The 144,179-nt window shown below is 37.6% G+C and overlaps 4 protein-coding genes across 4 annotated transcripts in view; 3 read left to right on the top strand and 1 right to left on the bottom strand.

The window, feature by feature from the left end:
• Positions 1–57,149: 57,149 nt before the first annotated feature.
• LOC140240597 (monocarboxylate transporter 12-like) lies at positions 57,150–75,228 on the top strand. Its single transcript, XM_072320356.1, has 5 exons — positions 57,150–57,333; positions 70,966–71,109; positions 71,531–72,484; positions 72,969–73,217; positions 75,062–75,228. Exons 1-5 carry the CDS (start codon positions 57,177–57,179, stop codon positions 75,226–75,228), a joined length of 1,671 nt encoding a protein of 556 aa, XP_072176457.1. The 5' UTR covers positions 57,150–57,176.
• Positions 75,229–78,932: 3,704 nt separating this feature from the next.
• LOC140240919 (ciliary microtubule inner protein 2B-like) lies at positions 78,933–88,177 on the top strand. The gene is made up of 7 exons (XM_072320692.1): positions 78,933–79,103; positions 79,495–79,640; positions 80,468–80,566; positions 83,104–83,273; positions 84,116–84,269; positions 86,363–86,662; positions 87,673–88,177. The coding sequence occupies exons 1-7, from the start codon at positions 79,042–79,044 to the stop codon at positions 87,771–87,773; spliced, it is 1,032 nt and encodes a 343-aa protein (XP_072176793.1). The 5' UTR covers positions 78,933–79,041; the 3' UTR covers positions 87,774–88,177.
• Positions 88,178–95,079: 6,902 nt separating this feature from the next.
• Positions 95,080–121,109, bottom strand: LOC140240595 (uncharacterized). The gene is made up of 15 exons (XM_072320355.1): positions 120,626–121,109; positions 119,555–119,606; positions 118,557–118,770; positions 117,324–117,522; positions 116,758–116,888; positions 116,063–116,130; positions 114,512–114,725; positions 110,420–113,219; positions 109,967–110,007; positions 104,316–104,360; positions 102,619–102,744; positions 101,758–101,840; positions 100,944–101,071; positions 98,646–98,769; positions 95,080–95,738 (listed from the first exon to the last, which is right to left on the bottom strand). The coding sequence occupies exons 1-15, from the start codon at positions 121,034–121,036 to the stop codon at positions 95,632–95,634; spliced, it is 4,743 nt and encodes a 1,580-aa protein (XP_072176456.1). The 5' UTR covers positions 121,037–121,109; the 3' UTR covers positions 95,080–95,631.
• A 19,929-nt stretch (positions 121,110–141,038) lies between these two features.
• LOC140241221 (NXPE family member 3-like) overlaps positions 141,039–144,179 on the top strand; it is a 7,820-nt gene continuing 4,679 nt past the window's right edge. Inside the window, exons 1-2 of the mRNA XM_072320973.1 lie at positions 141,039–141,143; positions 143,216–143,800. Of these exons, the coding sequence (XP_072177074.1) occupies positions 141,108–141,143; positions 143,216–143,800 (621 nt within the window). The 5' untranslated portion in view covers positions 141,039–141,107. The remainder of the gene's footprint in view (positions 141,144–143,215; positions 143,801–144,179) is intronic.

The raw sequence follows: 144,179 nt of genomic DNA, 5'->3' as shown, positions 1-144,179 counted from the left end.
GTATATTATATTCATTTATCTATCTATAGGTACATGTAGATAGATGAGTTTACACCCATGAGCCATACAGCCCAACATTAAGGCACTCAGTAAAACAGCCTCTTAATGTAATTACGAGCTCGTGGGCCTTGTTCGCTATCAGTGTTTAGGTCGTGGATGTATAACTCCTGAGCTCTATAAACTCGCGGTTGTCGGTCTAATGACATGCCCGCTGTATATCCATGTATAGATGTTCATGTGTGTTTATGTTTTAGATGTCATCCATTTTGAACATGAAAATATTAAAAACAGAAACATGTTATGACGGTATCAACAGAGTATTTTCGTCTAATTTCTTCATAAGTTTTAGAAATAAAATAGCTAAACGTCAGCACACTCATCAATCCAATCAATTTCTTACGACACTTCCGGTCTTTCAAACCTCTGACGCTTAATAGTAATCAGGCATATGAGAAGTGTAAATCAAAACCATGAAGGAATTACGTAAACATGGTCACTTCCTTCCAAAGTGCGTGAAACTGTAATTTAAAAAAAAAAAATAAAAATCTACTTGGGTGGCACTAGCTTTTCGAAATTTTTTTTTTTCTGCTTGTGTTGCACTAAACGAGTTATACGTTATAACTCGCTGTATTCTTGATTTCCACACATTTTGCAAAAATCGTGCATTTCTTGTTCATCGAAATAAACCCCTCCCAGAAAGTTATCAAACAAGTCAACTGAAAACACCTGTTTTAAAAACAAAAAAAAAAGAAAAATAGTCAAAGTAACAGAGTGCATTGTTTATTATTAAGTATATTGAGTAACGTACATTATTGTAGAGTTTGTAATCATGATTAATGATGTAAGATTATGTTTCGGTATGTGTATGGCACATGTAAGGCGCTTAGAAACTCTGTATTAAGCGCTGTAAATATTGCAATTATAATTGTTATTATGATAATAATAATTGTTATTATTATTGTTATTATTATTATTATTATTATTATTATCATTATTATTACTTTTTGTTAAATTCAGCTTTACCATAATGAATGAGGAAGCTCGAAAGCCAACATAGAAACTGTGAGAAAATCGTGTACCTAATATACCAATAACTTGGGTTGATTTTCAGGGATGGTAACAAAAGGCTTTAACGCAGATGTATTAGAGACGAAATTAAACAAAACGAAACAAGCAAGCAGAAGACAAAGAGTTGTTCAAAAGTATTTAGTTCTTTCAAAGAGAAGTCGAGACTTTCTTTCAACAGCGCTAATCGTGTCTTTCCAAAAAGATGAAATGAAATGATGTCTTTGATCTAGAGAGAGACTTGCCGGAAGTTAAAATTTCTGGATCACAACTCGTCAAGTACAACTCAGAGGATTAATGTGTGATACTATTTTCTATAAGTTCTGACCCCCTTTTTTTTCTGGTGTCCATTTTTTCTTTTCTGTCAAGAATGTTCTCTTTATCATTCAGTATGCCCCCGTGTCAGCGCTCAGTCTTTGAGAATATCTACATTCAAAAGAAATGTTGCTCCGTTGTCGAAAATAAGGTCATGTTCGTTAAAGGTACTGTTTACCATTAGGAACAGTGATTCAAAAGATGTTAGAGTTATCACTGTCAATGCATAATGTTTAGGTCAGTTGCATCACAAAAATCATGAAAATCCTACAAAATAGAAATATCGCAATAAAGCCTAAAATATAAGAATGTATCACTATTTTTTTCAATAAACCAGAACTGTAGACAGTTTATTCTAGAAACAATTTTACTAGAACTGTTGTTCATATTTTGAATTTTTATCAGTATTTAACATTGATTATACTGATTAAAATTTTTACATTGGTGAGAGTTGTTTTTATCCCTAGCTCACATTTAAGAACTATTTTGAAGCACTAAAGCTGGGTTTTTTGTCTCATCAGCAAATGGTAAATAATGCCTTTAAGCAGATTATGAAGTCATGTTTTGTTTTTTGTTTTTTCGACATCTTGCCTTCAGCTAACTACCGTTCGGTCCCAGTTCAGAAAAAAGAAATTAATCGAAACAAAAATAGAACAACATACCACTGACAAACTATGTTCGATGAGCGCCTCACCTTTCCTCACTATTTGCGTCATCACTCATTTTCCTGAATACCATCGGAAGCGCATATATTTACGTGGAGATGAAATTTCTGAACCCCAATATATATATATTTGTTTTTCAGGTCAATGTATCCGGATGTGGTCTTATTTTTTTCCCTCCCTCTCTCGCCACGCCTCTCTCTCCCCTTCCCTCTCTCCCTCTTTCTCTCTATCCCTCTCTTTCTGTCCGTATATACATGTATAAAGAATGCTACTACACCTCTGTTCACTGCTCTTTGCTTCTCTCTCCCCATCACTCTACTCCTCTCCCTCTCTCTCTCTCTCCCTCCCTCTTCCTCTCTCATTAACTCACTTCTGCTTCACTTTAGCTAAATCAGTCTTAACCTTGTTGCTGGGAAGTATCGTTTTGTCCCTGGTTTTTGGAGCATGCTCTGTCAGTTGGGATCACATTTACCCTGGTATTTGTCTGGAAAAAAAAAAAAAAAAAAAGAAGAAGAATGTTGCTCCACGGCTTGTTGCCGGATACAATAACAATATATCATTGGGTCTTTTTTTCCCACAGAGTTTAAAGCATTGCAACCGATTCGCACCATTGTTCGTCTACCAAACAATAAATTGTTCTGAACGGTACACCCGGAAATATACCATTATTTGGTATGCTTTGTGAAGTCATAATAAAGTGACATCAAACTTTGCGCTCAATGCTTCGCACGATTGTCGGAAGTGTTTGATACTGGACTTTGTACGTTTGTAAAGCTGTTTTTGTCCTGTTCTGTGCTTAAAATATCATTTCAGGGTGATTTGTTCTTTTTTTTTTCTCCTCGTCATTTCTGATTTAACATCAACAGTAGTAGAGAAGCCCCCCCCCCCCCCCCATAGTATAAGGCTTTCATGATTTTATAAAAGTTGCACACACTGACACAAACGCATTAACCTGCGTGCATACCGTTGTCGCCGTGGTAAGTTTGTAGTTTATTTAAAGTGGCAGAATTTTTTTAATTGTCATTTTACCTTTGACCTATTGTGCTTTTACCAAAAAAGTACTTTGTAATTTAAAACGAGTTTATCTCATCCATTTTTTGATACTTTTTAAGCTTTACGCCAATCACAGAGCTCTGAATTAAGCATGTCTTCGTCCCACTCAGTTGCCCTTTCTCCCTACCAGTGTGCACTGGCTGAATCGATTTCTGAGAATAAGTAATCAATTCTATATAATGTTACTGGGGCTCGTTTGTAAACTAGGAATAGCAATATCAATGTCATCAAGTGATCATGGTTTTCCGAAGTGTGTGCATTTTCATTCTTAGCAGTAAAGATTACAGTTTAAATTACTAATTATTGTGCTGTATTTCGTTATATTTCATTTTATCTCTTTCCTCAGTCGGTGTCTTTCCCGTGTACTAGTAATTTGTCGATGTCGAATCAATTCGTTAATTCCCTCTGGGAACCCATTAATCTTGGATCACCACTGATTCATAGAAAAGCTGCATACGATAATTAAAAGCTGAATGCCAAAGCTGAATGGGACAAAAACCAAACAAATTTGATTGCATGAAGCAAAGTGGCCCCCCCCCCCCCAAAAAAAAAAAATAAATAAATAAATAAAATAATAATAATAAAATAAAAATAAAAATCGAAAACATTATCTCTTTAGAAAGTTAACTGAGTTTGCCAAAAGAGTATCAGAAGGGAGGAGGTGTGGGATACGGCAGGATCCTCCCCCTCCCCCGCTCCTTCCCCGTTTCTCTTTCCGTTTCCTTGCTCAGTTGGACTTTTCTTCCTCACCGCTGTTTTATACCTCTTTTTTTTATACTTCCTTCTCTATGACATTGTCTCCCTGTCTCTCTTTCAGTCTCTCTGGTAAGGGCGTTTATTATAGTTTGTATTGATGGACTGACTGTTCTGCATTACTATTTCAAAGATTGTAGTGCCGAATAAGGGACGTCACATAAGGGTCAGGAGATTTGGCATCTTCAGCCCAGAGCTGGAGGTATACTTGGGCAGAGAAAGTAACGGAGATTGCATTAATGAGTTGGGCGAATAATACCTTGGATTGTCTTTTTTTTTTTTTTTTTGGTCAGGTTTTAGTGTGTGTTGTTGTCCTCTTGCGGGCTTTTTTGTCTTGTTTTGAGTGATATTTAGTCTTTGCACTAAAGGCTATTTTTTTTTCTTTCTTTCCCTCATTTTCTGTTGTATTCTGGAATGCATTGAAGTTAACGTATGTTAGAGAGCATAATCCAAAAACGATGATGATAATATAATAATAATAATAATAATAAGTATTATTATTATTATTATTATTATTATTATCATTATTACAATATCATTATTATTATCATCATCACCATCACAATCATTATTGTTGTTGTCATTATTATGATGGGCGACTGTAAAAGTTAGGTGCAGCTGTAGGGAACGATGTGTAATTCTACCGCACGTTTTTTAGGATTTTTTTTTTTATTTCACATATAAGTATATGAATGAAATGAAGTCTTTCAACACCAGTATCTTCTCGTCTTCAAGCCACCCTCCCCCCATTCTCTCACCCTTTATATATATTTGTCAGCGAGTTTTTCCCCATATTCACTAAATAATCGGGTGATATAACAATCAGTGAACAATTTCTATCCACACTCAGGACTCACACAAGACCAGTCCTGCCTGTGTGACTGGCGTAATTTTACATTTTTAGCTGCAATTTTAATCATTTTTGCAAATTTCTTTTTTCAAGATTATAATGCACAAACGAAGATATAACAATAACGATTTTGGTAAAATAACACTTACAAAGGAAAATTAACTGATGCAATTCAATTCAGGAAATCATGCAAATATGGAATAAAGCACATTGTTGCATTTTCACTTTCATTACATGGCGCATGTTGAATGGACGTACTGATGTAATGATGTTTGAGAGATAGCAGTCCTTTCCTGACAAAGCAAAACAAAAACACAATTATTCTGAAGAATATGCTCACAAAAAAGAAGAAAAAAGAATGGTTGGGTGCAAAGTAATGTGCAAGTGCATGGGGGAGGAGTCACTATTTGAATGGTTTTCGTATCAGTGTAAAAATTATGTAGGTACACTTAAAGGTAGGGGATACCTTTTACACACCTCCCAAAATGCAGCAAAACATTAAATATGAACCTCAGGGGACTTGTTTAGGCCACTGCTGAGAAATTTGGAAGTCAACAGTTATCTACAATTTGAATAATGCACAAAACTCAACTACTCAGTAGTTCTGTGTGTCAGCCACACTTAGCCTTTTTGTTGCAATCTTCTGTATTTTTTATCTATAAACACAAATCTAAAAGTATAAGAGCTGATGTAATAACATATAGAGTATGTGGCAAGTATATAGAAATGTTTGTAAGTTTTGATGAACTTTCTTCACAAAATATACATGATGGACACACATGCAGTGCATGGGTCTGCAAAGGTAGCCTAGTAATGTACTGGAATTTACGGTGAGCCCCGAAAAATATTCAGTTCAAAATCTAACGGTCAATAAAAATGTACTAACTGTTACCTTCCACTTTCAATACTTTATGGGAGTTTCTAAAATGATACTCTCTTCAACATACCACTGTATTTATACAACTCTTCATTTAAGGCATGCAAATGGGATTCCCTACCTTTAAAGTAAATGAAATGACTATATGAATCTGTTAACCCTATAAAGCCCAAGCTATTTTGACCCTTCCTGGGCCGGGGGGGGGGGGAGCACTGTGACCCCTCCTCTATAACTGCTTTAATATTTAATTTGTCACCGTCAAATTTGGCACATGGAAAGAGCAACTCAAACTCTACATGTCCTCACATTAACAACATATTTTAACAACAAATCTTAATAGTTATGAACCATTAATAAAACGATCTAGATCAAATTATAAGAAAATACCAAGACAACCATGGATCACGAGATCTCTCCTTAAGTCTATTAATAAGAAAAATAGATTATATTGTAGATACCGTAAATCCCCAAATGCTTTGAACAAATCTTTTTATATTCGTTATCGAAATACGCTTACATCTACTCTACGTACAGCTAAGCAACAGTATTTCTCCAATCAGTTTGACAAATGTAAGTTCGATATAAAGGGTACGTGGAAGGTGATTAACACAGCTTTAAACTCCACTGTAGATAAAAATTACCCAAATTCCATTTTTAAAGACCGTTGCTTAGTAGATGAACCAGGGGCTATGGCGGATGTATTAAAGACTTCTTTGTTAACCTCGGGCCAGATCTTGCCAGCAAAATACCGCATTCACGGACACCTTTTCATTCGTTCTTAGGGGATAGGAACGCACTGACTTTCTTTTTCGTTCCTATCGTGATGATGAAATTAAAGAAGTTGTTCGTAAAATGAATAATAAAAAGAGTACAGGTGATGATGGTATTTCAATTTTTTCTTTTAAAAAATGTGATAAATGAAATAGGTTCTCCTCTCGTGTATATTCTTAATCAATCTTTATCAAGCGGAAAATTTCCTGATAAGATGAAAGTCGCTAGAGTTGTTCCTATATACAAAAAGGGTTCTAAAGAACATGTTAATAATTATCGCCCGATATGTCTTTTAACTTCAATTTCAAAAATTTTGGAAAACCTTGTTCATAAAAGAACTCTTAGATTCCTTGTTAATTGTAATATTCTTTCGAATTTTCAGTTCGGTTTCAGAAAGCAACACAGCACTACCCACGCTTTATTGGCTTTTATGGATAAAGTGACACATGCTCGTGACGATGCTTCACACACCATCGGCGTTTTTATTGATTTCTCGAAGGCTTTTGACACGATAGACCATGATATTCTCCTTTATAAGTTAAGCCATTACGGCATTCGCTGGACGGTTTTAGAATATTGTTTAGAGATTATCTTACTGATGGAAAGCAGTATGTTTATTTTAATCGTCATGAGTCCTCAATGAAATCAATTACATGTGGTGTCCCCCAGGGTTCCCTACTCGGCCCGTTATTATTCATCTTGTACATAAATGACCTCCAAAATTCATCAGAGATTCTTTCTTTTATATGCTTTGCAGATGACACAAATTTATTTCTTTCACATCGTAATTCCAATACGCTTATTCATATGTTAAACAACGAACTGAAATTTGTTCAGTTCTGGATTCATGCCATCAAGTTATCACTAAACATTGATAAAACATATTATATGCCGTTCAGTAACTCTTTGCTATTTATTCCTGGTCATGTCCAAGTTAATGGCATTAATTTAACGAAGGTTGATAGTATTAAGTTTTTAGGACTGTATATTGATAGCGATTTATCTTTGAAGTCTCACATCAACTTTTTAACCAAAGTTTTATCTAGGAATGCAGGAATTCTAAACAAACTGAAAGATTACTTCCCCACAAATATATTGCAAATTATATACTCAACTATGATTTCCCCTTACCTCAACTACGGAATACTGGCATGGGGTAACACGTCCCAATCTTTGCTTGACTCGCTCTTTCTCTTACAAAAGCGCGCTATTAGAATAATTAATAAGACTGGGTATTTATCTCATACAGATGAATTTTTCCATAAGAACAAAATTTTGAAATTGTCAGATTTGTTTTATTACAATTTAGGGATAATTTGTTTTATTACAGTTTAGGGATATTCATGTGTAAATTATCCAAAAATGATCTTCCTGATATTCTTTTTGCATATGTTTAAAAGAAATTATTCCATTCATAATTATCCCACCCGCCAACGTGACGATTATCACCTACCACGTTCCCGAACCATTTTTGCGAAAAAACAATTATGTATACAGGGCCGAAATACTGGAACGATCTCCCCATAGAACTCGCAGGTTGTTTGTCTTTGTTGACTTTCAAATACAAATTAAGACAGAATTTATTGAATAATTACATTGCGTAAGTCCATTGAAATTTCCTTCTTTCTTTTTTATGTGCCTTTTCCTGCTCTGTTGGCTGTTGTCATTCAAATCAGTTAAGCCTCTCTGTTTGCGCTCTTAAATTCCTTCACACCAGTACCCCTTTTCGTACCTTAAGACTTCAGAACGCGTGAACAGCTGCTTGTTGTATTCCCCTCAGTGCTATACTGGCTGGTAATTCTAATTTAGGTTTCCCGTACCTCTTCCAAGGACTCGCATGTCGAGTTGTTCTCTTTTCATAGAATGCGTCTATGTAGATTCATCATTCACATCAGTTGACGCATTATCTTATTTGACAGTTCACACAGTCAATTCTTGATATGTTTTTTTTATTATTATTATTTTTACTTGTGAAATGCGGGACATGCAACAAATCAAGTGTACGTGACAGTAAGAAAGAAACTGACAAACACTGAGGTCAATGTAAGTTTGTCGTGACTCCAGAGCAGTTTTGAATTTGGATTATCAAAGTCGTCATTGCCAGCAGTTATGTTTGTCCCTTCATCCACGTACGAGGAAATGTCTGTCCTCTATTGTTGAAATTTGATGGTTTGATGGTTTGACGACATGTATCTTAAATTACATATTTTACAACCGTTAATAAAGATTCCCTAAATTCTCACTAATAGCACCACACGTAATCAAATCGGCCTACGTAAGAGCCAGTCGTATTTTCATCCCTCGTCAGAACAGGGAGATAACAAAGAACAGAATCGATATACAGTTCCTTGTATATATATATATAGTTCCTTGTATTATAACAGTACTGATCTTTCGAACTTCCGGTTTATTATTTACTATACCCTGCTCTCTGCAAGGTTATTCTCTATTGGTAAGGGTTCACTGATCGTATATCTATAGCTTGTAATTATACGAGGGACCAAAATACAACACGGTTGTTTTTAGCGCACTGTTAGAGTCAATTATTATCTGTGACGCCATAGACACGGATACACAAACATACACACACACACACGAACACATACACGCACACTTGTAAGACTGCGTCTGAAAGGAATGCCTGGAAGGTATTGATTTTAAACGGCAGGTGGTAATGTACGCTGACCGTACGAGTCTATTACATGCGATTTTTCCCCTTTTTTCTTTGATTATGCTTCGAGTCGCTCACGGATGAGATATACTACGGGTATTGATAAGGCAATTAAGAAGGACAATGCCTCATTATCTCTAATTATTAACGTAAAGCTACACCAAAATCATGCGTTTCTTGTGCATGTCTATATAACCGTTTATGTATTATGCATCCTCACAAATACAAGAACGCACACATTAAATATGTGTGTATGTGTGTGTGTGTGTGTGTTGTTATATGTGTGTGTGGGGGTGTGTGTGTGTTTGTGTGTGTGCGTGTATCAACACACATGGAAGGAGGTATATCTTTAGCAGGTATGATTATATATATTCAGTTATTATACTTAAAAAAAAAAAACAAGAATGATATAGTGTCTATAAAACCACTGTGAAGGACTAATTGTTATAATGTTAGCCTTGGCAGTTATTCATTGTGTCATTCTACTACCATGTCTACTAGTAGTTATATGACTGGTCGCTGTCAATTCTCTCTCTCTATCTATCTCTCTCCCTCTGTCTCTTATATATATTCAATAACTGTTCTGCAAAACTTTCCTTTTCCGAGTTTGGTCAGATTTTCACTGTTGTGGTTATGAAATCTTGTTCTCTTTTCCTTTGGACATGTTAGACTTACCACTTAATCCTTTCCTGTCCATACTAAAGTATTTGTGAAATTTACGCAAATTTGGCTTACTCATTATACAGGGAAATGGTTAACTGATTTAGAATTTCCCTGCATCCAAGTCACCAGTGAGATCGCTTGTCGATATCCTCCCGTCAGTTTGATTAATTTCAATCAAGGAAAAAAGAAACACAAACAAAACAAAAAGTGAATCACATAACATGATAAGACTGAAGACTAACTAATAACACTTGGGCAATAAAGTAGGTATGAAAAAAAAGTAGTCCACTAAAAAGCTAAACGTGTAATAGTTACATAAATCACTTGAAACATGATAAATAAGTATTCATCACCGTTATTCAAACCGTAATTATTTCAAAGTGCATGGAGTGAATACAATTTCGGGCAAATATAGCGATGTTCAAGTTGCATGCACTATTCGATGTTTCCAACAGAAGAATCGCGAAGTACAAAACAAAAGAAAAGAAACTGACAATAGTAGATATGTATACATACACACATGCGCATTGCCTACACTCACGAATAGGAGAACAAAAATAAAAGAACAACAGATGATTACATTGACAAATGTCATGACATCGTACAAGGAAGACAACACAGTATAACATTATAAACAACAAAGAGGAGAGAAGAGAGGAAATGAGCACAGAAGAATGTAGAACGGTCCACATTTGAACACGCCACCCCATCGCCGGGGCAGGAGAAAGCACGAATATTATTACATAAAACGGATGTATTGTGTTGAAAGCAAATATTTTCTTAATTCATACTAGAATGTAGTAAGTTGACAAGATTCTTGTATATTCTTGTCAATGTTGTTCAAAAGTTTTGGTTCAGTATAATACGATCGTATTTTGGGTATGCACTATTCTGGATTATGGAAGGTGGAATTCATTCGATTGTCGCATTAGGCATCTACGGACATGACTATTTCTGTGATATAAATCTTGAAATATTGACAAAATAAATACCAATGTCTTATTTTGTTTAAACGCTATTTCGTTCCAGTGTCATATTCTTCAATTCAATTCAATTCAATCATAATTTATTTCCAATCAACGAAAATCAAAACAAAGTACAAAGTATATATGTCATGAAATAATATTGTTCAAACATTTGCAAAAGATTTATTTAGTATACGAGATAAATATTGTATAAGACTTATTATATATATACGTAATATATACAATAATTAGAAGGAACAATGCATATATACTTCGTGGGCGTGCGGATAATAAATTCGATTATGGAAAATAGTGATCCACTAAAAAGCAAAGCTTGTGGGACGTGGATCGCTAGATAAATAATGAGTGAAAAATATATTATTCGAGGGTTTTTTTAAAGCTATTGTACTTAATATAGATTTTTTAAGTCATTTGTAAAGATATACATGTAGTTATTTTGAGATACGCAAGTGGGGGAAAAATTTTTAAAAAAATGCTAATGCTAATTCTTATCATACTTATTACTGTAGTATTACGTGTTTTACTGAAATTATTCAGCCAGGAGTAGCATTGTAATGCTATTCCTGACTAAAAGCAATTTCGAAGAATGCGATTTTCGTCAATTTTTGTAATGATGGTAATGATAATAGAAACAGTCCAGCGGCATGGTTAAACAATTGTTCACATTCTGTCTAAAAGCACAATATTCGGCACACAAATAGTCTGACATATTATTCTATAAAGCAGATTTAGATGTTGAATCCCTTTAAAATCCTGGCGTCTTCTCTCGTTGCCACATTTTTATTTTTTTTTTTTATTGAAACACAAATAAACAAAATTGTATTCTCAGTAATAGGTTCAAGAGCAATTACCTCCTGGGCAATTACTCCGTGGCTCTAATCCTAATCCTGAACCTAATCGTAACCCTAACCTATAAACTCCTAACCCTACACCTAACCCTAAGCCTAATTTTTACTCTAATCTTACCATTAACCAGTATTTAGCAGGGAGTAATTGCTCGATATGGTTCTATACTGAAATTCAAGAAAGATGTAATTCATATAGAATTGGAATAATTTACTAATGAAAGGGATGGTATGGTATTAGTGAAGATAAGAATTGAGCTTTTAACTTTCTGCGAGATACCAAGAAGCCACTCATGAAATATTACAGAGCATATGTTTCTGAAAGGAATTCAACGTTTATTTGATGGAAATCGATTTCGGAATGGCTGCAACATCCAAAAACAAAGTAAAAACAAAGCGATCGTAATAGAATTCGGATCCCAACTTTTATTAGTATTGCTCTTTTTTGGCTATCTCAACCATTTCAAAACCAACGGCGTAAATCCGTACTGAGGAGTGGGGGGGATGGTCACCATCACCACGATCACAAGCCCATAACCGGACCGGCGCAGCCTTTGGGGGGAAGCTTTGTGCCCCCTCCACCCCCCCCCCCCCCCCCACACACACACACTTTACAGGGATCGGATGTCCCACTCTTTTGCAGAAATATAAAGTGGGAGGAGAATGGCAGCAAAAATATGAAGACTTTTTTTTCTTGTTGTTGCTTTTTTTTTTTTGCTTGTCAGATGACTTGCGGCGGAAAATCAGTTTGTTTTTGAAATATCTGTGAGAGGGAGCGGAGCGACCGAACGGGGGGAGGGTGTGTATGGGGGGGGGGGTGTATCCCTCTCCCACACAAGGAAGATTTTGCATTTTTAAGACCTGAAATTCAGCGATCTGGTGCACACGTTTGGTGAAGTTTTTGTGTTTTTTTTTTCTTAAAAAAACTCAATAGAAAATGAAATATTCACAATATATTATTGAATGACTAAATCGTGGTATTTCAGCTCTTGCTCCGCCTGTGCGACATCACTGCGAAGGCCTACAAAATAGTGGGGTCTATCACCGGCGTAGACAGGATTTGATCTTAGGGGGAGCGGTTATGAGATCGTTAGGGAGCGAAGCAAGCAAGGGGGGGAGGGTATGGTAGGGGGGTTTCTCCCTCCCACGGTGAAATCTTTTTACATTGAAAATGTTGACATTTTGCTGTCCAAAAACTGCCGTTTGTAGCTATATTCTTCGCTTTGGAAACTAAGGGGGGGGGGGGCACACCGGCGCAACTGCTGTCAATCACTGGCAGCAACATCAGGAGAATGGCATAGCGATTAAATGCGAGCGAGCGGAGCGAGGGAGCTTGAAAATTTTGACATAATACTTTTACAGTCTAAAAACTGCCGTTTGTAGATATACTTCTTCGCTTTGGGAATTAAGGGGTGCCGCACCGGGCGCCGCACCGGGCGCAACTGCTGTCAATCACTGGCAGCAACATCAGGAGAATGGTGTAGCGATTAAATGCGAGCGAGCTTGAAATTTTTGGCATTTTACAGTCCAAAAACTGCCGTTTGTGGCTGTATTTTTTTGCTTTGGAAATTAAGGGGGGCGCACCGGGTGCAACTGCTATCAATTACTGGCAGCAACATCAAGAGAATGGCATAACAATTGAATGCGAGCGAGTGAAGCAAGCGAGCTTGAAAATCTTGACATTTTACAGTCCAAAAACTGCCGTTTTTGGCTGTATTTTTTCGCTTTGGAAATTAAGGGGGGCGCACCGGGCGCAACTGCTGGTAGTTACTGGCAGCAACATCAGGGGGATGGCATAACGATTAAATGCGAGCGAGTGAAGCGAGTGAGCTTGAAAATGTTGACTTTTTACAGTCCCAAAACAAAACTGTCGTTTGTATCTATATTCTTCGCTTTGGAAATTAAGGGGGGGGGGGGCGCACCGGGCACCTGCTGGCAATTACTGGCAGCATGCAACATCAGGAGAATGGCATAACGATTGAATGCGAGCAAGCGAAGCGAGCGAGTTTGAAAATTTTGACATTTTACAGTCCCCCAAGTGCCGTTTGTGGCTGTATTTTTTCGCTTTGGAAATTATTGGCAGCAACATCAGGAGAATGGCATAACGATTAAATGCGAGCGAGCGAAGCGAGTGAGCTTGAAAATTTTGATATTTTACAGTCCCAAAAACTGTCCTTTGTGGCTGTATTATTTCGCTTTGGAAATCAAGGGGGGCGCACCAGGTGAAAACTGCTGGCAGTTACTGGCAGCAACATCAGGAGAATGGCATAATGATTAAATGCGAGTGAGCTTGAAAATTTTGACATTTTACAGTCCCCAAAACTGTCGTTTGTGGCTGTATTTTTTCGCTGTGGAAATTAAGGAGGCGCACCGGGCGAAAACTACTGGCAATTACTAGCAGCAACATCAGGAGAATGGCATGATTAAATGCGAGCGAGCGAAGCGAGCGAGCTTCAAAATTTTGACATTTTACAGTCCAAAAAACTGCCGTTTGTGGCTATATTTTTCGCTTGGGAAATTAAGGGGGGCGCATCGGGCGAAAACTGCTGGCAATTACTGGCTGCAACATCAGGAGAATGATATAATGATTAAATGCGAGCGAGCAAAGCGAGCGAGCTTCAAAATGTTGACATTTTACAGTCCAAAAACTGTCGATTGTAGCTTCGCTTTGGAAATTAAGGGGGGCGCACCGGGCGCAACTGCTGTCAGTCACTGGCAGCAACATCAGGAGAATGGCATAGCGATTAAATGCGAGCGAGCGGAGCGAGCGAGCTTTAAAATTTTGACATTTTACACTCCAAAAACTGCCGTTTGTGGCTATATTGTTCGCTTTTGTTTGTCCCACTTTTATGGGGGAACCATTCCCCCCCCCCATCGACGCCTCTGCATATGAGGGTGCTTTTGTTAAGTGAAAGATCTGCTGCACACTCTTTGATGAATTAGGGAAATATACGTCAATCTAAGTGTACAAAGTCTATCGAAAGGGATCCTGTATAGCGGAGCTTTTGCATGTTTAAGATTGCAATACAACTATCTGGTGCATAGTTCTGGCGATATTTGGACAATTTTCCATTAAGAAGGTTCGAGATTTGTCCTCATCTCGGGAATTGCTTGGGGGATAAATGATTTGTCTGCCTAAACACTTCCGTAGGGGCGGGCAGATGCCCCTTTGCCCCCCCCCCCCCCCCCGAGATAGATTCGACGCCCCTGATCTTCCCTGGGTATGCCCATAGATGTAGCCTGACTGAGTCACCAGTCACTGTCGTTTCTCAGGAATGATTCAGGAAATGGAGGGGATTTAATTATGGCGATATATTTTTTGTTATTGTTTGTTTGTTTGTTTTCGTACATATTTTGCAGATGGTCCCAAGTTACTCGCGTCATAGCATGTTTACATGTAGGCCTATACTATGTGACGTTGTCAACGTCTGAGCCATACCTTACATTTTACAGTATCGTCGGCCTCATGCCAAAAGGGCACTAATAGTGTACAAAGTCTATGGTGTTAAGGCCCTTTTGGCATAAGGCCGACGGTTATGTCGATGTTACTTTCTTCGCGAGCGAGCGAAGCGAGCGAGCGCTTGAGAAAATTATGTATACATTTTCCTACAAGATAGAATATTGTTCAGCTCTGTTACCTGTCTGAAGGCCGGCGTACAAACGTCACGCAATTTGCCAAAATTGATACAATCACATTTCTGCTTCCTCCATTTTTTTTTTCAAAATTCAGGGGGGGATGATTGTACAGGCCATCCCCCCCTCCTCCATTTCAGGGGGGGGGGGGGGATATATCCCCCCATCCCCCCGGGATTTACGCCCATGTTCAAAACCAATGCTCATGAAATGAACGTTGAATTACTCTTAAAATTACATGTTCTTTCATATTTTACAAGAGGCTTCTCATTATCTCACCAAGAAGTGATAGAAATGTGAAGTTAGGTCTCAACCAAAACTGATACGATCCCTTTAATGCCGTAATTACTCTCTGATCTCTTCTCCCATTGCCAGGGTTACGGATTTTTTTTTTTTAATCTACATATTTCTAAGTGAATAGTAAAATGTAAACAAAGTGACTAAAGTTATCGACTTAATTTAGATTTCTCATTCGATTGCAACTAAAGTCGCAATCATTCTCTTACGACTTTTTAATAGAAAAATCACACACATTTCTCATTAAACAGTATTATATATGGCCAAATGCCATCGAAATCTTGGTCGTTCAAGGTCATGCTAACAATAAAAATAAATGTCCTTTGCCATTGAAACAGGTAAATTTCCAGAGACGGCCATAATGATGAAGTAATATAAAAACCTGGCAGAAGATTCTGGAAGTGTCTATTCTCAGTTAAAGCTTCTCTTTCCGTTACCATCTTGGTAATCCAAAGTCACATTACAAAACGCAATGGTTCCCATGGTAGTGACATTGCTGGTGGAGAATTGTGAACATTCCCATAACAAGACATAGCACAAATCACTAAATATAAAACGTTCCATCTATGACTATTCACAATATAGACGTATGTTTCAAGTTAAAGCTCATGCCCGATAGGACAGTTGCCATGGCAGCACAATGATGAAAGTGTTCTAGTAGATATGCAGGGCTAACGAATTAATGAAAATTTCATGCGATAATGAATTTGTCAACGTGAACCCCTCTCTGACTCCTCATTTTGAACATATCCTTTTATCCAGTCGACTTTGCTACCCTTGCCTGTACACATGTATTTTTGACAACAAATTGATGTTAGGTGAAGTCACATGGATGTTGTCGAGGTAACAAATTAACGAAATAAGTAAACTACTCTCTTTCTTGAACATGCAGTGTTTGCGTCAAAATGTTATTTCTTTCAAGTAACACGTTTCGTTGCAATCAAAAACCTCAGTTGTCCAAGATCGCACTTACACTCCACAATGGACATTGCCATGGTAATACCTGAACTTTTAAATTGCCCTGACAACAACATTGGTATTGAGAGTATGAGGAAAACAAGAATATGACGTAAAAGTTTCATGATTTTAGTTACAATGAGAATAACTATACATTTGATTACTATTGAAAATTAGTATTATTTAGTTCACACTTTTTTTTCCTCTCTATTCCCGACTTTCCCACTTTCCCACTCTTTGTAGTTGTAAGCTTTTCACCCCCTTATTTCCCCCTTTCCCTCAGAGGTACCCACATGATACAAGCCTAGTCTATTGAGTGGGTACCTCCACTTTTTTTTTTTCGCAGAGTGTATAATTATTATAGAGTGTATGTATCTTTTTTGTGCTGATCATGTAGACATGAACATGTTGTTAATCCTGTCTGGTTATGCATATTTTGTTACTCCCATGTCAAACTCATAATATTGCTTCTTGTACATTCTGATGGAAAAAAAAAGTGAAAATAAAGTTTGAATTGAAAATTGAATTGAAGCACAACAGCATGTAATTTTCACAAATAATCCGTTACCAAGGCAACTGGAGAAGAAATCAATGAATAACTAGGACCTCGAGCGCAATTAAAGTATTTCCAAAAATCAATAAGTTTTGCCACTTTTTTACATTTAATTTGGCACTATGGGTTTTTTCTTTAAAAAAAAAAACAACAACAACAAACAATCCGTTACTGTTGCTGCGGTAGAAGACATCAAAATTTGTTCAGTACTTAATATCGAAATTCTGCTCCGTATATACTAGTCTATATGTGTGGCGAATTTGGTGCGTAAGATAAATTTGAACATTGATCTGATATATTGGGTTATACCATTGGAATACAATAGTAATGACCATTAATTGTTGTGGCGAAATCATTACATGAAATATCGCCATTATATTTTACGAACTATTTCAGTACCTTAAGAAATATTCTGACTTATGTATTATTCTTTGTGCAGTTGAGAGCCAATATAACTGAGACTTCTGGACATGTTTCAGTTTGCATCGTGCTGCACAATATTCATTCTAGTAGCTGGATATGGACTAGGAATAAAGATGACAGAGATTTTAACACTCATCGAGGCCTGAGGGAATTAAAGTGTGACTTAATTTCACGGTTGTCAGTTAAGACATGAATTGTTGTTTTTTTCTTGTCAAATCTCCTGACAGCTAAAATTGCTAAAGTCTTCACATTTGTTGAGCAATCCTTTCTTGCTAGGTACTTATCCATTATAATGACGTGAAATCTGGCACATAGCGCGGATAGCACCTTGTTTTAAAGGCTACAAACTCCAGTACAGCTGGATCATGTAGTGTCATGAATTTTGATAAGGCTTTGATAAACATCGTGCATATTGCCTTTATTTCGGAATAGTTTATTTTTGTTGTGCAGATTTTAGCGTCAACCTCTGTCACATAATCATGCATGGACTCAATTGACTGCTATTAACTGATAAATAATCGAACGTTGTCGTCCTTGCACGCACGGTGATAATGTCATTCACTGTCGAGGTGTTCTTGATAAAGTGAATATTTTATTATGCCAATAAAATGACTAATATAATGTACTCCACTGACTATGTCATCCTTAACAATAATATTCTTCTTTAAACAGGAAATCCAGTCCAGTTATTAGTTCGTCTGACAAGAAAGAGTAAGAATTTACGAGTACAACAGTCAAATGTATCACATTATTTTATACAACTTTCAAAAGTATGATGAATCAAAAATCGAGTGCAAAGATTTCATAATAGGGCCTGGAATATGAAGACACTTGGTCTGGACGTTGATAGCATGCAATGCGTCATGAGACAATAATGTTGGATAATGGCTTCTCATTTCTTGTTCGAAAAATACTATTATTAGAGCAAGTAGGTATTGGTATTGTGGGTTTGATTTCATGATTAAACGATCATCTCATTGGCGCGAAGCTGAAGACGGGGTAATGAAATCGGCCCATAAAAACGTTAGCTGGCGTTTTCAAGTCGATAAAACACGTCACTCCTTCAAACACGTTGAAACGCCTCCTTCTCATGAAGGATCTGATTTCATGAAAGATGGTGGCTATATCCTTTTTCAAATGGTTGACACCTGTCAATCAGGGATGGAGAATAAACCTTTGAACAGTGAAATTATTTGTAGAGTAGACACAACTAGAAATTCAGCTTTATCTCATGTTTGGCTTTAACATGTTCTACTGCACCTGTTTAAGAATATTTTAAATGCCAGCTGAGAGGGGATAAAAATTTGTATAAACTCTCTGTCCAAACGCACAAACCCGCCCAAACCGGTTGAAAAATCGCCAAATGCCGCTGTACAATAAAAGCATTTCTCGCGCTTCCGTTCCTCTCCCATACAGTATAGCTTTGGTGATTGATTAACACGTCGCTTTACTATGTACTGGGTTTGCGTGTAAATTCTAAGTTTCTGCCACTGTTTCGTGTGCAAAAGTCATGCCTTTAAAGTAATTTAGCTACTAGTCGTTTGAAAGAAAAACAATCATAGTTTTAATACGATTTTACTCATTATGCGTCCAGTTTAACAAAATTGTTTTAATGTAACATAGATTTGAAAAAAAAAAAACAAAACAAACAGAATGCCTTCTCAAAGCATGACAACGTTGGTGTTTCAGAATAATGTGGCACACAGGGGCTTTCCACTGTGGTCGTACATGAAGACTTAAACACACATTATATATATATATATATATATATATATATAGAGAGAGAGAGAGAGAGAGAGAGAGAAAGTGAGACAGTGAGAGAGAGAGAGAGAGAGTGAGAGAGAGACATTTTATCATACATTTTTTTTTTCTTAGTGTAATTACCTTATCTACTTGGCGTACTTAAAATTAAGGCGAGTCCTGTTGGCCTAGTTACATTGTATATTTGAAAATATCATAATAGTATGTGAAATTTGAAGTTAAAACTCTTTATTCTTTCGTATAATTATCTCCCTCCTATGTGTTACTGTTATAGTGTTATGTTTGATTTCATTCTTATTAAGAACAGAAAAATTTGATATAAAATTTCTTATTTGCATAGTTCTCTGTAACAAAATCATCTAATTTAAAACTGGATTTAGTATTTTCCTCTTTTTTTTCGAGGGGATTTTTTTTTAATTCAAACCATCAAAGTTATCTTTTATTTTCCAGTTGGAAAGTTTACCTATTGGGACAGTAAAGAGCATATTCAGTTAGCCAATTTCTGAGGGAGTAACTCTTTATCCGACTTTATCTCAAGAGCTGAATCGTGTAAAAGTTGCGTTTTTGAAAATTATGTTTAAAATGCACAAACTCTGTTTAGTGTCAGCAGACAATGACTCGAAATGTCCTGTTTCTCAAAAGTAAGTTTCTATGCGGTTTTATTTTCTGTCTCTCATATACCAGTTCGCCGGGAACATCCAATTTGATGGAATACATGTCATTCCAACATTCGGAATTTCCATTTTGAATAATTGAAGTAAAGGTATAAAAATGTCAAGTCATGATACTTTCCTTTGACGCCAGGTAAATAAAAACTTTGTGTAAACTTACATCACACACACACACACACACACACACACACACACACACACACACACACATATATATATATATATATATATATATATATATATATATATATATAGATATATATATATATATATATATATATATATAGATATAGATATATATGTATATATACATATAAACTTTGTAGGTGTAGAACAAAGTACAATGCATTAGAATGAATATTCCTAACCTAAATAGCTACAAGAGCGAGAAATTCCATACTCTAGTTATGCCAAGTTTGAGAAAAGGAGCTGTGCAGTTTTGAATAATATATTGAAGCACAGGCAATCACCTGCAAATGTATATTGTGCCATTGCACACAAACATAAACCCGTAAGTCCAACTCTATCGCTTCTGCTATCAATCGTGTTATATCCTGACACCCGCCGCGTACCTTATGTTCACGAACAGAACTCCAAACCATCTATGCTACTTATGACTGATTTGAGAAGAAATTGAAAGGTTACAAAAGACTTTCACATAATATCACGATTCGAAAACCACTGGATAGCAACAATGGCAGATGGAACAAAAAGTTTAAAAGCTTAATAGAACAATTTAACTTACTCTAACTCCTTACCGTCGGATTCAAATAGAATATGGATTTCTCCTCTAACAAGAAGGAAAAAACACGACAACAACGAATTATGAAACTGGATATTGTTGATAAAAAGCAGATATTTTCAATCTATAGAGAGAAAAAAAAATCAGTCTACGTGATTTTCTGAGGGTTTTGTGAAGCACGGGAGCGCTAATTGCTAAATGAACCAATGATTGAATGCGGTACCCGCGCGTTGGCAGAACCTTTCATAATAATTATTATTACATAATATATATTTCATATTAAACGCATCAGTTGATGCGATACGGAAGCGAGGAACACCTACGAGTAAAATAAAACCAAATAAAACCGAAAAAAAAAAACAATGAAATTGCGATGAAACAAGGACAAAATTGCACGCTTTCATTAGGAGCACTAGTCGCTATAAAATCCAGCAATTAAAACAAAGCAGTGGCAATACAGTTGGGAGCATCAGCAACCTGAACAACAGACAAGGAAGATCCAATACTTAGCCGTTCATTGAGATTTACATTGACATTTGATCTGCAAGATTATACCAACCTGAGGCAGACGCTGTGTTAATACGAGGTGATTCCTGCATTTTCTTTACACCTTAAACGAAAATGGCTCAGTGGTTTTCGATTGGTGAGTGCACGAAGCTCTTCTTCACTGCTTTTGTACCTACGTGTACATTAATGTTTGTTTGTTTGTTTGTTTGTTTTATTTTATTTAATCACGGGATAAAATGCCCTCGATCAGCCAGATGAGGCTGTTTTTCAGAGAGGCCGTGAGTACAGAGTTACAGCAACAACAAAAACAACACAACAGTTAACAAATCACTCAAAGTAAATTAACAATTACACAAAAACACATAAAAAACAACAAGCATAACATAATGAAATACATTACAATATAGCAGAAACTAGATACCAAGAACAAAAAAAAAAAGAAGAAGAGGAATATAAAGGTAACCACTTAACACAAACGCTATGTCTACAAAAGAGGGTGACACAAACAAGTTCACGTAAATTCAGACAAATTAGCTCAAACATAGTTATGAAATCCACACTATAACACATACTCTAACATTCTTTCAAAAGCCTTCAAATTACCCAGTATTCTTACATTTTCGGGAAGACTATTGAATATTTTAACACTGGAATAAATGCATCCAAATTTCATGAAATTGGTTCTGGGTTTTGGAAGTATGATAATATTACGTGAATTACGTAAATTATATTTATCTATTTTGATAACTACTTTTTTACAGATAAATAATGGCAATAACTGGTGTAATAGTTTAAAGATAAATATTGCCGCGCGTTTTTCCCAGCGATTCATAATTGCTTCTACGCCAGATAATTCATATAAGGCTCGACTACTGAAACGATTATCTACTAATAGAATGGTGCGGAGAGCCCTCTTCTGCAAAACACTTATTTGATTTACTAGACTTTTACTGGCGTTCCTCCACACAATTGAACAATAATCCAAATGGGGCTGAATTAACCCTTTGTATAAAATAAGGGCGGTGTCTTGCGGAATATATGGCCTTATTCTCTTGAAGCAGTACAACGCAGAAGAGAGTTTGGCCTTTACATTGGCAATGTGATTGTTCCACGTCAGGGTGTCGTTTAAGGTCACACCTAAATACTTACAGGAGCTTTTTTGTTGCACGCAAAAATCATTAACCGTAACCTTAACGTTATCAAAGAGGTGTTTTTTCCGCATAGGTGTGACAATCATGACTGTATTCACACTTTTTCTCGTTTAGCAGCAGTCCATTGTACCTCAGCCAGTTCGTTATCGCCCTTAAATCATGATTTACACACGTTTCTAAGTCATTGGGATTGTTTGATGCGTAGTAAAGGCAAGTGTCATCAGCGTACAAAGAGACAGTAATCTCAGGGGTACATTGATTTTGGAAACACGATTTTCTTTTCGAGTTTTTCATTTTTCGGTACTTAATCTAGATGGTTCAGCTGGCTCTCTTACACTTGTTTTTTATCAACCCAGCAATGTCTTTTCCCCGCGAAATTACCAGCCGTGTAAAATGAAAACCGAAATGTACATGCATCCTCCATGGTAGATTTGAAAGAATATAAAAAAAAAAAATCAAGCTTTTTATGAGCGTTTAGACTCAGCTAGGACCATTTCTGTTTAATGGTTCTTGAGCTATTTGGAATCAAAAAAAAAAATCATCCCTGGCTATCGAGAGGAAGCCCTGAAGTCTAGTGAATATGAAGCCTGTCTAGCAATCGAAAGGTCATCGGTTCAAGTCTCACCCGAGCATGTTATGCCCACGAGTTTTATCATGGCTGTTACCATAAACATTAAAAAACGCTGTTTATTTACATTGATTAAGGGCAATTTGTCAATCAGTTAGAATAGAACCATTTTTTCTGACATGACCATCACCATTAACTTATGAATGAATAAATTTGTATATTTTTTTATGAATTGTGTTATTATCAATAAAAACAAGATAGTGATGAATCCTATTCTCTTTGCTCATTTTCCACTAATAAGTTAAATTCATTTCTGGTCCGTTTTCTTCCATTTGCGCTTGTAACATAATCATAATAGTGACAATAATAATAATGATAATAAACCAAATAATGATAATACTAATAATAAATAACACATAAAACGTGTAATACTGGCGTTTCTACGCGCATCAATAGGAAAAACAATCTTACAAAATACATGTTTGTCTAAAAGAGCCACCCTATTACTGATCGTATTTAAAAGCCTGCTATTGCAGAATGTAAACAATACAACTTAATAGATCAACACTAAAAAAAAAAAAAAAAAAAAAGTCATTGTTAATCGTCTTTCTCAGGAAAATATGGATGATATACGGCAGCCCGTGACATCAATGTTTATCAGATCATACCCCGTTTGTAAGCAAAAGAGTTTTCAAGTTTACAAAGCAATTTCACTTGTTTCAAACATTTGTGACAGTGTTGTAGATAGTGTTGATGTCTCCAACCGGATGCCACCACTTCAATTACTTCTAAAGACATTGTATGATATAGATTTGAGAAAGTGATATCTAGAAAACATTCAATTATTCCATAATTATTCCAATGGGAGGTGTTGGCTTTCGATGAGCTAAAGAAATGGCAGCAAAACTTTCCTATCAGGTGCTTTCTTACAATAATAAATTGATATCTTGTTTCTATTAGATATCAGCCATTAGTGTAAACGCGCAAAAGGCCAAATGCGAGGCCAAAATTGGCCGCGCATTTGGCCACGCTCTGGAGGTGGTCTCGGCCGCGGCCGAGCCCGGCCTCGCTTCTTGGTGTAAAGGCAAACTGGGCCAAATGTGCGGCCAATTTTAGTCTGGCTTCCAGACCCTCTGCCCGTACTATTTCGCTGTTCGCGATATTGACCCCCTCAACGTCGAAAACTAGTATAGTTTAAGGTGGTTTTGTCCTGTAATGGATTTTTCCTTCGGCAAAGGCCTTTGCCCGAACGGCGACTTCGTCGCCGCGGAATCCAGTTGGCAAAGGGTCTGAAAACCAGGCTATACCAAATTGTGTTGAGGTGGTCTCGGCCGCGGCCGAGCCCGGCCTTTTCTCAGTGTAAACGCAAACTGGGCCAAATGCGCGGCCAATTTTAGTCTGGCTTCCAAACCCTCTGCCCGTACTATTTCGCTATTCAGGATATTCAAAACTTGCTTGAGTATCTTTTTTAGGTTTGAGCGCTTTATAAGAGTCTCGCTATTATTATTTATTATTACTATATTAATCCCCTCAACGTCGAAAGCTAGTATAGTTAAAGGTGGTTTTGTCCTGCAAAGAATTTTTCCTTCGGCAAAGGCCTTTGCCGGAACGGCGACCTCGTCGCCACGGAATCCAATTGGCAAAGGGTCTGAAAACCAGACTATACCAAATTCCGTTTGTTTACAAGCAGAGCGCCACTACGACAAAATATTGAAAGGTTTGAATTAAAAGCGCGGCCGAGCCCGGCAGTGTAAACGGACAAAATTGCGGGGCTCGGCCCCGCAATTGAGGCTGCGATCGGTCACGGCTCGGCCGCGGCTCGGCCCAGCCCCGCACTGTAAACGGGGTCGAGGTGGTCTCGCCCGGCCTCTTCTTGGTGTAAACGCAAACTGGGCCAACTGTGCGGCCATTTTTTTTTTTTTCTGGCTTCCAGACCCTCTGCCCGCACTATTTTGCTATTCAAAATATTAACCCCCTCAACGTCGAAAAGCGAGCCGCGGCCGAGCCGCGGCCGAGCCCAACCTCAATTGCGAGGCCGAGCCCCGCAATTTTGTCCGTTTACACCATGGTTTACACTGCCGGGCTCGGCCGCGCTTTTGATTTAAACCTTTCAATATTTTGTCGTAGTGGTGCTGTGCTTGTTAACAAACGCAATTTGGTATTGTTTGGTTTTCAGACCCTTTGCCAACTGTATTCCGTGGCGACGAAGTCGCCGTTCAGCCAAAGGCCTTTGCCGAAGGAAAAAAAAAAAATCCTTTGCAGGACAAAACCATCTTAAATTATACTAGTTTTCGACGTTGAGGGGGTTAATATCCTGAATAGCGAAATAGTAAAAGCAGAGGGTTTGGAAGCCAGACTAAAACTGGCCGCGCATTTGGCCCAGTTTGCGTTTACACTGAGAAAAGGCCGGGCTCGGCCGCGGCTCGGCCACGGCCGAGACCACCTCCAGAGCGAGGCCAAATGCGCGGCCAATTTTGGCCTCGCATTTGGGCTTTTGCGCGTTTACACTGAAATGAAGGTGGGCTCGGCCGCGGCCGAGCCGTGGCCGAGCCTCGCACTGTTCAAAGTTCAAAGTTCAAAGTTCAAAGTTCAAAGTTCAAAGTTTATTTCATTTTTCAACAAAAACATATGTTTCACTTCGTTTAGTAACAGAAAATAAGGTAAATAGAACATAGTGAAATAAAAAGACTACAACAATTGAGGACCTATAGTAATCATACATTGTATTGCAATGTAAACGGGGTCATAGACTAGTATCGGGGTAAACGGGGTCATAGACTAGTATCGGGATATTTATAAGAAATGATCATTGGTTATTCAAGTTGTTGTTCTTGCTTATCTCTACGGATGTTAAACATTTTAAAGACGTATTATTAGTCCTTGCTGTTATTACTTCTCAGCACTGTACTTCCTTCCTAGACACATCATTTGACTTGGATTAAAGGGATCATATAGTTTTGGTTGAGAACTAATTACAGGTTTCTAACATTTTTTGGTGAGATAACGAGAAACCCCTTATGAAATATGAAAGAGCATGTAATTCTATGAGGAATTCAATGTTTATTTGATGAAAATTGGTTTTGAAATGGCTGAGATATCCAAAAAAGAGCGATTCTAACAAAGTGTGGGACCCTCACTTTATTACGATCGCTTTGTTTTACTTTAGTTTTGGATGTTTCAGTCATTCCAAATCCAATTTTCCTCAAATAACCATTGAATTCCTCTTACAATGGTATGCTCTGCACTATATCTTAAGTGTTTTCTTGGTATCTCGCAAAAAGTTAAAAGCCCAATTCTCATCTCCATCAATACTGTACCATCCCTTTAAACTGACAAAACGTATTTTTTATTTCAGCTACATATACATACATGTATTATCTCTTCACAACACAAAATCTTTAATACTGTAGAACAAAATTATATTCCATATCTGGATTCCTGAGGTAGACAGTTGCTCCATTCTTTCCTTTTTTCATTTATTGATTTGCATTTATACTTCATGTATGCTGAAGACGCACTCATTCAGATACAATTCAGTATGTATAGTAGAATAAATGGATGGCATAGTATTTGTTGAGATGAGGATTCAGCTTACAACTTTTACCAAGATACTTAGAAACCACTTCATTAAACGGTAAATAGCATTACAATTCTAAGAAGAATTCAAAATGTATTTGTTGAAAAGCGGTTTTGAAGTGGCTGAGACATTAAAAAAAAGTAAAGCAGAGCGATCCTCAAAAATGTGGGTCCCACCGTCTATTAGGAAAGTTTTGTTTTGGATATCTCAATCATTTCAAAAGCAATTTCCATCAAAAAAATATACTCTAAATGCCTCCATATTATGCTGTTGCGTATTTCATGAGAGGTTTCTCATGAAAATGAAAGAAAGATATAACTCAGATGGGTGAAGATTTAGGTGTGATTTTCTTCAATTTGTCTCCCTCTACAAATTAAATTTGTTTCCCTCTACAAATTAAATTTGTTAAGATCGCAACTGCTGATCTTTTGTTTAATAAACAAACATGTCGGGGGGGGGGGGATCAGTTGGACTAGAACCTGGCTTTCCGGGCAGCGACACTATACCACGAAGCTCTCCCTGGTTGCCGACAGTGACACGATGAACATGGAACAAATACCCAAGCTCCGAAATTCCGACATTGTTATGTTAAGTAGTCCATCAAAGCGGACAAAGCAACTTGTTCCAACCAAGGAGGTTTTATACATGGAGTTCCAACTGGCTGTAATTATTCAAACAGTTGTCAGATTTCTATTGATGTACAAAAGAATTCCACAGGTTCACTTGTGCCTCTGATGATCATGTTCCAAGCCGCCGTCTTGCTGAGCAATCTGAAGATTCATTTTGAACGTTATCATAATGTTGGCCATATATTTTGCTTATTTATTTATTTATCAAATTAAAATAAATTTCACTTAATAATAATTAAAGCATATAAAACAAAACTCAATTCCGTTCAGAAATTTGCGCAAAAGTGTAAATCAGAGCTGTATTATGTGAAAATGTTTAAAACCTTACCATCCTGGAAAGCTGGTTTTATCACTTTTCGACTTAATTTCCCCAAATGAAACTAACATGACTTTGTAATAATCTTCAAGTATAATTCTTTATTAATAGATAATGGTATATCAGATTAGTGCCCTCGTATGCCCAGTCGAGTAATTTTCATCTTCATTTCAGCATTTTTTTTCCTCAATTTCTGTTCGCGCATCCTCGTGTCTGTACTACGTACCTTCCTTTTATAAGAAGGGATAGCGAAAAGTAATTACCATCACAAAGATATATCTTCCTTTGAAAGTGGCTGGTGATTACGCAATGAGACACGAGTCAATTGTCTTCGTATCTGCGCGGCAGATCCTGTTTGGCACATGCTTCAAATGAATTGTCTTTGAGCTGCGGCTTCGAACCAGAGATCAAAGGGAATAACTCTGTTGTTACTCCATCTCTTCAACCTCCTTGTTCCAACCAGGGGCAGCTCTGTGGTAGTATCGCTGCCTGGAAAGCATTAAATGACAGGTTCGAGTCCCACTGGTTCCTTTTTTTTTTCCCGACATGTTTGTTAATTTACAGATCAGCAGTTGCGAGCTTAACAAATTTGATTTGTAGAGGGAGACAAAATAATGATTGAAGAAAATCACACCTGAGGTTTCTCATTATCTCAAAAAAATTAGTTATCATGAAAAAAGTTCAAAACCTGAAGCTCGATCTCCACCAAAATTACACCATTATACAAATGTCAAATTAGAAAACTAATGAATTTTCTTATTTATATCCTATAATATACACTCATTCCAAACTCCGCACAAAAACTTTTAATGAAAAGAACTTCATGACATGTTTGACTATCCGTCATGAAATCAGGATTGAGTCAATATGGCTCCCAGCTTTGCTAGAGAATGCTCTAAAAAGGCAACTCTCAGAGAGTTCGAGAAGTCCTGATATGTATGGGCCTGATATCAGGGCAATTACCCCCCCCCCCCCCCAATACTGGTTAGCGGTAAGCTAAGAGTAAAAATTGGGGTTAGGGTTAGGTTTAGGGTTAGAGTTTGGGTTAGGGTTAGGATTAAGTTCAGGATCAGGGTTACGATTAGGGGCCAGGGGAAGGGTCCTGGGTAATTGCCCAAAACCCGTACAGGCCTATTAACGTTGTCACACATTTTTGTTTCAAGCACCTCGCATCCATGACACGAACATGTGATTTCATAAATCAAATCTTTACAGAACCAAGAACTGACCCATTTTTAATGGGTATATTAATTCATATGATGGACATTTTCATTCTTATCCAACCTTGTCATGCACAATCGCTCACCCAAATAATTCTACAGATTTATAATTTGGCACGAAATTCGTTTATGTAGCAGATACAACTTCCAGCCAAAAGGCGTTTCTGAATGCTTTTGAAAGGAAATCCTTCAGATGAATACACCATAAAGGAATAAAGATGTCTGAAATCCTAATAAACCACGTAGCATGCAGGCTGCAATTCCTTAAAGTAAAGGCATTTAAGGAATGCATGATAGTTTAACATGTGCAATACATTGTGAACTCGGCACTGAATCACGAAACCTACAAAAACGTCGGTGTACTTTTTTCTTATAACGAACATTACTTGAATGAAGGTAAATGACAAGTAGTTAATTGAGACTTGCCTATTAAACCCACCAAATGCTGCTTCTGAGGATATGGGAACTAAAAGTTACGCTTACGCTCTCAGGCAGAGTACTTCAGAGGAATCTTTTCGGTTACTATTTTGCATTTTCTTTGTTACCTAACTGGAATCGTGTTATTACCGCATTCTTTCACACGTTTCTTATGCATAATGTGTACATTTTACAATAGTAGGCGATTGAGAACTTGTATTCCCTTTCAAAATGCTCATTAACAGCATTTTGCAACAAGTTTGTTTCAATGTTTCATTTTGCATTTCTTTGTTTGATGTATCATAGCATTTTGACAACTATCAGTCCTGTGGGGATCTACAAGAGGGGGGGGGGGGGGGTTAGGTGGTTGTACTACTCCTCTTTTAGCTATTTATTGTTTTGTTTTTCTCTTTGTTCTTCGTTTTTATTTTGCTGTACGGGGTTTAATCTCCCCCCCCCCCCCTTTTCCCTTTTTTTTTTTTTTGATTGTTAAGAAAGAATATTGACAGCCACAAATAAAGAGATTCTTATTCATTTTTTTATCATTATTTTTATCATTATTATTATTATTATTTTTATCTTTTTTTTTGCTTGCCAACCGATTTTGGGAGAGAAGCGGCACCTCTGTCGTGGAGAAAACTTTTGTACTACATGAGTCTGGTCCAATAATGGAAATGGATTTGGCACAAAGATTTTTCGACTGGATTGTGTTTACTTTTGCGGTTGCTTTTATAAGAGGCAGTGCTGATGTATTGTTGGTTGTGGGATAAAATAATGTTCAGTAATAGTGATACCAAGAAATAAGATAATTTTAACGTTCCAAATTTGGAATTTAGAGAGAAGACAGTTATCAAATTCAATTCTAGATTAAAACAAAACAAAACAAAAACAAACAAACTGCCGACAATAATAAAACCGGCTAACGAGTACATTTCTATTCTTTGTTTGCTCCAGGACTTGCGTTTGAATTACTGATAATCGTTGCGGCATCTCCACGTTATCGTGATTTTTCTCCACGTTATCGTGATTATTCTCGCACGTATTGGCTGCCTCCATACATGCAACGCGCTCAACGCCAGCACACCAGCACGGGCACTACTACTAGTAGTAACTCGCTATCTCAGGAAGAGTGTAGTAATTCAAATCTGAGAGGGTATGTAGCGACTATGATGAGACATACATCCAACGTACAAGTTAACTTGGTAAGTATGCAGTATTTCGTTAAAGTACGTCGTTTAGAAACGTGCGAAAAAGGAAAAAGTTTTGAATACCACCAAGAATCTTTTCTAATCCAGATAAATCATGAAAAGTCGACCTTGGAAAATGTACTAATTGTCTCCCACTCTTCCTGCTTGTGTTTGTTTGTTTGTTTGTTTCTGCTTAAAAGTCACACACACCATCACACACTTGATAATTTATATAACATAAACATAATCATCTATAGACACGTACATGGTTATATACGTACATACGTAAACATAATGATCAAATCTGAATAATATGGTCTGTCATCTACAGCTTTACATACAAACTACCTGACTACATACTGCATTTATTGCCTGCATATTTAGTGCTTTGGCACTGCAATCACAAAAGCAGATAATGATAGATCAAACAAAGAAAAAATACACAATGCTATGCACACTGAAACCAATTTGTTGCGAATCAAGATTGCACCATAGTTATCCCACACTATGAACACACAAAGGGCACCTGTTGTTGAAGTTTCGTCCGACGTAATTATGTGTACATCATCCTGTCGTTTTTCTGTTTTTTTTTTGTTTTTGTTTTTTTTGTTTTTTTTACATAATACTTGCAGGCAATCATAGCAGTGCACCCTGTATACCAGGGACTATGAAGGGTGTACTATCACAAACATTCCAGAGATCAGTGCTCTCAAACTGAAGACATTGTCTTACTGTCTTACTGAACAGCCAGTCAACCATTTTAATTCACAGTGAGGGCATGAAAGAAGTGTTCAATTCATAGTAGCAGATCGAGTAAGTTTGACATCATACTATCATTCGAGCAACGTTTGTCTGTTTGTTTGTCTGTTTGTCTGTCTGTATGTCTGTCTGTTTGTTCCTCTACTCCTCCCAGGTCCTTGGTCCGATCTCCATCAAACTTAGTGGATGGATGCAGGTTGACCGCGAAATTGTCATTTTTTAAAAGGTCAAGGTCGCTGGGGTCAAAGGTCAAATAACTTCTAATCTTCGTCAGCTGCAATAATCAGACACCTGATAGAGGGCGCTATGTAGGCATACTTATAGGGCTCACACCCATAAATATTTCCCCATAGGGATGTGTGTTAAAAATCAAATTTCAAAAAATTCTGTAAAATAGCTGGGAGAAATGAGATATTTCAGCTTCACTAACCTGGATAACTGAGATATAACCTTTCATCCATCAAATTTTCAGGGTGGATTCTTCCGTCCAAATTCTGTCCAGGGGTCCGCAAAGCCAGACTACGAGTTCTTGTCACTCAAAAAATCAACAATTTTCCGTACACGCACCCAATGAAATATAGTCCCCTCAAATTCCATCAGAAAAGCTTTCATCTTCCAACCAAAATGCAGTTTGAAGAGGAATTCATACTCAATATCTACAGCTATTCAGTTTTTTGCCAAACTACATCATTGATTTTTAATCAATTTTTTCCTTCATTTATTTTGGTATCTTTGGTACGAATTTGTGAAGGGGTCTGGGACATCCCATTGTATTTACGAGTGTGAGCCTTGTAGTGGAGGTCATATTTCTCAATTGACTTTTTAACATCATAAATGTGTTTTTGATGATATTTGTCCCTATATCATATGGGAAATTAAACATTCAAGGGTTGTAAAGCTTCTCAAAGGGACACTTTTGAAAATCATGCCCTTTGGGGTTTAAAAAAAATAAATCTTGCAGTGTTGATCTGTTCTTCATAAGATGAATACATAGATACAATAGATCAACATAAACCAGCAGAGCTTGTATGGGATGAATACTTCCCATAGACTTGTGTGCATTGCATGCATCCTCTATAGGGCTCACACCCATAAATATTTCCCCATAGGGATGTGTGTTAAAAATCAAATTTCAAAAAATTCTGTAAAATAGCTGGGAGAAATGAGATATTTCAGCTTCACTAACCTGGATAAGTGAGACATACCCTTTCATCCTTCAAATTTTCAGGGTGGATTCTTCAGTCCAAATTCTGTCCAGGGGTCCGCAAAGCCAGACTACGAGTTCTTGTCACTCAAAAAATCACCTATTTTCCGTACACGTACCCAATGAAATATAGTCCCCTCAAATTCCATCAGAAAAGCTTTCATCTTCCAACCAAAATGCAGTTTGTAGAGGAATTCATACTCAATATCTACAGCTATTCAGTTTTTTGCCAAACTACATCATTGATTTTTAATCAATTTTTTCCTTCATTTATTTTGGTATCTTTGGTACGAATTTGTGAAGGGGTCTGGGACATCCCATTGTATTTACGAGTGTGAGCCTTGTAGTGGAGGTCATATTTCTCAATTGACTTTTTAACATCATAAATGTGTTTTTGATGATATTTGTCCCTATATCATATGGGAAATTAAACATTCAAGGGTTGTAAAGCTTCTCAAAGGGACACTTTTGAAAATCATGCCCTTTGGGGTTTAAAAAAAAATAAATCTTGCAGTGTTGATCTGTTCTTCATAAGATGAATACATAGATACAATAGATCAACATAAACCAGCAGAGCTTGTATGGGATGAATACTTCCCATAGACTTGTGTGCATTGCATGCATCCTCTATAGGGCTCACACCCATAAATATTTCCCCATAGGGATGTGTGTTAAAAATCAAATTTCAAAAAATTCTGTAAAATAGCTGGGAGAAATGAGATATTTCAGCTTCACTAACCTGGATAAGTGAGACATACCCTTTCATCCTTCAAATTTTCAGGGTGGATTCTTCAGTCCAAATTCTGTCCAGGGGTCCGCAAAGCCAGACTACGAGTTCTTGTCACTCAAAAAATCACCTATTTTCCGTACACGTACCCAATGAAATATAGTCCCCTCAAATTCCATCAGAAAAGCTTTCATCTTCCAACCAAAATGCAGTTTGTAGAGGAATTCATACTCAATATCTACAGCTACAGCTGTATTCAGTTATTTGCCAAACTACATCATTGATTTTTAATCAATTTTTTCCTTCATTTATTTTGGTATCTTTGGTACGAATTTGTGAAGGGGTCTGGGACATTCCATTGTATTTACGGATGTGAGCCCTATATGGGGATTCCCCCCCCCCCCCCCGAAATTTAATAAGACACCCGATAGAGGGCGCTATGTAGGCCTACGTATATGGGGATTCCCAGGTGTACGCCTACTTATGCTTCCAGCAAGTTTGGCCAAGATCGGACCAAGGAGTAGCGCAAAACAGTTATTTGACCTCCGTTGACCCAGTGACCTTGACCATTTCTGGGGGAATCCCCATAAAGGATTTCTGGCACTCCACGGGTACATTGACTAGTATCAAAAAAGTTAGTAGCATTTTGGACAGAAGGAGTCTGGGATTATTTACAGTGTGCAATCAATGGAAGATAGGGGGTATTACAGTTGCAGAAGACTTGGGTTGAGGAAAAAAAATAAATTATCTTCATTATATTGTGATGAATTACATAGCCAGAAGCCATTATTGTCCCTGAGTTCTCTAATGTTAAAATTGCAGCAATACACACTGGCCTCAGGGTCCAGTGATAAGATCATTCCTTTCAAGAGAACAAAGCAGGGCCCTTTGCAATGTGTGTCCCGCCGACCTCGTCCTGCTATAGGATTTCGGACGCTCCACACACAAACTTTTTTGTTTTATGATATTCTTTATTTGAATTTCATTCAATATCAGGTCTATGTTAACAACGAAATTAATATGAAAAATAAAATAAGCGGCTGTATTCTTCTCTCTTGTGCTGCTAAATAGCTTTTCCAACATACAGTACAATATACTTTGGGGTTGTCGTTGTTGTTGTTTTTGTTTTGTTTTGTTTTTTTTTTTTGGGGGGGGAGGGGTTCAAATCATACCATCTTAATATGAGAGAAATCACATGAAATTCTGCATGACTCTCAGAAAACGCTATCTTGTTCAACCTAATCAAGCCAATCCATATCTGCCTCATTATACACCCACACGCATACACATACACATACACACACACACACACACACACACACAAACACACACACACAAAATCTTGTGCTGCTGAATCGCCTTTTTTTTAGGTACTTTTTTTTTTTACAGAGCACACTCTACATACAAACAAAAATATATCAAATTCGGCGTACATTACTCTTAGAGAACAACAAAAAAAAAAACTATGTTGATCAGCTTGATCAAATTAATCAATATCCGCTTCATTACATAAACTCCCTTACACTCCCTTGAGAATACAGCATTTCCCAAAACCTGCAGTAAACTGGAAAAAAAAAGATCATGCTTACATTAACCGAACTTCATCATTTTTTTTTTACCTATCAACCTGCCCCCTGTACAAAACAAAATAGCACAGACACACACACACACACACACACACACACACACACACACACACAAAATGCTTGATCACTTGCTTAACCACAGGAAGAAGATGTTGATGTGGGTCATCATCTGTTTGAGGCTGTAGAATTACTGAGCTTTTACAAGAATAAAATATCCAGAGGACTTCTTGAAATTTGGTTGCTATATAATATAGGTTTTCCCGGCCAATTTCGCACTTTTTTCAGTCCAATTCCTAATTTGTGCATTCAATTTAGCAGAATTTAGCCTAGAGGGCATGTTCGGTATTTCAATTTTGTAATCTTTTCATTCAAATTCATTTTGGAGCATTCAAATTACATTTAACATCATTCGAATCAGTACTTTTTCAGTTCAAATTCGTAAGACAAGCACCAATTCGCAAATCGTTCATTCAATTTAGCATGATATAGTCACGTGATCACGTATACGCTGCGCTCGTTCATTCGAATTCATTCTCGGGCATCCAATTTCGCATTTACTGCAGTCAATTTAGCAGACACGTTAAGCATTTATTCCTTTTTTTTTTTCCATTTCATTCATCATAGGTAGTGTTTGCAAGCATCTTAACATTTCATTTTTCGTATTCATTCTTTATTCTGATATCACCTTTGCAACAGTACTTTCAAAATATGTGTATGCGTTTAAAATGTTAGATAGCATTATTTCATTCACAGATACATTAATCTTGTTTTGTTTTGACATTAATTGGGAAAAGGAGGTTTCTTACATCTTGATTATTTCTTTCATCCGCATGTTTCATTATTTTCATCTGGTGGGTGCTATATTGCGTTAATCATCATTAAGAATAAAGTTCTTGGATCGGCTTTAGCCATCAATTTGTCAAGGTTGTTACCCTCAAATGCTTCTATGATTGTTTCCCTGTCTTCTTGAGAGATACGCCTGTATCTTACTCGTACTGCCATGACTGGACATAAGAAAGTGAAGTGATCTATGGTACTGGTGCATGTAAGTTCTGTTAACATGTATACTCGAAAAGAAGAGGGGCGTTACAGAACAACAAACTTGAATCATTTAGGGTCAAAGATACCTTTGCTATATACTTAACAGTGTGGGATGAAACAAAAATCTACCTTTAAATACGTATAAACCACGGTTCTCACCTTTTCAAAATAGAATTAACATTACGCCAATTTGAATGAACATGTTTGGAATTTGACTGCCCATACGCGAAATTGAATGACTGAAATACCATTTTCCGCCAGCGCTGGCGAATTTGAATGACTGAAGAGCACGTGCCAATTTGAATGCCCGTTTTACGAATTCGAAAGGCACATGTGCGAATTTCATTGACCGAAATGCTAAATTGAACGAACAAGTTGCAATTTTGAATGACAGAATGTGCAGTGACGAGGATTTTCGCTAAATTGAATGAACCTTTTATCAAATGGACTGACAAAAGTGCGAAATTGGTCGGGAAAACCTATAGTATTTTGATGTGGTTGAAATTTCTCAAGATGACCACATGGGGGCGCTCTTTGTTACACTATACCAGTCTTGTTCCTGAGGTATCGTTAGTGATAGGTACATGTGTAGGTAAACGTGTATCATAATTCAATTTTTCTTTATTTTTGGAGGTCTTGCGTTTGCAGATTGATACAATGATAAAAATGATAATAACGTCAGACCTCGTGTAAGAGATTCAAAATGATAACAAACAGAAATATTTTCTTAAATACTTTTTAACAATTAGTTGTATTATGTCTATTGTTTTAATCCTTTTTATCACATGAAAATAGAGAAACAAATAATAGGAAGACCATTAACAAGCATAGTTACTTCATATATCTTTTTTGCCCGCAAAATCATGGCCAAGAAAACCCTATTTTATCCATTGATATATAATTCTTGTTAATCGAAATTGGTACAGAAAAACACAAAATCCGACTAACATTGTTATCAGTTTACGGCTGCCATGGCAACCAAAGACATTAGTTCAGTTCAGTTCAGTTGCGATTTGTTTCCATTCGTTAACAATATACCAAATATAGATTACACAATCATAATTTTGTGATTTTCTAGAATAATTATACATACAATTTCATTAAATAACCAAAAATATTAATGTAGGCTGACTCTTGGAAGATTGCCCCCCCCCCCCCCCCCAAAAAAAAAAAAAAATGAATACTAGAACAAAATATAGGAAAAGGTGAGTTTTATATCAAAATGTTTCCTACAAAATTTTGTGGAAAGTCACTATATTTGGTTGAAATTGAGTGAAAGGGATGGTATAGTAATATTGGAGACGAGAATTGGGCTTTTTGTGAGATACCTGGAACCACCTATGAAATAGTACGGAACATACTATTCTTAGAGGACTTTCAAACTTTATTTGATGGAAATAGGTTTTGGAATGGCTGAAACCTCCAATAACAAAGTAAAACAAAGCCATCTGTCCAGATGGACAGGAAAATCATAGTGCGCATCAGAACCATCGTGCCAAAGGTATGTCATGTTGGCTTCTAAATGCGAGGAGTTTGCGAAATATAAAAACCTTGGACGTTGTTGTAGATGCATACCACGGTTTTCTTCGATTTCAGTTACTGACTCTGTCACTGAACCATCCATCTATGTCCTCATTCGAGTCAGGAGCCATGATTCCAGAGTGTTTGTCACTCGTCGTGCTGAGAGAACATCGATTGATATTCAACCTCAGCGTCGGGCTCCGAAGTGTCTACCGTCTCTGATGTTTATTACTCTCTTTTTTCTTTTCTTTTTTTTTTTTTGAACCGAGTTTCTTTACTCTCTCTCTCTCTCTCTCTCTCTCTCTACATACTTAACTTTAGTTTGGCATGTTTGTCATCCTCAAGTCTCATTTATAAAGGTGCTATTTTACTGTGATTTTTAATGTGTTTTTGAAGGGATTTTTATGATGTACATTTGTATACAGTGTATAATTGCTTATACGTTTGCAGTGCTGTAACAGTTATGAATTTCACATTTTGATTTCATTTCTATGTCAAATCTTAGGTAAAATCACACTGCTAGTCTTCGGACTTTTCAATGAGTAACAAACAAACCCGAATTGAATGAATGAATGAATGAATGAATGAATGAATGAATGAATGAATGAAATGGCATAAATGCAAAATAAGTCATAGACCTCGCCTCACCTTACTAATGCAATAGACCTAGCGTATACATCATAATAAAGTGGGGACATACATGGGGGCCTTAAAATGTTAAAAAGGGGTAGATGGAAATACACTGGAGTATAGGCAGTCAGCCTTTTTAGTGTCCATGTAACATATGACCTTTATTCCGTGGGTACAATTTTCAAGTCTTACCTCACATGCACTCCGTATAACTGTTGAGCTCCAAGAGATCTTCGGGCTAAACCTGAATGGTCTAAATAGTTTGCATTGCTACAATTATGTCAATAGAATGAGCAAAATCGATTTCACGTACCGTGACATCGGACTCCATCGTCGAATATTTTGTCTCAGCGGCTGCTATCGTGAAGCTGCTGAGCACCACACGTTTATTTTCAAACAAGCGGGGAAAAAAACCTTAGTTGACAAATAGATGGCAACAGGTGGCATGTTATTGTTTTCCTCAACATTCGGTCAAATTTTGTTCAATAATATATCACCATCGTACAATCTCCCTTCTTTTTTTAACCCAATCAATAAATTGCTAACATAAAATTACTCGTTTTCCCCAAATTCACTTCCATGTTGTAGTCATCAACTACAATATGTGTCAGAATGATTTTTTTTTCACTTCGTCCCCCCCCCCGTAAAATTTGCCAGCATAAAGAGCCTGTCGGTTTAAATTTAATCTCAGTTCTCGACTTAAATAAATGATCTCCACTGAAACTTTGCTTAAGATTGCTAACAGCCTTGGCAGGGTTTAAGCAAATGATACTAATGACATTATTATAAAGATTGGTTTTATAAAGATTTTTCTTCCCGTTCATTTTCCTTTGAAAAAAAAAAAGAGAGACTATATAAGTTTTATTATTACACCACCGGGAAATCAACAGCACACCAAAGTATAATACCTAGCATAGTCATGTAAGAGTGAAGGCGTAATGATAATTGAATCTTATTAATAAGATTGCTAACTGCTGAAATCCTTTTTTTTTTTTTCGGGGAGGGGGTTGAAGAATGATACCACACAATACATGTGAATTTTGACAAGTATAATTTCTTGTAGTGTTACGGATTACTACTTCAAAAGGGAACAAATCAGATAAGATCACATTCATGACAAGTATTTCCATTGCAACAATTATAAATGTTTTCTATTATAGATTTTCTTTCAATTGTCACGCTCTGTTAAATAAAAAATAATAATAATAATTTCTAAAATGTCAACTGCAGGTGTGCATGTAAACATACAGGGCGGAAAAAGGAACCAGTGTGATTCAAGTCTGTCATTGTAAAATAGACAATGAATAAATCGGTCATAGCATACATTAACCCCTATGAATTTATTATGTGTTTCTTTCATTTAATATTAAATGTCGTTAATCATCAGAATGGTAATTATCTGTATGCTTTTTGTATAATGGAAACAAGTATCGATGACGTTATAATGATATTCTTTTCTATGCAGACTTGCGCGCACAGTATCTTTGATGACAATGAATTGACACTCACGGGTTACCCGGTATTCCCCAATATGGCTTCTTCGCCAGAGGTAAGATTGATGACGTGCTCTAATTTTCAATATACATAATAATATCCCTTTAACAGCTTTCGGTTCCTTTTGGATCAGTTGTTACACGAAAAGAAATCAAGTAAAATGCAAACCTTTATTTAAATGGATCATAGTAACGATTAAACTTTATATGCACACTTTAGCATGCATTCGAATGTGCTAATCTGAATTTGCGAACAAAGCAATTAGGGGTTGGTGCCAATTGGCTAAGCAAAGTACAGTATGTCAGTAATCAGGCTGCTTATTAGAAAAAAAAAACACTGAGGCATGGTGTTCTGAAAGAATTAAATTGAAATGACTCCGTATAGAGCTTGACACGAGCGCGCGTAAAAGTCGTGTGTGTATTGTGTGTGTGGGAGGGGGTGGTGTCGATTTGTGTTTGCGAGGAGCCCTTTATTTAGGGCATTATGACATCACAAATACAGGTCGTAGTTGTCTTTTTTTTTTCTCGTATTGTCATATTGTCATATAAGTAGCCTTTTTTACGATGAATTTATGGATTACTGTAAAAAAAAAAAGAAAACAAAAACTGTAACTGTGAAAAATACCAAGATAACATTAATAATAATATCTATTCTGAACGTTTATCTGCTTTACATTCAGTTATTCCATTCAATAGTTCATTGTATTTCACTTTACTATTGAGCTGATCAACAATGAACCTCCTCTCTATACGTAAGAATGGGTTTTCGAACCGGACAGTGAAACCAGGCACGTTAATCAACGATGAAAATAAACATCAAAAAAGAAAATGCGTGAGCATGATTTTTTCAGAGCAAAACACGCACTGCTTGATTACAGAATTTAAAATAAGGAAGCAGAAATCCTTTCAAACAACATCATGGATTGTCATGATAATTTAGAACCATACACTGTAACAAGCATGTTTGTATAATATAGGTTTTCCCGGCATATTTCGCACTTTTGTCATTCCAATTCCTTATTGCTGCATTCAATTTAGCAAAATTTAGCGTAGATGACATGTTCGGTATTTCTATTTTATGATCTCTTCATTCAAATTCATTTTGGAGCATTCAAATAACTTTTAGCCTCATTCTAATTAACACTTTTCCAATTGAAATTGGTAAAACAAGCACCATTTCGTTATTCGTTCATTCAGTTTAGAATGATAATAGTTACGTGTTCACCGACATGCTGCACTCGTTCATTGGAATTCATTTTTGGGCATCCACTTTAACATTTTTTGCAGTCAATTTAGCACGCATGTTTATGCTTTGGTCTTTCCTTATTTTTTTTCTCATTGTTATTGTTTTGCAAGCGTCATTACATTTCATATTTTCGTATTCATTGTAGAGATTTTGGCATTTTTTTTTTCTTCAATGTGCTTATTAAGTCTTCCAGTCCGAAGATAGTGCGTGTGGCCACTAGTTATCTGGCCGTTGAGCGCTTTACTCCGAGTGTGTCGGCCAGTAGGAAGTCAAGGTTATGATGATCAAATGTTGTAATAATTCTTTTTCTGTCTTCCTGAGAAATACGTCTGTATGTAACTTGTATTGTCATGACTGTAAGAAGATGAAGTTAATCAGTAGTACTGTATTGGTACATGTAGGCTAAAATGACATGTATGAAAGAAAAGGGGCGTTGCAGAACAACAAACTCGAGTTACTAAGTGTCAAAAATATGATACTTTTACTATTTAACAGTGCGTGGATGAAACAAAAAGTCCCATAGAAATACGCTTTTAAATGTTCTCACCTTTACAAAAAAAGAAATAACATGACGTTAATTTGAATGAACATGTTTGGAATTTGACTGCCCATACGCGAAATTGAATGACTGAAATACCCCTTTCGGCCAGTGCTGGCGAATTTGAATGACTGATCAGCACGTGCCAATTAGAATGCCCGTCTTACGAATTCGAAAGGCACATTTGTGCAAATTTCATTGATCGAAATGCCAAATTAAATGAACAACTTGCAATTTTGTATGACAAAATGTGCAGTGACGAGGATTTTCGCTAAATTGAATGAACCTTCTGTCAAATGGACTGACAAAAGTGCGAAAATGACGGGGAAAACCTGTAACAGTGTAATTCTCACGATAATTCAATCTTTCCGTTTGTGAATCAAGGTGAAAGATTTCTCCTTCGAGCTGACCAATGTATGCCTTACCCTATTACTGAGCTATCACAACAGTTAACATGACGTCGTATACAGGAGATCATTTGTTTTCATTATCATAGGAGGGTAAATTCTGGCCTACCTTTGAATTGAATTGAATTGAATTGAAAAGGTATTTTATTCATCAATATTCTATCGCAGCCCGGAGGCTAAATTACAGACATTGTTAACAAATGGCCATGAATACATTAAAAATACTCACAAAATACAGTGTATCAATGAGAAAAAAAAATACATAGAACAATAAAGGGTCAATCCTATTCCTCTGAACCATTGCACAATGAGATCAACCTATAATACAACACAGAAACAGATATTACAAATACAATATATCACTATTCTCAATGATTATCAAAAAATAAATTGAGTTTATGTTAATTATGTATGCCGGTCATTTATCCTTAATAATACAGATGTTGTATTGTTATGCAACTCAAATCAACACAACACATTTTACACAACAAAGACAATCAGTTTGATTCAAAAAAATATGTTCTCACAATCTTCTCTTCCTAAACATAAACTCCAATATCAGAATACATTCAATCTATACACAGCGCATGACATCAAATCAATCAATCAATAAATAAATGCCATATTTGCATTATTATAATACATGTATATACGAAAATAGCGTCTGATATTTGCACATCTCTCTCTCTTTCTACCCCCCTCTCTCTCTCTCTCTTCTAACTCTCATTCCACTAATACACACACTCTCTCGTATATCTAACAAGCAAATATACACTATTGTTGCTAAAACCAACACTCTTTGTTATATGTTGCACATTTTGCACCAAAATTTGATCTCACAAATAGACAATACCAAAATACTGAAACGTAACATCATAAAAAAAAATTGAACCGTTTCTGAGGATAGTAATTAAAAAAAAAATACAATTACACTTTTTCAACTTGTCGTTAAACCCTTGATCCTGTGTTGTCGACAATTTTTCATATTAATGATAAACCCTCTGGCAACGCATAACATGCACATCATAGTTAAAAAAAAAAATACTTTCAGAAATTACATCTTCACATAATGAGGGAAATAGTGAATGTTCTGTGGCACTTTATGAAGGAGACATAAAACAAAACAAACAAACAAAAAACTGTACTATTCATTAATAAGACATGTATGAGGTAGGAAATGGCACTATTTTGAAACCTTTTTGTTTGAAACCGTTTTGAAACCGTCTGATATTTGCACATCTCTCTCTTTCTCTCTCTCTCTCTCTCTCTCTCCCCTCTCTCTCTCTCTCTCTCTCTCTGTCTCTTCTAACTCTCATTCTACTAACACACACACACTCTCGTACATATAACCATCAAATATACACTATTGTATCTAACCAACACTCTGTGTTATATTATTGCACATTTTTGTACCAGAATTTGATCTCACGTAATAAACAACATCAAAACGCTGAAACATAACATTATAAAATATTTTGAACCGTTTCCGAGAATAATAATATAAAAAAATACAATTATACTTTTTCAACTTGTCATTAAACCCTTGACCCTGTGGTCCACAACCTTTTGTATACTGATGATAAACTCTCTGGCAACGCATACCATGCACATGTGGGAAATAATAAATACTCTGTGGCACTTTATGGAGGAGTCATAAAACAAAACTGCGCTATTCATTTGATAAGTGTATGAGGTAGGGAATGGCACTACTTTGAAACCGTTTTGTTTTGCAGTTAAATTGTTGATATCTATGTCTTTTATGTAGGCTGTAGTTGACATTCTGGGTAGTAGGAATCCAATCACTATAAACACAATGGGTTTCTGGCTATTTTAGTGGCAAAATCCAGGCAAAGCTTGTTTCGCCTGTTTCTGAGCGTATCCAAGGAACAGATTTCAAGTTCTTCATTATACGTGGTATAATTGTCGCCTAGTATTATCCTACAGGACCGTTTTTGAATTAAGAAAACATCTAACAATCTTAGATTTGTGTTGTCTTACATGGCCCCCAAATCCTGGTTTGCATTGATTATGACATTCAGTTTTGTTTTGTTTTTTCGATGAATTATGCGTCCAATGATACGTTCAACTCGTGATTATCTCTTAAATCACTTTCATTTATGTATTTATGTGTTTGCAAGAATTAGGTCCTACTTACCTCCAACAGCTCATAACAAAATATCGTCCAGCAAGGAATCTTCGCTCTCAGTCCAAACTTCTGTTGCACACCCCCACAATATCAACACAATTTTATGGCGCAAGATCTTTTCAACTGGCAGCAGCAGAGTTATGGAACAAATTACCCACGTATCTTAAGCAAATTAACACAGTAGATGATTTTAAGCGTTTGTTGAAAACATATCTCTTTAACATGTCCGTGGACCAGGTTTAAAGCTAAGCAATGTTTGTCACAGCTCTGTCACTTTTCATCTTGTTCTGCCTCCTCTCTCTCTCACACATGTCTATTTTCCTTATTTCTATTTATTAGTTCCTTTTTTCCTTCAATGCGCATAGAGACATTAATATATTTTTGTGATATGCGCCATATAAATATGGTTTATTATTATTATTATTATTCATGAGTATATAGCAACAAGAAATTAGCATGTCATTGGAGTTCTTATTTTTCTACACCTTTTGTAGAACATCACTTTATAACATTCCGTCAGCATAACAAGGATAATTCTAACATCCAATAATAATATCTGCGATGTTATTCATTATGAACTTAATTTGGGTATGTCATGCTTGATTATTGCATAGTCTTATTTCATTCGTCTCATTTAAATGGACAAAATGCCTGTTAAACCATTTAATTGAGAGCAATGTCACATAGGCCAAAGAAGTGTAATTTACTAAGAAGGATAGGCCTATTGATGCTATCGAAAGCCTATTTGAAGATATGAACTGCTGTGTAAGTGTAACGATAATATCGAAATCCCGACTGGTTTTCCATCATAATATTCTTAATTCTGTATTCAATTACCACAGGATGGCTGGAAACAAAGAAGCGCCAATCACCTGATTACCTATAGGAATGCCGTGGATGAAGCAAAACAAAGACTATCAGTGAACACGGAAGAATTATCTTTGTTCAACAATCTACAAGAAAGCATACAAGAGGTTATAATTTGCTTGAGAGGAACGGTAAGCATATACATGATATAAAATTGTAAAGATATGGCGAAGTGCGCTTCCCTAAATATCGATTTTCTACTTCACACCATTAAATTCTAAAGTTACGGGACTACAAACTTTACGGAACTGCCTGTAAACTTTCAACTTCTTACTTATGACGCCAGCTTATTCACGTCACGTCACGTCTAACGTAATCAGACACCCCAGCCCAGGTAGAGAGACAGAGAGAGAGATAGAGAGAAAGAGAGAGAGAGAGAAAGAGGGAGAGACTGTGTTTGTATGTGTTGTGTTGTTACTGTTGCTGTTGTCAAAATTTATTCCTATATGGAATTTACCATCATTATACATAACATGTTTAAAGTACTCAAAATCTCTCCTAAAACAGTGAAATAAAATCAATATTTCACACTCTTCTCAGTCAGTTATGCTTTAGGGCCATAGCTTAATTTCACTTAATTTACTTTTTTTGTATGTGTGTGTTCTTTTTTTTTTGGCCAATATTTACTAAGTATCAAGACAGGTAGCAAGGTAATGCCCATTATTGCCAAAATACGTTGTCGGCGGTGTTTAAACTTTCCAAGTATAGGTATATAATCAACTGATTTGCGGGTATTTTAGCAATCAGTCAGGGACAGGTTTTCATTGTACTACACCCTCAACTGCCTATACGCAAATTTTGTCATTATACTCCTCGAAACATCCATACTTAATGTTTTGATGATGCTTTTGTTGATATCACACACACACACACACACACACACACACACACACACACGGACACACACACGGACACGCACACCCATATCATGGTTATTGTGTATGTGAGTCGATACCCAATCCTGAGAATCAAAGGACAATAAAGTAGCCGTTCAAAAATGTTGTCAACATGATCATAATCTGTGCTTCGCTTTATATATATTTTTTTTTTTGCCAGTTAAATGATGACTGAAACTGTGATTGCTGTCAAATTATGCCCGCTACCTTTTGTGTTATAGTCCATGTGAATGATTGTAGACAGTGTGCTGTGCATGTCCTGGTCATGCTGATTGGTGGTGTACGGGCAAGTGCCGCTAGTTGTGATCGACGGTCGTTATAAATAGTATTAATGTAAAATGATAAACTCAAATTTCGATAACACAATCTAAAGCAAGCAATATGACTATAATCAGTGCATTGGATGATAACTAATGAAATATAGAAGTATATTATCTTATCTTTCCTTTCCCTATGTGCAGAACCCCCTACAACCATTCTCCAACTCAGTACAAGAAAAAGGTAACTGTGCGGTATCTGAAGATGATGGAGATATGAGATATTTCAAGACTAAGCTTGTCTTGAACAACCTTCACAAGTACACCCAGAATTTACATAATTACTTATTACACATTGACTAGTGACATCGTTAAAATTTGGCGTAGAAATTATCGACGTGTAAGTTACTTTTATCCACAATATTTTCTCGGTAATTATATCATTTTCTTTTGTCTATTACTTGTCATTGACACTGGTCGAAGACGATCTTTAAATATAAGCAAATTAATGACGATGTTTATTGCACTGCTGTCCTTCATGAATGAAAACGATGTTTGATTGTGTTTGTCTAAAAATTAAGTGTGTCTTAGTGAAACATGTGATGTCTTAAATGTCTTAAACACGTGATTTTCTAAATACCATGGTATCATCCTTTTTCACTCCCTGTATTACCAAGCCAAGAAGATTATCTGGAGCCTCCGCAACACTAGTTGATAATGTATTCTCAAACAATCACACTTATGTTGATCAATGTATTGTTGTAACAGACATATCAGATCATTTTCCCGTTATTGTTTCTTCCAATCCTGCTATACTAGAATCACAGAAACAAAAGATGTGTAATGATTTATCGCAAACACAAATATTCTCTGATTATAATATCCAGCTGTTTAAACATAGTTTGTCCGCAATTGATTGGAATGAAGTTTTTAATTCCACTGACCCGAACGATGCGTATGATAGATTTATGAACACTTTGTTACCTTTATTTCATTCACGCTTTCCATTGAGAAATCAAAGAGGAAATTATAAAACAGTTCCACGTTCACCTTGGATAACTAAAGCCTCACTTAGATCCATAAACAAGAAAAATACTGTGTTTTACAGATACATATCACATAATACAGCTTTGAATAAATCAAAGTACATTAAGTATCGGAATACTCTTATATCCCTGCAGCGCAAAGCGAAATATGATTATTTTGTGTTCTTTGTTTGAATAGCAAAAGTCAGATGTAAAATCTACTTGGTATATAATTAACAATGTTATTCATAAACATGCAAATTAAAGTGTAATTGATAAGATCGTCTGTGAACGCAAGAAACAGATGATGGAGAAATTACGGAAGCATTTAATTCTTCTTCTTTTTTTTGTTAACATTTATCCGAATTTGGCACGAAACATTTCATCTGTACACAGACATTTCCACTCATATTTACTAAATTTCAATTCTCAGTCTTTATTTTTTCTCCCCGTACTTGAAGCAGAAGTCTTAGATATTGTCAATTCCCTTTGCCCCAAGAAGAGTGCAGGTCACGATGGGTTTTCTAATCATCTTATAAAATGTATTATAAATGAAACACTTTCACCATTAGTCCACAGAGGATGAGTTGAGAAATTATCGACGAATATTTTACTGTCTTCTTTTTCTAAAATACTTGCGAAGGTGGTTTATAATCGTTTACTTACATTTTCAAATAAATGTGATATTTTAGCTGATAATCAATTCGGGTTCAGGAAAAAAAAAAACATGCTATATTATTACTTGTTGAGAAGGTTGCGAAAGCTATAGACTCAAAGTCGCATACAGTCGGTCTATTTCTGGACTACTCCAAGGCCTTTGACACAATAGACCACGAAATACTTTTGTAGAAATTAAATCATTACGGTATTCGTGGAAAGGCCTTGGAGTGGTTCAGAAGTTATCTTACCGGAAGAACTCAGTTTGTTATTGTGAATAACCATGACTCAGAAATGAACTCGATTTGCTGTGTGGCGTTCCACAGTGCTCCCTCTTAGGTCCTCTTTTATTCATTCCTTACCATCAATGACTTTCGCAACTCACCCTCTCTGTTGTCTTTTCTTCTGTTTGCAGATGACACAAGTCTTTTTTATTCTCACTCAGATCCGTATGTGTTGCTTGATACCGTAAATAACGAACTGCAACTGTCATGGTATTTGAATGGATTCAGGCGAATAAATTATCACTCAATATAGATAAGACTAATTATATGGTTTTCAGTAATACAATAAATTTTCTTCCAGGTTCAGTATTAGTGAATGGATTGCTGTTAAATCAAATAGATTCAACAACATTTTCAGGTATTTATGTTGATAGCAATCTTTCTTGGAAGGTTCATGCTGATTATTATGTAAATTGTTGTGTAAAAACGTTGGAGTTATTCACAAATTGAAATACCTCTTCCCAAAGTCAATATTACTTTCTCTCTATTCAACTCTATTATTACCTTACTTGAATTACGGAATAATGGCCTGAGGGAATTGCTCAAAGACTAATGATTCGCTATTTTTGATACAGAAAAGGGCCTTGCGGATTGTAATTCGTGCACATTTTTGGGATCATACAAATGAATTGTTTGTTTACAGTAAATTATTAAAAGTATCTGATTTGTATTTGTATTACGTTGGAAGTTTATGTAAAAGTTGAGCATTGGCGATCTTCGTAGTTTATTTTCCTCAATGTTTGTTAAAAACAGTGAAATCCATAATTGCCCTACAAGACACTTTGGATCATATCACTTTTCCCCCGTTCGTAAATATTTAGCCCTTAAGACAATCACTTCTACCGGCCCTTCTCTCTGGGATAAGTTAGATTCTGTTCGGTTGCAATCAAGTTCTCTGAGTTCCTTTAGGCAAAATCTAAAAGCCATTTTTTTTTTTTAATCCTATGTTTAATTACTTGCCGTGACCATTTGATATACACGTACCTGTGCTTATTCGCAATGATGCCTCGCTCAGGTGACTCTATTTGTTTGACCAATCTTGCAACTTTATGTGGCATTGAAACCTTGAGTCTTATTGTGAATATTATAAACTAGTTTGTATATTCCGCAGATTTTATTATAATCTCGACATATTGAATTTAGCATGTGTTTCGTCATTTTTCTTTTGTAATTGGCATGTTGTACTAATGTTGTACTATTTAAAATTGATTGTTGTATCAAACATATTTTCTTTCGAAATCAAAAGGAATATAAAACCTGAATATGAAAAGTGGAATATGGAACATGGATTTAAAAAAATAAAATGTAAAAAGTTACTTTTTTGCACAAAGGCGCTGTTAAGCAAGAAGGTCACTTTTACCGCTGTTCCCATGTTTATTCAACAGAACGTAATTCATATCTTTTGTAGAGAATAGGACTACTGAATCTATGATCTCATCACGCAGTTTCAACATGATTGCCATTACATCAATTCTCCTTTGTATATGCACTCAGTCATTCCCTTTTTGGCGGAAAGATTTGCCGTGACGCCTCATTATTTAAGAAAACACACAAACAAACAAACAAACAAAATGTTCCTTTCGGTGAGAAGGAAAAACTTGTACTTGTGTAATGGTGAGGCCTTCTTTGCTGCATTTAACAATTAGAGTTACGAACTATCAGCAATTTTAAAGACATGTCGTTTTAGTGACGTGACTGCAGAAAGAGCTTAAAAAAAATCACGTCTGCATTCCGTTTCTTACAAAGAGTTGATATGTCAGACTAAAGTCATCGTCACCGTCGCTGAGTTTCGATATGTGTATGAACATAAAACATGTGATATATATATATATATATATATATATATATATATATATATATATTAAGAATCTTGGCAATTAACAAATTTGACTGGTGACAGATGAGGAATGTCAACAAGTTACTATACTTTCATCGCATCAAACTGTGGCCTGTCACTATCTTAATTTATGTCATTAAGGCAGGAAACTCCACTATGGCCTTGACTTTAACGAATATGAAAGCATTGATACAAGTGCATTCATCAAACATTTTCGCTTTATCTTAGGTTTTTCCTCCTTAAAAGTGTGCTCAGCTGTATATCTTGTTGCAGACTCCAGGGTCCCATTTCATAAAAGATGTTAGGATAGCAACTCTTGCTGGAATCACAGGTTCCAATAGCAACAGCCAATCAGGAAGGTGGATTCTTGTCGTTGTTATGGCAATTAGCATTCCAGCAAGACTTGCTATCATATCAACCTTTTTTGAATGAAATGGGTCCCAGAACTAGACTTTTCATGCTACCTGCTTTCGGAAATGAATTATGACCCTGCATCACAAAACCAATTAAAAGTCGGTAGGCGAGGAATTTTAGTAGTGGAAAGGACTAATTTTGAAAGAGCATACTCTAAGCGTAACAACGTTTCATATCTCAATACAAATGAACTTTCCCATCCTTAAAAAAAAAAGAAAAAAGAAAAGGATGTAGGCCTACACATTTTGGTGTAGTGAATACTGAGAAAAAGAGGTTTTGCAGTTTAGTCTCTATTCAAGTGCTTAATCCTGCTTAGTCTTGCTGTACTGTATCCACGATGAAGGGATTTATCAGATTAAACAGAAATGTCCAACACTCATGGTAAACATTCTACTCATGGCTTATACGAGGTTTTATACATGGAGTTCCAACTGGCTGTAATTATTCAAACAGTTGTCAGATTTCTATTGATGTACAAAAGAATTCCACAGGTGCACTTGTGCCTTTGATGATCGATGTTCCAAGCCGCCGTCTTGCTGAGCAATCTGAAGATTCATTTTGAACTTTATCATAATGTTGGCCATATTTTGCTTATTTATTTATTAAATGAAATGAATTTTTACTTAGCAATAAAGCATGTTAAACAAAATTCAATTCCGTTCAGAAATTGAAATGTAAATGAAAGAATGTAAATCAGAGGTGTATTATGTGAAAATGTTTAAAACTGTACCATCCTGGAAAGCTGGTTTTTATCACTTTCCACTTAATTTGCCCAAATGAAACTAATATGTAATAATCTTCGAGCATAATTCTTTATTGATAGATGTATCAGATTAGTGCCCGCGTATGCCCAGTCGAGTAATTTTCATCTTCATTTCAGCATTTTTTCCTCAATTTCTGTTCGCGCATCCTCGTGTCTGTACTACCTTCCTTTTATAAGAAGGGATAGCGAAAAGTAATTACCATCACAAAGACATATCTTCCTTTGAAAGTGGCTGGTGATTGAGACACGAGTCAATTGTCTTCATATCGGCGCGGCAGATCCTGTTTGGCACATGCTTCAAATATTTTTGAGCGGCAGCTTGGAACATAGATCAAAGGGAATAACTCTGTTGTTACTCTATCTCTTCAACCTCCTTGCTTATACCACCTTCAGTGGCGGATCCGGAAGGGCGCACCGGGCGTGCGCCCCTCTTCATTTTTGTTAAAAAAAAAAAGAGAGATGAAACCCGGAAGTAGCACCAGAAATATTGTTTGCGCCCCCCCCCCCCCCCCCAATACGGAATTCCTGGATCCGCCCCTGACCTTATTGAAAGCGAGGAGTGTATATTACATGATTCTGAAGATGTGAAAAAAGAGTCTCTAAAAGATACCATATCACTCTATTCTACAATAACCCCCCCCCCAAAAAAAAAAAACAAACAAACAAACAAACAAAAACAAAACACGTTTGATTGATCCATTTTACCTACTTTGAATCCTCACGTGAAATCAGGGCATGCGACTTTTTGTTGAGTTTTGTGATGCACCTTCATCATATTCACACATGTAGAGCAAATCATACATGTTCAGAAAATTAAGCGTGGATGAATAAAATGAAAATATATAATGACAATGTCAAATTTAGGCGACGTCATACCGCAGCGATATTCCTTCTTTTAGATGCTAAATTCTTTTGTCATTTTTGCTGTTAACAAATGTTAAAATGTCGAGTGGATTTACATGTTAAAAATGGAATTATATTCTTGTAGTGTTCATTAAAGCAGCAATAGTTCCGGGATGTTTTGATGTATATGGGAATCCATTACACTCAACACACTGTGATGCATTGTCAAAATTGCAGTGTTAATATGAAGCTACAATCAGACTATTGCACTCTGACTACTGAACTTCACTTAATATTTTTTGCCATAGATAAGTCCATTGGTTATTGCATAAGTGCTTTGCCAGGTATTACAGTACATTTCAAGCCAAATGCTGAAAAGCTGAGAAAGATAGCTGAATTAATCATTTTTGTATGATTTTCATTCAAAGACTGCTGTTACCATAGCAACGCATTGTTCAACAATGACGAAAGATGAAGTTAGCACATCTACGTACACTACTATACCGGTCACATGTGCTAATTTCAAGTCAAATGCTCAAAGACATTTATCATATATCATTTTAATGATTTTTTTTTTTGGAAAGAAAATCTGTTTAATTTTGATATTAAATCATGATATTGCACGCAAAAATTCACCTTTGACAAAGATGGCCGTTCCTGTTCACGTTAGAGTACAGTTGTTTCTTAAAAACTTCTCCAGTATATCTGTATTCCTCTGCTACATAATAATCCTAATCACCTCATTGAAATGTTTCAGCGTAGAACTTTTCTTGCTTTCCACAAAGTAGGTTCGCATTTTGTTCAGAATATAACATGATTGATATCAGGACGTTGAATATTACACAAACGGTGCAAAAACATTAACCAGTGTTTACACACTTAGAAAGCCAAGTTCGGGAAAAAAGTTAAGAAACTTCAAAGTTGTTTCAACTTACATGATTATTGCATAACAAACTTACTGTCTAACTTCATTATCTAAATATTTTCAAACATTCCATCAAAAGTAATAGTCGAATTAGAACTGAAAACAGTAGCAATACAATTAGCAATCAGAGAAAGGAAATTCAGTTCATTAAGTTGGCAATCATTTCAATACATCGTCTCGGTGCTGTCCATATCTACATCAAAGGCAGAGATGTTAGACTTTCCAGACGGGAAAGTCGGTATCAAGTTAGACAAAAGAAATAAACAAACAAACAAACAAACAAAGTACACCTACAAAACAAAAGTAACTGCCGTGATTCTGCCATAGCATGAATAATTATTTTTCTCTCGCTCATGCTTACGTTTAGCTATATGCGAACCTCATTCAACTCTACTTTCGAGAGAATTGATAAATTGGTATTCAATACATTTGAGCTTTGCTGAGTTTTGTTACGTAAATTTACGTATACCTTTTGTTTTGTTTTAATTTGTTTTTTTTCATTTTCGGTTGATGACCAATGTGCCTGATAATCTTTATTATGTAATGATGATGATGATGAAAAACTGCGTAAATTGCATAGTACACATTGTATAGGACATTCGGTGTCTTACAATATTAATCAAAATTCGCATTTCCACATACTTTCAAGTAAATAACCCTTTCAATTCAATTCAATTCAATGTTAAAATATTTGTGTTTTAGCATTTTACCACATGATGATGCATTGAATAAACCTGTCAGAGATGTGCAGATAACATAAGTATTTTGTTTTTGTCCTTTGTGGTTTCTTTATCTTGTGCATTTTGCAAACCAATTACACATATATAATAATCATGGAACATATCGTGACATGTATTGATGTACACTACGGAATAGAAGACAACGTACATAATACAACATGACTCAACAAAATAACAAACCACCTACATGACCTATGTATAATATATACTAAAACATATTGAGTCTCTTTGTAATCTATATAGTGATAATGACTAAGAAAATGCACGGACTGACCACACTTAAGCAGCTCCTTGATCACGATGGCGACCTCGGGAAACCAAAATGTGTAGACCTTGAGTAAAAGAGGGAAATTAATCCAACTAAAGCAAGAGGAAAGAAAGTAATAAACAGAAAAGTGGGAAAATATTGATGATTTGGGATTGGGAGTTTTTAGAGTACATTTCAATACTATGCGTAGATTTATGGATATAATGTTATTGAACGACTTGTGATGTGAGCTGTTGATGTTTGTGCAGTCTATTATTATGTCAGTATGTGCTTGTGTGTATGTATGCGAAATAATCTTTGTGTGTGATCATTGTATCTGCGAAAGGTGTACATGTATTTGTGATCGTGTAAATGTGTGTGCGTTCGTTTGTGTGTCTGTGTGTTTGTATGTGTGTGTCAGCGGATGCTTTATTAGAATAGCATATCCCGTGACAACGCAAGCTACCCATAGGATATACAAATGTATCATAATTAACTGTATAATGTGTGTGTGCGCGCGCGTGTGTGTGTTTGTGTGTTTGTGTGTGTGTGTGTGTGTGCGTGTGTGTGGAAGTCTGTAAGTGCACAAAAAGGGGTTAGAGGGATTGTATAATTTTGGATGACATGGGGGAATCAGATTTTAGCTTTTTACAAGAAAATTACAAACCATTATGAAATGATAAATAGCATACAATATTCTAAGGAAACTCAATTACAAAAAGTTCAATGAATGAGAATGAAGAAAATGGTCCTAGTGGGTCCTTTCTTTTATTAGGACCTCTTTTTTTTGATATCCCAGCCATTACTAAACCGATTCTAAGATTTAAAATACTTGAAATAGTTTGCTCCTTAATATTTCATAAGTGGTTTCTAACTTTCTGGCGAAAAGTTAAATCTATATCCCAAATCTCAACCAAAACTTAATTACTTTAAATGAGGTGTACTTAAACTAATGTTATCTTTTCCAATGCTCGTCAGCTCTCTTTTAACAAAGAATATTATTTGGATGGAGTTTGCCCGTAATATAGGTCTCCAACCTGTAAATGAAATGAGCTTACCCTTGACCCTTCACAACTTCAAACCTGCAAAGATTCTAAAGTAAATACCGAAGACAATTCATAAAAAATCGTGCGTATTACTAATAGGGCAACTTGTGGTTGCGATTTTTGGAGGGGAATTCTTTTTCTATTAGGTGTACTCAACATAAATTGCAAAAGTTAACATGTTAACAGTTGGAGGGACCATATTTCTTTTCTTTTTCATAATTATCTTAGTACATTAGATACAGTTTTGGCAAACTCGTCAGCAGCAAGTAGTCCAGCTGTAAGAACTCCTATGCATAGTTTTAGCGGATCCCCCCCCCCCCCGGAAATCTATAATGTCCGAATTGAAATACATTGCAGACTAAGAAGGCAAAAAATAAACTTGAATCTTTTGTGTATTTATAGTAGAGTTTTAATTCATTGATTTTCTCACGTATATACAATGTGTATCAAAAATAGGGTAATCCAACTTTAGAGGGCTACTATTTTCATCATTGTCATCCATGAAGAACGCAGTGTTAGCTGTGAGTAAAAGAAACTCTTCATTTCTCCATTGATACGTTATTATTTAGAAAATGCAATGCATGACTAAGCACTGGAACTTTAAAGACAATGACAAATAGTTCTTTCATTGTTTTTCCAAGTTAGAGTGTTATTGTGAAGGATCAATGAATGTCTCACTGAGTGGATGAGATCTGTCAATAAAAGTGAACAAATTACAAGGCCAGCATGCACGACTGCAGATTTGTGTTTAGGGTTTCTTCTTTATTTTTATGGTCCATAGCCTTCAACATAGCCAAGTTATCGATAACTTGGTCACTCCCACATAGGTTAAGTAGCCCATTTTCCATTTCTCTCTCTTCATAAACAAGACATAATGGTTCGTCACTGCGAGCTATGTGTTGAATATGAACACAGAAAAAATGGACTGCGTGGGTTAGTCATTGTGTGAGTGAGCAAGTTAACGGACATGTGGCCATGTCGAAGGTTATGGACCATAAAATGTGTAGAAGAACCCTAAGCATCAACCCTAAACTAACCTTTATTCGTACAGTCTGGCCTATTATTTGGCAACTTTCACTGACAGATTTCATCCATTCAGTGAGACATCCCTTGTCCCTTCAATTGACACTGAAATTCGGAAAAAGTGTACAGGCATTTGTCATTTTAGTCCTTAAAGTTCATGTGCTCAATTATGCACGACATTTTCAACGTAATTAGGTACCAACGGAGAGAGGCAGAGTTCTTTTTTTCATCACACCAAACACTGTGCTCTCCAAAGCTGAAAATATGAAATAATAATAGTAGCCCTCCAAACGTGCCAAATTTGGATTACGCACTGTATTATAGTGGGGAGATTGTTTACAGGTATGAGACCAATGTTGCTTAGAATTGCGCCACCGTCGGTGACTGCAATTACCTTGGCGGCGAGCGATAGCGGCTTGAACTTTTCTGTACAGATCAGTGGTTACACCAAGATTAGGGCGGACAAAAAAAAAAAAAAAAAACAAAAAAAAAAAAACAGTTCGCACTTACGAACCAATTGTTACAAACCAATGTCAGCAGCTCAGTAGAGTCATAGACATGCGCCATCAGCGGCGAGTCCGTATTTTTTTTTTCTGTAAATGTTGTGTCACACCGGGAAATGATTTTCATAAAAAAGGGAAGACTAAAAAAAAAAAAAAAAAAAAAAAAAAAAAACTTAACCAATGTTTCTCATGGTTCATGTTGAAGTAAACAAGCTTGTTTCAATCATTTTCTAAGATATGCGGAGAGGTTGGGGAACAATATAGCGAACTTGCTCTATTCGTATGGCCTATAAACAGAAACTAAACAATTAAGGAACCCCTCAAATCTCACCAAAATCTCATTAGCACATAGGTGAAAAATATGATAATTCTCTTCCTTATTAACCGCAATCAGCAAATAATTCGTTTTTGTTTTTGTGATTTTTTAAAAAGAAAAATAAACACCTTTGCTATTTTTGAAGTGAATTTCTTAACCTTTATATTTAGATCTTTAATGCTATAACAGGGTGATGGGACGGGGGGGGGGAGTGAACAATTGCTATTTTTTCAGGTCAATGACTTTTCATGTGGGTTTGGCAGATAAATGAAAGAATACTTTTCAACCCTTTCTGTGCCAATGAGTCAAATGAGCACTACTATCACACATTAGGGAGCTTTAGATTTTAGACGCGCGGACGTTCAAAGAGAAAAAAACATGATCTGAGTGTGCGCAGTAACTTGATCCGCGCTACTGCGCACGCTCAGATCGTGTTTTTTTCTCTTTGAACGTCCGCGCGTCTAAAATCTAAAGCTCCCTATTATTATTATTGTGGACAGGAGATTGGTGCGGCACGTAGAGGGTTTAAGACGGAAGAGATTGAGAAGATCATGGATGGAGGAGGAGGGACATGTCAAAGTGGGCTAAGGGAGCGTAAGCAGCAGTATGCACAAGGAGAGACGATTTGTAGATTGGGAGTACATTTTGTGTGAAAGAATTCAGAGTAACTTGCTGACAGCGAAAGTACACAGCATTTCTGATGGTTGCGAATCTCCCTCTTATGCCTGCTTATTCTTCATCACGAGTGAAACCGGCAGACGTGCGCATATCATACGTCATCATTCTTAGTTTGCAAGACACAAGTTTGAACACTGCCGATTGTGCGCACATAGGAATATAGGTTATGTGGCAATATGTATCGCCGAGGCCGAATGATTTGTATTAATTCAGAGAGAACACTGCAACACTGAACGTTGAGCATGGAGGGTCGCATGACATCGCCCGCCGAATCTCGGTCGACATTGCCGGAACTAAGAAAACATGGCGGCTCAGCCAAATGTGTCCCCCAAGCAGTGGAATCGCAGCGATCATCCTGCAGCTGTCCAGCAGTCAGCAACGACACCCAATCCGCGGGGAAGGTGCCCGTTGCTCCCGACGGAGGCTGGGGCTGGATGGTCGTTTTGGGGGCGTTCGTCAACGGGCTCGTGGCAGCTGGTTTTACCTCCTTCATCAGCGTCTTGTATGTGGAATGGGCCGTGCACTTCCAAATAGGAGCCGGTGAATTGAGCTGGATCGGCTTCCTCTTTCCAGGAACAGCCGGATTTGTGAGTAAGTTACTCATAAAAATACTGTAACTTCAAAATTATAATAACGTAATTGATGGAAAACACACAGTAGTGCTGATCGATGTTTTGTGGCCGACATTTGTGTGGCGCTCCGTCGGAATGAGTCAAAAGTCGCAAAAAATGAAATCGTAGTTATGCCTATAAGTGAATTCTACAGACTCTAAGCTTTACACTGATATGTAATACAACTCATTTCGACATCCCTATAGATCATAAAAACGAATATTAACCACGTTTGTTACGTCAGTTGATTTTCTAAATAACGGAGAAAATCGCTCTCAAAGTTCAGGCTATGTTCATGCTCACAACCTGTTTCTTTCACGGGACGAAACAATACAACTGTCCTGCTTAGCGACGGCGTTTACGCTCCATCGCACGCACTACCGTATAAGGCGATAGCTTGGGTATGTAAGATAATCAACCAATCGCAGGACAGGTCTATCATTAACGATTCTGACCAATACGGCAGCCCGAATGTAAACTTCGGCGCGTTTGTGTCCGTGCCGCTGCCGCCGCATGAATGAGTCGGTACGCGTTGTGTGTCGGCTGCGTTGTGGTTTGCCGCAATTTTTAACTCACAAACAATAGGAAACAGTAGAAAGAAAAGAAGGCACGCAATGCGTCTTACGAGAAGCGTCTTTTAGGGAGGGCGTTGATCGCTTCCATTCTCCTCCCATACATGTTGTTGTCAATGGAAACTAAAGAGGATGCGTTTAGCAAGTACCAATACCTAAATAGAACCTGAGAACCTATTGTAGGCGGGCACGCAATGCGTCTTACGAGAAGCGTCTTTTAGCGAGGGCGTTCATCGCTTCCATTCTCCTCCCATGTTGTTGTCAATGGAAACTAAAGAGGATGCGTTTAGCAAGTACCAATACCTATTAAATAGAACCTGAGAACCTATTCTAAGCGGGGGTTCAAAAGACAGCATCGGTAGAAAAAGTCAATGAAGTTGATTAACGATAGTCGTCTTTTGAGATCGTGTTCTTTGCGTGTACTTAAAACCCTCAAATTACGCACATGGTCGTAATGTTGCAGAGCATCAAAAACTGCTTTCGCGTTTTTTCTGCTGCAGCTGTATACAGCCGTAACATTATGATTTCCCGCCATATCAAAGGCACATTTCCTTTTAATAGGCGTTGCGTGCACAGCAATTATCGCTTATCAGAAGTATCAGAAGCAAAGGTTGATGTAGGCTTGACAGCTTCACGTTGGGTTTACAATGATTCTCAGTCACTTTTCTAATAGCATAGCATATAAAAAAACAATTAACTTGTAGCTTAAGCGGATTTTTTTTTTTTACATCACATGCGCAGTTACAATCTTTCTGCGTTTGAGAAGTGGATCATAAATAATAATACTGAAAAATATTCGGAATTAATACTTAGGCCTTCTTCACTTCGTTTTGTATTCACAAACCTTATCAGAAGAAAAAAATGATTGCTTGATTACTTTCGGGTAAAGGAACTACCGGAAAGGAACCGCATTTAATTTTCTTGTTAACGAACCTAAGCTAATGGCAAACCATATTTCATTGTGTGATTAACGAACCTTCAGAATAATCAATTGTATTACCCCCCTCCCCCAAGGGAAAAAAAAAAGCATTTCAATGTCATGCGTTGTCAATAGCGATAAAAGGCCCGTTTTTATTTCGTAGTGTGTCTCAGTACTCCTGTGCTTATTTCTAAGGATGTGCCTCTCTTAATGATTGCGATTGATGTTCAACTATTTCTTTCACGCGAGCTTGAACAGGAAGAAGCTAAAATTCAGGCAAGGAGACGAGTTTTCTTCCATGAGATGCAATCATTAAGACACATCTATTCACGAAAGTTGTGTGATTGCTTATGTGCTAAAGAATTGTGTCCATTACATGAATCAGGCACTATACAAAACGGTTGAAATCTACTGAAAGTCGAACTTCGTTTTGTTGTTGTTTTTTTTTTTTTTTTTTTTGTTCAATTTCATTTCAATTTTAAGCGGGGATAGACTAGAAATCAGTTTGTCTATACTGGCAGGAGACATTACAGTTTTCCAGTACATGCTCCGCATTTAAACAGTCGCCATATTTTCGTGGTCAGAATCAGATAATGGACACGTGATATATTATAAAAATGAAAATAGAAAACAACGAACACGCCATATGTACAAACATTATGAACTTCAATGAATTAAACTTACCTGTGATATTCTGCATAAAAAACAAGCACGCCGATTAAATGATTTAATATAATTAATAGAGCACACAGCGATATCATGCATGGCAGATCAAATCAAGTTCAATTGGTGAGAAAGCTAAATGAAGTTAAAAAGTTGACTTCTTTTCGTTTCTCTTTCAATTCATGAAAACAGAATTACATTGTATATCTATTGAAGAGGATTGTCTCTGTTGCGAACGATCGCCAAATATAGCACTGTTAGTCTCCTGCGCAAATCCGAATCCCTAAATACTTTAATTTTTGCTTGATAATGTAATAACCCTGCTCATAATTTCATAAAGGACTCGCAAACTCAAAGTTTCAAACCGTATACTAAAACATTATATTGTATACGGTGTATTTCAAAAAACATTTTGAATGCGTTGCGTGTTAGCATGTTAATAGCACCAATCTGCCTTTTATTTTCCGTATACGTAAAGCGCACAGAAACGTAACCAAATGTTACAAAATACAGTGAAATGCATTGTACGGCGTGGTACTATCATTAGAAGTATATCCCATTCCTTTTTACTTTTATTTGCTTGAACCAAACCATGTGTCATTTTCGTAGCGACATCACTAGGAATTAGAATGTATGAAGATAATCGTTACTCATTTTTTTTTTTGCGCTACTATTATAGCATTTACATTTTCCAACTTTTATTGACATGCAGTACTATGTTACTGTATTGTTACGATTACGAATGTTGGTTATGAATTCAAAAGACTGGTTTATTAATCGAACTACAAAGGTAATAGCTGTTTTGAAAGTAGTTCGATACAAGTTCAAAACGCGATCGAAATCATTGTCATAGGGGGAACTGATAGCTCTAGAAAACTTGTTTAGGCTAGTAAAGATTGCCGTATAGGCAATCTTTGTAGAAAGTTTTGACTTAGGCCGTCTATTGAGTATTTTGAGAAATTTAATAAAGAATTATTTGTTTTGATTATGTCAAGAATTAGTTTGAACTATGAGAATAAAAAGGCGCGGTTACCCAAACAATGTCGTAGTTCGATTAGACAGTCATGATGGGTAAAGTGAATTCATGACTTGACTAATCCTTACTGAATTGATGATCACTTCTGTAAACCATCAGTTATGTCTTGTAATCGTAGTCAAAATTCTTTTGAGCGATGAGACGAAAACCAACAAACAAAATGCCGTGTATCATCGCTCGAGATTCCAACATTTGGCGTCACCCGACCAACAATAAGTGACAAATCAAATGGAATATTATGTTGTGGGATAGCAGACTGTGTTACGATTTTTAAATGTTTCGAGCAATTGTTTAAAAAAAGAGAGAGAAAATGAGGCAAAGTTCAAGAAATTAGAAAAAAGCACGTAAATGCAGGCGATCATGTTTGATAATCATAGTAAGAGATTACAACCGGCCGTGCGGATGTATATGATTGCCTTATTTACATGTCTGATTTCTGTAAACTATGTGATATTTAAATTTAAGTTCCCTTCCCTCCTTGATAGAAGTTTTGTTGGGTTTTCGCTATAGGCATTTATTAGGAAACGCTGTAAAAACGACAACAAATGCCTACTATACATCAAGAGATGACCTATACATACATGAAACACAAAAAAAAAAAATCTCTACGTTCTGATATAAATCAACTGCTTGTTTGTTTGTTTGTTTATTTGTTTGTTTGTTTTGAATTACCATGGTCTTTGTCGGGGGAAAGATGAAGAAAAGTAGTAGAGTGTATCACTCTCAAATCCGGATGATTGCGATAAGTGTGTATCCCCGCCCTTTCTATACAGGTAAACGATTTAAGCTTGGTATGCTATTATAAAAGCCTGCATGTGTCACGCGGAAGAACTGATTCCGTGATCACTTTTAGCCTTTCATAAAATTCACGTTTTAAGATGGTAACGATAGCTTGTAGGAGATAGAGTAAGTTAGCGTCACTGACTGTGGTTCTGAACACAAAAGGAGACTGAAAAATTCCTTTACAAATTAGCAGACATAATGCCGATCCTCCAACACTGTTGCTCCATTCCGTCATTGATTCTGCTATCAATGGCGAAGAAAGAATACTAGTTGCATGATTATCCACCCCTTGATAGCAGGAAGTTTACCTTTCATTGTTTAAGGCTTCGTTGATGCGGGGTTTACTCGGATACAAGGCGTGAACATTGCCGTCCGAGTTCTTTCATTCGAAATTCCTCAGAATACGCAATTCAATGGGCAATTAGCGCTGCTACTTGGCAAAGCTGTTAGCCAACTCAATTGTCCCAATTCTTTGCAGACTTGACCTCTCACATGTCAGCTACACGCAATACACGGCAAACAGCTTTCATTACAAACATTCTGATTAAAAAAAAACAAAACAAAATGAAGAAGCACACTTTTGAGTAGCGACACAGCTTTCTGTCCCTTTCTCAAATAGGTCCTACTTCTAAAAAAATACACAGATGACTAGAGTCAGAATATCCTCCAAAGGGAACACGAGCTATCTGGGCATTAATAATGTTTGTCTTCCTATTTCTCTCCATGCCGTCACGGCCCAAACCATCATAAGTAATAAGGCAATAAGTTTCATTAACCAGGGAAATAATAGTACGCATTACATACATTTGGCGAATTGCACACAAATTGTCGACTTTATAAAAACGAGAATAATTGACAACTTAGGCCCTACTATATCTCCAGAGATGAACTTTAAACAGCAAGTCACATACCAGGGAACGAAAGTTATGATTATTTGAACAAATTCATTAATGAGGCCAATTAATAACCGTTGTAAAAGTACACACACGCATAAAAAAGGTTTCGAGTTCGATATGTGATCATTGTATTAGCTCATAGATAAAGTATCATAAATTTTGCGTGATCGTTCGTTGGAATTATTTTTTTTCAGTGCGATTTGTGCGTCATGTCAATCACCACTCATTGAAATGGAGTGCATGTATCAAACGAAACTCGCTGGTCATGCAATCAATAGCCTTGGTCAGCTCACTATTATTGCGTAATTCTATAGCCCTCGCCGCTTGGCCGCCGACGCCGCCGCGCGCACCATGCTTTGTTTTGTCTTCAAAGGAGTCAAGAGCAATGCCTCATTAGCATACACCCTAGCAACGGAGGCGGAGTCTCGATCTGGCAAGAACAATAGGTGCGAAACGCAACGCAAAGGCGAGCGTTCGAAAAAAATGTAACCGAAAAAAATTGTCTCAGAAAAACGGTGATTTGGGACACTTGTACTCATTTTCACACGCTGAAATTTTCTGTGCAAACAGATAAAACATAAAGGAATCAAAATCCGTCATAAAAAAATTTCGACCCGAGTAGTGCTTCCCCTTCATTTTCGGCTCATTACGGGAAAACTCCCCGTGCGACTTATGACTCATTTTGTCGGAGCGCCACACATTTGTCGTCTTAGGAATGGTTTGTAAAAAGCGGGCAGTGCAGCGTTTACGTGTCTGCATGTTCAGGATCATTTACACAGTAAAAGACCCTAGTCTGAAAAAAAAAAAAAGAAAATAGTTTCGCTCGTTCAGTAATACCATACCTGATGATGGCATCAATTAGTTCTAACTTTTGTTCGTAGACCATGAAATATTGTCCTTCCGGAAAACATTATCTCCGTAGTGTGGATCCGAAGCTTTCCGTTTTCAATAGTCTAATGATTATGTTCAAAATAAACCTCGGTAACATGCTATGTCCAAATTCGGCATTATCCTGAAATCGGTCACCACTCCATTCACCGCCATTCATGTTGTCATTGCCGATGACTGCGTCTTCCACCTCCCATGGACCTAATACACAAGGACATTCATCGTATCGTTGCACCTGTACATCTCAAAAGCTCCACAAAGACATTTTTAGCATGCTTCACTGCTTTGATCCCATGATCATCACCGCCAGCAAGCCGGGAGAAGAACAAGACGGAGATTCGAGAAATCTAAAACTATATGCGCAGAAGAAAATAACTCACAAAAATTAAGTAAAGTGAATGTGCAGTTGAGGTGTATGTTAGGAAATAATACCTCAAACAATTTCGCTTGGGAGAAACAGGCAGTTTTTAAAAGAAAGCTAACAGTTAGGCAGAATGATTGTCATTTGTGATCTCAATATTTCACTTTTTTCCAACTTATTCCTGTGCATAAAGGGACGGTAATGGTAGAGCTCCACAGATATATCTTGCCATTCATAGGCAAGGTCTTATGCGTGTGCGAAAATGTGCGAAGCAGCAATAGACCAGTTCGTAATTCCACTTTGCGCATGGGCAGAAAAAGGTCATTTGTACCAACAGGCATTTCAGTTTGTAAATTCACTGAGATAAGCATCTGTCATGCGATAATTATTCATGTGATCCTTATCTAAATGGTGCTTGCCAGCACATCCACCTGACAGCAAGAATGGTATTTCGCAATATAAAAGGAAAGAGGCTGTTATTGCATTCAATACAAAACAATGAAATGGTGCCCGATAGATTGTCAACTGATGGAATATTCTGATCACCTGCTCTAAACGCGAGATAATTCTTTGTTTGAACATGAATTCCATAAATTGTTACGTCAGGCAAGCTTTGGCATTATGCCGCTTTGAAAACGAGTGAAGTGCCTAGGACCCCGTTTACAGTGCGGGGCCGGGCTCGGCCGCGGCCGAGCCCGGCCTCAATTGCGCGGCCGAGCCTCGCAATTTTGTCCGTTTACACTGCTGGGCTCGGCCGCGCTTTCGATTCAAACCTTTCATTATTTGGTCGTAGTGGCGCTCTGCTTGTAAACTAACGCAATTTGGTATTGTCTGGTTTTCAGACCCTTTGCCAACTGAATTCCGTGGCGACGAAGTCGCCGTTCGGGCAAAGGCCTTTGCCGAAGGAAAAAATCCTTTGCAGGACAAAACCACCTTAAACTGTATTAGTTTTCGACGTTGAGGGGGTTAATATCCTGAACAGCGAAAGACACAGGCAGAGGGTTTGGAAGCCAGACTAAAACTGGCCGCGCAATTGGCCGCGCATTTGGCCCAGTTTGCGTTTACACCAAGAAAAGGCCGGGCTCGGCCGCGGCTCGGCCGCGGCCGAGACCACCTCCAGAGCGAGGCCAAATGCGAGGCCAATTTTGGCCTCGCATTTGGCCTTTTGCGCGTTTACACTGAAGCGGGGCTGGACTCGGCCGCGGCCGAGCCGCGGCCGAGCCTCGCACTGTAAACGGGGTCTAACTAACTGAGAAAAAAGAAAGGTCATTTGTACCAATGTGCACATGAGGTAATTACGAACTGGCTTATTACCCATCTTTTGACACAAGATTTGTCATGATCTCAGGTTTGCTGCTCCTCATCATTCAAAGATATTTCCGTCTGAAAAAGTCACATCAGCGAAACAAGACTGAAATGAGGGAAACAATTATTTTGTTAGTGGCGATACATGATTACACAATTGTTATCATTAATTGTCAAGACACCTGAATGTATTCATTAAGATGCACATAATCATGTGTCGGTGACAATCATTACATCGAAGAAAGACTGCCTTGAGTAGTCCATGTGTATTAGGTCCATGCACCTCCATAGACCAAGGAGGTTTTATACCTGGAGTTCCAATTGGCTGCAATTATTCAAACAGTTGTCAGATTTCTATTGATGTACAAAAGAATTCCACAGGTGCACTTGTGCCTTTGATGATCGATGTTCGACTCCGTCGTCTTGCTGAGCAATCTGGAGATTCATTTTGAACGTTATCCTAATGTTGGCCATATTTTGCTTATCTATTTATTAAATGAAATGAAATTTCAATTAATGATAAAGCATGGAAAACAAATTTCAATCCCGTCCAGAAATTTGTGGAAAAGTGTAAATCAGAGCTGTATCATATGAAAATGTTTAAAACTGTACCATCCTGGAAAGCTGGTTTTATCACTTTTCCGCTTAATTTCCACAAATAAAAGTAATAATATGGAATAATCTTCAAGTATAATTCTTTATTGATAGATATATCAGATTAGTGCCCGGGTATGCCCAGTCGAGTATTTTTCATCTTTATTAATTTTCAGCATTGTTTGCTCAATTTCTATTCGCGCATCCTCGTGTCTGTACCACTTACCTTTTATAAGAAGAATATAGCGAAAAGTAATAACCATCACAAAGACATATCTTCCTTTGAAAGTGGCTGGTGATTATGCAATGAGACACGAGTCAATTGTCTTCCTATCTGAGCGGCAGATCCTGTTTGCCACATGCTTCAAATATTTTTGAGCGGCGGCTTCGAACATCTAGCAAAGGAAATAAGACGGTTGTGACTCCATTCTCTAGGACCCCGTTTACAGTGCGGGGCCGGGCTCGGCCGCGGCCGAGCCGCGCGAGCCGCGGCCGAGCCCGGCCTCAATTGCGCGGCCGAGCCTCGCAATTTTGTCCATTTACACTGCTGGGCTCGGCCGCGCTTTTAATATTTTGTCGTAGTGGCGCTCTGCTTGTAAACAACAAACGCAATTTGGTATTGTCTGGTTTTCAGACCCTTTGCCAACTGAATTCTGTGGCGACGAAGTCGCCGTTCGGGCAAAGGCCTTTGCCGGAGGAAAAAATCATTTGCAGGACAAAACTATCTTAAACTGTACTATTTTTCGACGTTTAGGGGGTTAATATCCTGAAAAGCGAAATAATACAGGCAGAGGGTTTGGAAGCCAGACTAAAATTGGCCGCGCATTTGGCCCAGTTTGCGTTTACACTGAGAAAAGGCCGGGTTCGGCCGCGGCTCGGCCCGAGACCACCTCCAGAGCATGGCCATTTGCGAGGCCAAGATGCCAATTTTGGCCTCGCATTTGGCCTTAATTGCGCGTTTACACTGAAATGAAGGTGGGCTCGGCCGCGGCCGAGCCGCGGCCGAGCCTCGCACTGTAAACGGGGTCTTAAACCTCCTTGGTACCACCTACCTTTTATAAGAAGGGATAGCGAAAAGTAATTACCATCACAGAGACATATCATCCTTTGAAAGTGGCTGGTAATTATGCGATGAGACACGAGTCACGTCTTCCTATCTGCGCGGCAGATCCTGTTTGACACAGGCATGCTTCAAATATTTTTGAGCAGCGGCTTCGAACATCTATCAAAGGAAAAAAGACGGTTGTGACTCCATTCTCTTGCACCTCCTTGCATAGACTTTGCATCTAGTGAAGACGCACATGTTCGCAGAACAAGAGGGGACCAATACCATAATTTAGCCCCAAATTTGTCAGAAACATTTGCATTAAAAAACAGCGATAACAACAAAGTTCAACAACGTGATGTTATAAATACAGGTAATAATTAGCAAAGAATGGTAAGGCACGTCCAGTCGTGACTGGGCCTATAATCAGCTCAAATGTTACAGGAGGATGATGTCACAGCGGTAATGAGAAAGGAGATGTTCTGGGAGAAATGTATTTTTTATTTTAAGAGGTGATGCTTAACAGGTGGGCAGAAAAAAAAAGGAAAACTTTCGCAAATATATGACGCATATTTTATTAACAGTCATTTGAATAATATATATCAAAAGGCATCAATAGAGGTCAACATGTTAGGATTGCAAAGGACCCTTCAAGGAGATAAGAAGAAAGCTCGACAAAGTCATCTGAAACACCCCTGAGAATAGGCTGGTTTACATCTGTATTCAACTTCATTGAAGATATGCATATTTTTTTCTCAGAATCTACTGTAACAAACTATTCCATCTGCCTATACTGTGTGAATACAAACGAATACCTACGTAGGCCCTACTTAACACACAGAATTCAGTTTGCCTGCATAGTTCTTGATATTTCGCGTGAGTATTGCCAAGGAGGTTCAAGAAATAAGTCAGTTCAGAGTTAGCTCATGGGCACATTGGTCCGAATGGCATTTCTTTTTTTCTCAGTTGGTTAGGGGCACTTCATTCGTTTTTGAGCGACATAATGCATTTAAAAGCGTAACGTAACGATTTATGGTATTCATCAATCCTGCTCAAACAAAGAATGGACATGATGACCGGAATGCTCCGTCAATTAACACTCGGAAAAGCATCCATTTCATTTTCTTGCATTGAATGTACTAAGAACTTCTTTGCTGTCATCGCCATGTCTTTTGTTAGTCACATGAATATGATAGAAACATGCAAGTTATGCTGAGTCGAAAGGAAGGTGCATTCCAATGTCTTTTGTTAAACATTTCAGTACTTAAGCAATGATTGACAGATGATGTCATCTCAAGAATGTTAATATTGATTGGTTTGGAAGAATTTTTTGTGGGCGTTCCCAAGTAATCTGAAGAAAAATAGAAGAAAAAATCGTTAAAAATATATTGAATGTTTCTAGATATTTGTTTTACCACAAAAGTGATGTTGAGGGTATCATAAATCAACACTAATTAACATGCATTTGGATTTCAGGGCCCCTTTAAAACGATGCTAAAGCTAAAGCTTTAAATGAACTCCCTATCTATGCTGAAATATGTTTCGGTACTATTCCCTTCTACTTCCATCTCTTTCAACCTCAGTCTGTCACCGCGAGCAATATTTTCGAGAACCCACCTGTTCGGCAGGACGAGAAATGATTCTCAACCTGTTGTCATGACAACGTCACAAGTATTTCTCTCGGGCCTCGTGATTCAACATACCAATTGTATCAGTCTAACCGGCCCTTATAACCCCCGGTGTGTCAACAGTGATAATTCGAATTCCGATATCAACAACGTATTTCTGTTTTTGGATATTATGTATGTAACGAAGCCCATTGAAAAGCAAAAGCCCAGAAAGCGTCATCTCAAGCGTAATACGTGAATGATAATGATAGTAATAGATGACGTGTACTTTGGGCCTCAGCTAAGACAGAGTAATCATTTTGACTCAGTGTCATGAAAGACATGTGGATGTCGTCAAGTGAATCTGCCATTCTGCCAGATATGGACAAAATAATAATCATGTTAAAATTGCAAAGCTTTCTCATGATTAAAGGTCTCGGATTTATTTGCAGGTATAGTCTGGGATATTTGTCCTTGAAGGTAAAAAAAAAAAAAAAAAAAAAGGAGGGGGGAAAAGAAAGACGGGAGAGGAGAGAGTGAGGTATAGAAATCGCGAGTGGAGAACCTTGGTACCCCGTAAAGCGATATTCGAGAGAGTCTGTGTCTGCAATAAAAAACGGAACAAACAATGGAGTTTCGGTGAACAGTTCACAGAAATCAGGGAAAACGTTCATAATTATTGGTTTTCAGGTTTTCTTGGCAATGTCTCAACAGTCCTCAAAAGAAAATAAAGCGAGTTCTCCATGGTTTGTATACGTTTTTTTTTTTTTTTTTATAGTCCAAGAGTCTTTTATGGTGAACACTTTTTTCACTTACGAAACTTAATGCATATTTTACAAGAACGGTCATTCCCGACAACAAAATATCTGTCCAAGACCTGACCGACATACCAGAGAGGTATTCATGAAGCCTCAGTCCCAGTATTGCAGTATATTTCATAGGGTATCAGGAATGGGTATTGGAAATGCGAGTTATCCTATTGATGGACAACGACCAATATTTTCAATTTGTTCTAATTTATGATTCATTCTAATCACAACTGATATCCTGAAACAACTGTTCAAATAATTTTATCTAATTAATAATTAAATTGGATTTCCTATAATGTTTTTTTTATTGGACGATATTGAATTGAATTGAATTGATTTGAATTAGAAATTAATTTGAATTAAACTGAGTAAAATTGAATAACATGCGTACAAACGCACAGGACGTTACATACATACGTGGTTTAAAGGGTGTATACAGTTCTGGTCGAGGTGAGGATTTAGCTTTTAACGTTTTGGGAGAAATTCAGAAACCACTCTATGAAATGACAAAGAGCATGCAATTCTGAGGGGTATCAAAAGTTTATTTGATGAAAATCGGTTTTGAAATGACTGAGATATCCAAAAACAAGGTGAAACAAAGAGTTCCTAATAAAAGGCGTGGCCTGTAGTCTTTTATTATTATCATCACTTTTTTGGATATTTCGGCCATTTGAAAACCAATTTTCATCAAATAAACGTTGAATCCTTCTTAAAATTATATGCTCACTTCATATTTCATAAGAGGTTTCTCATTATCTCACTCAGGAATGTTCAAAACATGAATCCCCACCGCAACCAGTACTGTACAGTCCCTTTAAGTTATAGGGAGTATTGCAAGTTACTGTTGTACCTTTTACACGGAAAAGTAAAATACGGGAGAGTCCTACTCCAACCCCCCCCCCCCCCCTTGTCCCAGCATGTGCAAAGGCGTCAACTCCACATCTTTCCTCTTCCCACCTCCCTGGTGTGACCGTGTACCGTCTTCATGTTGGCGCTCGTGTTACCGAGCAACTTGCTTGTGATTGCCAGGGGAATGATTATGCCATTTTGAATGACGTGGGTCAGGGTCACAGAGAGCAGAACAGGGACAGCTGCCGCTGAGCAAGTTCTAGAGTTTGCTTTGGGTCCCACGCTATACCGCCAGACTCCTTAAATCAAATACGAAAAATCAAATCGTATATAGGAAAGTGAGGTTGTGTAATGTCAGTCGCCAATAGATTAACACACACACACACACACACACACACACACACACACACACACACACACACACACACAAATGATGATAATTTCCTACACAACTTGATATGACATTTTAGTTGTACGTCTCTATCTGTATGAATTATATGTGATGCATTTGTATATAATATACCATTATTATTTACTCATTACTTATCTAGCGATCCACGTCCCACAAGCTTTGCTTTTTAGTGGATCACTATTTTCCACAATCGAATCTATTTTCCGCACGTCCACGAAGTATATATGTATTGTTCCTCAAACATATGTTGTTATATAATTTATCTCGGATACTACATGAATCTTTTGCAAATGTTTGAACAATATCATTTCATGACATGTATACTTTGTACTATGTTTTGATTTTCGTTGATTGGTAATTTGTACTATGTTTTTTTCTTGATTCTCGTTGATGGATTGGAAATAAACTATGAATGAATTGAATTGAATTGAATTGAATATCCCTATCATATCTGGCTGACACCATTGTGCAAATTAATGAAATATCCCATATTACTATGAATAAAAAGAGTGCAATGAGTGTTATTTATTACTTTAATACAACGCATCAGATACGCAGATCCGCTGTTCAAACACACGCACACACAGTAGCACACTCTCGTGATACCACATGGCTTCTTCAGTTTCAAGGCCGTGCATCTTTATCAAACATATTTTAACCCATGATTTTGAGCAAAGACAATGTAAAAGCAAAAGCGTCCTTCAGATATAAACAGAGGAGGGGTGGCTGCTGATTCATCAACTAAATGATGACGTAATAATTAATATGGTAATGACTTCGATACGCCCATGAGCAACAAATTGGGGCAAACGTGAGGGGCAAAAACATTCGATACTTTCGGACAGTCATTTCTCGATCTCGTCACTCTCACAGGTTTCGTAACTGGTTTCGCGTGGTCCAAGATTGGGGTTCGGGCCACGGCCTTCATCGGGGCAGTCCTCGCTTCGTCCGGATGCCTGGCCGGTGCCTTCGCTACCAAGCCTTCCCATATTGCCCTGGCCATTGGGGTCGTGTCAGGTAAAAGCTTGGACGATGTCTTAAATTAATTTCAGAACCATGTCTACTCTTTAAACTTGATAATTATGTTTGTTGTTTTCCAATGGCACGTGCCCACCTCAAATTCATGAAGCGATTTAAAAGTAATAACGTCGTGAATATTCCGACATGTAGAAAGGTTATTTGTGTTTTCATCGTTTTTTTTTTTTTTTTAAGGTTTTTGTTTCTAACACACCAAGGTACTCTTATTGTCGTAAACGGTATTGATGTCGTAGAAGTAATTGTGTAATATTTCATTTTTTTGCCTTCAATTTTGTCACCTGTTTCATTCAGGATCATTTTTCTTTTCTTCATTTTTCTTTTCTTCGTTTTTCTTTTCTTCATTTTCCTACTTCTACTTCTTTTCTTCATTTTCCTCCTACTACTTCCTTCTTTTACACAGGTCTTGGGGTGGGATTCTGTTACATCTCATCGATAAATATGGTGGCCATATATTTCAACAGGCGTTTTGGTATCGCTAATAGCATTATGTTCCTCGGGACTAGCATAAGCCAGATTGGAATACCGCCTTTGACTCGTTTTCTTGTGGCTTCGTACGGATGGCGCGGGGCGCTACTAATCAACAGCGCCCTCGTGGCCAACAGCATGGCGGCATCGTGTCTCTTTCGCCCATTACCAGTTCGCCGTCGCCCGAAGATATCGGGCGAAAGCAACAAGAGTTACGAAGAGGACGCTGAAGAATATGTCGACGTCGTGGACGTCAACGTAATATGCAGGCTGTCAACACCGGTGGGCACGCCTGTCATTCAGAGAAAGGAAAGGTTGGATCACAGATTCGATGCTGTAGAGGAAGCCCCGAGTGGATCAGAGCGAGGATCAACGAGGCACCTTAGGACTAAACCCCGACATGGTGTAGAACTACCAAGTGACTCAAATTCCCTGTCTCCCCCAATCCCCCTATATGTCGATCGTTCTCAGAATGTGCGTCCCGGCTCCTTAGAGGTCTCCGAGGAAGAAGGTAAGGGCATGATGCCGACGTCGGACCAATGCACCTCGTTGTCAAATGCTGTATCGATGCCCAGCGCAAAAATGAGTGATGAGCGTGCTCGCAGAACTCGTTCTACAGAAAGAAACCATGGTGTGAAGAGGGTGGGAGAGCTGGTCGCCGACATGCTTGGAATCACGCTGTTCTGGAACGAACCACTCGCCATTTTGCAGAACCTGTCTTCGATCGTGGTCATGATCGGTACGTTCCCCGTCGTCGCACACGTCATGGCCATGGCAATCGATTGCGGGATGACGCACAGCAAAGCTGCCACGCTCCTGTCCGTCCTTGGTGTGGGCGGCACCGTCGGACGCATCGTCGTGGGTGCAGCCGTCGACAAGGGCATTATAGGTACTACTACTAGTGCTTCGATCTCCTAAAGACCCAATTTATACTGTTTGTTTTTTTTTTCCTTGTATTGCAGGTTACTGAAGACAGTCAACTTGATACTTCGTCTTCAAGTCGATTTTGATAGGATACACTCCAACATGAATACGTCAGAACTTTTGCGAAAGTCGGATACATTACACAAAACAAATTCTCATTTTTCCAAGTTTACAAATCTTCTAATAAGAATTAAAATGATGATATCGATCAAAACATTTGCGTAATAGATGAATGTTGTTGTGGTCGCCTCCTGAATCTGCCGTTGACCGGCTCACACTTCTCAACAAAGAAAAAGAAAACGAAAATCACTTGCGCTTTCCTCCGACTGACGTTCAAACAAATATGTATAGATATATTATGTATACAGTACAGTACATTTCAACATCATCATGCATGTATATGCTATTATCTTTTTTTATTCTCACTGGGTTTTTTACATTAATTGTAGGACCACACATGTTCATGATGGTCGTGAACATATTAACGACTTTGCCGCTCTTCGCCATGCCTTTTGTCATTGACGTATTTGCGCAAGCCGCAGTCACCATCTTCTTCGCGGGGATTGGCATCGGCGCCAGCATCGTTCTTCGTATCGTTCAGGCCAAGAAGGTCGTGTCTCCGGCCTTCATCTCGGATGCTGTCCGAATCGTTGTCATGACGACAGGAGTAGGGATGACGGTTGGTGCAGTTCTGTCAGGTGAGATAATCTTATGGCATACTTTATATTTTAACATCTTGTAACTGAATAGATAACATAAGAAATCTAAAACTTACACCGCTATCGAAACGGGTGTGTTTAAATACTCGAATTCCTACCTCGTTGTTACCATGACGATAGCTGTCTATGACTTCGGGTGACCATGGTAGATGTGCTTTATAAGCTAAGGGGAAAAACTTCATGTTACATAGTAATGTGCCATTGAGATATAATTAATATAATGAAATATCGTTCATCTTAAAAGCATATTTGAAATAAGGCAAACTCTATATCACATATTAATCAAACAGTTCCCACCCCACCCCACAACGTAAACGGGAACTCTGTACCATTAAAGGGATGGTGTAATTTTGGGACTTCAAAGTTCCAAGTTTTTTTTTTTTTGTGTGAGATAATGAAATATGAAAGACCATTCAATTCTAAGAGGAATTCAAAGTTTATTTGGTGAAAATTGGTTTTCAAATTTTGAAATATCCAAAAACAAAGAGGTCCTTATATTAAAGGCTGGGAGTCACCTTTTTATTATGAGGACCAATCTGTTTTACTTTGTTTTTGGATATCTCAGCCTTTTCAAAGCCGATTTCCATCAAATAAAACTTTGAATACCTCTTAGAATCGTATACTCTTTAATATTTCATGAGTAGTTTCTCATTATCTCGCAAAAAGTTAAAATCTGAATCCCCCGCCTCAACCAAAACTACACCATCCCGTTAATGGTTCTCTTATTTCAGGTTGAGGAAATTATTTCCAGAAGGTATATTCTATTCCACTTTGCGAAGAAAGAGCAAGTGCGAAGGATAAATATCATCTTTCTCCCTCTCTCGCTCTCTGACCCCCCCCCCCCCCCCTCTCTTTCTCTCTCTCTCTCTTTCTCTCCCTCACCGTTCGGGAATGTGCCAATAATATATGTTCCAAATTGTACTTGAGGAGGGTGTTGCTACATAAGTTTGTTCTGCCTGTAAATGTGTTCGCAGTTCATGTGAAAGGAACTACAGGCATAAACTGATGTGTTCAGTGAGTGGAATGGAACTTGAACCAGCTTTCCCTATGTCACCCGTGGAGAGAACTGTGGGAATGTGTGTAGAAAGTAGAATACAAATATATTGCCTAACACCTGTGAGGCATATCACGGGACTCCTTGTTGCAATGACACGTGAATGATGTTATCGAAGTGGTCAATGTCTACATCCTATTTGAAACGGATGTTTTGCCAGTTTTGATCAAGTCTTTGCTGTTTAATGATGAATGGCCTCGCCAAGGGTTGTCCTCGCCACTTCAATCACTATCAAATCAAATTCCTGTTTGTCTTTTAATTAATAATCTCAAGTTGATTGTGAGATTCATTTCATTGTTTGCGTAATTGTGAAGTCATAAAACAGCAACAACAAAATTAATAAGGGCAAATGGTATCTTGTGATGCACGACAATTTCCTATAGGGCGTTACATATTTCATGCAAAGGATCCTAAGTTCTTAGATTGATGCCTATAGACGAGCTTCTCTCATGGTAAGACCTTGACAATTTATATTTGTTTGTTTGTTTGTTTTTTAAAAACCAAAAGAATATGTGTACTTTCTACATTGTTTTTTTGATCAGGAGTGTATAGAGTAGGTAAAGAGGCATGGTGCTTGAAAATGTGTTTCTTTTTTCCCCAAGTATAATAGCTATTAATCTCTTGCGCGCAAGATATATGGGTGATTTGAATATCAGATAATGATCATGACACTATCGACTAGTGGTCCGGATAAGCAATATGTTGATGGCTTGACTTAAATGCAGCATTGTTTTGTTTCTCTTCTTTCTTTCTTTTTTTTTAACGACAGGTTGGCTGGCTGATGTCACTGGTAGCTACTCGATGTCGTTTTTCTTTTCTGCCGACGTCCTTCTCTTCGGCGCCGCCACCAACCTGCTCCTTTCCGTCATCTCACGATGTCGAAAGAGAAAGGAACGGGTGGACGAGCTAGAGTCTGGAAACCAAACTCGTGTGTAATTCACACGATTCATGTGAATTAAGGCGAGGGGACAGTCACCGACATTAGTTCGCGCTGTGTCGCCAAGAAGTCGCACTCGGAAGTGGTGCTTATTATTTCAATATCTCAAGTGACTTCCGTATTAAAGAGAAACAACAAACAAGGAAACATACATGGAAATTGGGCCTGGAGTAAACATTGTTTTCTTTCTTTTTTATCGAGGCAGATCGGACTGTTAGCCCGGCTCCTTACATCCGCTAGCCGTGTAGAATTATTATTCTGCCAGAATTTCTCTTTTGGTTGTTTTCTTATCAAGAAATAACTCGATACGATGCCTTGAATGAGTGAGAACAACACACAAACTTGTGACAAGGACGCGAATCGCAAGTCTTGTATTTTAAAATACGAAGAGTTTATAAGCTGCGATGTTATCCTGTCATTTGTTTGTTGGGTGTAAAACTTGAAAACAGCAAAATCCGTGCATTGTTGTATAGCGCATCGATGAATCTGTTGCCTACGAGATTATGGATTTTCCAATTCTTGTCTAGTTTTTTTCCTTGGCTATTATTGGGTGTGTAAGAATGATATTAGAATTCCATTTCATTTCATTTCATTTCATTTTATTTCATTCTTCTCCTTTTTCCAACAGAACATAACACAGTATAAATTAGGAATCATATCATAATCGTATACATACATCTTGCAAATGATATCAAATGCTACAATAATAAAGTTACACATATATGCATGTATACGCAAAAAAAAAAATACAAGGTTATGTTTCAGTTGGGGGAAAAAAAAAGAACTGAGAGGTCCACTAAAAAGCAGGCTTGTAGATTGTGAACCCCTCAAGAAAAATCTTACTTACACCGATTGATCATCGATGTTTCGTACCCAGTACTGCCATGTGTTGATTGCGCCACTTTTTCGCCCATAATTCCCTTCGCAGGTTGATACCCTTATATGCGTGGAAACGAGTAGTTTGTACTGTGAAAAAAAAAAAAGAAGTGAAACGCGTTTTGCCTGTTCGTCAAGTCACAACCTCATGACCTAAGACCCCTGCCCGTCCTTTCATGGTGCGTGCACTGCAGAAATCTTGCCTCGCTCGAAGAGAAGGAAATAGACTTCTTTTTATTTTTTTTTTATTTTTTTTTTTTTTTTGAGAGGCGCATTAACGGTGTCTGGAGGCTTTTAACGTAAAATTGAAAGCAGTAAATCCATGCGTTGTTATAGTGCGTAGATGAATAATGCTGCCTACGAGATTATGGATTCTTACTCTTTTCTAGTTTTCCCTTGGCCTTATGGTTAACTAGAAGGTACGTAAAAGGCATAGTGATCAGCATTCGGAGATTCAGAATTCGTAAGAATCTGTAGCGGTTGACCTGATGACCCGTATTAAAGGTAGAGATTATATAGGACGTTGCTATGGCCCATATGCTTGTGATGATATGGATAAGATTATTCACAAATATGGGACAGAAAGTAAGGGCATTATTTCCAGTAAGTGCTCATCAGTTATTATTCGTCCTGTCGTCTAATTAAATACTAGTCATGAAGAGCAATTTCAGTATTTAGTTTGGGTCCATTTTGTCTGAACGAAACTTATCATAGGGCGCGTTGGCTCAACTCCATGGGAGATATGAATTCTCGCTTCAGTAGTCTCCAAGTGCAAGGTCAACTATAGTGATTCGGCGTATGTCTCTATTTTTTTCTTTTTTTTTTCTAGCGGCTTTGTAGGGAATTAAGAAAAAATCTTGCGCGCTAGGAAAGTGTGAATTCACGGGGGGGGGGGGGGGGGGGTGGGGAAGAAGGAAACGTGCGTGGCATTCATACCACTTTCTACACTTTATAAAGTGGAGCTTGTGTGATACACAAACTCTTTGAAAAACCAACTGTTTCTGGTTTGGACTAGCGATATGTTCGGAAGAAATCATACATGTACAAGATTGCCAAATGTGAAAGATACAAAGTATAGGCAGATGATAATGAAAACTCACCAAGTTGTTCATGTTTAAGGACATTATTATGTTGATTGATTTGGTATACGGTGCATATGATAATTTAGTGTATAATAAAGTAAACACTCCATGTAGTTATGATAAAATACAGTAAAAATTATGCCATAGCACATTATCACAGGCTATCAATTTGTGCTTGAGGAGATAACGAAATCATGTTCAGGCTCACTGACGATGCAGCGATAACTAGGTGGTAATATTTTTTTTTTTTTTTTTTTTTTTTTTTTTTGTAGTTACACGCAGCGGTTGGTCATTCGGAACGGGTATTTCTGGTGCCTATACTCTAGTGATCGAACTAGTTCTACAAACTGGGGCATAAGTTATTCATGTCAAGATCATCATTGCTCTTCTGACATAGCCCGCTTGGTGGCGTGCGGTTTTTTTTTTTTTTTTTTTTTTTTTTGTTCGTTTCCCTGAAAAATGTATAATGCTATACTAATTTGTCACGCGAAAATGAGAGCTCAGTGATATCATCGTTAGTCCATCTTGTAGTAACATTGTAATGCAGTGCACGAGTAGCGGGTTTTACAGGACACAAGTAAATGATATATCAGTGTGTAAACTTTGCCAGCAAGGGGTTTAGAGCTCAAGGAAATATTGTAATTTGCAGATTTTTTTTTTTTTTAGATTAAAGGAACACTTTAGTACTGTCCTTCATGTCGTGCACTTTAGTGTCCTATATCAATATACCATTTTTTTCCCTATGTTTTCTTTGGAAGGAGATATAGCAGTAGTCTGGCTTGAAGGCATTATATTGTACGGGGCATTCAGGAGACAATAATAATTTCCACTGTCCTTTAACGTTTGAGCAGTCTCGGTTGTTTTTGTTTCATATTAATGTATGGATATTTTTTTCTCTTTTTTTGCGCCAGGCAGTTATCTCACTCGCAAATTACCTCAGTCAGTGTAACAAAAATGAACTGCATTGTATTCGAGGAATTATGTGTTTGTTTGTTTGTTTGTTTGTTTGTTTGTTTGTTTGTTTGTAAAAGCGCTACCTATATGAATAACGTAACGCAGTATTCGTATACATAATGACATGGCATTGACTTTATGTGATGACCTACAGTATATAGAACAAAACTGTCTACATCAGTTCCTACTGTATTTGCTGAAAATACTCAAGCAATAAAAAAGAGTGGCTGTACTCAATATTCGTTCTACCGTTCTGTTTAAAGTGCGTCTATCCGAGACGGTCGCTGTTTCTAGAGAACAGAAAACTATGTGAGTATGGCAGTGTGTATCACAGTACCTTATTTAAGAGGTCATGAGAGGACTCCATTATTTTTTTTTTTACAATAATAGTTTAAGTTGTATTTTCCATATCATAAACAGAAATATTATACGCGGTGAAATACATGTTATCACGGCTATACAGCTGCCTCTCTCTTCTTGAATTACTCTACATGTTCTTTCCCTCTCCAAACTACCGTACTGTATTGCCTTTGATTTATATTCCCGCAGTACAGTGTATAGTATCGCACTTGCATGTCGACGCAGCATCATTCTGCTGCAGCTTGTATTGGTTCTATGACGTAACAATTGATACGCGCAATTCATTTTGACGTTTTTCAAGATTTTGCGGGACAGTCAACCTGTCTTGAATAATATCTGCCCAGTCCTTAGTGACGTCACCAATAAGAATGCGCGCGCACCGCGTTGCTTGTTTACTGAGTACTCTTTGTAATCATTACATCTGAAATTACTGCTGATAAAAGTGCAGACATTGCAAGTTACGCGAGTAGAGCACTAAAATTAAGAAAAGGCAGGACTCGACTGCAGGAAACGGACCAAGTTTTACAAGGAAGAAGAAATATGGCAGCCGTGAAACAAGAGAAGAGTGTTCTGACCAATCCCGAGCCCTACCATACGCCAGGGTGAGGAATAGTCTCGTCTTTCTTTCTTTTTTTCCTTCTCGTGACATTCTTTTCAATATACATTATAGCCTCCATACAAAAATCCAATGCGAATGAAGGCATAACGCGGCAGATGTAAACTAGGATAATGAATAATAATGATATCGATCCTGTTTACATCGAAGAGTCCAAAAGTGCCGTAAAGATTCTTGTTGAAGACGGCAACAGACAAGTTATTCTCCCTTTTTTATGCCTCCGCCACGAAGTGTCGCCGGAGGCATTATTCTTTTTGTTTTGAGAATCCAATGTTAATGAAGGGCTGATATAATTGTATTCCCCTATCTTTTTTCCACTTTGTTAAGGTTTGGTTTTATTCAATTCGTCTCCTCCTTTTTTCTTTTTTTTTTTACAGGTATTGTGGATTTTGCCCCCAATTCAAGTTCCAGATTGGCGAAACGTTTGGCCGTACCACCACTCGGCTTCTCACTGACCCCAAGGTCCCGAAGTCCGACCGCACTCTTCTCGCTGATCTCAAACCCCCGAAACCCGATTACCCAGGTGAGCCCAAGACCGTTTACCTGTATAGCAGCCACAAGGCGGAAGGATATTCGTCATTTATAGGAATGGTGCTGTCCTGTATGCCCAAAACACTGTAATTCAATTATGAGAAAAGCATGACCAAAACGGACTTGAAATGAAAGTTACATTGTATATTAATGTCAGTGAAGAGTAGGTATTGTCAGCCTTCGCGTGGTCAGACTTTTCGCTACTGAACTTCATTTATTTCAATCAGTAGATATATTTATTAACGAAAGGGGAGTATAGGATGAAAGTGTGAAAGGATGGAGAATAAGATACAAAATCGGCAGAAGAAAGAAGCCTAGTAAGTCGAAGAAACAGGAAAAGAAGGGAAAAGAAGAGGAGAGTGTGAATGAAGGTGAAGAATAGATAGTAAAGAATGAGAAGAGGACGGGAAGCGAGAAATACATGACCATTCAGACAAAATCGTATAGCAAGATCAGAATAAATAGAGCCGGGGGAAAAAATAAGGAAGCAAAATGAATCGAAAACAAAATAAATGCGATCGTTTGTTAAATCTTTTTAGACATGAAATGTTTATGAAGAACTGTCAATTATGGGCGGTAATCAACTGAATCAACAATGATTTGAACAACACAATGGGATGCTGGTGATGGAGTTCATTTCAACGCAAGCAACATGCTTACTGATGGACGTTTAATCACTTCGGGTCTTCTACTTCCCTGTTTCTGTTAATACCTGTTCCTCTATTCTCTGTTGTGGTGGATACTTGGGAGGTATGTTTACCTGTTATGATATATATATCTTTGTTCCATTCTTTCCTTTCTCAAATTTATTGCTGCCAGATCGTGAGATATCTGCTGGGCGCCCGGCGCTGCTTCAAAGTCGGAAAGCCAGCTTCGGGGACCAGAAATTCACCGAACAGATGGTCCCAGGGTACACAGGTCAGTATGTAAGCTATATATGTTGCGTGACGCACGCTGTCTGTCTGTCTGTCTGTCTGTCTTGCTATACTAATGTTTCTCCAGGGGTGCACCGATGGAATTCTCGCAAACATTTTTTTTTTTCTGTTCACTACCCTGTTCTGGTATCACATTAAGTAGGTAAAGTCTCAGCTGAATGAATCTTAAGACTTGTTATGTTGTTGCTGCTGTCGTTCTAATAGATGATTTTCTTTAACATTACAGGAATTAAGAGAGAGAGAGAGAGAGAGAAATGGACTCTAACAGATATAAAATAAGGATGACTTATTTTGGTTGTCTGTGGGATCGCGCATGACAGCTGTAAAGGTATATTGTTGACATTGAAAGCAGTGATTAGAAAAAAAAAGAATGTTCGAGTTATCACATTATGCCGAGGCATATGTGTAGGACAGTTGAATCACAGAACATACATGTAGTACCAAATATTAAAAAAAGAAATCGCTATAAAGCCTTTAAGGAGATACTGTATCACTATTTTTCTCAATGAATAGCATAACTGTCGACGATTTATGCTATTTGTTCTATTGTTCACATTTTATTTAACAATGTTTAACATTGATTGTACTGACAAGCATTTTACATTATTAATTTTGTTGTTTCTATCCCTGACTCACATTTTAGAATTATTTTGAAGCACTAAAGATGGGTTTTTGTTTCATCTTCCAATGGTAAATAATGTCTTTAAATGATGTGTAAATAGTATACATTTTACTTTCGTAGTGTCACGTCTTGATGTAATCATCACATCGACTGGATCACTTCTCGCTACGTTAAGAGGAGCAATGCAAATATAGGGATAATATTGACCAGTACTGTTTGGTGTAGGTTTATTGTTTGTAAAGTGTAAGAGCGAAATTCACAATGTTCGTTTTCCATGTCTGCATATGTATAGGCAGAGTTGTGGTATGGTTAATTTCTCAACAGGAAGAGCTCAGTAGATACAGAGTTTTTTTTTTTTTTTTTTTTATTCATGTAAGCGTTATGGTTATTGTCTTGTATTACTGTAGGAAATATAATAATAATTTGAATTGATTTTTTTTAAAGTGTATTTAAAGGTACTGTATACCGTTGGAAGCAGTAATCAAAAAAAAAAAAAAAAAATGTTCCAGATATCATATGTGATGCTAGTGTAGGTCAGTTGTATCACAAAACATCCTGCCATGATAACATTTTGCAGTAAAGCCTGAAATATAGGGAGATACCACTGTTTTTTTCAATCATGTCAATAAACCATACCTGTAGACATTTAAGTATAGAAACATTTTTATTATAACTATTGTTCACATTTTGTACATATAGGAGTACCTAACATTTATTGCACTGATTAACGTTTTTACATTGGTGGTTTCTGTCCCTAACTCACATTTTAGAACTATTTTGAAGCACTAAACCATGTAAACTGGAGTTTTGTTTCATTCTGCAAATGGTAAATAATGCCTTTAGTGGGCATCTCCAAATTACGTAATCCGTGAACCGTGTAAACCCTGATAGCATATGTCTTAAAGGGTGTGTACAGTTCTGGTCGAGGTGAGGATTTAGCTTTTAACGTTTTGCGAGATATTCAGAAACCACTCTATGAGATGTCAAAGAGCATGCAATTCTTAAAGGGTATCAAAAGTTTATTTGATGAAAATCGGTTTTGAAATGGCTGAGATATCCAAAAACAAGGTGAAACAAAGAGATCCTAATAAAGTTGTGGCCTGTCGCCTTTTATTATTATCACTTTTTTGATATCTCAGCCAATTCAAAACCAATTTTCATCAAATACATGTTGAATCCTTCTTAACTCTTTATGTGCCACGTTCGCACGTCCGGCTCAGTCGACGGCGTGCCAACTTCGCATATTCTGCTCAACAAACAAAGCCGCCAAAACCGATCGATAAATCGCTAATCACTGCTAATCCCGTGGCACAATGAAAGCGTTTTTCGTGCTTATGTTCCTCCTATATACGGCTTGCATTTTACATGGTGATTGACTATCAAGCGGTGTTCCCAACTAGATTTGCTCGTACATTCTAAATTTCTGTCACGGTTTTATGTGCAAAAGTCATGCCTATACAGTAATGTAGCAACTGGTCATTCGAAAGAGAAATTGAAAATAGATTCGTCATAAAATTCATATCGAAACAAAGTTTGGTATTCCTCTTTAACTTTGCCTACTATAATGCCCATCTTAACAGAAATTTGTAGAGGTTATACAAATTAGAAAAACAGAATTCTTTCTCAAAGCATGACTACCTTCGTGTCTCAGAATAACATGGCACACAGTGGGTTTTCACCATGGCACATAAAGAGTTAAAATTACATGCTCTTTCAAATTTCATAACAGGTTTCTCATTATCTCACTTAGAAATGTTCAAAACATGAATCCCTCACCTCAACCAGTACTGTACATTCCCTTTAAGCACAGCAGCCACGCTGCATGCTCCATTATTTTCCGTTGTTACAATGATGCTACCGCCCTATATAACCAACACCATTTACTGTACTCATCGCAGGATACATACCGAAATCGCAACACTTCTACGGTAATCGCTACGCGGTGATCTGTCACGACGCCGTGTCCAACTTTGAAAGCGACCAGCAGGTGGAGAGGAAGAAGAAAGACGACATGAAGACCATCCAGTGCATTCAGGCGGGAAAACTGGACGCCTCAAAATCTCCAGAGGTGACACCACACCTTATGTTAATGATGATTAAAGCAAAGCTATAATGCATGTAATAAAAAAAAAATGATGATAATGATAAGAAAAGTATTACTATCACCATCATCTCGCACAATATTACAGTGATACTGATAAATTAGATAGTTATCGCTGATGTCATTAAATCATGCGAAGGAAGAAGGGAGAGAGAGAGAGAAAGATGTTAAAAGCAAAAAAAAAAAAAAAAAAAAAAAGGGAGACATGACTATAGAAAGAGGACTAATCTTCACTGGATGACGGACGCAAAGCAATGAGCAAAATGCTGAATGCCATTTAGCACAGTCTTTTGCCGGACGATAAATTGTGATGACGTATCAATGTTGCACTTACAGAAATCTCAACCATTCGATTGATATTTGAAGCGCAACATAATATTTTCATTGTTTATTTCATTACAAAGTCTTTGCGTGTGTTTGTGTGTGTGTGTGCGTGTGTGTGTGTGTGTGTGTGTGTGTGTGTGATTGTTTTCCCCACATCCGAACTGGCGTATTATTTTTGAAAAGAGAAAGGTTGGTTACATCGTATTGTATGGTGAATGAGGTGGAAAGTTACACGGTGAGTACTGCGACGACGACGAGTTTATTAGCAGTGATGGTGGATATTTTGATGAGCATGATATTGATGTTGGCAAAAATGACGAAGATGATGATTGTGACAACGACGAAGGCAAAAAATTATTTTTGCCGATAACGATTATTAATAACGAAGTCAGAAGAGATTACTGAATAAAGGGTTTTCAACACATGACAGTGGATGCAACCAAATGTATAATAAAGTTGATTGTCTTTCGTTATTCTTCTTTCAGGGAGTGTCGTTCAAACCCACTCGAACCTCTCCTCTCAGCAAGGTACCCGGAGCAAAGAGCGGTCGCTTCAATTTCACGTCCAAGAAGAAGACGGAGCACTCGCTCTCCCCGTACTACATGAGTGATTCAAACCCGCAGAAGTTTTTCATGTCAGGTAATTTTATAAGAAAGTATGTCAATGCAATCACGATTGTCAATGCCAATCACGACTGATAGAGTAATTCACACATTTTACAAGCTATGCTTTTCTTGTGAATTCCTCTTTTCCATGTAAAGTTATAAATTAAGATTGTATTGCTTACTTGTTTATTTATCCAAACCAGCGTTGATATCATTATGATACTTGTATTCATGTTTTGTTGAAAATTACGTGATTGAAAGTTCCTTTTGGTGTTATGTATTCATGTAAGCGTTATGTATATTACTTTGTATTACTTTATATGGAAATAAAATCATTTTGAATTGAATTGTCAGTGAGTACAGTGACACATTGTAGACAAGATCGTTGCCTTCAGTTTTAGAGAGAGAGTAACGACATGCGGGTTTTTAGGAAAGGAAAATAAAGAAAAAATGTTAGCACGAAGATCTTGCGAAGGGTTATTTTGTAATACATATAGTAACTGTCTATAAATTATGGTTTAAGGAATGATATCGATTTTGTTCAAGATGATTAGAGACCGCTTATAATATTAACGTGCATACATGAGTGATATGAATAAAACATTTTAAGATGAATTAAAATTTGATGAAAATCGGTTTTGAAATGGCTGAGATATCCAAAAACATGGGAAAACAAAGTGGTCCTCTTAAAATGGGCACCATCTGAACCAAAACTATACCACCCCTTTTTATGTCCTCGTGTGACCTTTTGTGGACATCGTATTTGCTTCCAATCGGATGTACACTGTATATATATATATATTGGCTTTTAACCAAGTTCGGGGCCAACTTCTTGCGAAAATGAAAGTTGCATGTGACATGATACACGTGACCGATCGATTCCTCATGTCTCCTTAGCCACTCGTTTCCGACTTCCTTCTTTCTAGATCATGTTTGTTATTTTGCGCGTTCATGCTTGAACTCCTTGGACATTCGGGGCGCGATATCAGTACTTACGTACTATAGAGTCGGGACCAAAACATCGGTTTCACTTTTGGACTTTAAGTGGGCGAAAGTTCGCCAGACAAGATCTCTGGCGCTACCAGAGAGATTTTCTTTAAGTATCTCTATAGGCGCTATATACAATGATCACAATGATCGCAAAATGAATCGGATTACATATTGAATGAGTCTCCGTCTACACCACCATGCCGTATAATTTTTTTGTTTTGAATTGTCTAGTCGTGGTTTTTACTCTCTCTCTGTCTCTGTTTGCCTTACTTTTAATAACATGGTGTTGTGGATTGGGGAGGGCAGGCACCCAGGTCGAAAGTGGTTAATTGATGTTGGGCTGTACCAACGCCAGTAATGATCGTATCCATACAAATTGTTTACAACTTTAATATCGTGTGTGTACGAGGAACTATCAAATTATACGGTGATTTGTCCGTTATGTCTGTTTCATGAAGCTTAACATCACAGACTACGATTTAAAAAGCATGATAAAGATAAATGATTATGATAGAGGAGTGACTGCGATGGGCCCGACAGAGTTAACAGATAAAATTGTAGATGTAGGCCTATTATATAACTTGTGTAAAACTCTGAATTTGCATTCTTTTTCTGTGGTGACGTGTGAATGACAGAAAGCGACATATGTTGTGGAGTATGCCGGTTACACATCATTCCCATGTTACTTTGTAGAAACATTTCGATGAGTCGCAATTACAAATCTGCTTGAATATTCCCACACCACCCAGAAGTACCATCCTTTTTATGGCATATCCCGTATCCAAGTGGGGCGCTGTGGCATAGTGGATGCGATCCCCGACTCCCAATCGAAGGACCCGAGTTCAATTCCCGTCCAGTGCTTAAGTCCTTGGACAACTTATGTTTGTATCCACCATGTCCCTCTCGATAACTGGGTACCTGGCAACGCTATTGAAATAAAGGTAATAATGGTGGCAGGGCTCTCTTGTACAGCAGTGGCGACACTGAAGAGGCTACCCTGGATAAAGTTATCAAAACTACTTGCCGTGGGGGTGGGGGTGGGGGAAGAGGTTGCTAAATTTCTTTGTGATTTCAAACTTATCTCTGATGCTGCTGAGAATGACAGTCTTTGTCTTAACAACATCCATGAAAATGCAGGCTACACTGGCTTTGTTCCTAATGCACGTGGATTGACGGGGATGGGCTACCCGATGCTCACAAATCGCGCCCTCATCACCTTCGCCGACGATCCCAACCCCCGAATGGCCAGACTCCGTTCTCACGCTGCAGCAGCTGCCCCTGGTAAGGGGGTTGAGTGCAAGGCTTCGCCCGCCGCCCAACTACCGCCGGTGAGGGAAAAGATTTTGGAGGATATCAAAAAGCTGTGTGGGCGACAGCTACCCGTCATCTATCCGGTCGACTCTGGCCTGGTGCCACACTACACCGGTCACATACCAGGTGAGCACATTAAGCCACATGTTTCTGTGGCCAGTTTTGCTATGGACCCCATCTTACTATGCCCTTTGGCTTTATATTTCATATTGACTTTTTTTCTTCGTTTTTCATTTTCCTTTTGCTCTACCAGCTCCCCTCTCTATTTCTGTACTCCAGGGCCCTGTTGCATAAAACCCTTACCGTTGGACTTACCGCTCCTTTCTAGCGGTAAGTCTTCAAATTAGCGGTAAATATTATAATCCTTGATGCTGATTGGCTGTGACGCCTAATTTTGACGGTAGTTACCGTTGAAATTCAATGGTAAGTTTTATGCAACGGGCCCCTGTTGTGCTTTTCCCCCCTTTTTGTTATGTTTGTGTTGTTTGTCTAGAATGGCTTCAATGTCAAAACCAAAAAATAGAAAAGAGTTTATACTCTTTTAGAAACCACCGTACACACAAAATCAGCTCAGTTGACCCTTGAATACTATTAAGGCATACTTGAAAATCAACCTGTGTGTTTTTAATGGGTTTTGTGAGACAGGGTGATATTGATTTGTTTGCTTCTTACTTTGTTTTTCCCCGTGTGTTTTTCTTCACACAAGCTTCAGTTGTCCGGCATCTGTTTATGTAGATGTTGGTTTGTGATTGTAAATGTTATTATTTCTTTTGCAATTTCATTGGGTTTGTTTGTTTGTTTGTTTGTTTGTTTGTTGTTTTTTTGTTGTTGTTGTTGTTGTTGTTGTTCTTCTTCTTCTTCTTCTTCTTCTTCTTCTTCTTCTTCTTCTTCTTCTTCTTCTTCTTCTTCTTCTTCTTCTTCTTCACCAACCTGGAGCCCTGTGTTGTAAGAATAGCAATGTATGTGATTTCACTCGGCAATAAGAAATGGTACACGACTTTCTTGTAATGAGGTGAAAGCACTCTGAATTTTGAAGTTAATTTCCATCCTATGTGTTAGTTTCATCATGACAAGATGGATAAATCATTATCACTAGTTCTGAGTGTTGTTACTTTCTTATGTTTTTACGTTTCCAGGTCAAAAATTCCGATATGGCACCACGTTTGGGCACAGCACCAGGAATGCTAAACGTGACGCACCTAAGCCCAGCACCAAAAGTTCCAACAGAGCAGCTTAGGTTCTTGATCTACATTTTCCGTCGCCTACTAATTAATAATTAAGTCCTGTATTCAGTTATAATTATATGTGCATTCTAGCCGTCTTCGAGCTGAAAACTGCCGCCTTTACAGTGCATTTGCTTTTGCAATATCTACAAAAAATTATTGTATATCAAAAAGAATAAACGGTGAAAATAATAATGTAAGAGACTGTATCTGGCAGGTAAGATGAGTTTAGGTTTATCCTAGTCGCTATGGCAACTGACTAGCACACAGTCGTAAAAGCATGCTGACGTTTAAGTCACCAGTTCTCTTGCACACAATATGGCACACCCAATTGTTTCCATTATATGATTGATTCCATTGAATAAATGACCAAAAAAAAAAAAAAAAAAAAAATCTGGAATTTCCAGAGGTAACATGATTATCATCCTTATCTTAAATGTCATTATATACACGTACAGTACCTCTGGCATTCCCAGGCTGATAGTTGAATGCCAGTTGATAGTTGAATGCAGACCAGCCTGTGTAGCCTACCAAATCATGTGATGAGGTTATATGTGTGGATGTGTGCATTTGTTTTATGTATATGTATATATATATATATATATATATATATATATATATATATATATATATATTTGAGGGCGTGGGGTCAAAGGTCAAGGGTCAAGGGTCAGGCTGAATGCTATAAGTTTGTTGTTTGGTGCTGATTTTTTTTCTCTCTTTTATGTTTTGATGCATGGATTTGTGATAGGTTCGGTGTAAGTTGAAACTTTTTGGATTTTTAGATATCTTGTTTTTTATTTAATAACTTGGATGTTCATTGATTTGGACTTGGTGGGTGGGGGGTGGGAAGCACTCAATACCTTTGTGATAAATACACTGTTTTTTAATGTTTTGTTAATTGTGTTGAAGTATTGTTTTATATTTGAGATGTGCTTTAGACTTGTTTTGAGAACCACATGTTGTGCCATAACGGCGCCTTGAGTTTGTTTACATTCATAATCGATTGTGTTTATGATGCGTATCGATAATTAAGCTCAATTACTTTATTGTTCAGAAATTTAATTACTCCCTGCTCAGTTCAGTTACTCACTGATTTTTACAATCATTTGTTTCTTTACATGTGCAATATTTTTCAGTATTCGTACTCCATTATTGATGATTTTAATACATGCATTTTTATTGAGGGTTAAGAGGTCAAAGGTTTTAATCAGTGAAAAAGAAAATATTTATGCATGTACTGTTTGTTGATAATTTCCATGGGAATTTTAGGGTCTTGGTTCAAAATTCAGGGATTTGAGGCCGGGTCGAAACATCAATGTTTTATCTGTTTGTACAGTGTTTCCCTCATATCGTTTGTACAGTGTTTCCGTCATTTCGATACATATCGATAGACAATTTCACAAATACATATATTTATTTTGTACAATGTTGTATTTCTGTTTTAATTGTAAAATGAACAATTTCAGCTGAGCTGCATGTTCTTTTTTATTGTCAATAAACCTTCATTGAATTGAATTGAAATTGAATATTCATATTTATATATATATGATATAACCTGAGCAACATCAGCAGTAAAGCATTCCATTCAATGGAATCTAATATAAATTACTGTAGTTGAAAACGTTGACACACAACTTGTCTCCCTAAGGTCCTGTATCTATCTCCCTCATAAAGTAATTATGAGCATATAATGTCTCTCTAAAGCAGCTGGAGCAACAGTTATATCTATCTATCCATATATATATCTGAAAATCTGAAATCTTGGTGGCCTGATATCAAGTTTTAGTGAGCGCAACTAATGTCGGCCCCTTATTTTTAGAATCAAACTTAGGGAGTGTTGCAAGAAACTTGCAATTGATTGTAACTCGACTTTCTTGCAACACCCCCTTACACAGTAGTGTGAATATGTTTGAAAACGAGGTATCACATAAGGGGATCTTTTTCTCCCTTCCCCCCCCCCCCCCCCATTCCTAAAAGGGAAGTATCCGAGTCGCCATTACAGGTTTTGACAGGTTTTTTTTTTTTTTTTTTCCATCTTCTTTCTTTTCTGTACAATCCTCCTGATGCTTCAAGATTATTCCAGATTGGGCTTCCAAAATAGAATTAAATTCCATATTATGTAATACTATTTCTAAACCAGTGGTAAAACACATTTGTTTTTCCAAGCAAACTTTGATTTAAATCTTAATCTAGCTTTAGTTTAAGAGCATATAAAAATGAAATAATGACAAACCATGAAAAGTCAAATATGCATAACGACACAGGGGTAAATCAGACATGCAGAATCACAGACAATAAGTCATTTTTCACGCAAGGACGGAATATACTTTATTGCTCTTCGTATAGAATATTCTGTGCATAACTATAAAATCAACACATTCAGAATCACAAAGCAAATAGTCTTGGACGCAGTAAAAATGAATTCAATGGAGTGAAATGTATACTTAAAGAAAGAATAAGGTAGCATTTCAGAAGATTAATAAAAAGAGAGAGATGTACTATTGCAAATGAATCATGCTATTTGATCAGAATTGTGCACAGTTTATGTCTATCATAACTTCACAGCATTTTTACACAAGTCATGTAGTACATGACATAATCACATTTCTTGGGTTCACAAACTGAATATTGTTTCAATAACGTTAAAACTGGAACAAAAATCATTTCATTGTCATGTTTACATGGTCTTAATGAGTGAATATAATGGGGCAGCACCCATCACATGCAGATTTACAAAGTATATTTGGTGATTAGTACATTGTACACTTCCTTTGTGTCCAAGGACAAGTGACAGAAAAAAAAAAAAAAATATATATATATATATATACATATATATATATATTTTGTTATACAGCTCAGACAGTGACCGAATTATTATAGGACAGCGTTGGCTGTATGATCTACAGTACTCTGCTTTCTTTTTAATATTTCTCATATATATAATGCACAATTCTACACAATTACTTACCCTTTCCCCCACTCATTGTACAGCATAATGTAGAATGCAGCCAATATACGTATATTGTAAATTTACTCACATTAACTATCTACAGTGCTTGCTCTTTTCTTCTTTTTTTCCTATCGTTCTCATTCAAAAAACGCATCGCACTGGAAGGAGAGAAGTAATGCCTGTAAAAATATCCCAAAATACATTATGTCACGCCTTTCAAAACAGCAAAGCAGGAAAACTTTTTTTTTCTGATTACAATATACAAAATGCATTTATGCTGGGAAATAGCATGAGTGATTTCAGTTAATAACTGTTGAACAAATGCAAACTACTGCTATTATGCACATATACAAAGCATGTGCCTTTGGTCAACTGGATTATAGTTACAAAGCATGTATTGTCAATTATCACGACAGAATTCTACTTTCAAAAGACCACTTCCATGTGCATTCAAATCTCCTGCATATTTCCAAGGAAAAAAAAAAAAAAAAAAAAAAAGGTTTACCACGACTTCCTTCCCTGTAAGGCTTTTCAGAGACTTGCCTGACCTTGTGACAGCAGTGTTCGCAACTCACATTCCGGTGGACTCTGACATGCAAACTTTTGTGTGCATGTAAACATGAGAGAAAAGCAGCTAGCTCTTTTATGTGGATGAAAGATGCGTACATTTCAATATATATTTACAGATTGATTGTAGTTTTGGGTTTGCAAGTGCACGAAAGAGAGCCAATGAAGCACATTTGTTCCTTGAACACAAAGGACAGAACACCCAAGTATAACATAACAAGGTTATCTCTCACAAAGTGTGTACCTGATTATGGATTATGTGTCCATAGGTCTTCACGTAGTCACGGTAATACCAACAAATTCATGTACCTTAGTCAAATGTTGGCGAAACAAAAGGCAAAACAAAAATAATTTAAAAAAAAGTTATTCCAAGTAAATGAAACTTACCCAAGCATTTCATGCACTCAAATATCTTAAGTACAACAGTACTTTCAAATGAACTGAACTGCTAAAAGAAAAGCATAATGTGTCTGAACATACTATTATATTGAATTTCAATGCATGGATTTGCATTCATGATCCTGCCTATTCTGATCGAGAAGCAAACAAGGCACAGAACACCTGAACATGTAAATAAGGTCACCAAAAGGCACATTTGTGGTATCTGAAGAGATCTGCCTTATCTGTCCTTACACAAGTTCCTCCACGAGTTCAAAGGATATTTAAACATTGGCTGGATACCGACTGGTTCATAAACATGAACAAAATAAAACAAAGCAAAATGCTCTGTCTCCCCGTCTTGTTGCTCAGTTCATGGGCTGTTGCTTGGGCTTCACCCTTACTGTGCATATCTATAATACAAATATGCTAGTTTATGGATTCTCTGCTACAGCGCACAGAATGTAATCAATAACTTGGACATAATGAAATGCACAGAAGTCTTGTTGCAAAAGGTACAAACAGTATAATACACAAAGCATCTACCTTTGATATGTCATATCATGATATGCTGCAGAAAAATGCATTTCTTTGCACTGCACAAGCATGGCCAAGTGGACGGAAAGTGTAGCTCATTATAAGCATATGGCACATATTTACTCTTTATACACAGAGGAAGTAATAACTACATGGCTTCGAGAAATATATTTGGTTCCACGATGACATCTATGTACATGAAAATGCCACATCAATTCACTGCAGCCTCATTTGCAAATGCCTGAATTACACTGGTAACATTTACACAAAGTTGCCCCAACTAACTAACTTTGATTAAAGAGAACGGTGAGGGTCCCAAAACTATAAGAGCAAAATGTGAGCAAAATCTATTGTTAACTAAACTCCGATTTCAAACCACAAGCAATCTTGTGGCTGAGATGTCTGAAGTTTGATGCTAAGTACGACTGTATGGCATCCCCCACAGAGCATTGTACTTAGTAGCAGGTCCATAAGATTCTTGTTTGACCCCTGTAATTGCTGACTAATTTGAGGCATATGACTACCGGTACAACAAAGTGTTCACACACTACTAGGCATTACAGGGAAGTTTCTCATTGATGCCCAAGTAAGCACATAACGGGAGGTCACTGCATGGCACTCTGTACTTCTTGATAGTATAATCCAGTAAAGCTCAATTACAGCTGGTAAGTGTTACTACTGATGACAACACTGTGTGAATGTTGGTCACAGTCGGGAGCAATTTGACCTATTGTGACGGTGTGAACGTGTCTATGATAACTGTAACAGAGGAAATCCAGAACAAATAAAAGTTGGTCTAAAAGGAAAGAGTAAAATTTTACAAGCATAACAGTGAGTTTGATCAAAATCGCTTGAAAATCAATGAAGTTATGAAATTGTGAGAAGTTTCCCTAATTTTCACGAAACAGTTCTTAAACAGTCACTTAAAATGCAAATAGTGAATTATTGATGTCATCCCCTCACAATGTGTTGAATACAGTATGTACTTAAAAGTCATGAAAAAAATCCTGATGTGCAAATGTATATGACTGATCATTACTTTGAAGGTAGTAAGCCAGGAATGACATAATGTTTTACACTTGAATAGCAGAACTAATTTGTAAATTCTTAGTACATACAATCAATTAATGGAAAATTGTGAAGTGACGACATCATCAGTTCATTCCTTTGTATAATCATGTCAACTGTACAGGAACTGTTATGTGGAAATTAGCAAAACTTCACAATATCACACCTTCTCTTATTTTTCTGCGAATTGGAACAAATTTTCACTGTTGTGCTTGTAAGAGTTTACTTTCTTACTAGACTAATTTACAACAGGCCTGGAATTCCCCTATAACTGGACCTGTTTAAGAGCTTGCTGTGTGTGAGAGGGGTATGAACCAAGCCAGACTCTCTACCCCACTCCTTCCTTATGACCTGAGAAGTATTCGAATTGAAATAGAATTTTGTATGGAGAATTGCTGGTTTCACTCTTGACATTTGACACTTCAGAGTGTATCATAATCATGAGACTTAACAAAAAGAAAATGATAAAAAACAAACAAACAAAACCAACAAGTGCATATTTTGATACACAAATCCATCCACTTCATCATTCAATAAATGGAATCTAACAGGACAATATATGGTTGCAAATGTTTGGTGACTAATGAAATACTTGTAATGACCAGAAGTGTATCAGTGATGTCAATGTGACAAAGTCCACACAGCATGCTACTGTCACAGAATGTGAAATTTCTCCACAATACACTACATTCAGGCACTGATATCCCATTTAAAATCGGTACGCATAAAAAACCTAGAATTATCATGTTCACATAGACTTTATATTTCAAAGAATTCTTAGTTGCTGTTAAGTGGTCTTACTTTGGTCAAACAATGCTCTAGTGAAACATTGTTCTAGCAAAGCAGTTGGATAAAACAGGACAAGTAAAAATATACAGTGCACTCCCGTTATAACGAAATGCTCGGGACCGGCAGTTTTCTTTCGTTATAACAAAATTTTGTTATAACAGAACAAATACAATAAATAACGACAACAAGGAAGCCATGCATATATGATATTCTGTTTGTTGAATACTCGTCATACACTGGAAAGCTATGTGAACAATAAAACAAATAGTTATTCAATTTCAGATTATTGTATTACAATAACGCAAGTTCCCTCGGAAACTGTGCGTGACACACCAAGCGAACACACAGTGACGTGACGCATTCGCCCATGCAGAGACGCTATAAATATTTGTTCCGCTACGTATTTTTGAAAGCGATTCTCAGTTCGTTATAACAGAGCACATTTCTTTTGTTGTTTTTTTGTCAATGGCGCTCGGAAAAGATTTCGTTATAATGAAAATTTCGCTATAACCGTGTTCTTTATAAACGAATTTTGAACCATAGACTTTAATGGCGAAAATTTGGGGACCAGAAGTTTTACATCGTTATAACGAAATTTCGTTATAACCGTGTTCGTTGTAACGGGAGTGCACTGTATACACAAAACTGTGCTAAGCTTCATCACCATCATATTTGGTACCCTCTAGAGATTTCTACAAACATACTTCAGGCATATAATTGTCCTTTTCATAGACTCATGCCACCTCCTGTCATATGTGTTCCCCTGTTGCCCAGCAAACATACAAACACACACATACATGTACACTCAGACACATGCATACATACAAATGCATGTATGTATGTAGTATGTATGTATGTATGTACAGGTGTATGTATGTATGCATACGTGTAGAAAGAGAGTCATATCACCTCAGATTTAGAATGCCAAAGGCCTCTGAAGTCTACTGTATATGCCGAATATTTCATGAGGTTTTTACTTTTGTGAATTTCAAGAGGTTTTTACTTTTGTGAATTTCGCGAATCAGGTGCTCTTCGCAAAATTAAAGACAGGCGAAAATATTGACTCTGATCCCGATTTGAAAGTGACATACGCGTATAAATTTCTCTGTTCAATACAGGGCTCCACGATCGGGAAGTCCGGATTCGCAAAAATTTAGACTCGCTGAATATATGGGGTATATACTATGCCAAAAGTACTAAGAACAAACCGGCATCACGCTTGATCAACTGGGTAAAGTGCACACACCAATGCTTTTATATTGTACATGCTGTGGATTGGCATTCCATGGCCATGATAAAATATCTCACAATATACTGTACAACAAGGTCACTCACAAATAGGGTATAGGCAAATGAAGTCAGGTTTCTCTGTCTTCCCCTCTTGTTCCCTTTCTCTTCCTCTCAAACTCTATCTTTCCTTAATAACAATATTTTGTACTTGCTTTTGTGAAGTTTCTCATGTTCGGAACGAAGAGGGAAACATATAAGGTCGCAAGAGATATCGTGGGAGGCACGTCAGGCAAGCCGTTTGGAGTTGGTCCTTTTCAAGAAGTGAGGAGGTCGCAGTATAAGGCTTGGTCTTAGCATACGAGGGTCTCAAGGTGATGTCTGTAGGCAGGAGAGAGGAGGTCGCCACCCTTCAGTGACTGCTGCACGCTGTATGCACTCGATAGTGGTTCTGCATCATCTGTAGAGTTAGCGATTCGAGAGGAGGATTTGGGGGGTAGGTGATCAAGAGGAAAAAAGTTTTGGGGTGAACAAAAAGATGGGAAAACATCAGTAAGATAGAGATTGGCCGAATGGCTTGGAAGAAAGGTAGGGACAGCCATGGACAGGGAGGAGAAATATTTAAAGGTACGTAGAAGCAGTGAGAGTAAGTGAGAGATCAGGGGGGCATTTCATGAAGGAACTTGTCGGATAAAATGTCCAACAAGTCAATTATATCCGACAAGTTCAGAGAAATCAACCAATCAGACTAAAGAATTTCTCAAAACTTGTCGGATATAATTGACTTGTCAGATATTTTATCCGACAAGTTCCTTCATGAAATGCCCCCCTGCTGTCACTACCAATATGAGGACAGCTAATGTCAAAGGGCACGGATGATCTGGTTATAAAGCCACTAAAAAATCTGTAGGAGAGGGCCCAAGTTACAAGAAAAGGCATACTGTAATGACAAATTATAAGCACTGGTTACTTTCATGGCAAAAGTTGTTCAGTTTCTAGCTGTGAGAAAACACTACAGAAGTTATAGGAGAGGGCTTCCTACGCACTTCCCCACTCCCCCCCCCCCCCCCCCCACCAAAAAAAAAAAAAAAAAAAGTGATTTGTTGAATTCAGGAAAAAAAGCACCAGCTATGTGAGGAAGAAATAGTATGCTTTTTCAAAAGAAGCCCACAGGTTTCGCAACCCCTCTATACATGTATACATCAACGGTATCCCATGCTTTATGTTTTTACTAGTAAAAACAGTTTCACAACCAATTTGCTGACAAAAGCAAAAAATGTGATGATAACAATATGTCACCCTGCATCACAAAACCAACAAAAATCGCCAGACTTGGAATTTTAGTTAAGGGCAGATTCTGAAAGAGCAGACTATAGGGTTTGCAATGATGTATAGCTCAATTGAAATGGACTCTCCTAACCTATCTAAATATTGCAAAGAAAGCACACACTCTGAAAAAGTGAGAACAGAGAAAAAGGGCTCTGAAGTACAGGGTCTATCTGTCTATTCAAGCGCTCAATCTTTACCAAACCGTACTAGCTGTGCGATGAAAGGGACAAAAAAAAAGGATGTAAACCACTGGAGAAACAGCAATGAAGCGATTATCAGATTCAGTTGAAATTGAGCATGTTCTATTAACATGTTCTGTTCATGATTAATGCCACCTTTCAAAGCAGTAGTGTTATCTCTCCAAAAGTTATCAGACATGAAAGTGAAGAGTGTACAAAAGATTATCAAGAAATGAAAAGGGGCCTCTAAGACCCCGTTTACAGCCCGGCCTCAATTGCGCGGCCAAGCCTCGCAATTTTGTCCGTTTACACTGCTGGGCTCGGCCGCGCTTTCGATTCAAACCTTTCATTATTTGGTCGTAGTGGCGCTCTGCTTGTAAACTAACGCAATTTGGTATTGTCTGGTTTTCAGACCCTTTGCCAACTGAATTCCGTGTCGCCGTTCGGGCAAAGGCCTTTGCCGAAGGAAAAAAATCCTTTGCAGGACAAAACCACCTTAAACTATACTAGTTTTCGACGTTGAGGGGGTTAATGTCCTGAACAGCGAAAGATACAGGCAGAGGGTTTGGAAGCCAGACTAAAACTGGCCGCGCAATTGGCCGCGCAATTGGCCGCGCAATTGGCCCAGTTTGCGTTTACACCAAGAAAAGGCCGGGCTCGGCCGCGGCTCGGCCGCGGCCGAGACCACCTCCAGAGCGAGGCCAAATGCGAGGCCAATTTTGGCCTCGCATTTGGCCTTTTGCACGTTTACACTGAAGCGGGGCTGGACTCGGCCGCGGCCGAGCCGCGGCCGAGCCTCGGCCGAGCCTCGCACTGTAAACGGGGTCATAGACATACCTGATCTCACTACTCTACAAAAAAGGGTACTTTCCCATTCATTTTTCGATCCCAAACTTAAGAATAATGCAGAAGAAGGGTAGCTCTTTCAGAAAATATAAAAAAAATTAATATTGACTTGGTTGACGCGTTTCACCTTTTTTGAGTCCTCACTTAAAAACAAGGGGTGCACGGTCACATATGGTGTTGATTTTTGGAAAATGGACGGATTTGCCAATGAGAAACACACAAGAAATACTGAACACTTTGATATGGATATGACATGCACTATGCTGTAATTGTAACCCTGCATCTATACTGTAGGTGAAAGTTCTTCAAATGTGATATCAAATTTGAAGACATCAGGAAGAAATCATGCATCCGGCAACACTTCGCAGCAGAGGCATAAAAATCTTCATAATGATGAAGCATACTATGTGTGAAATATGAGCAACTACAATTGTATATCTATGACAGTAAAGGGTTACTTTAACAATATATCTGAAATGCATATAAATTTGTACTGTCTGAGATCTGAATGCCATCAGGCACTATCACTTATCAATAGCCTTCTAACCTGTGTGTTTGCTGTGTGTGTTTGATATACACATACACACAAGTAGTTTTATGAGAGGAACATTGGTGCTCTATTGCTACTCTGCGTGCATATGGTAGTTGTCTAGAGGTTCATTGGTGCTTGATTACTGCTCTGTGTCTGTGTATAATATACACACAGGTAGTTGACTACAGGCTCATTGGTGCTTGATTACTGCTCTGTGTCTGTGTATAATATACACACAGGTAGTTGACTACAGGCTCATTGGTGCTTGATTACTGCTCTGTGTCTGTGTATAATATACACACAGGTAGTTGACTACAGGCTTATTGGTGCTTGATTACTGCTCTGTGTCTGTGTATGATATACACACAGGTAGTTGACTACAGGCTCATTGGTGCTTGATTACTACACCAAGGGTTGTGCAACCCACATGCAGTGTGGTCATCACGCAATTGATACATTTACACACACATACAAAACTTACCAAAGTGAGTCCACTTGTCTTGGGCAATGTACATCACGGCTGGGATACAGTACTGGGCCACACCCATCTCGTTTGGGTCTGTGCAGTTCAGCATCCATACGGGCAGAACAATCTTTGTGTAGAACTGCAGAGAGGAAATTGCAAACATCATGTCACAATCATTGCAGCAACATTTACCACTGAGAAAGTTGCATTAAAAACTAGAAATATCACTTAAGGTAATTAATACCCCCGCCCCGTGACAATAGTCTTACCCAAGGAATGATCTTTCCTTGATCTTCTGCCATTTAAATGCCGTTACCATGGCAACGCAGCTTCCGACACGTCCGAAAAATATGTCTTGCACATCTTCCCACCAAGACTATTGTGTGTGCCACATTTCATAAGCTTTTGTCAAAAACTGAGGAAGTAGTTCAATCCACAAGATCTTTCCTTGATCTTCCGCCATTAATATGCCGTTACCATGGCAACGCAGCTTCTGACACGTCCAAAAAATATGTCTTGCACATCTTCCCACCAAGACCAATGTGTGTGCCACATTTCATGAGCTTCAGTCGAATACAGAGGAAGTAGTTCAATCCGCAAGATCTTTCCTTGATCTTCTGCCATTTATATGCTGTTACCATGGCAACGCAGCTTCCGACACGTCCGAAAAATATATCTTCCACATCTTCCCACCAAGATCAAGGTGTATGCCACATTTCATAAGCTTTGGTCAAAAAACTGAGGAAGTAGTTAAATCCGCAAGATCTTTCCTTGATCTTCTGCCATTAATATGCCGTTACCACAGCAACGTACTTTCGGGTACTGTAAAAAAAATGCGTCTTGCACATCTACAACCAAAGGCACACATCTGTACCAAGTTTCATGGAAATTGGGCAAAAACTGAGGAAGTAGTTTGCAACACAAAATTTTCCATCATTTTGGCTCATAATATGTGAGCTGTTACCATGGCAACATACTTTTTGTCACTGTCAAGAAATGTGTCATGCTGACCTATATCCTAAGACAAACATTCAATATGAATTCCATGAGAATTGGAAGAACACTGATGAAGCAGTTTTGCCATGAAGCATTTTGCCCTATATTTTACCAATAACATGCCGTTACCATGGCAACACACTTTTTGCCACTGCGGAAATATGTGTCTTGCACATTAACATATTCAGATGAACATCTGTACCTAATTTCATAAAAATTGATCAAAAACTGTGGGAGGAGTTCGCGACGCAAGATTTGTACCCATTTTTGCCCATAATATGCCGTTACCATGGCAACGTACTTTTGGGTACTGTCAAAAAATACGTCTTGCACATCTACAACCCAAGGCACACATCTGTGCCAAGTTTTATGGGAATCGGTCGAAAACTGAGGAAGTAGTTCGCGACGCAAGATTTGCAACGGACCGACCGCCCGACCGCCCGACCGCCCGACCGACCGCCCGACCGCCCGATTGACCGCCCGACCGTCCGCTGATTCCTATATACCCCCTTCAAACTTCGTTTGGCGGGGGTATAAAAAAATCAAATAAAGCCAGAAACAGGGAAATTTGAACTTATATAAATACTGATTATACTAATATGATAATTACAATAAAAATTATAGTAATGACGACGATGTAACAATAAAGAAAGAAAAAAGTATAAACATATGAACATTAGTTGATCGTTTCAAGCCGAGTACAGTAGGCATCTCATATAGTGGTCTGAGACATCACACTGTACTCTTGCTTGTAGAGATCTCATTTTGACTTAAATATGTACACAGAGAAAACAAAAACATAAACCGTCTTTAATCTTCATGGAAGAATGTGTTTACTCCACTTTGGAAAACTTAACGTGAGGTTCACACTGCATGCTATGCACTGGTGTCGGAAGCTATGTAGGGAAAATCATGAAAGTAGAAGAGAAATGTAAATTTCCATCCCCATTATTTTGGTTTTTGTCAATCTTTTTTTCTTTCTTTCTTTCTTTCTCTTTTAAACAATATAAAAATTGATTAATTACAAAATAATACAAATCTCATTATGACAACATAAATTCCACATTGTCAATATTAAGAATAAAAAAAGAAAGAATTTTGCATATAAAAAATGATAAAAAAATTATGCATACTGCCAGCACTGCTGTTATTTGTTGTCGTTCTTTGATATGAAATACACAATTAATTTTGCAGGAATCCACACAACTCATCAACTTCTGCTAAATTTGACAAGTCATGGTCTTAGCCAAATAAACAAAATTCTCATTATTGCACACATCAAAACCAAAGTAACTGTACAGGTTGTCAATGTATTACCTCTGGACAGCCAACAAACTGGTCGAGCGATTCCAGCTGCGCAGGGGTGAGGCAGTACACACAACCCTCCACAGAGCTCTCTGGGGATAACCTAATATTGGCAAATCCCCCTGCCTCTCTGTCTTGACCTGTACCGCAAAATATCGTCAGGGAGACAACAAGAAGTCTGGTGTCATGTACAAGAAGCTGACAAATGCTTGGAAATATTCAGACAACAGTGAAATTCCTTAACCCGTCTACCAAACAGCATTTGAGTGGGCAAGGATCATAAGAGAAACTAACAGATTATCTTTTGTAAACACTGTACCAACTTGGACCCTGGGTGCTAAATCACACCAAAAACTTAATCTGTTGCATGATTATGCCTCAGAATGATATACTCTATGTAAGGCATGTTCCATGTTGATGAGATGTATACCCCACTGATTATTACCAAACAATACCACCAATATTTATTGTTTCACTAATGGTTATCCATGCATGCTAGTTTTCAAATAGTTTTCACAGACTGTTGCCATTGCAAACAATTCACTTCAAGTACAGAGCATTCATAATCACAGACTCTAAAATTAGACTTTGGACCCGTACCATACTTCCCTGCTCCTGCCATGTTCCATTATATTTTGTCCAAAACAATAATCTTTCAACTTACCTTTTTGGACATATGTTTCATCCATGCACTGTAATATGGTGTGTTTGACCTAATATATCATTCATGCAAACATGTACTAGCTCATTGCTCACAGAAACTGGCTGCACCACATGGTAAATCTATGCGAATTACTGTATCTTGAGAGACAATAGAGGAACTCACCTTTCTTATTAAAGCAAATGGCAAATCCATGCAAGATGCCCCACAGCCGCTGGTCTATTGCTGAGCCAATGTACATAGACAATCTATGCCAGATACATGACAAGAAGAATACAGGGTTTACTGGAAAACCATTTACAAATAAAGCGAAAGATACTGTGCATTTGGTACATCACAATATTTTTGTTTTGGCAATTACTAGTCCATAATATTCATGAAAATAATCACTTGTGATGGTTCATATGCATCATGGCGACACAACATTTGCTCTTGCGACAATTGCTACGGTCTATTTTCTCAAAAGACTTAGTTAGGGTTACGGTTGTGATATGGTTTTAGGTTTAATTAGATGTACGGATTAGGTTCAGGGTTAAGATTATGCTTGTGGGTAGATTTATGTTTGGCTTAGCATGCAGATATTTCTTGGGAGCAATTGTCGCAAGAGCAAATGGAACCATTCACCACCAACCGCAACACCAACACTTTGCATATTGCCTCCAAGGCAGGATATCTTTAAATTTTCTTCTAAAAGTGGATAATTCTTATATCTCATTCCATCATTATGGCTACCAGTTACAGTGTATGAGTTTAACCACACAATTTCATCTTATTCTCTTTTTTTATTTAAAACTCCAAACAGGCATGATATTCTTTAGATTTAAATCTGATTTCAGATTTTTTTTTAAGTATATACATATTTTGCTCTTTCCATGTATCAAAATCACCTGAAAATTTTGATTTCCAGTATTTTCAAGAAACCTCAATATCATCCCTGTCCAAATTTGCTGGTCTTTACATGATCAATGGCATGCAGTTGGTAATTTCCATATGAAAAATAGCCAGTGGAATGGCTTAAAACCTCACCTTGCTGGATTCATGGTAGGTCCATAGGCAAAGTAGTAGAGTTTTCCTGGAGGTGGTCTGGCATTGATCTTGAAGCAGAGTGGTGGGAAGGGAGCGAGGGGGGCTTCCACATTGTGTTTAGCGTGTCTATCATGGGGGGGGGGAGAATAAAAAGGTATAAGGTGTCATAATGTGTGTGTGTGTGTGTGTGTGTGTGTGTGTGTGTGTTTCATAAACAGCTTCAAATGGGAATACCATAATATTTTATTCCACGCAACCACAGATATACTTCACACCAGGCATATACACCTACAGTAATTGTTCAGAGCATTTAAAATAAATTAAAAAGTGCCCTCTTAAGTCCCTAGGAATATCTTTGGGCTATATTATAATGTACCTGCCCATTTAGCATATTTAGGACCTGCATTAAGGTGAACAGTACTGCACACTATTCAGATGGAAGATTCGAACAATGTGTACGGACAGGTATGCTTGATTGTTGTGTATGCACCTACAGTATACATGTACACTACATTGTACGTGACGCCTAACTTTTTTACTTACTAAACTGAATTAAACTATTATTTTTGATGGTTTCAATTTCAATTACTCAATTTATCAGAATAAAGATATTTTTTTCTTTAGAAACAAACAATGGAATATGCCCAGATACATTGAGCAAGCAATCGTATTCCCAGTGGAGTGGTGTATATTACTTCTCCTGCAAGAAAAAAAAAATGAATGAATGCTATCAATACCATTCTCAATGATCATGCAATTGCAGAAGTATTCTTGATCACTTGTATTTCTAACCCCTAGAGAAAATTAAGTATTGGTTTCATAGCAGACCCACTATACAATTTCAGCTTAAGTATTGGTGATAATGTATGTCTTATCTATAAAATGTGCTACATAGTACTGCCAAAATAAAACAAATTGATAAACTCTTGAATCATTCTAAATGTATCTGCCCCACCCCCGATCTACTTCATAACTCCAAAACAATTTTGAGGAACAGCAGAATACATTGCACCTATGAGGTTAAAGTTCTGATTATCAAACCACACCATGTCTGAATACATGCGATTGATCAATTTTCAGAAATGCAAAAATTGTATGTCTCAAACACAACATGTATCATGTGACTGCCCAGCTCAAAACCCACAAAATGTAGCAGATTAAGATTCTCTGTCATCAACCAAAATGGTCATTTGGGTTGACGGACTCAAATTTTTAAAGTTTGTCTGATACTTGGGACAGTGATCTCTTCTCCACCTACAATCAAAATTTGGCATCTCAAAACAAAACCAAAAAAATTAGAAATTACTAGTTTTTCTGAACAATATTTTCTTTTAATAGACAGGTGCTGCTTTCACTGTGATTTTTATTAATACATCAGCACAGCATGCCTGAGTGACCCTAATCTTTAAATCTTCTTTTCTCCCTTTCCTATGAAATCGCACATCTAAACTGTCTCATTTCAATTACTTTTTGAATGGGTTAGGATGGTCCAATTTAACTTGATTTAAATATATCATTCTAAAGGTTAGAGAATACTCTTTTAAACTATGAAGAAAAGTGAAAATTCATTTTGGCTTACTTTTTGTGGGTTTTGAGCAATTTGGTCACACATTAGCATCCTTGTGAGCTTCATACATAATGGTATTACGCATAGTTTAATGCCATGGAATGAATACACAACATATAACAGTACACACCTTGGCTTGGTTCTGGCAACAATCTTCAGGTTTTCTGCATCACTCCTGAGAAAATAGATAATGAAACAATACACATGTGTAAAATGAAGGTGCATGATTGTAACATTTACATTTCAGAACTTCAGACATCAACATTTTGCTTCCCTGGATCCTAAAGTAAAACTTGCATTTACTGGAAATCACAAAAAGATCAGTGAAATTGTATACAATTTGCCTATTAATTCTTGCTCTTCATTCTTAAAAAAGAAAAAGCTGGCATGCTGAGAAGGAGCTTCAGGCAACGATCTTCAAAAACAAAATGCACAAAAGATCTCTAACTTGCAAAATTCACTTGTACAGTATATTATTACTTCCAAAATGAATGTGTAGTGTTTCATGCTGCAATGGACAGTCAGATTTCCCCTTGTTCACTGGTAAACCTGTGCCTGTCTCCAACATATTGCAATGAGAAACAGAAATGAAAATTCATGAATTTGTTTTTGCAGGAAACAGAAGGTAGATGAATTGCGGCATGCAAGATGTAGTGTATAGAGACATTGTGTATTAGTGTTGAGTCTTACGCTGTGCACATACAGAGTGTATTGGCATCTCCACATTGTGAAATGAATATCAAACTCTTGGCAGCTCACATGGATCCATCCGCTTTAGATACAACACATTACTAAGAGTACTGTTGGCTTTCCACTAATCGCTGACAGCAAACCAGCCAACATACAAGCATTTCTTTTGCTTTATTGAAGCGTCATCCAGAGCTGATCAATCTTCACAGAGCTTTGCTCAGCTTCTTAGAGCTTTTCGCTAGCAAAGTTAGGGCAAACCTATTTCACTCTCACACCTGAGAGTCTATGAACTTTCAGTCGCTCTTCAACCTCATCTCACAAGATCATCATTTCTCATAGATTTAAGTCTGAAGCTACAGTACATGCCCAGCAGTTGGTGTTCTATGAAGAATTGTTCTCAAGATGTCCTTGTCAGCAGCTGCACCCAAAACAAGGAATCATGAAGAACACTGCCGCTGCTGAAGAAGGGTGTCATATAAATAAATGGATTTCACCCGAAATTAAAACCATTTGAATATTAAAGCAATGGCACACAGCTGAACAACGTAAGACTGCAGAACTGTCTCTGCAGACCCATCTGACAGGAGCGAGAGGTACATGTACATGTAACAAGTTCTCCCACAAGAAGCTTTCTACGTAGTGTAACTGGCTGCTGCTACCTTTTATTCTTTCTAGAGTTGACAACGTATATGAGGCTGTTGATCGCCTTTATAGCTTGTCTGGGGGCGCTGTTCCTGCACGCAGATTCATGAAACACAAAATAGAAAACACTGTAACCATTTCCATGACAACGGCATGGTCAGGCAGCATATTTGATCAGACCATGTCTGGTAATTGCATATCAACAAGAGCGCTTCACTGCATTCACGAAAGACAATGAAATTCTCACGGAGATGATGATGAGTATTCCACTAATTGCCTCGCTCTATTTCTATCTGCAAAAGCAACCCACTTCAAACAGCAGCGCCACAAAGAAACAACTCCAAAACACAGAGATGCGCAGGAGATGTGGTGCTCAAAATATCAGACAGCAAATGATGTTGTCACATTCTATTCGGTGGTAGTCGTCTGCCCAAAAGACAGGTAGACAATGTGCATACTGAGGTAACTCCTTGATGACCGGCAGGCTGCACAGTCATCACTGCTGGGTCCTGCTGAGCATTGTGCGCAATTATGGCCAAAGTCAAATACGTATCTCGCATCGAAACCCAAAAATCCGAAACCATCTGCCTCTCCGGGGCAGCAGTGTTTGGAGATGAATTTTTGCCATGCATTCAGCAATTTATATGCCACTGGTGTCATTGAGGAGACTTGGTGATAAACACCTTCCCCATGAAGATGGATTCAACGCTGTAAATAATTGATTAATACCCTGAAAGGAAAGGAAGAGAGAGAGAAATGGGAAGAAAAAAAAAAAAAAACTTTTAAAGGATGCTGAGAGGTAATGGAGGGGGAAGAACTGGAATGGATGACTCTCTTCCAAACGTCAATTTGTTCTTGATGGAAGCTGTTCTATTCTTTTATATGACGCTGCTTCCTGTCAAATCCACCGGCAGGTGCATTTTACTGCCAATGAAGTTCATTTCAATAGCCCAGCTTTGCCTAGCAACAGCACAGCTTCTTCTCATACAGCGCAGGAGTATACTTGGGATGAGTGGACAAAAAACAAACACCGGGGCACTCAGTGGAGCACTTGCATGATGGAAAATTTAATGAAAATGTCATGTCAAGTACCATAGATATCAATTATTTACAGAATTAGCCAACCTGATCTGGGAGTCAGATATTATTCATCTGTAGTGTTCATGTCATGCATGGTGCACCCCTCTTTGTATCATTGTACTTCAATGCTGATGGCTGCAATTTCCAGAATTTTCGGAAAACATCAGCATATTGCACTGGTCATGCGATTGCGGAAAAAAAAAAAAATGGGGTGTATCATAGCAAATAAAGATTTCTTGAATAAATTGTACAAGTCTCACATCTGATCCTGGATCATTGTGCATGGTGTATCTCTGTGAAATCACCAAACTCACTCTAAAATGAGCAGAAGTCCTTTCAGTCACTTGCACATCACCCACAATTATGTACAACACTAACGGATGATACACCGATTACAGGGATGGTGTACATGTAGTATTGGTTGAGGCGAGGATTTACAATGTAGCCTTTCACTTTTTGCAAGATACTTTCTAAACCATTTTCTGAAATGTTAAAGAGCATGCAACTTTTATGAGGAATTCAAAGTTCATTTGATGAAAACCGGTTTTCAAATGGCTGCGATATCTAAAAGCAAAGCAAAACAAAGTGATCCTAATAAAATTTGGGTCTCACCTTTTATTATGATTGCTTTGTTTTGGATAACTCAGTTTAAACAAATCGAAACAAATTTTCATCAAATAAACTTTGAATTTCTCTATAATGCTCTTTCATATCTCTGGTTTCTCATTATCTCCAAAAAAAAATCATCATTAAAAAAATTGTTGGAAACTTGCAGCCCCATCTCAACGGAAACTGTACCATCCCTTTAAGTACAAAATAGGTGGTAAAGGGCAAATGTGAATGTGCACCATCACCGAAGTATGCACTGTGAAATTGAACAATGGAAACTGCAAGTGAAATTCCCCTGGCAGAGTCTTGAGCAATCAATGGCCTTTTATTCACCAGTACACTGTACTGTATATTGCATTTTACGAATCGTGTAGCTGATTGTGAGACCTCTACAATATGTATGCAGCATGTGGGGAGTGTGAGAATAATTACTCTTAAAGCAACATGTACATATACACAGTGGAGCCACTGTGCGTGTTTGTCTAGGCTGCTCAATGTATGACAATGGGAAGAAAAGATCCACCTTTGTGCCATTTTGTAATGTAATCAAATATCTACAGGCAGCGCAATGCAATAAAATTGAGTGAGAAATGAGATATTCCATTACTATACAGTCAAAATCACACAGGTTCTAAAGTAAATCAATCCTGCAATATTGGATTGTCCTGCTACCAATCCACAGTCTTGGTTTACATCTACATCTACATATACTGTACTTGAAGCACACACAATGGATAATTAAATGTGATGGTAGCAGGGAACACTGAGTGTTCTCTTCTTTCATAAAATAATGCTTCAGGAAGTTTCTCCAAATATAAATGTTGATTGAGTTGATTGAGTGGATACAGCAATATTAGAAGAACATAACAATGAAGTTTGAGGAAAATCGAACAATCTACAATGTACATGTAGGCTCAAAAGTATGAGTATCAGAGTTTTAGTGCTGCTATCGCCTCTCATATTACGAAGACAAAAACAGTTTGTGACATCAATGATCTAAAAAATAACAAAAAAATATATATATATACATATATGGAAAGAGAATTCCACAAAAGTAAAATTTTCACGAAAAAGTACATATTCCTTTGACTTGCTACTGATACTGTATCTAAAGTCTAATATCATGAAAATACAATTGCATTGTACCTAATCATAATACTTTATCACTGTAATAGACCCATACTTTAAGGCATGACTAATACTTGATTTTTTTTTTTTTTTTTTTCAAAAACACAAAGGTGGTCAATGGAGTGTACTGGTTGTAATACAAGGGTAGTCATTTATGAGCATTTTCTGAGATATTACAGTGAGATGATCTCAGTTGAAAATGACCTTGAAAATATGATCATCAAAATCATGAAAATCTAAAACCTGCTTACAGATTTATAGATACCTATATTTAATAATAGTTGATAATGGAAATTGAGCCCAACATCTTATTTAAGCCTATTAAACATACATTGAACGTGTACATTAAGCACTGAGAGTCTACTTCTTTAGTTTGTATTATACATCATGGAAACTTTGTAAGTGATCACTTTTCCACAATAGTTAGCATAAAACTAATCAATGAAAGTGATAGATAGTAAAATGGTCAAGTTTTTATGAGTTTCATCACAAAGCACTGCTTCCCTAAGGAATGTACACAAAATCACAAAATTGTCCCCTTTTTTATTGACCTTTGTTGGCACATTTTGCATTTTGTCATTTTTTGACATTCTGAAGGTGCTCTCCATGAAGACGGCTTACACGAATGAGCTGTTTTGTTTTTGTTTTGTTTTTCAGAATTAGTGAGCGAGTCAAAATGTTAACATTATAATATTTTAGAACCGAAAGTGATGAAATGTTGAAGATATAAGCCTCTAAAAATGCATAACATTTTTGAAATTGACATTTAAAACCATTTTTGGTGACCTCGTGCACGATAAAGAAAAGTCAATTCTGTGTCACAGTCAATTTTTCTTGTGAAGAGCATAAAGTTCTCTCAATTTCCAGATAAATGAGCACTCTCGCATGAGGAAAAAAAAAACTCTTTACATAAAACAAAACAAAAAAAATGCATGCTACAACAGTCAATCAAAAATGTATTGTTTTCTTTGCAGTGAAAATGTTTATGCAAGTTTATGCACGGCTGAAGCCGGAAAATGACTGATTTTCAGCTTCAATGTGCGACTCTGTCAGGGAATTGTAGTCACAGGTTATGGATTGGCCATTACATCACAACCCCTACTGCATCAGCCGCACAATGCAAAGTGTCACTCAGTCTGTTTTATTTAAGTGTTAGGAAGAGTTGGCTCTGTATGCAGTTTACAGCAGGCCCTTGCTAGTTTAACATCCAGAGAACATGCCCAGTCAAACGGGCATGCTTCCAGGCAACAACTACACACAAGTGGTTGGAATGATAATGGAGAGTGGTAAGGAGGAAGACAAAAACAATGTACTTATATACAACATGTAGAGACAACAAAGAGGCAACAGAAAGAAACAAAGGGAAACAGACAGGACAGACTACAACTATATGCCAGACATGCACAGGATAGCAACCACAATGAAACAGCACAGAATTGCAATGCAAAGTCAAAGATCAATTGATGGAGCAATTAAGATATACATCTGATCTTGTATGATACCACCACAATGTTTGGAAAAGGTTAAGTTCAACTGTTACAGCACTAATAAAGCAGATCTATTGCTAAGTATACCACATGAATAGCTTGAAATGGGTTGTAAAATGAAACTGAGTTGAAACATTTTACTCACTCATATTTTTCCTTTGGCCTCATCTGAAGGTCATCACATTGCTGGAAGAAAAAAAAATACAAAAGTATAGTTTAAAAATGGGCATTGAAACAACTGTTCATAAAATCAGATCGTTTCATCTTGATGCATGCCATTGTGTGAAGTCTGTAAGTGCTACGCATTGGTCGCCACAAATGTGGGTCTAGCATAGATAATAAATAAAGATAGATGGACTTTAGCTAACAAAAACTATTGATGGAAGTACTTCATTAACATATGAAATGTCTTACAATGACACAGTTACTGTATATTCAGACATTCCAGGGTAAAACAAGATCAATGCTTTAAATGCCCACTATAAACATCTCCGTTATCAAAACTGAAAAGAAATTGAAGCAATCAATGTACTTTGACATTTCCAGAAAGTCCTGCATATAGTGCCATCAGGTTTAACATGATGCTAATTGCGATTACCTGTTGACTTGAATCAGAATCAATGGTGCTGCTACAATCCAGGTCATGGTGCATGTCCTCTTCATCACTGAACTGCTCACTGCCAAGTGTTATAGCCTCAGACATCTCACTTCCACACCCACTGTCACTGACAACATCCACTCTTTCCAATTTCTCCTCTGCTTTGGGAGGCTTACTCATCTCTTGGCTTTGCCTAGCCAGTCTAGATGACACACCAGATTTAGGTCGGTTCTTAGATGATGCTGGTCTCTGTGAAGGTGTTATTGAAACCCCTGTAGCTAGCATCATGTTGCCATAGCCATTGGAAGAGCCTCCCGCCGTATTCTGCTCTCCAGGCGTCGGAGCAGGTGTTGAAACCTGACGAGGACTCACCAAGTCCTCGCTGTAACAACCTGGCTGCAGATCACCAAGTTGCAGCTTATATTCCAGGACAATCTTCTGCTGGTGGGTGTTGTCTTCAAGAAAGTCGTCATCAAGTTCTGGTCTGTTCATGGGAAGATCATCCTCATGAAGGAGTCTTTGAAGAGAGCTGTTTGGACAGACACAAGAATCCTCATCCAAGCCACATATCCCACAGAATAGAACAGGGTCATCAACTTCTGGTATGTCATCATAGGACTCCAGTTCTTGTGTCCTGCTTGAGGCTGTACTTACTATTTCTGCTAGTAATTGTTCTAAGGATTTGAAGCACATTTCTTGAGTTTCATCTGCTTCTTCGGTTTTATCTACTTTTTCATCAGCTTCTTTGTCAGGGTTGTTCCCATTATCACTCTTTCCTCTCCCAGAGCCTCCATCGCCCCTATGGCCATCACCATCTCCCTCTCCAGAGCCACTCCCACCTGATGGACCACTACCACTGCTACCACCGGTCCCACCATTACCCCCACTACTTGCTCCATTACCAGTTCCTCCACCACTGTTATCTCCTTGACCGCTATTGCCACTACCATCACCATCATCATCTTTTCTGTGACTTTTACCACTTTCTTTGCCCTCACAATCATCAGTTTCAGTTTCATCCATCTCAATTTCTTTCTTATCTCCTTCCTGCCGAGATTCCTGTCCATCATCTTCATGATCAATATTGCTATGTGTGTTTTCTAAACCAGTCCCCTCTGTGGCATCATCCTGTGTTTGAGGCTCACGATGAATGGTTTCTGTATCGCTTGTACCGTTACCATCTACATTTGTCTCTTCTTTGGCTGTCTTAACTACATCACTCTCTGATTTCATCTCAGGGGATGCCTGTGCTAATTCACTTGATGTCACTCCCACCTGGGTCTCAGTGGTCGCAAGTACTTGGGATTCTGCTGACTGCTCTGGAAGAACACTGCAGCCATCTTGAAAAGGTGGATCTGAATCCACCTGTTCTGATTCTGGCTCATGTATCCTAGATTTTTCACTGCACATATTTTCATCACTGTTGGGCACACTCCCATTCTCCTCCTGCAATGGCGCTTCTGTATTTTTGTTATTAGTGTCACCATTAAGTTCAGAATTTTCTTCTGCAAATATCAATTCACCCGTTGAAACTCCAAGAGCATGGGAATCTGCTTCCAAGTTGCTAGGACTGTTCACATCTTTGCATTCTACTGCTGTGTCTTCTATCCTTCCTCTGTCTATCAAAGTTACAGACTCTGCAATCTGTGAATCATTGTCTTTGAGCTGCGCACATGTATTCTGCTCACTGCTTTCAGTGACAAATGGAACTGTTCCTGCATCTGCTGCGGTGTCATGTGCAGTCTGCCATGATCCATTTGCATTCGTGTTTACAGCTGACACTGTTTTGTGGGCAGCGTCATCTGTAGCTTCGATCCTCCCAGACATTGGTGAAATTCTCTCTAGAGATAAGCTTTCATTACATCTCTCAGATTCTAAGTTGCTTTGATGATCTAATTTACTTTGGTCAAGGAATTGATGGCACTCTGGTGCATCAGATAATGCCTGTATACTTTGCAAGTCCTCCATAGCAGAATATCTGGTAAGTTTTCCACTTTGCTCTCGAGGCTCAACATCAATGGCACTTGCAGGATCCTCTCCAGAAACCTGTACAGAGGTATCAGTTTGTTCGACAATCTCTCTTTGCACATCATTACATTGAAAACTGTCATTTCCACTAATATGTCTCTCTCTTTGTTCAGGTGTGGTCAAAGGCACTTGTTCTGTATTGCTATAAGCTGGAGATGAAGGTTTTTCAAGATCACTACCAGAGTTAAGCATACTGTCACCCTGAATGGCGTTTTTACTGCTATCGTAATTGTCCTGTGCATCATTTCTAAATTCACTGTCGCCTGCCTGCCCAGTATTCACACCGTTCTGGTGTGATGTGTCAAGAGGAAAGACGTCATTGAGTTCTTCCATTTCCGTGGCATCTGAGGGCTCATCATCTCTATCGATGAGCTGCGTCTCACTCTTGGCACTGGACTGGGAGCTCTTCTTGACACGGCTGACCATGTTGCACAGGATCTCCGCCCTACCCCCCTCGCTGAGGTAGTCGCCCATGCTGGCCTCACTGACAGCATCAGATATCCTCTCACCATCGCCTCTTGGTGACAGTCTCTCTGAGTTCTGTGGTCTCACTGCATCTACTCCATGTGCTTCATTCTTGAGATTCGTCTCGCCATCAGAGCCGTCTGTCCCTACCAATAGGGGAATGTCACCTTGACCACCAATCGATGTCTGGCTGGCTGCAGGGGTATCGTCTGCCATGGTGACAACACTGTTGAATGGTCCCTGGGGAACTGTTCCCTCAACCATACTCTGAGAAACCAGGTGGCCATTATTGAGTGGAGAATGTTGCCTGTTGGGGAGTACACATAGGTAGAGAATTGCAAATCAAATTGTATGCAACTACATTTCCACAAAGAAAGAAGTTCCATAGGTACAATTCAGTTTGCAAATGACAATTCTGCATCTCTTCAAAATCGCACGCAATAAATGACATTCTGCCAATAATAAGATATACTACTGATATCAAACACTGCCACTATTGCTATTGGATGTTTTTTTCCACTGTCTTCTAATATGGCTACAGTCTTTATGTTAAACTGTAATGACCATTTTTTTTCTCCCTCTCTCTTTCTGATAATTTTAGCACATTTTGATACCAGACTAATGGGACTTGGTGATACTATTCAGTGTCAGATTGGAATGCCAAATCATATGATTAGGGATGTTTCATATTTTACTTGTGTGCTATAATTTTGTCAAAGCAGTAAATGTTTTCATTATCCAATTATTGCATTCAAATGACTATTTACGCACAAAAGTTAAATGTTATAGAGTAAAACAAAACAAAACATGGGATATAAGGAATTTAGGAACACACAAGATATACATACAAGATACATAGGAGAAACAGAAAAACTACAGGAATTGGTGGACGGTATGAATAAATCTATCTAAAAAAAAAAGACGCTTCTGGTTGACTGCTACATTGTATGTTGACTGTCACTTTTATAGTGATAACCAAGTTCCAAACCAAGGGTACTAAAAAAAAAAAAAAACAACAACAACAACAACAAAAATGAAATTGAGAAAGAGCAATATTCAGTGTTGGTGTGAAGTATATACATTTATAAAAGTCTTACCCTAATAAATACTCTGTGTACATCAGTCGAAACATGTGCCAACTAAAGGCATAATTTACCATTTGCAGATGAAAGAAAAACCCAACATTAGTGCTTTAAAATAGATCTAAAATGTGAGTTAGGGCTAGAAACAACCACTGTAAAAATTTGAATCCGTAAATCGATGTTAAGTATTGTAGTATACAAAATGTGAACAATAGTTATAATAAGAATGCTTCCAGACTAAACCGTATACAGTTATGGTTTATTGAGAAGCATGCTGATATCTCCCCATATTTTAGGCTTTATTGCAAAAGTTTTATATGGTAGGATGTTTTGTGATACAACAGACCTACACATATGCATCAAATGTGATATATTGAACATTTTTGAAATCACTGCTCCCAAAGGTAAACTGGACCTTTAATGCAGTCAGAGCTAGCTAAACCCATCTAGAGTCCATAACAACTAAAAAAATACCCTAGCCTATGTAAGTTAGTAGAGTCTTGTAAGGCTGACTGACACTACGTACATGGATGGGGTAAGGATGCTGTACTCCCTATCAAGGGAGAGGGCAGAAACAATGGAGGTTCGGTGGACTGACTCCTGTGTCTCAGGGCGCACCAGTCCCGGATCCGGACCAGTCCCCTGGAAGACATCTGGGGGCAGCATGCTGAGCAGCTCTCGCTTTCTCTGGATCAGACGAGCCTTGTTTGGGGTCTGGCGTCTCTTGTCCTCTGTGATTGGAATGGGATTGGATGCTGATTGGCATTCTCATATTGATGCATTCTTCCTTCACAACAGTTCACACAGATACTAATCAAGTAGAAACATTAAACATTTTTACACAGCTACTCAAAGAGAACAGTTGGTATGAATTATTTTAAAGTAATTCTGCTCTACACTGTACCAAAGCAAAACAAAATCTAAAGTTAATGAACAGTGCAATCCCATTATGATGAACATGGCTACATCAAAATTTCCTACAGCAAAATATAAAGTCAGGTCAAAAATTATTGTCATTTTATCTTCAAATACTTTATTTGTTCGGCTGTAATAAAATTTCAATACGACAAAAGAAAACTGCAAGTCCCAAGGACTTTGCTATAATGGGGCTTGCCTGTATAGGGTGATAGATTTCTCTCCTCTTAGATAAAACAATACCATAACTACACACCAAAAAAGCCACTAAGCTCGGCGCATGTGGGTGCAAGTTTTGACGCCACCAGAAGTACTGACCAGTGGCGGCCATTTTGGGACTTTACTATGGGGCGCCAATAAAGTGCCAAGTGTCAAATGGCTATTTCATTAATATGAAATGAAGAATTTTGTCGACAAAATGGCATTTTGAAATAGTCGTTTCGTTGAAGAAATGTTCGTTTTGTCCCGAAACCAGTTGTTTCGTTAGGATATGTTCATTCTATTGACTAAAGAGTCATTTCGTAACGAAATAGCCCATGCGATACTTGGCGGCTCATAATTCACACCACATTGACTTTCCACTGAAGAACACGCACACTGAACTCCATATGTGTATAAAGGGGTTCAGCTTCTTCTGCGTACCCTCTGCACAACAGTAGCATACAGTAAAGTGGGTGGGGCCTAAAAGTGGAATCCTAAAATGGCGGCGCCTACAAGCAAAGCGCTGGCTACAAACACTGCACGTAACATCACTTCCACTACAGAGCTCAGTTGACATTACAGACAAACAGAAAATATGAAATTTATAATTCTGCGTCCTCCACAACATAATTTTTTCAAGTCTCGCACAACTTTTGAGTCCAAATTTGTGGCATCCGCACTTACCGTTACAAAGCCACAACTATTTTTGTAAATGCCTGACTACCCAAAACGGCAACAATTTTGTATTGTTGTGTACATTTCCTTCAAAAAACAGTGCTCTGTCATAAAACTCATAAAACCCTGATTAGTTTTCCTATTAATCACACTGATTGATTAATCTTCACTATGCTAATTATGGTAAAAAAAGAGGTCAGCGAAAATTTCCTGACTTGGGTTAAATGGAGAGAAGAAAATGAGCAAAATCAATTATTCCACACTATTTTTCCTGTACCTGTTAAGATTCCTTGGCAGTCTCCTACTCGTGGTCCTTCCAACTGGAATGTGTGAAGTGGTTTTAATCTAGGAAAAAGAAAATATACATATTTATAGGGATATATAGTATACATAAAATTGCATGAAGAGGTATGGACTAGGGTTGGTTTTTTTGAACGATTATGTTGACTTAGAAGAAGAAACATGGCTGAAATTTGTGAATAATTGATCATGTACGTGTGTACAATGACCAGCAAAACCTTCACAACATTTCCAAGGACAACACACCATAAGATTTTTGCTTTCAGCAGGGAAAGGGTTAGGGATGGGTTTGATGAGTAACAAATCGATGATCTGACCATCAGGATTACTGATCATATCTTTCTTGTGTCAGCTACTCAAAATTGCACATGGGCTTTTAAGGCAAATCTACATTACTGTTTTGACTTCAAAGTGTGCATTAACACAGGCACACACACATACACCCACATACACTTACATGCATACACACATACAAACACACTTATGGTCTACGTTGTAAATAAGACAGCTCTGACAGGAACTGGATTGATGACCTTGAGTATGATGTTTCATTTGAGATTATTCATAAAGCGAAGGGCATGGGGGGGGGGTGGAAGGAGAAGAAAAGTTAAACATCTCTTTGCTTCTATCCATTACTCATTCCACTAATGAAAGGTCAGAGAGCAAACTTACTTTCCTTTGAGGAGTCTGCCACCTTTGCGACTGACAGGAGGATCCTGCTGTCGAGCCAGGGCCCGGCTGACATCGTGCAGGGCTACAAGGGTGCTCTCCCTCATCTCCTGGCTTGGCGACACAGGGCGCTCCTGATAAAGGGACAGGTACAAGTGTGTAAACTTACTGGCTATAAATTTACGTGCTGCTGAAGTTTTAGCTTGTGGCTTAAAAAAAAGGGGAAAAAAAAAAAAGAAAATGTGAGGCATTAAAAGGATGAAGGAAATCATTAACAAACCATAAAACTCTTCCTTTAATGCAGTAAGGTCTTATTCATGAAATAGTCAGAAGGCATGTGTAGATCACCAGGCATGAAACCAATCTTGAATGGCAGCCTTGTTTTAACATCAAACCAAAAATAGAAACAAAACAAAATAATAACACAACAGATCCATTAGACATAAGTCCAAATATAAATTGACACAATTTTTGGACAGTGTCATAGATTACATTCTATTTTAATTGACTTTTTAAAGATGTTTGTCTTAATTTCCTAGTGTGCTAACATATCTACAAGAAGGGCTTACCGTGGATATGGATGCATTAACATCATGCTTGAAAGGCTGTGACACATGAACATTAGCCTTGAAGGCAGAGGAGTCCAAAGCCATGCTGGGTTGCAGAGGGGCGAGTCTTCGCCTGCCCTCAGACGGTGTGGCTTGGTGAGGCCAAAACCTGTTGCCCAGTGACCACAGAGATGGTGGACCAGCCAAGAAGGCAGAGTTTCTAACAAAATGGAAGAGAAAAATTGGGGGCAACACATGTTCATGTTCCTTTAAAATGATTGCACCAAAGTTCTATTCAGACAAACGGCATATTGAACGTTATGATTTATGTGGCAAAAACTGTTGGAGTCAATGCTTCTTTTTTCTTTAATTTACTTAAAACAACCTGAAATATTCATTCAAATTTCTGAGGTTAAATTATCAAAATAACAAACTCTTCTGTGCTTGGGAATCCAACCATATTTTCGTTTGGTTTGATTTGTTTGCCTGCTTGTGTGTTTGTTTGTTTCAGGGGATCACCAGTCACGTTCTCAAAAGACAATATATGCACAATACACTTCACAGCATGTCACAAAAATTGCATTCTCATTGCTTTGCATAATAACTTTGTACTGTATCGTACACACATCTAAGATGAAGCAAAGTGGCTCTCAAAGAAAATACACATAGCTGATCACTACTTATGCAATAAGTTGCAATCAAAGAGATCCATTATTGAACTACCGTCAAAGTAGAAATATTTTGATTGCATTTATTGACGGGTAAGCCAAATTCTATGTGTTTGTAATTCCCTGGAATCGAAATATTCCTGTACATACATGTACTTGTATATTATGTATAAGAAGCACAAAATAACAACAAATGCAAAGTACGTTTTTGGGCTAGTTTCATGTCATGCAAAAATTTCCACACCGTGAAAATCCCCACTTTTACTGTATTATGTGAGATGGAAAAAGAACAAAGTAAAAGTATACTATGTGCAAACATGGTTGATACATGTCTGAAACATTCGATATTCTAACTAACATTCTAATTTTTTCACCACCAATTGCAATGAAGCATGTAATGTCAAATTCTAAATGATTACTTAACTTTTGTCTTCCCAATTACCTGATTTTTAGCCCGTTGAGGATGGTTTGATTTTGCTACAACACGCATTTCCCATAGACGCTTGCCCGAGCATACTCGGGACTCGTCCTCCACGGGTTAACCAATTAATAGTCTTTCACAACAAAAGCCACTGATGAGACTTACTTGTGAGTGAAGAAGGAATTGTAATTGTGAACCGATGATCCTGCTCTCGATGGAGAACGAGGGGTGGACTTTCCTCCATAGGGGGAGAATGGTGGATTTGTTGGGGTCTGGGACCTTTTGCCAATGGACGGGGAAATGAAGTCAGGACTAATTCGCCTAGAAACATTTTTGGTCTTCTTTGGCTGTTGCTTTGTGGTGGCATGTGATTTAGCCTCTGTTGTGAGAAGAAAAGCATTAAGAACAGATGAGACACCTCTATCATTAGCACATTCAGAGGCTGCTTAGGAAAATTTTCAGCAAAAAAAAGAAAAAAAAAGAAAAAAAAAAGGAAGTTGTCTGAATTAAACATGTGACTGAAGCAATTAAATGCATATGAGAAAATCTGGACTGAGAAATAATAATAAATACATTACTGTACATTTGTAATGGGCTTAATACAGTGTTTCTAAGCAAAAAAAAAAAACAAAAACAAAAACAAAAACAAAACAATTATGCGTAACAATACAATTCTACTGCTACAATCCTGAAAGAGAGAGCATTAACTGCATTGTGTTGCTCTTGCTAACATGCATGCAGTCATGAACCTGTCCAGTTGGTAAACTGAGCTTACCGTCACTGCTACAATGCATCTTAACTCTAACACTGTGTTACTGTGTTGCAGATTACAATAGCCCATTGTTGTGCATACCTTAAATTACAAATGCTACCTATAGAATGAGCATGAATATCTGACATGATACAGATCCTGTCGTAAAAAATAATTGCTGAACTGACACTCTCACCAGCACATACAGCGTGTACTTGTACATGTAGAGTAGGATCTACTCTTAATGAAGTCTTATTCACATCAAATCACTACAATTAGAATTTATGGACCAGTGGAGGTACAGGTATTTAAAAAAAAAAAAAAAAAGAAAAAAAAAAAAACCTCTCAGAATAAACAATATTTCACTGATTATGTACAATGTAAATAGGTAACTTGGGTGTACATGTCTTACCTAGGACAATTTTATCAGCAGGCAGTGTGTCTACACTGAGGAATGGAGCAGGCTGCAAAAATGGAACAAAGGAAAAATATAAAGTTCAAGCTTTAGAACTACAAAATACAAACCTCTAGTCCAGGCAGGTTGTTGTACATACACTGTACTTAAAGGGACTGTACAGTACTGGTTGAGGTGAGGATTCAGCTTATAACGCTTTGCAAGATATTTAGAATCCACTTTAGTATTAAGATGTTAAAGAGTATACAATTCTAAGGTGAATCAAAAGTTTACTTGATGAAAATCGGTTTTGAAATGACCGAGATATCTAAAAACTAGGTAAAACAAAGACATTCTAAAAGTTGTGTCCTGTCTCAGTTTATCAGGATGGCTTTTTTGGATATTTCAGCCATTTAAAGGACAATGTTCATCAAATAAACGTTGAATCCTTCTTGAAATTACATGCTCTTTCATATTTTGTGACAGATTTCTGATTATCTCACAAAAAAAAAAAAAAAAAAAATGTTATAAACTTAAATCCTCATCTCTACCAGTACTGTACATTCCCTTTAAGGCTAAACTCAGCCTAGCGGGTAAACTCGGCCTGCAGCACGCGCATTACAACTATAATGCACGGGCTGGGGGCCGAGTTTTAAATACCCGCTATGCCGAGTTTACCCATAACTACGATACATTGAAGGAATAGGGTCGAGGTCTACATAATGTAGAATACATAATATTCACAACAGGAAATACACACACAGTAGACTGTATGTAGAAACAATTACATATTTTCTTTAACATACAGTGGTCAGTGTATTCTACAGCTGCTAACACAAGTTAGCTGTAACTTGTTTGAACTTGGACTCTGGAGTTGGAATATACACAGCGTAACACAGGTAACGTATTAACGTTAGTATTTAGACTCTATAGTAATTTAGAATTAACATTAAAGCGTTTATATGTATGATGTAGATTTCTACTGACAGTCTACTGGTAATGTTAGACATTCAACTGTAGGACTTCTAGTCTACAAGTGATCAAAAAAAAAAAATCAATTTGTGTGGATTTAACATTACGGACACCGACCTCTTCTGGTCTGCGAGGACGAGCTCGAGATCGGATGGTCTTTCGTTGAGCCGTCGGGGAGGCTGTCTGTGGTTTTGAGTCAATCGCAGGCATTACCATCACATCGTCAGGAACCCCAGTTTGTCTGGACGAGTCTACGCCTGCCTGACCGTTTAGTTGATGTCCATTATGGGTTCTTCCTGCAACCTGCTGCTGGATCGGACTGAGAGACTGCAATGCGTTGTTGTAAGTCGGGCTGCCATTACCGGTGCCGCAGTGATCGCCTACAGGCCCGGGAGGCGGCAGCGGCGGAGTGCTACTGGCGTTCGCTGAAGAGTTCCCTGCACGAAGAGGCGACGCGACTTCGATTGGTTCTTTCCATGTTATAGTTGCCGGCTTCACGCAGTCTTCAGTTGGAGATATGGTCTGCATAGTATTGAATTACTGGTGCCGTTTCTGCACCAAAATGTGTCAGTTTTATCCAAATGTTTGCATGTTGCTTTAACTCACGACCTCACACAGAAGATCCAAAGATGGTGTACACAGGCAGCCATTTTGCTTTCAGTGCTCATTTACATGATTGATGAATATGTATCACAATAGTGAAACTTAGTTAGTCCTCCGCTCTGCAAACACTTATTTTTTCCGACCTCTAAAACATTCACAATTTTAAAGTAGACATAGAATTTTACAAGTAATTTTACAAGTAATTATTTGTCAAAAAAGAAGACGAATGCCACCCAGAACTGGAAAGACTTTTGCACTACTTTCCATTGTGCGCGGATTGATATTGTCTAGACGGTTGTTTAAGTTGTGAACCGCCCAAGCTACGGTTGCTAACCACTACTACAGGCACCTGCTGCGGATCCGGTGCTTGCTTCCCTTGCATGCATGCATGGTACGGTGCGTAGCGTACTGTACGCGCATTTCCGTTTTACACCTTGGTGTAGGGTACTGTACCGCTACTCCATGGCCATGATGGCACAATGAACTCAGTTCGATAGCTGCGACAGCAAAATCTGGTTCTCGTATCGGCCATCGCCGGGCAGTATCATAACCACGGAACTCGATCGATTTTAAAGCGAAGAATAATATAGCGGCTTTCTAGCCTTTTTCTCACTCTGAAACCATAAATTTCCGCTTGCATGACTTTTTTTGTGTTTTTGTTTTTGTTTTGCGAGGAGCCAAGAAAGCGAAAGTTCTTGAATGCCAGTGGTAATTCGCGAAAATGTCATGCCGCGAAAAAGCCTGAAAGGCAGTCGGCTCCAATTCGCGGAAATTTCATGCTTCCAACTAAACATTTCTGGGTTTACTCTTTGGTTGTGTTGGGAAAAAAAAATGTAACTGAAAAGTTTAGTCTAATATCAACATTCAATGACGCGGATGCACTGTTAGTGTTGACCTGACTTTTCAATCATGGATAGGTGCTACCAGTCCCTAGTGCTACCTAGGCCTAATAGGGGAGCAGCTAGCCTACATCAGTTCAGTGGGTGCGTTTATCAACTTTTTCTCGGCAGAAACAGGTTTTCCAAACGGCTTTCAGGGAATTTTTACGAGATGATAAACACAAAGCTGTTTTGAAAACCGTTTCGGAAAGCCTTTTCGAAAGCCGCAAATTTGTGCTTTCCCATACAAACAGGTTTCCTAAACAGGTTTCCATGTTTCTATTAACAAATAGAGATATACATACATATTGGCAAAATACTAAGTTAAGTTTGGAGGGGGAAAAAGAACTGAGAGATCCACTAAAAAGCAATGCTTGTATATTGTGAGATATACTATAGGCCTATAGATCGGAAGGAAAGATTATGAAAAGTGTCCTTCTGATTCTCTCCTTGATTATCAAAAAAAAAAGTCTTAAAAACAAGGAAATCACATTTAGATGGTTTAATTATTCGCAGTTATTGAAGAACAGGGTGTATAATGATAACCATGTTAATCTCAAACCATGCAGCTTATATGTTACCGTTTTATCTGTTTCCTGAGAAAAGGGGCCATACAGAACAGCAAACTCGAGTTATAATGCGGTCAAAAATATGATACTTTTATTGCTTAACAGTGTGTGGATGAAACTTAAAAACATAACACTTCCCTTGAAATCGGATAATACGAAAATAAATCATATGAGAAGCATGAACATGTGTATTTATTTTGCAGGGCTGAAGAGCACTTCGCTGTTTGCTCAGTTTAGAAGCTGAGCAAATAATATGCTGCATCACCTATACGGTTTGCAGTCAAATTGATTGTTCAGTGATGGGCAAGGATGGGGAAACCGTTCAGTCACGATTTCTATAATACAGTTCGACTTGTCCCTGTTTGTATACGGCATGAAATCATCCTGTGGTCGTGATGGTCGTCATTACACTGTGTAGTCTAGAGATAACAACAACGCTGGGCCCATATGGGTGAGTTTCTTGTTATGGTATCACTTCCAAGGAAGGAATGGACTGGAATGGACTTGTGTGCTTAAGTAGGCCTAAGTACTATACTCTCTTCCTGAATACGTGTGGTAAAACTATAGTGTCAGGAGGGAAACTACTTTTAGTTTCATCCCTTAGGCGAATCCTTTTTTTATCCTTTGTCAGTCGGCACAGTTGTTGACAGTTTGTGTTTAATTTTTATTTTCTGTTGTCAGAAATCTTGCTGTGGGAATCAATGGAACCAAATAAAATCCAATCTCATCCAACAAACTGCCTGATGTAATGGACGAATCCACCAAACCCTATGCATCATACCAAGTTCCCGGTGACCATAATGTGTACTTTGTTTAATCGTGAATATGCTATGTTCTGAACCAATCACTGTACAACACATCGAGTGAAGTTCACTCCGATAACTTTCTAGCAAATCATGTTGTACAAGTCTACAACCTCAACAATATTGCAAACGCACAATGCCCTGCATCATGTTATTCCAGCTAGCATAATAAACAAAGTTGTCCACTGGCGTCGATATGCATGGTTTAAACACGACACGCTTGCATATACACCATCAATTCCTCAAGATAAATTGACGAACGACTATTCATCATCTCTTTCAAAACAGAACTAAAACACTAATTTACATTGACGTATACGCATGCGTTGTTTTGTTTACCGATCGTGATTTCTCTTAGGAGCTTACCGCTCTGTTTCTACCATTGATGTCAGTAATGCCAAACAAACGAAACATTTTTCTCTTTTCCTTTCGGGATCGCCTTAACGCACTCTGACATAAATTTTGCTCTCTTTCTCCATAACAATATGTACGAGCCATCGTATCACACCGCCTTCTCCGTTCACCTCGCTAGCTACAAAGTTAAAGATTAGGCAAGGAAGAACGCCATGGCTCAAATCACGTCTAGAAAAGGTAAAGCTCCATAATATCATAGTTTGGTTTTGTTAGGTTTGATTGATGAAATAGATGAAATAAAACCATAAGCGTTTAGTTTGTGTTTTGTACTTTGAGATGAATAATGAAGACTGAAATACAGTCGCCCTTAATACCGTCAGGTCTTTCCCAGGTAAGACTTTTGTTCCATTTTCTCACACTAGTGTTTGAACTCAGAGAACATGGACAGGAACGGTAGGCGACATTTAGGTCTGCCATTATTGAGCAACGTTAAATGCGTGTCCACATTAGTGTCCACTTCAATGAACATTAATTTTGTGACACCAAATTTCTGGTTTGATGTTTGCTTCTCCCCATCATTGGTGTTTATTCAAAGACAGTTGAGTCTGAAAAGGCACTTCAGCCAAATAAGCCCGAAATGAGGGAAACTGTTCTTTTGTTAATAATGGTGCACGATTACACAATCGTCATTGTCCAAACAATGAATTGAAAGCACTCATCAAGATGCACATAATCAGGTGACGGCGATGATGATGGGATCAATGAAATACGTCTGTTCGTAGTCCATTAATCAATTAATAGTCATAGTCCAAACATTAGATTAAGAAATTAATGACAATCAACCTGCCAAAATATTTGTTTTCTCTCGTAAAGTACATGCATTTCAGAAAATATGAAATTGAAGCAGCGATGATTTTTCTAATGCACTATACAACTGCACACGCATTTTCGTTGACTTTAGGAGAGAATTATTATCTTTTGTTTTTAGATTTCTCAGAGCGCTGACTTGATTTTATCCAGGTTTACTGTCGGCTGTCACGGTGAAATCAAAGCAGAAAGTCATGTTTAAAATGTTACTATGACGCCTTTGACAGAAACGGGTGTTTGAATTAATTAACAAGCGATGTATGTCCATTGTGTAGTAGGTCCATGGTGTAACCATACTGTCACCTATAGTATAGAAGCTAAAACACTCTGGCCCTCGAATAGGACATGAAATGGAAGTGTTAAGAGAGTTTCGTCTCACGCACGTAAAAGATCCCGATTTGTTCATTCATTGTCAAGAGTATGGTGCCCAACCCAGTGAAGTGGTCCCCCTCACATCCAACTGGACGACATAAAAGACCAGCTAGTGCGGTTTGATATTGGAGCCATATTCTCAGATGAAAATAGAACAATTAAGTGAACGAGTTCTTTAGACAAAATAACTTTACGTTTTGCGCTTTTACAACAAAAAAAAAGTATATCAAATCCTCTCGCCATTTTTTTTTAATGTAAACAATCAATGGACAACTGCGGTGATGAATTCATACCAACTGTTCGAGAACGGTTTGACAAATATTTAATAGCAAAGCTTTACAATTTCATAAGGTCTTGGCTAATTTTCATCCGATTGTGATGACATTTTTACTGTTGAGGTTATAAAATAAATACATACTCTTCCTTTCAGACTTATCTTTAACTGATTTGTGGAATTCTCTAATGACCGTCATTTTAAAAGAGAAAGGCACGCAGGTAGAAAAATGAAAAGCTATGTTTTTTGTTTTTTTGTTTTTAAGATTCCATCTGCTATGAGGTTTTTCTGCTGATACCTACTCGTAATGAGATAGATGGTATAAACTGAAATAATAACAAATAATACGTATGCCAAAGCATATCAATTGTGAGCCTCCAGTGGAATCAATCTGGTGCCCTCTCTTGGGCATGTTTACAACACAAGTTCAGCTGGACTCGTGTAACACCTGTCCGTGGAATACCAGAGTGTGATTATATAGCTATTCATCGCCATGGAAACTTATTCTAAACAACCTCCCCTGGCCCGAATATCTCTGAACACTATTGTTGCTAACCATGCTCGCACCTGGTTCCAACCCACGCCATAACAAAAGACGTTGACATACCGGCACTCCTTTGTTACTCTCTACTATGGGAATATTGATATGAAAGATGGAGAAGCGACACAATTTCAAACACAAACACCCCCCCCCCCCACACACACACACATTGATACGGGAAACGTGACTGAAGGCATTAGTAACTAGTCCTGCCCCAGTCACACAGTGCTTTGCGATGGGTTACGTCCGCCGCGGATAGATACGAATGAGTGAACGCAGAGGGACGCAGCGTGGACGCAGGCATCCGCAGGGACGTATGTAGACGTATCTGTCCGTAACTCATCCGTAAAGAAACGCACAATGACGGCGCCAAGCCTGCGAAATTTTGAAATGTTCAAAATTTCGCAGAGGGATTCTACGGATGCAGACTTAAGCAAGTAACCGCAACCAAACGTAATTTTCCGTAACTGAACGTAACTATCCGTAGCCTGGACGCAGACCATCCGCAAGAAATTTCACCTCCCGTCCGTTTGCGTTCGTTTACGTCCACCGGAAGTATCCGAAAGTAACCGCAAGTTAACGTATCTCAACACTTTAGTCCGCTTACGGATATTTGAGGACAGCTACGGATGCTGCGGACGATTACGTCCTTCCGTTTTCCACTGGCATGGGAACACAGAGACTCGTGGGAAGCCACATAACTCGTGTTGCCAAGCTGCAGCGCATTTACCTGAAGGAATGCTACAACACAGTCGGAGCAGTGGAGAGGCAGAACCGCATGGTCAAATTATGACATTTCTCCCACAAAATGGTCATTTTAGGTGGCACCCATATACTCATGACATCGGTTGACCCTTTGTTCTAAACTTTTTTTTTTCTTGCACTCTTTGAATGTATATTGTTTACGAAAAGGCAATATTTTGGGTAAGGGATGGGGTGACAGCATTTCATTCACTTTTCTGGCCGGGAAAGGTGTGTGACAGCGATAACTATATAAAATTCTCTATGTCCATGTCAAAATTCTATATGTCAATGATACGTCAAATTCTTCAAACATCCTCTCTTTCATATTGTTTGCGGATGATAATACTGTGTTTTATCTGATTCTGATTCTGATCGATTATTGATACTTTAAACGGTGAATTAACGAAGTTACTCCATTAGATAAGAGCGAACAAACTGTCAATAAATTTGCAAAAAAAAAATGAAAACAAAATGCGTGCTGTTCAGTAATTCGCCGGAAAATTTACCGAGAAATATTATTATTACAGAAAAAAGCTCTTCGTATCATTTTTTCACGAATCGTGGAGAAGTCATACTAATAATTTACTTCACGAAAATAATATTTTGAAAATTTTTGACCTTAATCGTTTGCAATTAGGACAATTCATGCACAAACTCACTAACCATTCTCTCCCCCTTGTGATTGATTCCATGTTCTTAAAGAATGAAACTGTTCATGCATATCCAACCCGTCAATCCCATGAATATCATTTGCCTTTGACTAGGACGGTTTTTGCAAAATCTTTATTCTCATTTTCTGGACCAAAATTCTAGAATTCTCTTGACAATAATATAAAAGAAGCTTTAAGTTTTAATACATTTTCTTTAAAGTTAAAGAATTATTTGAAGACTTCGTATGCAGAAAAATAATTAATTCTTTTTTTTTACTTTTGATTTTCAAAATTGTTGTTGCGTCGGTTACCTCACAACTCTTTTGTTTATCAGCGAGCCCGTGCTTCTGTGCCTCCAGTGCCCTGGTTATGACCCACCATTTCCCTCTCCTCCGCCCTTTCCACCTCGGACTTCCTACCTTCCTTACTATCTTTCTATCCTCTCATCAATCTTTCCTTATAAAAGAGCCGCTTTGTGTTTGTTAATGTGCGTTGGTATGTGTGCATGTATTGTATGTGTGTATTACTCTGTCTGTCTTTTTTTTTTACTACCGTTTAGGGAAATTCTTGTTGTTGTTGCTGTTTTTTGCAATTATATATATGTGGGGTTTTTTTGTATGAGGGGACTGCATTCTACAAGCCCTGCTTTTTAGCAGTCTCCTCCATTTCCAGCAATATTGTTTATGCATTCACAACAATGACGTAACAGTTATTTGTATCTCTGTTGATAATTTACCTGTATCTCTTTTACGATGTTATTCTGTTCATCGCATTGTGGTACTGATTTCCTGACATCTGTGTATTCGAGTGTTTCATTGTATTTCTAATTATTTTGTTAGTTGGAAGTGACATAAATCAACTTGAAAACTGAGAACGAATTTTCTCTATAGTCTTACCCATTTTACGCTCCATGGAATATGTATTACATTTTTTGTATATATATTGTACTTGGGTGTGGGAGGGGTGTTTGAAGTCTTGATGTCTTTTTTTCTCTGGAAATTTAATAAGCATTGTTTTATTATAAAAATCTCCTTAACATAACCCAATAAGTCATGAATATCGCTGCACAACGACAACGTAACCACAGTTTGTCTATTCCATGACTGTGAGTAATAATTTTCTTACTCTGATGTTTAACTTATCGATCTATATTGTATATATTTGTGGTATAATTATGTTATGTATTCTTTACATTTATGAAGCTTATTCATATTTGAGTTGCACAAATAAAATTCAAACCTCAAATTCAACATTTCATATATCTTTTATCACTGTACAGCAAATTAAAGGATTACGAATTTTTCACAACTTGTACGTAATTCAATTTCGGTTTTCCCCAGTCATGCCAGTGTACAATGTAAGACAGTCCAATATGTGATAACCTTGCTGTCATAATACACTGACTTAGCAGGGATCGTCACAGAAAACAATATATACTGTCCATAATTATTTATAACAATCTGTAACTATCCGTAACTATCCAAAAATATCCACAGCTCTCCGCAAGTGTTCAGAACTATTTTGTGCCAATTCGTAAGAATATCCGCAAGTGGACGCAAGTATTCGCATCTGGTCGTATTTGTCCGTATCGCACGTATTTTCCCCGGTATATTTTGAATAAATTTTCTAGTGACGGCAAAGGATCCGCGGGAGTCCGCAGAAAAATGACCTTTTTTGGACGTAACGCCGGACGCAGAGCATTATGTGACTGGGGCTTCACACTTGTGTACTGACCGTCAACCGCGATAGGACATGTGTGCAATGTATATGATGACATGTCTATAATCATCTAGGTCAAGGCGCATTGGCGAAAAAAAAAAAATGAATATAAGGCTGCTGTTTCAAAGGGCATGTTAGCAATTTCATTGCACCATGTATGAAAGATTGTAGCGCAGATTTTGGACACGAGGAAACTCTCAGAAGAAAGAGGGAGGTAAATGGAGAGAGCAGTTTTGCAACTCTTCATGGGTGGGACATGGACGCGAGAGTCGTGTTAAAGAAACTCAAGCAGAACGGGAGAAATTGCAATACGTTCTGACAAAGAAAAGTGAGATAAGGATTTTTTTTTTCATAGTTTTCTTGATTTTACCGTATATTATTTACTGCAATATTATTTGGAGAATTGTTCTATATAAGTTGACACAAGATGATTACATTTTATTTGAAATGAAAGCGATAAGAAAATTGCCTAAAATCGCACTACCTCTCAGGCACAGATCCTCTATTCAATCGTTGAAAATTAGTTTCAAGATAGATGATATCAACACATGACTCTGCAGATATAGCTATTTCTATGAATGAATATCATTACAAAATGCTCTCCTCAGTAGAGTATGCCTATTTGTAAATTTCTTTTCATTTGATACCAATTTGCATTAATACCAAGCACGGGAGGATGCAACAATATTCCCTTAAGTAATACCTCGATATAAGTTGCACATAGAGCCCTGACATTATAAAATGGAAATAATATAATGGAAATCGATTTCCCTCAGATACACTTTCTTACTTTTTTTTAAAGAAGTTTCAAGGGTGTGTACAGTTCTGGTCGAGGTGAGGATTTAGCTTTTAACGTTTTGCTAGATATTCAGAAACCACTCTACACACTAAGAAAAAATGATTCATTCTTGCACCTTTTAAGGGTGCAAAGTGATGTCACACTGGTGGCTCCCTATGGGTGTTATCTTGCACCCTCGAGAAATGGGTGCAAAAGTGGTACCTTGCGCAAGGGTATAACCTTGCAACCTGTGGGTGCACCTTTGCACCGCCAAAGAAGGTGCAAAATTGCTCCCTTTATTGAGGGTGCGAAGTGGTTCCCTTGGGTGCATATTTCCACCCACACTAAGTGGTGCTAAGTTGCACCCTTTTCTTGAGGGTGCATCTTTCCACCCACACTAATTGGTGCTGAGATGCACCTTTCTTGAGGGTGCGATCTTTCTCCCTTTAATTTTCGACGCAACTTTGCACCCTCTCTTGCCTCTACTTTTGGTGCAACTTTACACCTTTCGTGAGGGTGCAAGGAAGCACCCTAAGTTCCAAGATTGTAGCCTCTTTTGAGGGTGCGATTTTGTGCCATATATATATAGGTATAATGTTGCACCTATGTGGTGCTTATTTGATCCATGACTGCAGCAAAATTGCTTCTTTAAAGGAGCCAGTCAGTGTCACTGTCTACGCCTTTAGAGGCGCAATGTTGCCCAGTATAACCTCAAGTGAACCTTGAGATTACTGGGCAATATTGCGTCTCTAGAGGAACAGGCAGTGACACTGATTGGCTCCTTTAAAGAAGCAATTTTGCAGCAGTTATGGATGAAATAAGCACCACATATTTGCAACATTATACCTATAAGGTAAATATACTTAATATACATAACAAGGTACAATTTGGTTACTTAACTACTTTAAACCTTGAATAGTGGGAACTAATGCAAGCCTGTTTGCTCAGTATATCAAACTTATGCTGTTGTTGCACTCTGCAAAGTAAATAAGATTGGTGTAATTTGGATCCTGTGAATCATGAAATGTGTGCGTGGAATTTGTGAGTTTTGAAATGTTAATGTAGAAGTTAACTTATAGTTGTGTTTGAATGACATACTAAAACCAAATATTTACCCAATTACCTTTCCAATGAGGTGAGCACTATCACTATCTATCAAACAAACCCTCTAAGCAAGAGCATACATCTGCATGAAGAAAGAGGTAAAAATATGATTTACATTTGTCTGGATACGTTTTATTCAAAACGTACTTGAATACGTACTTATTCACATAATCTATAAGAATAAGATATGCTTTTTGCCAGTACACAAAGCCTCAAAAAACAAAAGCATGCTACGTACATTTCTAAAGTATGCACCATATCTAAAAAAAAAAATGTAAGAGGATTTAACAAGTTGTTTGTATGCATTCAAACGAATAGGCCTACATATTTCCATGCGTACAATATTCATGTAACAGTGACGTCATCATGAATCATCAAAAAGATATGTTTCCAGCATAGACATGAATTTATCTAAAATTTAAAACATGTCTTACAATTAGGAGTTTGTTTTATAATGACGACGCCAATTGTCTTAAAGTCCTTATCACGACATGTCTTGGGGTTCACATTTATTTAAAACATGAGATTCTTGGCACTTAGATTACGACTACAATTCATTATGGTTTAGATACTTAACTGACATACGCATACCATATTCAGGTATACGGGCATTTCGATGAAAACATCTAAATACAAGGTATAATTATAATATGAAAATCAAACTTGATACCAGCACTTATGGGCTACCAATGGAGATTAGGCAGAATCGCAGTTATCATGGTTATGTATTCAGATTTTGTTTTGGGTGATCAATTCGAGTCCCTCGAGCTGAGATTCCGGAACTGCAATGAGCAAATCATCATAATGACTAACAAAGTGACTGAGAATAATACATGCACCAGTTTCTGTTTCGTTGTTCTATACATAGAAAGTTGTTACGTTTTCCAATCCTCTGTAGGCACACAGGGATTTGCAGATCACCTTTGGCTATAACGCTATGGTCGCGTGCAAAATGATTGCAGCTTATCTAACTTGTAGTTTCCGAATAGGGGACTACCGTGCTTATACATATTAATCGGATGATAGACCCCGTCAAAGAGTAAATTGCGGATATCGTATACCATTGTCAAATCCACTTTTTGTTCTGTACACAGTTTCACTGGACTCTTATGAACCACTTAAGCATTACCAAATCATGGAGTATAAGAATAATCTTAAGTCATTTCCTTGAAACGGCTATGAGCGGGAACAGTTTGGCATCATACATGACTAAATGCATGTATTATACAAGGTTTCAGGACACTTTGAACCGTGTCCCCCCCCCCCCCCCCCCCCCAAAAAAAAAAAACACACAAAACAAAACAAAGCAAAACAACAACAACGAGTGAAATGTTGTATACCCTAGGCCCATTAGTGTATGATCTTTGTCCTTTGAATACATTGCCCATATTTTTCAACGAATAGGCATCTGGATGCAACGTAGGTATATATAAAATGATTTTTTTTTTTTAAAGGAAAATACATTTAACCACTTCAGAAATAACTATGGAACAAATAGCATAATATTGACACGTTCCCTTATTCCTAAATGACGTGACAGAAAACTTTCCTCACCGAAATCATTCTGTCGTTATTCAAGTACAAGACATTGGTCATTATATACCTAGTTCGATTAAAAGTATACATGGAGTCATTGCAAAAGTATCTAATGAATAGCATGCTTCAGAACTACATCATTGTCATTTATTCTATGACGCTAATAATAAAGTAATTGTTCCGCCATACTGCCTGGCAGGTTGTAGTCCTCCTACGACGTTTGTTCAGCAAATAAGGCACAAAATAAAATTTTGCGAATTTTACACGCTGTTGCCAAAGTATCTAATCTTCTTTACCACTATTCTCAGACATAAGGTATGCTGATGCTGTATGAATTAGAAACGGAAGCTTCACAAATATTCACCATCTAACAAGGTAAAAGCGAAGTGAGGTCTTGCCCACATATCGAATTTGTGATTACACTGATTTTCAAATGTAAGCTCATTGACCTTTTGACTGTTGACGGAGTCGGACTTCACCAATATCAACACTTGACAGCCATCTTTAGATGTTCTGGGGAGTGAATTTGGTGGTCATATAGCTCAAAAGTGTGGAAAGTTACTAAAAGAACACCACAATACTATGTCGACAGTGCTTACAAGGTGAGATGCAAAGAAAGAGCACGAAATGACATTGTAGAATTTGACAATGACCTACAATATTTGACCTTGAACGCTGGCACCCACAAGGTGGTAGAAGTAACTTCATCCAATCGTATATACATATGCAAAGTTTCATTTGGATACCTCAAACAGTACTTAAAGGGGAATGAAACCCAAATGTACCCGTGGATTGGAGCATTATCATAAGAACACATATGTGAACATGGAAAATCGTATGATCCAGTGGAAGTTATGCATTTTTTAAAGTTTCAGTGTCACTTTCATGTATGGAAACGTATAGGCCTATGAAGAAAATATCAAGGGAATTCCATAAAATCTGATTCTAAATGAAAAGTACAAATTGCCTCCACTTATTTGTCGTTGCCATAATGTTAAGGGTAATATTACCCCCACCCCCTTCTGGAAGAAGTTAATCAAGTGCTCCTTTTGTAATGCTAGAAACGTGAAACTATGCCTATTTTCTTTACATTTCTTTATATAATTTTCCATGGTTGACGTCAAAGATGTAGCTTTCTCATCTCGTAATGGCGGCACTGAAACTCTAAATATATGTGTATATATAGCTCTTCAACGGATTTTCCGATATTCCTCAATTTGTGACGATGTGTTCAACTGCTAAAGTAATCTCCCTGCATTAACTTGTCCACTTGTACTTTTCGTTTCATTTCCCTTCGTGATACAACGTTGCCATAATCGATAACAGACTGATGTACGAACGGAGGGACAAGCTCAACAACATCATTTCTCTGGTGACAATTCCTTGTAAAAGTATACACCATGAAAACTTTAGGCTGGTAAACTATATCAAGACAATTATTGAACAATATCGTTAATGAAATGCAGTAGGTTTTTCTTCGTGATAGTTGCCTGTTCAGATCAAGGCTTGCAATGTACTGCTGAAGTATGCATCGGGTGTTTCTGCCTTGTCTGGGATACTGAAAGCCACAGAGCACAGAAGGCCGGAAACATTGTAGCGAAGGAAGACACGATTGTATACAGGAATTCGGGCAGATTTCACAACCATCCAGCCAAATAGTGCGCAGCATTCACAGTGAAGATTGTGGGATTTAGTCCTGCCAGGTTCTGAAAGAGATTTTGGCATGAATAAATAATGACTGAATAACATTTCGAAGGAAATAGGTCGTTTACACTATGGGCGGTTTTGTTGCTTACATAAACTAACAGGTTGCAACTATGATCATTGACCAGAAAATGGAAAATTAAATTGATTGCATAGATCTACTTCAGGTTTCTAACGACTTTTGCTGAAATAATGAGAAATGGTTTTGAAATAGCTGCGATATCCAAAACAGAGCAATAATAATATAATATAGGACTCACTTTTTATCACGATCGCTGCGTTTTATTTTGTTTTTGGATGGCTCATCCATTTCAAAACCAATTTTCATCAAATAATCTTTAGAATTCCTCTTAGAATGGCATACTCTCTATTATTTCATAAGTAGGTTCTTGGTATATCACAAAAAGTTAAAAGCCCAAATCCTCACCTCCACCAATACTATATCATCCCTTTAAGCTTTGATATTGGTTTCTAAACAAATCCGGTCGGATAGATTTATTTCAGCTCTTTGTCATATAAGTAAAACATGATAATGTTGCAAGAAATATTCCTCTTATATTTCTAGTCAGAAAGCAGATGGAATTCCCGTCTCCCATAAAAAAAATAAAAGTGCAGCACTTACTTTGTCACAGACATACAGCATGTCCTCTCCAGGCAGACGGGGAATTAGGAGACAGCATGCCGACATCACTAAGTTAGAGCTGAAAAAAAAGAATAAATGTGGAATAGCCTGAGTAAAGTCATGTTGAAAAGAAAAATCTGGCGAATTTGGACTGAGATGAAAATACACACCTTTTATGTAGGCCTGCATACATTTATGACATAGGGCATATTCAAATATTCCCACATTTTCCTGACCAACTCAAAGTCTTCATAACATAAAATAACAAAGTAAGACAACATCAAATTACATGCAAATTTAACATCAGTTTGCTGTATATTTTACACAGTTAGGAAAGGAGTAAGACTTATAGACCTCAGCCATTCAGCCGTTGCTGAGCTTGCCACAGATGATGGTCCGGGTGCTGGCCATGGCAATGGGTGTAATGATGCCCATTATGGTTGACACCTCTAATCCTGCTACCACACACACAAAAAAGAGAAAATATAGCCCCTCTACTTATTCATAACATTGATTTGATTTACTTTGATAATACTGGTTACAGAAAAGAAGATTACCCCCCCCCCCCAAAAAAAAAAAAAAATAATGATAATAATAAATAAAATAAAATAAAATAGAATAAATAATATATAAATAAATAAATATAAAAAAAATGAAAAAAAAATGAAGATTCTTGCGGGGTAGAGATGCTGCCTGTATGAGTTACAATCCATCATGGAGTTTTCAGGAAAAAGTCCAAAAAAAAAAAAAAAAACTGAGAAGACGTAGAACGGAAAAGGCAAGAATGAATGATCGCAATGGTCCACTTGAGTAACATATCTCTCGATTATAGATGGTATCAAAAATTGCACTATAGTCTTATCAAATTTTCCGCAACCCACTAAACGTTGGCTACGTTATAGTAATCGATAAAACTGCGTTCATGTGTAATAATACGCTTTAATATAATATACTTCACGGATATCACATGCTGAAAATCTAGATGAATCAATAACCTGAAAATACATGTATTACGGATTAATCCATTAATGAAACTTACATATTCTGTTGAGGAATCACTCTGTCCTTCAGAATTGCATATAAGTTTACGTGATCAGGAGAATGCGCGCAACTTCATCATATTGTATCTTGCTTGAATACCTGAAAAGGAAAATCAAGTGTCATGAGTTCAAGGCCACTGTTCATGCGTGTGTAATAATTTTGCAGAAGAGCTAACTTATGTAAATGTGACTACATAACTCACTCCATGGCAGCTTAATGTATAGTTCAATTCTTATGCACTGCCTTGCTGCATACAGGGTGAACTTAAGTCTACCACTAACACTACCTGACTACAGAGAATTATCCCAGCATAAAGATAAGCGTGCAATGTTTGCCATTATAAGTTTAGTTAGTACACTAGTCTATTTATCCATAAGTTTATCAACAATTATTCATCAACTTCAGTTCCCTTCCTTGTATTCGTTATTAATCAAAATAGTGGTATGGCACGACGCGATGTATTATCCTTGGGGATGTGTGTTTGTGTGTGTGTGGGGGGGGGAGGTGGCGTAAAGGTTATGTTAAGGATACACTTCCTATAGGAATATCCGATTCTACGTTTTCTTAATTATTTTGTTTTGTTGTTGATCGGTAAATATAAAGAATTACTTGAAATTGTGATTATGTATGTGTTCACTGTATTGTGAGTATAAATTATGCTTGTATAATAATGTGTATGTAGTGAAAATTGTACCATTTATAATGTGTACATGTACATGAATATATGTGAGTTTATGCATGTATGTAGATATTCCTATGTGCACGCCCATGTACCAACAAAAAGAATTTCCTAAATGAACAATAAATGAATCTGAAATCTGAAATCGGAATGCCATGACGTCTTTAGCAAGACATTTTATCGCTAAAGCTGCTCTAATTCCACAGAATGGTTACGAAACAAAACAAAATAGAACAGAAAACAGCACGCATAAAACTAGCCAGTTTTAACAGAATTCTAAAATGAACATTTTAATATTACTGCCTGCAAGCCTACATTATAAGACATGGCTATACAACCAAAAACATAACAGATACAAGAAATTTGATGAAGGGTAATATCGAGAGTAAGGCCTTGGTCGAGAACATTGTGGATATTTCAAATCATGCTTCACGATGATGTTTTAACTCACCATTTTCCACGTGGTAGGAATCTGCGGGGTCTTGATATTATGAAGTGGACAAAATAATTTTGAAGTCAGAGTTGCAGTAAGCCGCTACGAAAAGCCTCAGAAGAGCTGATCTGCTATGGAAATGGAATTTGCGCTAGATGCTCAGCTCAAACACGCATGAACGAGCTGTACAATGAGCCACCTGGGAGTCAACCTATGCGCACATAAGTTTGCACGACTCAACAATTCATTGAATTCATTAATCATGTTCAAGAAAAGAATGAACATGCCCACACCAGGTGACCAAACTACTGGGTCCGTGAATTGACACTCTAGGAAACATCCATGTCATTATTTTGCATCGAATGTATTCTATGGATTAATAGGCGTTAAAAAAAATCCACTTTTGATTCTTAATAATTCAGTAACTATATATCAGATAACACTATCATTGATATGGGAGATAGTTGTATAGTGTACAATTTCGTTGGAGGCGGTTTAAAACACAAATCAGTTTCATGAAATCCATGATTAATTTCACAGTTAGGTTACAGATTTTGCTCTATTTCCAACCCTCTGTACAAAATGTTCACTTTGCACAGGGGTCAATGGGTGTGTATGGAGTATGTGGTTAACACCCTGACAATGGTGTTGAACAATAGCCAGGGTTTTAATGCTTTATTATTTATTCATGAGAAATTCCACTATCACAGCTAGTCTTTATTCATTCTAAAATGTGGTGTTTGCAAGCACACGGAAACATGTGCTTACATTTTTCATGTGCATGCATTTTACCCTTAGGCTTTACCGTGCATGAATCCATGAAAAAAAAAGGGGAAAAAAATCAACCCTTACAAATAAATCGTGTAGTTTGCACCCTTATATATCCGCGAGTTTGCTCTCTAAATGATTTTAGTTTATCATTTCCTTTACGTTCACTTAATAAAATATGCATACATAAAATGTGACAATGGTATGAATAAAATGACAATGTGACAAACAAACAAACAAAGCAAACAAACAGCAAAAGATATCAAGTGAAGGGGTGAGTGAGAAGGCAATTGGCCTTATTCAAAACTAATCCCGGAAAAGAAAATACATTGTATATACAGAGAAAAACATTGGCACACACACACACAAACACACACACACTCACACATACACACACATGCATACACAGACAAAAACATGGACCAGCGCGTATTAGCAATACACAAGATGTCATTTTCACAAACACACCCTATCTTGCTAGTCTCTTATAAATTCGTAAAATGATATTGGTAACTTCCAGAAAACCTTTCAAGTAAAATACGTTTTAAAGCTTCCTTAAAACTTTGTACCGTTTTCTTACATTTCACATCAGAGTGGATGGAATTCCAGATTTGAGGGCCTTGAAAAAATATTGACTTTTTTTTTTCTATCCCGAGATCGAGTCGCAACGAAAATCTTTAGCGTGTAGTAGGGTTTGATTCCATCATCGCACAGTAAGCATGCAGGGAATGCTGTGACATATTCCATTTCGATTGGTCAATACCAGACGAGCAGTCAAGTATTCTTCGTTAGCTTGTTCGCAGACCCTTCCATCAAAGACTCAACTTCATTTAAAAATGCTCCGATGAATGATTATGAAATTATGGGAGAACATCAAGTTTTATGATGTCTTTAAAAAAAAACATGTACATAGTAGCACCACGACGGTATGCAATATTGTATTCAAGTGTCGATCAACACCATATGGGTCTTTCTTTGAGACTTGTTATGGGCTCAATATTGCACCTTAGCAAGAATGAACCACAAACAGGAAGATATGTCTTTGTAATGGTAATTACGTTTCGACATCCCAACCAATAAGAGATAGGTTAGGAGAATGTTAAAGACACGGGGATACACGAATAGAAATTGCTCAAAAAATGAAATAAAACGAACATTATTCTAATAGGCATGCCTGGGCAGTAATCTGATGTTTCTATTGATAGAGAATTCTATTTGAAGATTCATATCAGTTTGCTTTGTCAGAATCATGAGGAAAAGTGATAGAATAAACCGGCTATCCAGGGTACAGTTTAAACACTTTCACATGAAACAGCTCTGATTAACACTTTTGCACAATAATATTTCTGTTCAGAATTGACTTTTGTTTTATATGTTTTTATCTTAAAGTATAGGATTTCATTTGAAGCAAAATATAGCCGAAATTACGTAAACGTCCACAATGAATCTTCAGATTGCTCAGTGAGACGGCGGCATCGAATCCCGATCAGCGAAGGCACAAATGCACCTGTGGAATTGTTTTGTACAGCAATAGAAATCTGACGACTATTTGAATAATTACATCCAGTTGGAACTTCATCTGTTAAACCTCCTAGGTTATGTGTACAATGTGATTGGTCAATACCAGACAAGCAATCAGGTATTCTACTTTTGTTTTTTTAGTAGACCCCTTTCATCATGGACTCAACTTAATTTGAAAATATACTCTCGATGAATGATTATAGAATATGAAAGAAATTTAAGTTTCCTGATATCAAAAAATATATGTTCATAATATCAGCACAAGGATATGTAATATTGCATTTTAGTGCCGAGCAACACCATAGGATGGCCTTTGTTTTGAGACTAGTTTGGGGCGTAATATTGCACCGTCAATGACCGTGGCAAGATCGAACCCAAAATGAACCATATAAGAAGCAGAGTTCCACCATTTTCTCAAATCGTGTAGTTTGCACCCATTTTCGCGACTTCGAACCCTTCTAGCTCCCTTATTGAACCTTTTTTTCTTAGTGTGTATGAGATGTCAAAGAGCATGCAATTCTAAGGGGTATCGAAAGTTTATTTGATGAAAATCGGTTTTGAAATGGCTGAGATATCCAAAAACAAGGTGAAACAAAGAAATCCTAATAAAAGGCGTGGCCTGTCGCCTTTTATCATTATCACTTTTTTGATATCTCAGCCATTTGAAAACCAATTTAAGAAACAAAATTTAAAGAATAAACGTTGAATCCTTCTTAAAATTACATGCTCTTTCATATTTCATAAGAGGTTTCTCATTATCTCACTTTAGGAATGTTCAAAACATGAATCTCCACCTCAACCAATACAGTACAGTCCCTTTAAAAGAATTTTTTGAGTCAATACTTCCTCAGCGGAATAGATACAGGCGCCCTAGATGTATAATTACTGCCTGTGTATTGCGTACGACAATAATCATTTTTTTTTTCAAATTTGATGATGTTAAATCAATTATTGGTCAAAAAGATGCAGCCAGAACAATTATTTCTCTGTGCGTGTCTGTCCGTGTGTGAATATGTGTGTTAATATTAGGTCTTATTCTGGCAAAAAGATTTGACGACACAAATGAAGCCTTTTTTTCAAAATTTTCTAAACTTCTTTTGAACCCAACTCTTCATTTCAATTTCTTACCGTACAAACCCTAATGAAATTATTGATATTAAGAACGATCTGAATTCAAGTATAGGGCAAACGGCTGTGATAGAATAAGTGCATCAGTCCTCAAACTCAAAGGCCTATACATCAAATTGCTGTGTTTGTGTAATGTAATGATTGATAATGTACCTTAGTTAGCTCTGAGCTAATGTAGTAATCATAGATTTTGTTATACACATTTTGTAATCATGTATACATTGTAAATTTTATATATTGAAAGTTTTTGTCATATTGCTGAAAAGAATTAGGTTTTTGTATGCAATTATCTTGAAAATAAAATTCAATAAAAATGAAACAGTATTGAGTACTTCAAGTGGAATTAGAGGTGCTCAAATACAGCGCCCCACTCCCTACCATACACACAAGCACACATGCACGCACATGTTTTGAGCCAATTTCATGCATGCAAAAACTACTAGTATATAGTATATAGACGAAGTGAAAATCATTTCTTTTGGATCACGTCAAGGAGCATGGTTTTTTATTGTAGTTGTAACGATAGTCTTAAATCATAGAAAATGATTGTAAAATGAATTTCAAAAACAACAAAATCTTTATCGGATTCACAGAGCTAGCACTCTAATTGTCGATTATTGTCAAACGTTGCAGTTGCAGCAATAGATAATAAAATGGAATGAAATAAGAAGGAGCTGTAACTTTGCTGTCTTTCTTAAAAAAATATTTAAAAAAAACATAACTCATGAGTCATTGTTTCGTGAAAATGATGACAGTTGAAGTGAACGTATAACAGTGACTGGTCTTGTTTGTCCACAGCAGCAAGTCTTCTGTCGATCCAGAGACTATTCTTGGGAAGTCTTCTCGTCGCGGCCGTTGTGATTTCGTTAGTCACCATACGCTTGCACACTGCTGGCTTATTGACTGAACACATGTTTCACCGGGACAGTAAGATGGCGCTAGTGGAGGTACCATTATTGTTCGAACTGGCAGCAGCTCGCTTGACACATGAATATTGTATAGGCCTACATAACTTTGTAGACACGGTTTATGAAAAGGGATGAGAATGAAAAAAAAAATCAGGAAATGTATACCAAATTTGGTTTTGTTCGCTTTTAGTATCAAGCTGAAGTAGCCACTTCCGGGGGTCATCGACATCAGCTTACAAACGAAGAAGAGGCCTTCAGCGCAATTTTCTGGTGCCACTTCCAATGCTGCATGGCCTTCTGTTAGATCAACGAAGTACACCCATGCGTGTGGTTTAATACACCCCTTGCCCCATTCGATGACATGTACTTATGGCATTTCCCTATTCACGTATTATTTGGAGATGTCTAGCAGAATATCTCTACTTTAATTACATTTCAAAAGCTGAAGAGAGAAAGTAAAACCACAACTTGTGAAAGAGGATGTAACGCTTCGACTCTTCACAATCTTGGATTTGTCAACGAGGTGTGGTACAGAGTGTACTGCGAGAGCAATTAAATTAGCTCATTCAAATTAATAAAATTCGTCCGTCGAGTTGTTTTTATTACAACTTAATGATAGATTTCCAAACAAGAGCACTGAATTGATTAGTAGATTAAGGATTAGAAACAGCACTCGCTTGTCGGACGGTGATCATGCAGGAGTTCGTATAAGTTCGAATCCTGCCCGAGTATGTATACCCATGATTTCTTCTGTGCATATTTGTTAAGTGCGTATTTCCGTCGATGTAGGGCATCAGAAATTAGCTTGTTTCCTCCCTGATGCTGTAGTTATGAAGGCTTGACACCTTCTTTTTTGTTGCCAATAATAGGTGGTGTCTGCGTTTATGTGTCCGGGAAAAATGAAATAGTGGATGACGTCAACTTGTCCTCTCAATGATCTAAAAAAAAAAAAAAAAAAAAAAATATCGGTTTCATAAGTCACTTTCAGAAAGACTCTATCTTTGATTGATTGCACGCTATGGCTATGACTGTAAAAGAAAAAAAAATGTATGAATAGGCCTATAAAAAAAGTCTAAATTAAAAAATAACAACATAGCAGGCGGGGCTGCTGATAAAGGTCAAAGTAAATGGTACCAGGCAATCAGTTGCAATAAATGGTACCATTTGTTCAACGGGTATTAAGCTCACCTATATCCTTATTCACAAGACAAGGTGTGTGTGTGTGTGTGTGTGTGTGTGTGCCAGTGTTCAATCAGATCAGTAATATAATTGAAATAAGACGAAGGCGTCAAGAACTAAAGTGCATAATACAGCTCATGGAATAATTTACCCCGATTTCTCTGTCACTTATTTTCATTCAAACATACAAACTACAATTTCGTCGTGGACGTTGGTTTCTAAATTCAAACACATACTTTTGCAATATAGAGGAAATATAAGAGTGCAACAAAATAAAGGTCCAAATTCATCAGGCTACAAAGCTTTTAAGCTCTACACTACTGTGAGTACCTTTTTGTCAACCTTTCAAAGTATACACATATCGATGTTATTGGTTATTCTTGATCTATACTTCGTATAAATTGTATAAATCTTCTATACATTACGATCCACACTGCGTTATATATATAATTTCTCAAATTGATCAAATAATATGATTGTGTAAGACATGCTTTATATTTTGTTTAACTCTTTGTTGGACTGAAATCAATACAACTTTGAATTGAATTGGATTGAGTAAAATTTATGTCTCTGTCACTTTTTCAGAATACCAGCCACTGGATGAGCAAGTTTCTCCTATTACCTTGTTAAGATATGACGAAAATGAGATGAACACATAGAAATGAATGCTACTGAAAAGATGAATACATTTCTCTCTCTCTATCTTCTTTCTTTAAAACACAACAACAACATAAAAAGGGGGTCATGTTTGAGCGAACGATGATTTTCCTTCTCACATAATACTATACAGATCCAGTGCTGGATAAATTGACTTCACTTTTTGCCTCAGACGGGGCAGCACTTTGTTTCTTTTTTCTGTTTTTTAAAGGATTTGCTTTCAACAGCTGGTCCATATTTTTTTGATGATTTTTTTTTTTTCTCTCATGATTCAGATACGGGCCAATTCTGATACATCAGGTGTCCGTGACTCAAAAGCAGTTATTGCACACAGCTCGTCCGACAGCTTTCGCCATCCATTCTGTCCGGAAAGGACAATCAGAAAATTTCCCCCCTTCCACTATCCCGTCGTCTACCCAACGAACTGGAGGAGTGAGCTTGACACCACGAGTAGTGAATTCAGCACATTCGACGTTGTCAACAGGAAATCGAATTACCGAATTTGCGACGAACTAGAGTTGCGCATCCAAGCTCGAAATGGCCGCAATGAGATGAAGACGCACGGTGGGGATTATTTTCGTGCCAAGATCTATACTATAACATCAAATTTCAAGACAAGTTCTTCACAAGACGGCCAAATAATCGACAATGGCGATGGTTCGTATAGTGCATTTTTCACCTTAAAATGGTCCGGTGTGGTAAGGATCTACGTAGGCTTGGTACATTCCAGCGAAGCCGTCTACGTTCTTGATCATCTCCGAGAGAATCACCAGCCGCGACAAGTCTACCTAGGTGCATTTAGTCGCCCCGGTGAAGAGGTAGAGGTGGTGTACTGCAATTCCTTACCAAGGCCTTCCATGGTGTGTGCGACACATTTTATATTCTTTAGAATGGTATTGATAATCTTAACCACGAACAAAAAATACCCCTAATAAAAAAAGGAAATATATATCATATGTATATATGTACATGTATGTACGTATATATGCATACATATAAATTCATATTAAGAAAATTATACGTATATTATAAAATGTGCCGTTGCATTTACCAAACTAACATAAATCACTATTGTAAACTCCAAAGTGTATGATGGAAAGAAGTTCAACCAGTCATCTTCCGATTCAAAGCTGGGGATGGCGAAATATTCTATTCTACAAAGAATACTGCATGTTAAGCAATCATTGGGTAAAGAGATATGATTCAAATGTTCAAACGAAAGGGAAAATAATTAGCCCA

Source organism: Diadema setosum, chromosome 17, assembly GCF_964275005.1.
Source record: "Diadema setosum chromosome 17, eeDiaSeto1, whole genome shotgun sequence".
In the NCBI taxonomy this organism is placed as follows: Eukaryota; Metazoa; Echinodermata; class Echinoidea; order Diadematoida; family Diadematidae; genus Diadema; species Diadema setosum.
This window is presented reverse-complemented; position numbering and strand designations above follow the sequence as displayed.

What these genes read in the sequence shown, in the direction of transcription:
- LOC140240597 (XM_072320356.1), top strand. Translation starts at nt 57,177, where the DNA reads ATGGTCGTTTTGGGGGCGTTCGTCAACGGGCTCGTGGCAGCTGGTTTT. An exon ending in AGGAACAGCCGGATTTGTGA is followed by an intron (nt 57,334 to 70,965) that starts GTAAGTTACTCA and finishes TCACTCTCACAG; the next exon opens with GTTTCGTAACTGGTTTCGCG. An exon ending in CGTCGACAAGGGCATTATAG is followed by an intron (nt 72,485 to 72,968) that starts GTACTACTACTA and finishes CATTAATTGTAG; the next exon opens with GACCACACATGTTCATGATG.
- LOC140240919 (XM_072320692.1), top strand. Translation starts at nt 79,042, where the DNA reads ATGGCAGCCGTGAAACAAGAGAAGAGTGTTCTGACCAATCCCGAGCCC. An exon ending in GATGGTCCCAGGGTACACAG is followed by an intron (nt 80,567 to 83,103) that starts GTCAGTATGTAA and finishes TACTCATCGCAG; the next exon opens with GATACATACCGAAATCGCAA. An exon ending in CTACACCGGTCACATACCAG is followed by an intron (nt 86,663 to 87,672) that starts GTGAGCACATTA and finishes TTACGTTTCCAG; the next exon opens with GTCAAAAATTCCGATATGGC.
- LOC140240595 (XM_072320355.1), bottom strand. Translation starts at nt 121,036, where the DNA reads ATGCAGACCATATCTCCAACTGAAGACTGCGTGAAGCCGGCAACTATA. An exon ending in ATTCTGATTCAAGTCAACAG is followed by an intron (nt 110,008 to 110,419) that starts GTAATCGCAATT and finishes TTTTTCTTCCAG; the next exon opens with CAATGTGATGACCTTCAGAT. An exon ending in GTTGCCAGAACCAAGCCAAG is followed by an intron (nt 102,745 to 104,315) that starts GTGTGTACTGTT and finishes CCCCCATGATAG; the next exon opens with ACACGCTAAACACAATGTGG.